Genomic DNA, 144,179 nt, shown 5'->3' on the forward strand with positions numbered 1-144,179 from the left:
ATTCATGCAAGAGGCTAGACTTTTAGAACAGCAGGAAAAGGCAAAGGGAATTGACATTTCCCTAGATAAAATTCTAGGTGAAGGGCTCTTTTCCAACCCTCAGGAACAAGCTAATTTGGATGAAAATATACTCTCCATGTGTACTACAGCAGCCTTAAGAGCTTGGGACAGAGTACAAGACCCAGGACAGAGAATGGAATCATTTGTCACAGTTAAACAAGGTCAGGGAGAACCCTTTAGTGACTTTTTACAAAGATTAACTAAGGCTGTACAAATAGGGATATGTGACCCAGAAGCAAGACGTATAATAATTGAGTTTTTGGCTTACGAAAATGCAAATGTGGAATGCAAAAAGATCTTGGGGCCTTTAAAGTTCAGATCAGCGTCCTTGGAAGAATGGGTCTTGCATACACTAAATGTTGACACATTTGACTATGGCACTGAAGCATGGGTAGAAGAAGCAATTTCCAATGGTAAAAGGAGACACCAGAATACCAAATGTTTTAATTGTGGCAAAATGGGTCATATGAAAAGGAATTGTAAACAACGGATTTTCAGAAATAATAATAATGCATCTTCTAGAAATAACAGAAATAGAAGGACTCGGCCTTCAGGTTTATGTAGAAGATGTGGAAAAGGCAGGCATTGGACGAATGAATGCAGGTCTACAAGAGATAGACAAGGCAACCTGATACAGACGCCCATGGCAAACATGGTTCAGTCATTTCCAGTTTCTGGAGAGAACGTGCCTCATCAGGACAGTTAGGAAGCCCCATGCCTACTGTTACAAGCAATAATGATCAGAAAGATGAGTTACGTGTGTTTTGGCAAACTTCTATAAATGATCAAAGACCTAAGCTGAGAGTGTGTAAATTGGCATTTTTATTACTGGCCTTCTGGACACAGGTGCTGATGTAAGTATCATTACCCCAGAATCTTGGCATCCATATTGGCCTCTTCAGAATGTAAATGTTAAGCTCCTGGGAATTGGAACCCTATCTCGAGTAAGGCAGAGCACGAGATGGGTTGAATGTATAGGGCCTGAGGGACAAATAGGAAAATTAAGGCCATATGTAGCCAATATTGCAATGAATTTATGGGGTCGTGACCTATTACAACAATGGAATACCCAAATTAACATTCCTGCTACTTCTAGAGCCTATATTTCTGAAAATAATATTAAAAGTTATTACAAACGGAGAAAACCGGCCATTAGAGCAGTGCAAGAACAAGCAATTGTTGTCCCTTCAGAGATACCAACAGCCTTGCCTCTAAAATGGTTGACTGAGAAACCAATATGGACAAAGCAATGGCCTTTAGCTGAGGAAAAGTTACAGGCTTTAGAACAGCTGGTACAAGAACAATTAGATGCTGGACATATAGAAGAATCTACCAGCCCTTGGAATTCTCCTGTATTTGTGGTTAAGAAAAAATCAGGTAAATGGAGAATGGTGACAGATCTCAGGGCCATCAACAAGGTTATTCAACCTATGGGCCCTCTGCAATCTGGAATTCCTTTGCCCTCTTTATTACCAAAAGGATGGCCTCTCATAGTTATTGATTTAAAGGATTGTTTTTCACTATACCTTTGCAAAAAGAAGATAGAGAAAAATTTGCCTTCACAGTGCCTACTTATAACAATTCTTAACCTTCGAGGAGGTACCATTGGGCCGTCCTCCCCCAGGGTATGTTAAATAGCCCCTCCCTGTGCCAATATTTTGTGAACCAACCATTGCAAATAATATGCAAGAAATTTCCCAAATCTATAGTATACCATTACATGGACGACATATTGTTATCCGATTCAAACATAGATTCCTTGAACAGACTGTTTGAAGAAATACAGATACTGTTACCTAAATGGGGATTGCAAATTGCTCCTGAAAAGATTCAGAAGGGAGATTCTGTTAATTATTTAGGTTATAGAATAGGTTTGCAAAAAATTAAGATACGAAAGGCACAAATTCAGAAAGATAGCCTACGGACTCTTAATGACTTTCAAAGACTGTTAGGAGACATTTCCAGTCTACGACCAGCTATTGGGATAACACCTGATCTAATAATTCATTTGAACAAAACCTTAGATGGTGATAAAGATTTAAACAGTCCCAGAGAATTAACAGCTGAAGCAGAAAAGGAACTGACAATGATTGAGGAGAAATTACAACAGGCACATGTGGACAGAGTGAATCCAGAGCTCGATTGTATTCTCGTCATATTACCGTCAAAAATTTCTCCTACAGGAATTTTAATGCAGAGAGATGATATTATCTTGGAATGGATCTTTTTACCACATAAACCAAGTAAGAAACTGAAAACTTATGTGGAAAAAGTCTCTGAGTTAATTATAAAAGGCAAGCTGAGACTTCGTCAACTAGCAGGCATAGACCCAGCAGAAATTATAGTACCTTTCACTGCTGATGAACTAAAGAAATTATGGGAAGATAATGAACTATGGCAAAGAGCTCGTGCTAATTTTTTGGGAGACATTAATAACAACTATCCAAAAGGCAAGCAGCTTAACTTCATAAAGAGAACTTCTTGGATCCTTCCTCAAATCGTCCGTGATGCTCCAATAACTGGAGCCCTTACATTCTATACTGATGCCAATAAATCAGGGAAGGCAGGTTACAAATCAGAAGACTTGGGTAAGGTGGAACAAAGTCCTTATGATTCTGTCCAGAAGGCAGAATTATATGCCATTCTTATGGTACTAAGAGATTTTAAAGAACCTATTAATATAGTTACTGATTCACAATACGCAGAAAGAGTTATTTTACATATTGAAACTGCTGAATTTATACCTGATGATACAGAACTAACTTCATTGTTTATCCAGGTTCAAGATTTGATCAGGAACAGGCTTTGCCCTATGTACATAACACACATCCGATCCCATATGGGTCTGCCAGGTCCTCTAGCACAAGGTAATGCAGAAATTGATCAATTATTGATTGGTAGTGTGCTACAAGCCTCTGAATTTCATAAAAAAACATCATGTTAATAGCAAAGGTTTGAAGAAAAAGAGTTTTCTATTACATGGCAACAAGCTAAGGAAATTGTGAAGAAATGCCCTAACTGCTCTTTCGATAACCAAACGCCACTGCCAGCAGGGGCTAATCCGAAGGGCACCCATAGGAATGAAATCTGGCAGATGGATGTGTTCCACTTTGCAGAATTTGGCAAATTGAAGTATGTTCATCACACCATTGACACTTATTCAGGCTTTCAGTGGGCAACTGCTTTAAGTTCAGAAAAAGCTGATTCAGTAATCACTCATTTATTAGAAGTCATGGCTATCATGGGTATACCTACACAAATAAAGACAGATAATGGTCCTGCTTATGTCTCTAGGAAAATGAAACGGTTTTTTGATTATTACAATATCAATCATGTTACAGGTATACCATACAATCCTACGGGTCAAGCAGTCATAGAAAGATCAAATCGAACTATAAAGGATATGTTGAGCAAACAGAAAGGGGTGGAAAACACCCCCAGAAATAGGTTACATAATGCTTTGTTAACCTTGAATTTTCTCAGCGCTAATGAGAAGGGAACGACGGCTGCAGAAAGACATTGGATAATGGAAAAGTCTGCTGAACTAAATCAACCAGTTTATTTCAAGGATGTGCTGACCTCACAATGGAAGCCAGGAGATGTGCTGCGTTGGGGAAGTGGTTTTGCTCTTATCTCTACAGGTGAGGAAAAATTATGGATACCGTCAAAATTAATAAAGGTTCGGTTTGAAGAAAAGTCACTTAGAAAAGATAAATAACAATTAATTCACAAGGATGGCAAGCATACTGAGGGTAAGGTTTACAGATTGGTTGGGGGCAGGGTTCTTTTCTTATCTCCACAGGAAAATACTCATCTTCAAAGAATTTAAGGGACCCTGAATATTTAATTACTGATGGATGGAAAATAGTTACGACCCACTAAGTATCAACAATAAAATTCTATACATACTGTAAGTATTGATTTTTTATATATATTTATATGTTTTATTGAACACTTCTTTATAAATGTGTAGAGCTGGTTTTGGAGTTGGACTATGGCTCAGTCCCTTTTCAATTCCAAGCCTGTTGATAAGAGATATTTCAGAGTTTCTGTCTCAGGTCAGGAGCCATGAAATGGGACAGAATAAGAATAATTTTATACTTGATAAACTTTCTTTGCCTTTCCTCATATCTGTGTCTTTCTTTATATGTCAGTATATGTCCTTGTTGTTAATGTTTTAATTTCCCATAACAAGCAACATATTTTCCTACAGTAATCTTTGAAGTTTCCAGGATGAAGATGGGGCCCCACAACATCAACTCAATCTGGTTTTTATGACATCATGAATTTTTTAAGCACTAATATTAGACCTGTTTTTTGGTACCAACTGCAAGAGACAATTTCGAATGATACACATTTTTGACAACACTCTGGCCGGACCTTCTCAAAACGCTCAGAGACTAGTTATAATTTTCTTAAGTCAAAGGTTATTTGGGAATTTTACCATTATTTGCTTTCACAGGGGCCCCTAAGAAGAACGTCGCCCCCATGTCAGCTAGAAGCAATCTAAGAGGACAATGTCCCCTCTCCCAACAGAGTTTGCCCACAGGGTTAGGGACATCTTTTAGTGGTTGGTTTAGGGTTGAGGGGATGGGGAGATATTGTATGGAATTAGGGGTATATAGAAAAAAAGGGGGGGGGGTAACTGGTTTGATGGGATGATTGGTATTTGTGACTTATTGTTTTTAGAAAATTATATTGGTACTGTTTCTTGTATATTGATATATTGAATATTGAATGTGAGTGTTCCTACCTCTATTTTTGTATAAGAGTATGCTTATATTATATGGATACATCTATCATATCACAATGTACATTTCTACCTCTGGTACTATTTATGTAATAACATTGTTTATATTTGATATGTAATGACATTGTTTACAGGTGAAGATCATTGTCTTCATATATTGCAGAGTTGTTTATTCTCCTAGTTTTCAAATTAGATAGGTATTGAGAATTATATGTTTGTCATATTTATTTTAGGTTAATCAGGTCGTTTAGATACATAGAGATTCTTTTTAGTATAGATAGTATAATCTTCAGCCTCTTTGAAGAGCTGTAGAAAATGGCCTTTAATCTAACCTAGAATTCTGTGCCAACGAGACACGATTACTCCTGGCAACACCATTCTACTCCCGAGAGAATGTTGAGCACCAAAGACACTCCACTGGGAGCTTGTCTTCTTGGAAGAACTGGCCTTTGGGTTAAGAAAAGCCCATACCTCAACTACTGACTAAGATATGAAACAGGATTGTCTTATCTTGCCAAGACAGGGTAGGATAATTCTAAGAAAGTTCCTTGCATTTGATAATGGTATGTCAGTTATGTTAGGCCTTAGCCAAAGTTGGTTGACTCAACATTGCAAATGAGACTTTGGGTGGTTGCCCAGGTAGTCAGTTGTCTCTGTCATTTGTTGCACATTTTGGATATCTCTCATTTGTTAAGTAATATTTATTCCCTTCTCAGATCTTTGATGGAGTGGAAGATTATTTAATTGTAGTTACTCTCTACATTATTTAGACTCCTTGAGATAGAATGTCTATCAAAACTTTTGTTCTCAATATTGTTTGTTATATTTATCATTTGTTATTATTGTTTATAGTTATATTTGGTTTAGTTCTGTCTTATTTAGACAAAAGGGGGAGATGTAGGGTTAAGTCAGCCCCTTTAGGGGGCGGGGTTTGCCTTGGGCAAATGCATACCCATAAATGGGCGCACGGGAGGCGGCTCCTTCCCTTTTTTCCCTTTTCCTGCCTCCTGTGAAATGGCTGAGCGGAAACCTCGGTTCTGTAAGTTTGTTTAAACATTAAAATTGTACATATATTCTTTAATATCTGCCTTTGCATTTATTTCCTGCCGATACATTGTGTTTGTCCAGTTCATTTAAAAATGTAATGTATAGTTAGGAAATACAAGTTAATAGTCATCTTTAACAGTCAAGCTTGTAGTCATGTTAGTTAGATTTTCTAGATGTACAGAGATGTATTTCATATGGACAGGTATTCTTCAAATCTTCCAAAGACTACAGAATATGGCATTTAAAATGTTTTTAAGAATTTAGGACTCATAACAGTGAGACACATATGCTCCTGACAGCACCAGTCTACTTCAAGAGGATGATGGGCATCGAAGAGGCTCCTTATGGAGTTGGTTAGCCATTTGGGCAAGAAACTGCTCTTTCCTGGACTGCTTGATGAACTGGACATGCAGAACCCACAGAAAAATGACTGCTAAAGTTGCCTTAAAATGTGAGACAGTCCTTCAGGGTTCCTGCTTTATAAAAGAGTCTGCCAGACATTCTGCAGGACACAGAAGAAAGTGACTGACAAACTGCCAATACAGGTGGAAATGTCTTTAGAACTTCCTGCTTCATGGGAAAGTTTGCTGGATACTATGGGCCAGTAGACTGAAGAAAGATGCCCCAACAGTACAGAAGAACTTTGGGTGACTGTCCAATCAGTGAGATGTCTCTGTCATTTCTAGAGTTTTGGAAGTTGCTTAAAATGTACTTCCTGTTTACTTGGGTAATTTTATATCCTTCTGGAATTTTTGATAGAGTTGAAGATTTGATAGTTATAGTTGTAGCTTTCCTTGGTTATGATAAAAGATAAAGTAGATATAAATATTGTAACTGTAATTCTTGCTTGATACCTGTTTTGTTTTATGTAATTTTATTATGTTAAAGTTAAAACCTTCCTTTTTATTTTAATAGAAAAGGGGAGGTGATGTGGGATTCCCCTCTGTATGCCACAAATACAATTGGTGAATAAAGAAAATTCAGAGCTAGGCAGGGAAAAATAAACTGAATGTTTGGAGAAGGAAGGCAGAGTTTGGAGAAGCCATGGAGCCAGCGTCAGAGACAGACATGCTGAAACTTTGCTGGTAGGCCATGACCTCATGGTGATACAGAGATTAATGGAGATGGGTTAAGTTAATTAGTAAGAGTTAGCCAATAAGAAGCTAGAGCTAATGGGCCAAGCAATGACTTAATTAATACAGTTTCTGTGTGATTATTTTATTGCTGAGCTGCTGGGAACCAACAAGCTGCCTCCTTGCAACACATAGCTGAACAAATGTCCTTGTTGTATGATTAAGCCTTCTTTGGGTATATATACAAGGGTAGTATTGTTGAGTCTTGAGGTAGGTTCATTTTCAATTTTCCGAGATACTATCATACTGATTTCCAAAGTGGTTGTATATCCCCACTAGCTTACTCTACATCCTTTCCAGCATAAGCTATCATTGGTGTTTCTGATCTTAGCAATTCTGACAGGTGTAAGATGGTATCTCAGATTTGTTTTGATTTGCATTTCCATAATGGCTAAGGATGTTGAGCTTTTCCTTAAATCTTTTGGCCATTTGAGAATTCTCTGTTTAGTTCTTTACCCCATTTTTAAAATTGAATTATTTGGAATTTTGATTTCTAATTTCTTGAATTCTTTATATATTTTGAAGATCAGTCCTCTGTTTCATGTGGGGTTGGTGAAGATCTTTTCCCATTTAGTAGGCTGCCTTTTTGTCTTTTGACTGTGTCCTTTGCTTTACAGATGCTTCTCAGTTTCAGGACATCCCATTTATCTATGTTTCTCTCAGTGTCTGTGCTACTGGTGTTGTATTTAGGAAGTGGTCTCCTGTGCCCATGCATTGAAGACTACTTCTCATTTTCTCTTCTAACAATGTGGTTGGACTTACATTGAGGTCTTTAATCCATTTGGACTTGAGTTTTGCACAGGGGGAGGACACTTTATATTCATCCTAGGAACAACTTATTAAGATGAAGTCTCAATCTTAAACATCTTTGCCCCAAATACAACAGCGCCCACATATGTAAAAGAAACATTACTAATGCTTAAATCATGCATCAAATATCACAAACTAATAGTAGACTTCAACACTCTACTCTCACCAATGGACAGGTCAATCTGACAGAAACTTAAATGAGAAATAAGAAAATTAACAGACATCACAACTCAAATGGACTTAACACACATTTACAGAACATTTCATTTAAACACAAAAGAATATACCTTTCTCTCAGCACCACATGGAACCTACTCTAAATTTGATCACATACTCGTTAGCAAAACAAACCTCAACAAATAGCAAATTTGGAATAACCCCCTGTATATTATCAGATCACCATGGTTTAAATTAGGATTTAACAACAACACTAATTGCAGATAGCCTACAAACACATGCAAATTGAGAAGTGCTCAATTGAACCATCCCTGGGTCAAGGAAGAAATAAAGAAATTAATTTTTTAACTTTATAAAAGTCTTTAATATAGGTCTATAAGGATCAAGTGACTGGTTCCACCTGACCCAGACTACAAATAGTACTACAAACCCAACTGTCTATAAATCAATATATATAAATGGACACTTTCAGCCTTTATGTTGGATATAGAAAATTGCTGTCAATATCTGTTTTGTTGTAAATGATACACACAAATTGTTCTGAATAATGGATCAGTACATAATTAAAGATTACAGCTATTCATTAACTTATATTGTAAAAGATGTTTACATGGGAAATCCTAGGCAAATAAAGTTGATTGTTATATTCTTTTATAGACAGATTAAACAAACAGTCTAAGTACATAATAGGCTAGAAGTCTTAAATCTTAAGTTACTCTGGCTATGAGTTTTAGCAAACTTCTCATCTCTTAAAACAAGATATTATATTTTTATTTTATTTTTTTTAAAAGAAACAAACTATGTTTTTCATTTTACATCCCGATTCTAGTTCTAACTCCCTCTCCTCCTCCCATTCTTTCTACCTTCCCCAATCCCACCCTCCATCCACTCCTCCAAGAGGGTAAGGCACTTTGCTTTGGGGAAGGTCCAAAGCCCTCCTTATTGTATCTAGGCTGAGCAAGGTATCTATCCAAAGAGAATGGGTGCCCAAAAAGCCAGTACAATCAGTAAGAATAAATCCTGGTGCCACTGCCAGTAGCCCTACAGTCTGCTCCAGCTATACAACTGTCACCCACATTCAGGGGGACTAGTTTGGTCTTATGCTTGTTCCTTTCTTGTCTGTCTAGAGTAGGTAAGCTCCCATTATCTCAGGTAAACTGTTTCAGTGAGTGAACCCATCATGGTCTTGTCCTCTTTGCTCATATTCTCACTCCTCACAATCTTCAACCAGACTTTGGGAGCTCAGTTTAATGTTCCACTGTGGCTCTCTGCCTTTGTCTCCATCAGTTGCTGGATTAAGATTCTATGGTGACATTTAAGAAACTCATTAATCTGACTACAAAGCAAGGCCAGTTCAAGCAACTTCTACACCACTGCTTAGGGTCTTAGCTAGGGTCATCCTTGTGGATTCCTGGGAATTTCTCTAGAGACAGGTTTCTTGCTAGCCCCATAATAGTATATATTCACTCTTAAGTAGATACTAGCTGTAAAGGAAAGGATAATGAGCCTACAGTCCATGGACCTAGAGAAGCTGGGTAACAAGGTGAACTCCAGGGGATGGAGATTATATATATATATATATATATATATATATATATATATATATATATATATATATAAATAATTGGGAGCATGAGGGTGAGGGGAGAAGAAGGAGGGGAAGGAAGAGGGCAGAAGTGGGGAGAAAAACTTGAGGAAACAGGATGGTCAGGATGGGGAGAGACAGAAAGAGAGCATGGAAGTAGATCATTTGATTGAGGGAGCCATTATGGGGCTATCAAGAAACCTCACACTGGGGAAATCCCAGGAGTCCATGAGAATGACCTCAACTAAGGCCCTAGGCAATGGTGTATGAGTTAGCCTTGCCCAGTAGCCATATTATTGGCTATCTTAAATTTCAACATGGAACCTTCATCTAGCAACTGGTGGAGACAGTGGCAGAGACCTGCAGTGGAACACTGGGCTGAGCTCCCAAAGTCCAGTTGAAGAGTGAGAGGAGTGAGATTATGAACAAATGAGTCAAGACCATGATGATGACATGAACTGAAACACCTTACCTGGTAAAGGGAGTTTACCAACTCTGGCTGGGCAGGGAAGGAACCAGCATAGAACCACTTGTAGTGGCACCACAATTTGTACACCCTACTGTTTGTACTGACTTTTTGGAACCCATCTCCCTGAATGAATACCTTGCTAATCCTGGATATAGTAAGGAGTGCCTTGGTCCTTCCTCAGAGCAATGTGCCTTGTCCTCTCTGGAGAGTGGATAGGGATGAGTAGAGGGGAAGGTGGAAGGAATGGGAGAAGGAGAGGGAGTTGGAGCTGGGATTGAGATGTAAAATGAAAAAGGATAGATTGTTTGCTTTTTTAAAAAGCTAAAAAAGAAAACAGAGATGTCTGCTTACTCTAGAAGTATATAAGTGTATCTGAAAAATAAATAATGTGTTCTTTTTTGAATCGATTGAAAAAGTTGTCAAACTGATAAGCAAGGAGAGGAGGTACAGGCAAATGATTCAGCATCACAAGTACTGCTTAGAGTCAGAGATGACTTACCAAGAGTTTTAACTACTTATCCTGTTAATACCTGTGAAAAGCAAGCAGATGCTCAATATCCAAATGGATCAAAGAGTGTAAGTGGAAACCTATAGGTATGAAAAATTTTTAAAGAAAATTAACCCAGCAGTAGTATTTTATGGCATGCATTCACCTTTTGTTAGGGAGATAATAAAGACTTGGGCTTAAACAATAAGGTTAATCCACAAGAGTTGCTTCAATTAATCTTAGCAGTGCTAGAAGATGGGCCACAGTTACAGTGAAAGTGCTATTGGAGAGAGGAGGCTAAAGCTCTAGAACAGCAAGGTAAAGTCAAAGGATTTGAGGCTTCCCAAGACTAAATTCTTGGTTAGGGCCAGTATGCTGATCTGCAGAGTTCAGCTATATACAATGAACATATCTTGTCCCTATGCTATACAGCAGCCTTGAATGCTTGGGACAGGATTCAAGAGTAGGAAGAAGAATTGAATCATATACGAATGCCATCCAACGTCCAATAGAAACCTTTAGTGACTTTTTACAAAGATTACCTAAAGCTGTATAAACAGGGGTAACAGATCCAGAAGCTAGATGAGTACTTATTGAATCTCTGACTTTTGAAAATGCCAACTTAAAATGCAAAAAGCTACTTGGGACTTTAAAGGTGCACCAATGGATGAATGGATCCATTCCATTTCTGCACACAGTCAATGTTGAGTCATTTGACTATAATTCGGAGGCTTGGGAGGGAGAAACAATTTCCAAAGGTATGACAAGACAACAAAATACCAAATGTTTTAATTGTTGTAGAATGGGACATTTGAGAAGGGATTGTAGACAGGACATTCTTAGAAATAAGGTTTCCTCTAGAAATGAAAAAAAAATAGAAGGTCTCAATCTTCTGGATTATTTAGAAAATGCAGCAAAGACCAATATTAGACCAATGAATGTAGAACAACAAGAGACAAATAAAACAACCCATTATTATTGGGAAATTTTTTGTGGGGCCTCTTGCAGGTCCCCAGGTCAGACGTGGTGCAGTCATTGTGGAGAACACGACTCCCCAGGAAAGTTAAAAAAAAACAGTGCTTCTTGTAAAAAACCAAACTGCTCTGGATGGTAGAATAATCATAGAGGCTGAATCAAAAATTCCAATAGAAAACAGGAAACATATATTTTGTCGGACTTCTATAAATAATCAAAGATCAAAGGTAAGAATACGAGTAAATAACATTTTACTTAAAGAACTACTGGACACAGTATGGATGTGCCTATTATTACTCCAGAATCTTGACATCAAATTGGCCTCTTCAGGAGGCAGATGTTCAATCTCTAGGAATGGGAACCCTATCTCAACTAAAGCAAAGCACGAGATGGGTTGAATGCATAGGGTCAGAAGGACAGAGAGAAAGGCTGATGAAATATGTGGACAACATAGCAGTGAATGTGACGTTGTGATCTGTTGCAGTAATGGAATACCCAGATTACAATTTCTGGGGTCTTAAAAATAGAACATAAACCAACTCATGTTTCTGGGAACAATATTAAAGGGTACTATAAAAAACAGTTACCGGCCAATTAGGTTGTACGAAAGCACAAAACAACTAGCAAACCTTCAGAGGTACCAAAGTCCCTACCTTTAATATGGTTAACTAAGGAACCAATATGGGTTAAACAATGGCCCTTAACAGAAGAAAAACTGTGGGTTTTAGAACAACTGGTACAAGAGCAACCAGATTCTTGGCATATCTAAGAATCAACCAGCCCTTGGAATTCTCCTGTATTTGTTGTTAAAAAGAAATCTGAAAAATGGAGAATGGTGACAGATCTAAGAGCTGTTAATGAGACCTCTATAATCTGGAATTCCTTTGCTTTCCTCATTGGCTAAAGGATGATCTCTTATAGTTCTTGATTTAAAAGATTGTTCCTTCAGTATATCTTTACAAAAAAAAGAGAGAGAGAAATTTGCCTTCATGGTATTTACTTATAATAATTCTCAGTCTAATAAAAGATATCAATGGAGGATCTCCCCACAGGAAATATTAAAATAGCCTCACCCTTTGCCAATATTTTTTAAGTCAACCATTGGAAATAATATGTAAGAAATTTCCTAAATCTATGGTCTACCATTACATGGATGACATTTTGCTATCTGATTCAAATGTAGATACTTTAGGTTTGACAAAATAAAAAAGTTTTGACACATTACAAATTGCTCTGAAAAAATACAAAGAGGAGATTCTATCCATTATCTAGGTTATAAAAAGTTTTACAGAAAATTTGAGCATAAAAAGTGCAAATTAGGAGACATCTATTGCAGACTCTTAATGTCTTTCAAAAATTATTGGGAGACATTTCCAAACTATGACTCACTTCTAGGATAACACCTGATGTAATAATTCATTTAAACAAAACCTTAGATGGTGACAAAGACTTAAATAGTCCCAAGGAATTAACAGCTTAAACTGAAAAATAAATGACTTTGATTGAAGGGAAATTATAATAGGTCCTTATAAGATTATTAGTGCCTCCAACCAGCAGGAATACTATGCCCCCATTCCCAAAAAATGGACTATGGATATTTTCCTTTGTTTAAAAAGAAAAAGAGGGAAATGGTGCAGGAGAATTGTCTGTATTCTGTCAATCATGTATTTTAATACAATGCTGATTGGCCAGGCAGGAACTATAGGCAGGTCAACTAGACAGGAAGTAGAGGTGAGGCGATGAGAACAGGAGAATGCTGGAAAGGAGGAAGCCCATTTCTCCCAGTCCTGCCCAGACTCTGAAGAAGCAACATGTGATCTGCCCTGCTGTGAAAGTTACTGAGCCACATGGCTAATGTAGTTAAGAATAATGAGTTAATATAAGCTACAGGAGCTAATAAGTAGTCTGAGCCAATGGGCCAATCAGTTTTATAACTTATGGAGATCTCTGTGTGATTTCTTTGGGGCTTGTCATCTGTGAGGTACTGGGAGGGATGGAAACCTCAACAAGCCAGACCTTTCATGTTACAAGCTACAATAATGAAAACAGCTTGGTATTGGCACAAAAACAAAGATGCTGACCAATGGAATCTAATCAAAGACTCAGATATTAATCCACAAACCTATGAACACCTGATTTTTTACAAAGGAGCTAAAAGTATACAATGGAAGAAAGAAAGCATCTTTAACAAATGGTGCTGGCATAAATGAATGTCAACCTGTAGAAGAATGAAAATAGATCCATATCTATCACCATGCACAAAACTCAAGTCCAAATAAATTAAAGACTTCAATATTAATCTGACCACACTGAACCTGATAGAAGAGAAAGTGGGCACAGGAGATCATTTCCTACGTAGAACCCCTGTAGTACTGACAATAAGAGCAATAATGAATATATGGAGACCTCCTGAAACTGAGAAGCTTTTGTAAAGCAAAGGACACTGTCATTAAAAGACCAAAAGGCATCCTACTGATTGGGAGAAGATCTTCACCAACCCCACAACAGACAAAGGTCTGATCTCCAAAATATATAAAGAGCTCAAGAAACTAGACTTTAAAATGCTAATTAACCCAATTAAAAAATGGGGCACTGAACTGAACAGAGAATTCTCAACAGAAGAAGTTCAAATGGCCAAAAGACACTTAAGGTCATGCTCAACCTCCTTAGCAATCAGGGAAATGCAAATCAAAACAACTTTGAGATACCATCTTACACCTGTCAGAATGCCTAAAATCAAAAACACCAATGATAGCCTTTGATGGAGAGGATGTGGAGTAAGGGGAACACTCATCCATTGCTGGTGGGAATACAAACTTATGCAACCACTTTGGAAATCAGTATGGCAGCTTCTCAGGAAATTCGGGATCAACCTACCCCAGAATCCAGCAATACCACTCTTGGGAATATACCCAAGAGATGCCCTATCATACTAAAAAAGCATTTGTTCAACTATGTGCATAGCAGCATCATTTGTAATAACCAGAATCTGGAAACAACATAGACGCTTCTCAATGGAAGAATGGATAAAGTAAGTGTGGAATATATATGCATTAGAGTACTACTCAGCAGTAAAAAAAAAAACAATGACATCTTGAATTTTGCATGCAAATGGATGGAAATAGAAAACACTATCATGAGTGAGGTAACCAAGACCCAAAAAGATGAATATGGTATGTGCTCCCTCATAAGTGGATTCCAGCCATAATTAAAGAACATTGAGCCTATAATTTGTGATCCTAGAGAAGCTAAATAAGTAGGTGAACCCAAAGAGTAACATATAGTTATCTTCCTGGATATTGGAAGTAGACAAGATTGCCAGGAAAAACTTGGGAGATTGGGGTGGGGTGGAGGTAACGGGAGATGGGAACAGAGAAGGGAGAAGGAGTGAATGGGGAGAACTTGGGAGAATGGGATGGTTGGGATGGGGGAAGGGTGGATATGGGAGCAGGGAAGTATATATCTTAATTAAGGGAGCCATTTTAGGGTTGGCAAGAGACTTGACTCTAGAGGAGTTCCCAGGTATCCAAGGAGATGTCCCCAGCTTGTTCCTTGGGCAGCTGAGGAGAGGGAACCTGAAATGGCCCCATCCTATAGCCACACTGATGAATATCTTACATACCACCGTAGAACCTTCATCTAGCGATGGATGGAGATAGAGACAGAGACCCACATTAGAGCACTGGACTGAGCTCCCAAGGTCCAAATGAGGAGCAGAAGGAGGGAGAACATGAATAGGAAAGTCAGGACCGTGAGGGATGTGTCATCCACTGAGATGGTGGGACTGATCTAATGGGGAATCACCAAGGCCAGTTGGACTGGAACTGATGGAGCATGTGATCAAACTGGACTCTCTGAATGTGGCTGACGGTGAAGGCAGACTGAGAAGCCAAGGACAATGGTGCTGGGTTTTGATTCTACTGCATGTACTGACTTTGTGGGAGCCTAGTCTGTTTGGATGCTCACCTTCCTAGACCCGGATGGAGGGGGGAGGACCTTGAACTTCCCACAGGGCAGGGAACCCTGACTGCTCTTTCTACTGGAGAGGGAGTGGGGGGAGAAGGAGAGAAATGGGAGGAGGTGGAAATTTTTAATAAAAAAAAACCAATGGGCAACTGCTTTGAGTCCAGAAATAGGCTGATTCAGTAATTACACATTTACTAGAAGTTATTGCCATCATGGGCACAAATAAAGAGAGACAATGATCCAACATATTTCTCTAAGGAAATGAAATAGTTTTTTGTTTATTATAATATAAAATATACTACAGCTATACTGCACAATCCTACAGATCAAGCAGTTATAGAAAGATCAAATAAAAGTATAGAGGGCACGTTAAACAAACAGAAAGGGATGGTAAATACCCCCAGAAATAGAAAGCACAATGCTTTATTAATCTTAAATTTTGTTAATGCTAATGAGATAGGAACAGTGGTTACAGAGAGACACTGGATAATAGAAAAATCTTCTAAATTAAATCAGCCAGTGTATTTCAAGGATGTGTTGGCCTCAGAATGGAAACCAGGAAATGTCCTACTTTGTTTTTGTTTTCACAGGAGAAGAAAAGCTATGGATACCATCAAAATTAATAAGCATTAAGTTTGAATAAGAGAAACCTCATGATAAAGAGAAATGACAGCTCATTTACAGAGCTAACAATCCTATAGGTAGTAAGGACCCCTTATGAGTATTGGGGCAGGGTTCTGTTCTTGTCTCTGCAGGTAAATACCCATCTTCAGAATGTCGAGAGACCTTGGACATCTAGATGCTTAAAGAAAAAAGATAGCTATCCAGAAAGAATCATGAAGCAAAGATAAATATGACTTAGGATATCCATATCCTCTGTAGGATAATATATATATATATATATATGTAGTCACAATTTATTAAAATTCAAAGCTGTCTTTGGAGTTGGATGGTGGCTAACCTTCTCTAAATCCAAACAAGTTATTAAAAAAAATTCAGAGTTTCTGTCTTATATCAGGAGCCACCTTGTGTGGGATAGAAGGAAGAAAAAAATCTAGGACTACTAGTGTCAAACCTCTGCTTTCATAAAATTTTACTTCTCCCTATACCTATTTTTGTCTCTATGGTACCTTTCATTGAATATATGTCTATATGAATAATGTTTAAGTTTTCCACAATGAACAATAAATTTTCCTGTAGTAATCTTTGAAGTTTCCAGGAAGAAGATGAGGCCCCACAACAATGATTCCACCTGGTTGATATAATGTCATTATGTTGATAACACCACTTTAAGAATGGTTTTGGGTTACAAACTGCTCAAGATGAATCCAACTTGGTTAGCTGGCATGTGCACTTTCTTATAGTGTTCTGGCAAGAACTTCAAATAAGAACTTCAAAAAAAAAAAAACTCTACCGACTACTCAGAGATTATTTGCAATCATATCAGACAACAATCCTGAAACTTAACCACCATTTTAGTTTTTACAGGATCGCATAGAAATAACATTGCCCCCATGATAGCTGGAAATAATTCTAGAAAATGTTGTCTCCTCTCCAAACAAAGTTTGTCCTCAGGGTTAGAGACATCTATTAGGGTTTGGTTATGAGTGGCATAGGGTTGAAGGTAGAAATGAAGTAAGCCCATGGATTTGTTTTGAAAGAAGGGGTTTATGAGATGGGATAATAGGTAGGTGAGATTATTACTTGTGAGATATTATTTATAGACAATTTATATAGGTATAGATTCTTGAATATGGATACAAAATTAAACTATATTTGTTAAATTGAATATGATCATATTTCTGTTTACAATATTTGTGTACCCATATAAAGTTATTTTGTTATATTGTATGCATGCATGTTTTTACCTCTGCTTAAGCTATTTTGTATATTGATGCAATTTTAAGATATATTTATCATATTGCACTATACAATTCTACCTCTAATCAAGATACTTATATATTGCTGATATTTTGAGGTCTTTGTTCTCATTTGTTGCATGTTTGTTTAAAGATTGTTTAATTTTTTAATATGAAGCATTAGTCTTTAAGCTATATAGGTATTAAGAATTATTGCCAGGTGGAAGTGTTGCACACCTTTAATATCAGCACACAGGAAGCAAAAGCAGGTGGATATCTGTGAGTTTGATGCCAGCCTGGTCTACAAAAGCTAGATCCAGGACAGGCTCCAAATCTACAGAGAAACCCTGTCACAAAAACACAACAACAAAAAATTTACAGGTCAATAGTCATCCATGTTTTTATTATTTACAGTTATACTATACCAGGTTGCTTTTGGATACATAGAGATTGGATTTATTATAAATAGGTAATCTTCAAATACTTCAGAGAACTGTAGAACATGGCATTTAAATAACTTAGGATTCTGTTGATGTGAGTCATGATTGCTCCTGGTAGCATCAATCTATTCCTGAGAGGATGCTGGGAACTGAATACAATCCATTTGGATCTTGTTTCCTCTTGGCAAAGCTGGGTTTTGGTTAAAGAACTGCCCCTGCTTCAATCACTGACAAGATGCTTGGTGTCCAGACTGGACAAGCAGGATACAAGCAAAAAGTCTGCCAAATCTTGTCAAGACAGGGTAAAAAGATTTTTCAAATTTTCCTGCCTCTGAAAATGATCTGTCATTTACTCTAGGCCTTAGCCAAAGTTGGTTGCCTCCATGTTGCAAATAAGACTTTGGGTGATTGTCTAGGTAGCCAGTTGTCTCTGCTGTTTCTTGCATCTTTTTGAAGTTGCTTGATTGAACTTTCTGTTTATGTAAGTGATAATATCTCTTCTTATCTCTTTGATGAGGTTGAAGACTAGTTAGTTGGTGTGGGAAGTCCTTTTGTACATGTGTTGCTTTTAATGAATAAAGAAGCGGTCTTGGACCTGGCGGGACAGAATAAAGGTAAGCAGGGGAAACTAAACTGAATGCTAGGAGAGAGAAGGCAGAGAAAGAAGGCTCCCATGGAACTGCCAGAGGAGAAAGATGTGAGCTGCCAGCTGGAACCTTGACAGTAGGCCACAAGCCTAGTAGTAAAATATAAAATAATGGAAATGGGTTAATTCTAGATGTAACCTAGCTAGCTAGCAACAGGCTTAAGCCATTTGCCAAATAATATTACAATTAATATAGTTTCTATATAATTATTTGGGGGCTGAGGAGCCTCCTACAACAGTTAGTCATAGTTAATTTCCTCTCATGACTTAGCCAAGCCATTTTTAATATAAAATTTAGACTCCTTAGAATGGGATAATGATTGAAACATTTAGCATATGTTACTTGTTTGATATTGTTCATGACTGTTGTAATTCTAATTTTTATGTATATTTTTGTCTCTTATTTTCCATGGACAATACTTTATATTTTTCTTATTGTATATAGTTTGTATTAGGCTTAGAACTCTCTTTTTTATTGATTTTATTGAGCTATACATTTTTCTCTGCTCCCCTCCCTGTCTCTCCCTTCCACTTCAACCCTCTCCCCTGGTCCTCATGTTTCCAATTTACTCAGGAGATCTTGTCTTTTTCTACTCTCCATGCTTATTTAGACAAAAGGGTGAGGTGCAGTGGGAACTCCTTGAGCCAATCGCCTTTGAGATACCAACTTACTTTGGGCATGGTCTCATGTACTATAAATGCAGATGAAAGGCATGCCCAGGCCACTTGGCTGCTGCATTCAGTTTCAGCTCCCAGAGCACACAGAGGGCTGGAGATCACTATTCTTTCTGTGAGTTTATCCCTGGATAAATAAGTCTTTGTTATATTTCATTCTGGGCTATTGTGGAACTCTTTTTTATGCCAACATTACGCAGCAAAACTATCTGCTGCAATTGATACACAAAAAGAAAAGGAAAAGGAAAGTCATAATTACTGAATAAATTATAAAATAAAATCCATCTTTCTGTTATCTATTATGAATCTCATTTTAGCTTTAACAATAGGCACCATCTTAAAGTGAAAGGATGGAAAAATAATCAAAGCAAATGGGACTAGAAAGTTGGTAGGCATCATTATCCTAATAGCTGGTGAAATAGGCTTCCATTCAGCAAGGCAGTGTCTCTTTTTACTGGAGATCTGTTGCCGTTAATATTCAAAGATATTATTGAAAGTAATTGTCTTGACTGGGTCCTTTTAGTTTGTTATTTTGCTCATTTTGTTCTTTGTGCTTCCATAATTATGGCTTTAGTTTTTTTTTACAGTCTCTTTGTTATGCATATTTCTCTTTGTATTCCAAACTACTTCTTCTCATATTCTATTTATGATTGATCATCTGGATATGAATTCTTTTGTCTATTTGCACTAATTGTGGCAAATAGTTTTGTTGAGTACAATAGTGCCGAAACACCAAAGAGTATGTATTCTATTCAGCAGCCCATGGAAACATTCCTAAAGCAGACCACATCCTGGGACACAAAACAAATCTTACTCAATTCAGAAAAAGTTAATGAATTTCATGTATCATATTTGACCAAAAACCGATCTAACTTGGCATGTCTTCTGTGGATCCCACAGAGCACTCCCTCCAAATCCCTTCCCTTCCCACCTCCTCACTGTGTGCCAGCCTCTAATGAGGGTGGGTGTGTACCCCCCTGCTCAACCACAAACAATACCTACCAAAAGATCAGGTAGACTGCCTACAAACCTTCCCTCCTCTCTCTTATCCCAGATCCCAATTCTCAGGATCTCCCCCAGCACTGCAACAGAACACCAGCTACAGCTTTCCCTCCTTACTGTGCACTCCTTCTCTGGATCCCTCAGATAATATGCCAATGACCTCTTTTCCATTTCCCCAGCAAGCATTCCCCAGTGAACACACCAACCACGCAGGTCAAAAAAGCAGGCAACACTCAGCCAACATACTCTGGAAATCCAGAGAAGAAGCAGAAAATAAAGAACAAAACACCCACCCACAAACACAAAACCAGAAATCAGCAATAAGACCTATAATTATCCCAAGCTCAGATACCTAGGTCCCAGCAAAAAAACCACAGTGAATAGCATCTAGGGCAATGTGTCATCATCGGAGTCCAGCTATCCTAATGTAGCAGGTCCTGAATCTTCCAACATCGCTAAAGCACAAACAAAAGACCTTACGAACAACTGTATGAAGATGATAGACATCCTTAACAAGAAGATAAATAAAACCTTGAATAGATGCAGAAAAACACAAGTAATTGTAAGAAATGAATAAATTTTTTATAGAAATCCAAGAAAAACAGCAAACAATTGAAAGAAACCATAAAAACTATTCAAGATCTGAAAGAAGAAATAGAAGAAACAAAGAAAACACAAACAGGAAATTCAGGAAATGGAAAATCTGGGTAAGTAAACAGGAACTACAGATACAAGCATCATCAACAGGGCTCAAGAGATGGAAGAGAGAATCCCAGGTGTTGATGATATAATAGAAGAAATATATTCATTGGTCAAAGAAAATGTTAGATCTAAAATACTCCTAACATAAAATATCCAGAAAATCTGGGACACTAAAAAAGACCAAACCTAAAAAATAATAAGAATAGAAGAAGGAGAAGAATCCCAGCCCAAAACCCAGAAAATACATTGAACAAAATTTTTGAAGAAAATATCCTTAACTAAAGAAGGCCATGCCTATAAAGTATAAGAAGCTTACAGAATACCAAACATATTGGATCAGAAAATAAAGTATCCATGTCATATAATAATCAAAATACTAAATATACCGAACAAAGGAAGAATATTAAAAGCTGCAAAGAAAAAAAAGGTCAAGTAACATTGGAAGGTAGACCTTTCAGAAGTACATGTGACTTCTCAGTAGACACTCTAAAAGCCAGAAGGGCCTGGACTACTGTTTTGCAGACACTGATAGACCACAGATGCCAGCTGAGACTATTAGACCCAACAAAATTTCCAACCATCATAGATGAAGAAAACAATTTATTTTATGACACATCCAGATCTAGAGAAAGTACTAGAAGGAAAACTCCTATTCAAGGAAGTTAACCACATTTATGTAAACATGGAGTTACTCTCAAACCAGCAAAATCCAAAGAAAGAAAATACATAGGTGTGTACACACACACATGCACAAAACCACCAACAACAACATAATAATAGGAACAAAATAATCAGTGGTCATTAATATCTTTCAATCTCAGTGGACTCAATTCACCACTAATGGATCAGATGGGAAAACAAGATCCATCCTTCTACTTCATCTAAGAAACACACCTCAGCATCAAAGATAGACATTGCCTCAGAGTAAAGGGTTGGAGAAAGGTTTTCCAATCAACTGGATCTAACAGGCAAGTTGGTGTATATATCCTAATATCTAACAAAATAGACTTAAAACCAAAATTAGTAAAAAAGGATGGAGAATGATATTTCATATTCATTAAAAGAAAAATCCAGAGTCTGAGTCCCACGAACTCGAGTCAGCTGTCTCTGTGGATTTCCCTGTCATGATCTTGACCGCCCCACACACACTGCTTGCTCATATAATCCCACCTCCCTTTTTCAAATGGACTCCTAGAGCTCAGCCCAGTGCTTGGCTATGATCTTCATCTGCTTCTATCAGGTAATGGATGGAGGTTCTGTGATGATAATTAGGGTAGTAACCAATCCCTCATGGGCTCTGTACTGACAGCTAAGATCTGCATAAGACCAAACTATGTCCTCTGTATGTGGTTGATAGTTGTGTGGCTTGGTCTGTTTGTGGAATCTATCCCTGGTGCATGAGCTGACATTTGTAGCCCATTCCCTATGGTGGGATGCCTTGCTTAGCACTGATGCAAGAGAGACAGACTTGGTCCTGCCTCAACTTGATACGCCAGGCTTCTTTGACTCCCCATTGGATGCCTTACCCTTTCTGGGAAATGGAAAATGGGTGGAGTGGGGAGGGAACTGGGAGAGCAGGAGAGGGGGAGGTAGAAGGAGCTGTGGTTGGTATGTAAAATGAATTAAAAAATTAAAAAAAAAATAAATTAAACAGCAAAAAAGGTACTGCCAAGTTTGAGGACCTGAGTTCAACTCTTGGAAACTGTATGGTAAAAGGCAATAAGTTGTCCTTTGACCTCCACACAGGTGCTGTAACACATCTCCCTCTACCCCTTGCAAATAAATAAATGTAACTTTTTTAAAGTTAATAAAAGAAAGAAAAATCCACCAGGATGATGTCTCAGTTCTGAACATGCATGCTCCAAATACAAGGGTGCACACATTTGTAAAGGAAACATTGATAATGTTTAAATTGCACATCAAACCTCATATATTCATAATGGGAGACTTCAACAACCCCTCTCACCAAATGACATGTGGATAGAACTAAGAGACATGACTCAAATTGACCCAACAAATATCTACAGAATGTTTCACCTAAACACAAAAGAAGATATCTTCTTCTTAGCTCCTCATGAAACCTTCTCTAAAACTGACCACATACTTGGTCACAAAGCAAGTCTCAATAATACAAGAAAATTGGAATAACCCCCTGTATCCCATCAGACCACCATGAATTAGAGTTGGAATTCAGCAACAAAGAAACAACAGAAAGCCTACAAATTCATGGAAACTGAACAACACTCAACCGAATTACCACTGGGTCAAGAAAGAGAGAAAGAAATTAAAGACTCCTAGAATTCAATGAAAATGACTACACAACATATCCAAACTTATGTAACACAATGAAAGTTGGGGCTAATAAGAAAGTGCTTGCATAAAGGTATTAAAGAATGCTAATATTAGTGATGTGACAGCAGACCCAAAAGATCTGGAACAAAAAGAGGCAGACACACCCAAGAGGAGTAGGAGGCAAGAAATATACTCAGAACTAACATCAATAAAATAGGTAACATAGAGAACAATATAAAGAATCAATGAAACAAGGAGTTTGTTTTTTGAGAATGTCAACAAGATAGATAAACCCTTATCCAACCTAAAAGGCTAAGAGAGAACATCCAAATTTACAAAATCAGAAATGGAAAGAGGAATATAACAACAGACATGAAGGAAATCGAAAGAATCATTGGGTCATACTTTAAAAACCTGTACTCCACAAAACTTGAAATCTAAAAGAAACAATTTTCTTGATAAATAAATACCACTTACCAGAGTTAAATCAAGATCAGATAAATGCTTTAAACAGACCTGTTGCCCCTAAGAAAATAGAAGCAATCATTAAAAGTCTCCCAAACAAAAAAGGCACAGGGTCAGATATTTTCAGCACAAAATTTTACCAGACCATCAAAGAAGAGCTAATACCAATACTCCTCAAATTATTCCACACTATAGGAACAGAAAGAGCACTGATAAATTCCCTTTATGAGGCTACAGTTACCATGATACCCAAACTACCAAAGATGCAACAAAGAAAGAGAAATACAGACCAATCATATCTGCAGACAGAAGTGATATCCCAAGGCAGGTACCCCAAAAAACTATTAGTGGAATGAATTTCCACATCACATACTTGCTCAGGTATGTTCACTTCTGCTTTATTCATAATAATTATAAACTGGAAACCACCTGGATGTCTCTCAATTGAAGAAAAGATAAAGAAATTTCTCATTTGAACAATGACATATCACTAAGAATTTTTTTAAAACTGACGTTATGAAATTCAGCAGCAAATGAATGGAACTAGAAAAAAAATTGATCTGAGTGAGGTAACTCAGACTCAGAAAGACAAACATGGTATATGTGAACTTATAAGTGGATATTAGCTGTTAAGTAAATTAGCTGTTAAGACCAAGAGTGACTTTGAACAGGAGAAAGAGGGATGGGGAAAGGAGAGAGTATGGAGATAGCTAGAATTAGGGGGGCACTTGGGGAACAGTGTGGAAGTCTAGTGTAGTGGAAATGTTCTATATAGTGAAATTATAATTGGTCTTAATAATAAAAACCCGGAATCAGATACTGAGGTAACTACTGAAAGGTAAGAGAGACAAAGGACCAAGCCACAGCCAACTCACACTGTGTTAATTCCTCTGTCAAAAAAGAGACCAAGCTCCTGTCTTCTTCCATATTACATTCTTCTCTCTGCCCAGCCATTTCTCTTCCTGTCTGTCTTATAGAACTCCAGACATCTATGGTTAGCATTCCATTTATAAATCATATTTATAAATCATATTTTTAATCCTTTTTAGAAAACACCTTGTATGGTTTGTCATTTACCTTTGTTGCCAGGGCGACACCCTTATTCACATCCTAAAGATATGCTGGGGATACAAGAAGCTTTTGTTCTTTGGTAGAAACTCTTTTTTTTTCTTGTCTTCTGGGGATAAAAATAGGTGTTGAGAACCCTCTTTCTCTTCTGCATTTTGACAGGGGCTGTCTGTATTACCCTGCCTGGCTTGCTAGGGGCTGCAAGAGCATTTGTATCAGATACCAGGGTTGATTGGTGAATAAATGGCTCAGTCCTGGAGTATTGTAAAGACTAGAAAAATCACCAAGACCTCTTTGTAGTTTTCATATGCTGTCATCAGCAGAGCTTGCTTCCCGGTTCGTTTTCTTTTTTTATATATAACTTATTAGATTTTTTAAAAATACCAATCCAAGTTCCCACTCCCTCCCCTTCTTCCATTCCCTCCACATACCCTCCCACCCCACCCCACTCCACTCCTCAGAGAGGGTAAGGCACATTGCTTTTTGGAAGGTTCAAGGCACTCCCTACTATGTCTAGGTTGATCAATGTATCCATCCAAAGAGAATAGGTCCCCAAAAAGCCAGTACATTCAGTAGGGATAAATCCTGGTGCCACTGCCAGTGGCCCCTCAGTCTGACCCAGTCATGCAGCTGTCACCCACATTCAGAGGGACTAGTTTCATCCTATGCTTGTTCCTTTCCAGTCCAGCTAGAGTTAGTGAGCTCCCATTAGCTCAGGTAGACTGTTTCCGTGGGTGAACCCCTCACAGTCTTGACCAAGAGGTCATATTCTCAGTCCTCCCACTCTTCAACTGGAGCAATAGAGGACAGGGGGCCCGATCTTGACTTGTCCTGTACTCAGACTGATGAGTATCTTAAATATCACCATAGAATCTTCATCCAGCAACTGATGGAAACAGAGGCAGAGACCCACATCGTAGGACCAGACTGAGCTCCCAGTTCTTTTTCTTGATAGCACTTCATAAGATGCAGAGTCCCACAGAGGGGGTCACAAAGCATCACCACAGTCCTGGAATCTCTGAGGATGATCCTGGGGAGGACTCCTAGTAAGAATATGGAGGCTGAACTGATCATCTTTTGTAGCCAGGCAATGCTTTCAGTGGTGAGATGTTATATGTTATATTCAGTTGAGTTGTTAGTCAAGAAGTTCCTGTGGAGATCTCTGCACAACTCGGGCAGATGGAAGGACAGAAGGTTGCCCTCTGAAAAGTGGCAGCCAGGCCCCATCACCATCATCATCTCATTGAACATCAAGAGGTCTAACTGGTGTGGGCTTGGAAGACTTCACCCCTATATTCCAGGCTCTTTGGTGCAAAAATGTACTCTGCAGGCTATGGAAAGAGAACCTGGACACCAACCCAACCACAAAACCTCCCACCTACAATCAATATGTTCTGCCCATACAATGTGCAGAACACATGCGCATAGCCAACTGATGTTTGGTTTAACTTGAAGTCCACCTATGAGAGGAAGACCATGCCCTATGCTGCTTGGATGCCCAGGACTGAGAGACTAAATAGCTCAAAGCCCTATGGTAGAACCAAACATGACTGGTAAAAGAGAACAAACAAATGAACAAATCAATGGGCTGATTCCTAATGATATTCTCCTATACTCATAGATTGGTGCCTTGTCCAGTCATCATCAGAGAGGCTTCCTCTGACAGCAGATAGGAGGGGACGCAGAGACCCACAGCCAGAAATTATGTGGAGAGAGTCTAAACTGGAGGTCTCCGTCAGGTCCCTTTCCTTGGAGATTGGGGAACCCCGAAGAAGAGGGGATCATGCACTAGTGATACATACTGGTCCCACTGCCAGTGGCCCCACAAACTGCCCAAGTCACATACTATCACCTACATTCAGAGGGCTAAGTTCAGTCCTATGCAGGTTCCCCAGTTGTCAACTTGGAGTCAGTGAACTCCCACTAGCTTGAATCAGCTGTTTCTGTCGGTTTCCCCATTATGGTCTTGACCCTTTTGCTCATATATTGCTCTTCCCTCTCTTGGACTGGACTCCAGGAGCTCGGCCCAGTGCTTAGGGATGGATCTCTACACCTACTTCTAACAGTTACTGGACGAATGTTCTATGTTGACAAGGTAGTCATCAATGTGATTACAGGAGAAGGGCAGGTAAGGCACCTTCTCCACTATTGCTTAGATTCTTAGCTGGGGACATCCTTGTAGATTCCTGCAAATTTTCCTAGTGCCAGGTTTCTAGCTAACCCCCCAAATGATTCCCTTTATTAAGGTAACTCTTTCCTTGCTCTCCTTCTGTCCTTTCCCCAACCTGACCTTCCCCATCCCTCGTGTTCTCCTTTCCCTTTCTTTCCTCTCTACTCTTCCTCTACTCTCCATTGGCCCCCACACTTCCAACTTATTCAGGTCTTGTCTATTTCACCTTCTCTCTCTTAGGATCCTCCTTGTTTTCTGGGTTTTCTAGGGGTTATGAACTGAAGATTGGTTACCCTTTGCTTTATGTCTAATATCCACTTATGAGCAAGTAGATACCATGCTTGTCTTTCTGGGTCTGGGGGACCTCAAGTGGCATGTTTTTTTTTTTTTCCTGTACAGCGACTTTGGAAATCAGTATGGCAGTTTCTTAGAAAATTGAGAATCAATCTACCTCAAGACTCAGCAATACCACTCTTGGGCATATACCCAAAGGATGCACACTCATACCACAGGGGCTTCTGCTCAGCTATGTTCATAACAGCGTTATTTGTAATATCCAGAACCTGGAAACAATGATTTGATCCCTTTGAAAAACGATGTCTCTTGGCTCAAAAATCCTACTGATTCTGCCTCCCTAGCACTAGGATTAAAAGCATGTATCATCTTATAAGGCACTTTTCATTTGGGTTCTGTGGATCAAACTCAATATCCCTATTACCCCTGGTAATCCTTCTATAAAGGATTCAAGTCACCCTTCAAGTATCATAAAAGGTATCAGAAAAAATACACTTGATGAATTAAATAACAAACCCTTAATAATATGTAGCAAAAATAATACATGAACCAAAAGACAAGAAAATGAAATTGATGATGAAAAGTATGTTTATCATGACTTTTGCTGCACTCATTTTCTTTAACACTGTTAGAATGTTAAAACCATGTTAGATTGTCGTATAGCAATTTTCTCAATGTAAACCTCTATTTTTGAGGTTAAAAAAACACTTTAGGACAGGAATGTTTTAAAGGGAAGTGAAACATTCCATACTGCAGGGAAGCTCATTAAGTTTGGGACATGAACTCAAAATAACTTCAGGAAGACCTTGAAAATGACCACTCACTAGGCCCTCCTCCAGCTGAAAGACACTCTGAGAAAAGTCAGCTTTCCAGATGATTCTCAGACAAGATAAGCTACCCCCACAAAAAGCAAAGATCAGCCCAGATGCCTAGAGTAGGCTCAGACTACCTGAGCTGTCTGGAAAGGGTATTCTTGGACCTGTTGGGATGGCCTGCAAGTAGGGTTGTGTACTGCAGGCTTTGTTTTCATGAGCAGTTGTCCATAATGAGGTGGGGTTGGGTGATAGAGTTTTGAGTCATTCCTGTTCCTCTAAATAACCTGCCATATACATTCTTGTTAATAACCCCAATAAAATTTATTGGTGCACTAAGTTGGACTTTAGTGGTATTCATACTTTGGTCTGCAATCAATCAGTTTCCTATCTGGTGTGAGAAGAAATCTGAACTTGAATGAGGTCACCAAGAAAATTAGCAGGTAGAAACAGAGAAGCAAACAAAGAAACTGAGGCCTGGGGCACATAAAATAATTAGATTAGGAAGAGAGGGAATCAGCAAGGAAATAGACTCAGTCATGATTCACTGAGGCATAAGGGAAATATGTATCAAATATCAAAGAAAAAGAGTCAGAACTCAGTTACCTTTGTACCTAATAAAAATATATGGAAATACAAGAATTTTATGGGGTTTAGAAGCTAGATAACAGGCACAGTCCTAAATTTGATCCCACATCAACAGCTTTAATTAATAATCCAAGTCAAAGAAGTGAGTTTGGCATGTATATTAGAATCTACTGAAAAATCTAAAAATTGTCAGGCATGCTGGTAGACTCTGTAATCATAGTATTTGGGTGCCAGAGGGAGAAGTATCTCAAGTCCGAGACCAGCTGCATAACACGGTGAGACCCTGTCTCAAAAATAAACAGAAAGCTTGACATTAACAATGTGATATATAATCTAAACAAGGATCTTATTCTTGTAAAAATATACATATATGGGTAGCAAAAGAGCAAAAAGGTTTAAGGTTAGTGGTGAACCCTCAAATGGGACTGAAATTTTAGCATTTTTACTTGTTGCATTCTCTACAACTTATGTGCTCACTGCTTCTTTAAACATTAACCAAAAGAAAATAAGGCTATGAAATTAAATTTTGGTTTTAAAGACTGACAATTGACCCCAAAATGGAGACACATGTTACTGGTGGCCTTGACAAGACCTACCGAGTGGGGATAACAAAACTCAACTAGAATAGTCTGGTAGGTCCTCAAAATGCTAAAGAGTTACTGTGGTGGTCCAGGGTTTATACAACTAAATATACTCAAAAAGATTTTATGTAGACATTATGCCATTTTATGTATAAGAAATTTCACATGGATTTTGACAGCCTTGGGGTATTCAAGAACAAATCTTCCAGATACTAAGATTCCATTTAATGGAATATTGCCAGGCAGCAAAAAGCAAACTACTAATATATGTTAGATTATGAATAAACCTTGCATGTATCTGGCCAAGTAAAAAAAACAATCAAAAAATATATATCCTATGATTCCACATTCATGAAATGGTAACAAACAGAACTTTCTAGTGAAGCAGAATGTTGCATAGTTGAAGATAAAGAAGGGGTGACAGTTAATGGTTACAAAATTTATATTGGGGGGTGTGGTGCTCTGAAATTATTGATACTTTCATTTGTCTAACTTAATAGGGTAAATTTTATGGTATGCAAGTTATACTTCAACAAAACTGTCACTACAAAAAGCAGCCAAATCAAACTGATGTATTGTTTTACTCCTATTTAATACTTGTTTATGGTTTGTTCTTGTTGTCTTTACAGTATATGATTCCTACTTCTAGAGATTTGTTGATTTTTAACTAGCTAATCTTTTTTAATTCTCCATCCATTCACTATACTACCAAACTTTCCCAAATCAAAGATTAACCAGAAAAAAATGGATGTTTCTATAGAAAAATTGTTGTTTGAGAAATCTTACATGTGTCTAAGGTCCAGATCTGCCTTTCAGATAATCTATGCAAGACATGCATGCACACATAAAAAAAAGGTGCTGTTAAAGTAACATATAGTTTAGAATTAGTTTTACTTGTATGTATCTACATGAGTGTATGCCGTATGTATGTAGGTGCTGGCAGTCAGAAGGCAGTATTGGGTACTGTGAAGCTCTAATTACAGGTGTTTATGAACCACATGACATGGGAGCTGGGAACTGAATTTGTTCCCATGGAAAATAGCAAGTGCTCTTAGCTGCTGAATCATCTCTCCAGCTTCATTTGACATAATTTGCAGGCCAAAAATAAAATGTATCATGAAATAGCCTAAATTTCAAACTTCTTTGAAATATGTAAGATTGTAGACAGGTTAAAAAAAATATGCCCTTAATATTGAAGAATATTTGAATAAATTTTAAGATTTTCTTCATGGAATAAAAATATCAACAGCGGTGAATAGGTTGTATCATTTTTATATTATAAGTAAGAAGATCAAGACAGTATACATAAAAACTCAATGGTAAAGTTAAATTTACAGCTGACTTCCTATCCTGGATTGCAGATTTTAGTACACAATATTTATTGTCAGAGTAAGACCTGAGGAATTTAAAGATATAACAGAAAACTTGTACAAAATATTCAAATTTGGGGAATGCCATTTCACAGAAAAATACCAAAAATATTCTTCTAAAACACATAAGTCGAAATACTTCATGTAAATTGACAGGTCATATGACCCAACATTTATAGTGTCCCTCAAGTTTTATATAAAGACACTTTCAGAGTGCCTTTTTATAAGTGACAGCAATCCCTTATAGCTTGCAGTTGCCTTTTCTGTTTTCATGAAAAACCGTCCAAATCAATTTAGAAACTCCAGAAAGGAATTCATTACTTTTAAATTACATGCCATTCTTAGAAGCATGGCAAAAAATTCCTATTCAGGACAACAATTTTCCTCTTAAATGTATCCACTGTATATACTACTTATTATTCATTTAAATAAACGTTTAGTTATCTGAATAAACGTAATGATGCCACAGCAGTTGAATACATAATTTGGTATTATCTCCACTTCCAGGCATCCACTGGGGGTCTTGACTCTATCCACATCAGGTAAGAGGGGACTACTGTAGTAACAGTTCTTTAACTCGTTACTGGTTTTGGTGCATCTTCTTACGCATTTCTTCAAGAGCTGCTTCTTTCTCTCTCAGATTCTGCTTAAGTCTTCTAATTTTTTCATCTCTAATGGTTTCTTCTAATTCTGGTGGTGTTATCAGAAAAATATCTTCAGTATAGCTTCTGTTAAAGTAACTACTTTGTTCACACGATGCACTTGAAGTTAATGTGCCTTTTCCCTGCTTCTCATAGGAGCAGTTCTCTACCTCAGTTCTCTTGTCTTCCCTGGCTGTGTCTGTGACAATGTTATGCTGCGGTATGTCTGCTGTTGGTAAAACACCAAGGAGTTGGGAACTGGCATCATCAGTTCCATTCACGATCGCGTCACTAGCCCTCTTTATTTTTCTCCTTTTTGTGTAATTCATCTTCTTAACAGTTTTTGCTTTTCTTTTCTTAGGAAAGCTGTGCTGCAATGTTAATAACACAAAAATAATAATAAAAATAATAATGTTACTGCTATGCCACATGCTTTCAAATCAAAGTTAGCACACAAATAATAGCAACTGAATTTGATTCGACAAATTTTACTGGGGATAACTATAGCAAAAACTGAATCCTACTATGTGATAACCAAAATGAAAAGTCACATAGTTCTAAAAAACAAGCTAGTTTATTTACACTTTCTTACTTAAATTGAGTATTAGAAACCATGCTGGCCTATCACTGAAATGAAACAGTACCTAAGAAATACCTGAGATAAACAATTGATTTAAATTTTTATTTCATTTGCAAAGTAGACACAAGTTTCCTTAAGAAGGTTTATCTGAAAAGGTTGGAGTTCAGAATATTAAACTATAATGTTTGTAAGCATAATTATAGTACATTACTGACTACATATGTTGCTTAAAATATAGTAAATATTAATACTCCAATGAATATCAGCATGCTCATTTTTCTTTATACCTATTTTCTTTAGGTAATTCTTTAACATAGGCTAACTAGTTGAAATGCTTTTGACTAATTTTTTTTTAATTACAAAAGGAAAAAGCAAGGTAACTAAAAATACTCAGAACTCAAATTAACTAGGGATCTATTTGTAGCCGTGTATTAAGATACCTTTTGTCATTGTAAGAGATATGCAAATTTGGTAAAAATCATCAATCTAATGCACATTAAAAGCCAAATAAAAGATAAATATAACCACATCTTTGTCATACTTATAAAAATGCCATACACTTAAAATAACTATTACCTGTTTTACTTCTTCCTTCATCACAGTATCTGCATCTCTGTAAGAATTATTCTTCACCATATTATTAAAGGAATCAAAACCTTTTCTAGAGCCCAGATGGTCAGGAATTCGAGTAAGACAAACTCTCAAATCTTTAGTAAGACCAAAGAGCTTTATAAATTCAGTATCACTCTTCAGATATGACGCTTTTGTGTTGCTTCCTTGAGAATATTTCTTGTTATTTCTTTCTTGGGTATCCTTTTTTAACATAGATGCCATCTCAGACTGGGTCTGGAATCAAGAGAAAAAAATATTGCTAATTGCTCAGGTTACTCTGTCAGACAAGCAACTAAGCAATTATCTACTCTTTCACAAAAGAACAATTCATGCTTTAAAGAGTTCACATTTACCATGCATTCAAAAACTAAATTTAAATGAACACGAACTTAAAATATTTACACAATTACTCATTTTATTATACAGAAAAATAATGAAGGGTTTATCCTCAAGTAAATGAGAGACTAGATATGAAAATAACTTTAAAATACTCTAGGTAGGGCAAGGTACCCTGTAATCCCAGAACTCAGGAAGCAGAGGCAGGACGATGGTGAATTCAAGACCAACCTGAGTTACGTATCGAGACACTAAATAAACAAGTAAATCAAAACAAAAATGATTTACAGAACAGTATGTAAAGAATAAAGTCTTCTGTAAGTTTAATGTCATCAACCAATCTCATTTTTATTAGAATTTACATTCCTGTCTTTAAAATTCAGTGATTTCTGTAATGAAGGGTACAGAAACTAATAGTACTAGGAAAACAAGGAAAAAGTGTATTAAGAAAGGAAGTTGACAGATATTCAATTAGAGGAATCATAAAGGTCTACAAAGAAATACACGTTTTAAAACAAACAAGAAAACCCCTCCCTCCAAAAGTTTCAAGGCCAAACACTCAAAGACATTGATAAAAATTCCATTTGAAGGAAAGGTTCTGACCAATTTCTTAGTACTTAAAAAAATTGATTTTTCTTCCCACAACCATAACCAACAACAAAGCAAGAAAAAAATTTAAAGTCCCACTCTAAAGTTTCTAGTCTTTAAACCCTGTCTCTCTTCTATGGAGCTTATCTTTTCATAAATTAAAACATATGCTATTTAGTGGATATGCATTATACATATGTATGCACATTCACACAACCTTACTAATCTTTGAAGACATCACTCACTTTCCAACTCTTTTGAACTTTGTTCTGTCATTTTGTTTTACAGACTTACTAAGCTAAGTAATGGAAGAGAAAGATCTGTTTAGACTCTACCAATTGTATTGCTCAAATATTTATCCAGATGAACGCTTTAAGCAAGCAGGTGTGATGAGGTATGTGTGTAGTAGACAGGTACCAGACAAATTTGATAGTTAAGAAATTTTTTCCTCAGAGATATATAAAAAGAGCATCCCGACATGGGAAAATTACCTGTGTTTCTTGGTCTCTGAAAACACACTGTTGTGAAGTAACAGTTGCTGCATCGACAGAGGAACATATTTTCTCTACGCTCTGGATGAGATTTTCTTTCCTGGGGGCATTCTGTCCTGTCCTAAATCCATCTGGAAAAACTGGGTTTGTAAACACAGTCTGGTTTTGTTTAAGGCAGTTACAGGATTGGTTCAAAGTATGTGAGTTTGTCATAGAAAATGATGGGCTCTCCACTTTTTCATTCTTCTCTGCTCTTAGACTGGCCATGGAAGCAAGCTGGGAATCTGAAAGTGATTTTGTCTCCAATTCCAAAGATTTACTTTCAATCAAAGAACTATTTACCTCTTTGGGTATTTCTGTGCCTGGACTTGAACTTACTACCTCTGAACAATCTTTTCTTAGTGGAATATCAGAAGAAACAGAATTCTGTTGGTCATTTTGTGATGGCAGACCCTCTTTAGTCATCAGATAGACTTTCTCATTAAGCATTACCAATGCATTCTCTTTAAAAGGCACACGTATGTATTGTGTCCTTCGAGACCTGATGGTAGTCAACAGATGTGTACTTTTAATATTATCTCCCATCACTTCTCTACCTATAACAGTTTTTATAATTTTTGATGTCACATTTGATGACTTAATAGGAACAAGGGATGAAATAGCAGTAGCAGGCTGTAGATTCTCTTGAAAATTCCATGCCACTTGAGTAGCTTGAGAGTGCTGACCACCTTTTAACTCTGTCTGTGAAGCAACGTTCACTGGACTGTTCGAGGTATTTAATGTCACTTGTTTGGGGTAAATATCCTGCAAGTTCTCGGTAACTATATTTTGCACTGAATTTACAGGCGATACATAAAAAACTCTTGGTATTTGGGAGGACTCAACTGTTTCGGAGGTACTTGTAGTTGCAGTTCCACAGATGTTTTGATGAACTGAAGGAGACAAGGTGGTTGCAGGTGTAGTTTGCACTTCAGCATAGGCTGGAATCTGTAAATGATACCCGGAAGGTAAAATTGAAGAATTCATCTTCACAGGAATCTGTAAATGATGCCCAGAAGGCAAAATTGAAGAATTCACATTCACTGGAAGACTTGGGGTATTGACTACAAAGTAAGATGAGTAATTCTGTGTTGAGGGAGGATTAGCAAATGTTTGCATGGTGAGTCCATCAATTTTCACACCATGACTCTCAACATTAGAAACTGGTGGCGTAAGACTTCCAGTCCCCACAGAAGTAACGCTACCTTTTCCTGATGTATCTACTGTTCTTGTAAGAAAATACTTTGTAGCATTGGCTGGCTGAAAAATGGGTAATTGAACTGGTGCACTTGTAGAGGAGCTGGAAATCTGAGTTTGAAAAGTAACTTGAACTGGTGTTCCTGTATTCCCTTTCAAAGCATCAAATACCACTGGAGATTGAACTACCGGGGTAAGATTTCCAGAAGATTTAGAAATTGGAAGTAACTGCAGAAGACTTTTTCCATCCGTGCCAATCGTCTGAACTACTTGGTACATGCAGTCTGAAACACTTAAAAGAATATTTTGAGTAAATAAATACAACATACTACATGTTATATACATTTTATTTAAAACAAGTATTTGCAATGACTTTAGATACTAAAATTTAATAACAGTATGTAACTTTAAGTTTGCAATGTAAAAAGATCATGGAATAGATTTTGAAGATAAAGATATAATCAACTTTGATTCAGATCTCACAAGTAGATTATGAAATACTAACATTTATTCCAAAACAAAAAGGTTTCTAAAACTGCACTTAAACACAATGCTATTAGAAAAGACTCCACACTATCATCATTCGCTTCTTCGTTAATTTCTTCCTACTGTCTTCCTTTACTTTTACTGAGCAGGACTTTTACTCCAACTCTTAATTGTGCTACTTCTATCACTCTCCCTTGACAAATTCTGACAACTTTTTCTCCTGCTTGAGATCTCTCATGTGATAATAATTCAGTTTGTCATGTTCTTCTACTGTCAGCTTAATGGACATACTCATGAAGCAACCATTTCCTTCTTAGATTATTGTTTCCATGTATGTGCGATTTCATGTTCCCCAGTTCTTGAATATAGCAATTATTTAATAAAACATTCTATACATAATATCATGGAAATTTTGATGGGGAAGTTTTTTTTTATAAAGGTGGAGTATAACTGAAAGGGAATACTTTTTTTTAAATATTTATTTATTTATTTATTTATTATGTATACAATATTCTGTCTGTGTCTATGCTCAAAGGCCAGAAGAGGACACCAGACCCCATTACAGATGGTTGTGAGCCACCATGTGGTTGCTGGGAATTGAACTCAGGACCTTTGGAAGAGCAGGCAATGCTCTTAACCTCTGAGCCATCTCTCCAGCCCCCGGGAATACTTTTTATTAATTTGTCCATGGTGATCTCCATTCTTATGAGGTATTTTTAATACAAATTGTCAGTTTTACAGAAAGCCAAGATACATTAATCTCTTTATAATCCAGATTTGCTGGTTACTTGGTATAGACTTATCAAATTATACCCAAACCACCTTTCAGGTCCTAGAAAGTGCAGTGTTCTCATGGAATGCAAGACAATTCCTTCTACCAAGGTGCTTCTCTCATACAACTCTACATGGAGCTTAAGTCTCAGAAGAAATGAGAACTTCTGAGAGATCCATTCTCTAGCCAACTTAACTATCCTTGTCCTTTCTTCATAATAAACTTATCCCAGTTAATTTTCTTCATGCCACATATTCTTATCATATACCTAAGCTTTTGTCTACAGACTGTCTTTCATGCTACAGTCTAAAAACGTTAACTGTGGATGGAGTACACATTCATAGATTGAATAGGTTTGACTAAATGCAAAGGAAGAAAACCTTAAAAGACAAACACTAATTCTCAACAGTGTAAGGGTCTGTTTTACCACCTATGGATGTGATTTGAAAATCAAGTATTAATGAAAGAAAAAACACCCAGAATTCTATGTATCCTCACTACAATCCAAACAACATGTTCCCCCAGAAAGTTTGGAAACAGACTTCTGTGTATGAAAACTTACACTAACTCTTAATAGATTTAGAGAAGTATAAACACAAAGAAAAGTCTCAATTCTTGCTTTCAGGGTTTGAAGATCCATCTGCACTATCTCTGCAACTGTAAGTTCAACATAAATTTATTCAGCATTAAATGAAAATATACTCAGTGAGAGATGAGCATGGTTACTCATGCATCAAAATCTTAACACTTAGGAGATGGAGATGACTGAAGGTGAACCTGAGCGAGAGAACAATACGAGGTCTCAAAACCAATCAAGAAGCACCAAGTACATGGTTCAAACACCAGGCTTTGATTAGGGGAAAGGGATCAATAAATTATAGCCTGTAGGCTAAACCTAAGCCATTCTGGTTTTAAGTTAAACCATGTAGCTTTCGAACTTTAAAAGGATGAAAAACACTTTAAAAGAGAATTCTGTACCACGTTCTATCATGAGATTAAACTGCAGTATGCAAAAATATGTTAGTTTTGTTTATTACACAGTGGCTGCCGAGCTGCAACAAGAGCTGAATAGCTCCAAGAGAGACTGAATGATTCTCCAAGTCTAAATATTTGCTATCAGAGCCCATAAGCAATTTACTGAATCCCCCACTATAACTAAGTACATAAACACAGACAGGTAATCATCATGAAATAAGATAAGTGATGCATTTGAAGAGATTAAGAAAAATGCTTGCACCTGAACCTTTTCCTAAAATATCCTCATTCCAAGACTTTCAACCATCTTTGAGAACTCATCATAGCTAAAGAACAGAAGTCTTTTTTACTCTGTACTCTTTATCACATAGTTTCCTAAGTACTAATGAATTATTATCAATAAAATCTTTGTATCTGTAGCTTCTTTAGGATACAAGATATCTAGTCAAACTCTCCCTTGGCTTTTACTCAAAATCTTGTGGGCTCCTGAAACTCAAATGGCCAGAATATCTTCCTTTCCATACTCTAAGATGGCATCTCAAAAAATGGAAGGGAGAGTTCATTATTATTATTTCTGAAGCAAAGGAAGCCAAAGAAAGGACTTGAACACAATGATACTAAAAGTTTCTGGGAGTCAAGTTGGAGGAAGACTAAACACATACACTGGAAACAATGCCAGGAGTCATTAGTAGACTTAGAGTAGTTTAGTGGAGAAAAATTGTTAAGTTTGAAGAGTAAACACACACAACTCCTACAAACTTTAATTCTTGAGGAAAATCCTGAGAAACAAGCTAGAGGAGAAACCGAGCAAGAAGGGATTTTTCTTTTCTTTTTCTAAAAGTGAGATGAACCAGAGAATATGTAAATCAGTGCCTTAATTTTTCTTTGCTTTTCTATAGTGATTTTAAAGAATAAAACTTTTTTAAAAAAAGGATGAAGTCACAGAGGATCATAAAAAGATTATGAACTGGATACAAGTACAAATGACAGGAAATGGTATGTAGTCTAATAAACCACAATTAAGAAGCAATACTCTAGAAGGTCTTAAAGGTCTCTTTTGTGATTATTTCTACTAAAACATTATTCTCAAGATTATCAAGTATGTCTTCACACTTAAGTCTGTCTTTCTTTCACCCCATTCTCTACATGCTCTGTTGCAAATGACAGTTTCCTTTCCCACTGGTTTTCGAGACAGGGTTTCTCTGTGTAGCCCTGGCTGTCCTGAAACTCACTAGGTAGAGTGCTGGGATTAAAGGTGTGGTGCCACTACTGCCTGGTGCAAATGACACTCTTACTATATCTCCCTCATTTTATGGCTTTTATTGTGCATAATGGGTTCTCTTGACTTTCTTAATGTTTCCTTACTAACTTTCCTGTATTTTAAGTATTCATCCTCAAGTATTCCCCCAAATATAGTTCTTGCCCAACTCATTTTAATCCCATTTTTCTCCTTCAAGATATTTTTCCCTTAAAGATTGAGCTCATTTTCATGGTTTCAACAACTCCCTCAATGACCCTCTTTGCAGCAATAATGACCACTAGTTACATCTTTTCACTCCTATTCCCACTATTAATCTTCACTTCACAATTGTTGTCTTTTACCAAACATTTTAATTTAAATACCATCATTTAAAATCCAACAGGCAAAATTAATCTCTATGAAAACTAGTACTACATTCTATTTTCCAACCATGTAACAGCATTGACTGTTAGCTCACATAGATTGATTACCTGATTAGCTTTGACCTATTATCCTCATAGCACAATGAATACATGCTTATAAAAGGTAAACAGCTAAGAAATATATTCTAAGTGAGTGACATAGCAAAACTATAAAGTTTTCACTTTTCTATTAAGTCTTCCCCATTTTGTTTTCTTTACCACCAGAACATCCAGTAATTCGCTCCCACCACCTTGTGTATTGCATTCTTCATCTCATCCCTGTATTTTGCAATGGTGTTTAGCTTTTCTGATTGTAACTGCTGCTGACTAGCATGTAATACTGGTCTCATAATGTTGCTTCATATCAGTTTTAAATGAATACCTACCATAGCCAATCCAGTTTGCCACACACAAACACACACACAAAAAAACCAAACTACAATCAATAGCTATACCACTGTTACCTATAACTTCTCTACATGAAATCTCTGCTCTTATCAGAGAAACTCCTTTATGCCAAGTGCATTATTGAACTAAATATTCTTTGGTCTATCAACAACAACATAAATGAAGTTTTAATTCTACCTCTTCCATAAAATATCTGACAGTCATACCAACTAAATTTTTGTCAACTTTAGAATATCAAGCATTATTGATTTTATTCCAGTTAATACTGGAGTATAATGCCCTTACTATTACCTACTTTTTAAAAAAGAAATCAAATATTGTTTTTTATAGTAATTTGAAGTTTCTTAAGATGAGAAACTCAATAACTCTGCAATTATTTTTTCAAATACCAGGAATCGTGAAACCTCAAAAGTATCACACACACAAAAAAAAACCCAATGTAATTCTTCCCAATGGCCAATCCAAGAAAACTATTTCAATACTTTGTTTAGCCCCCTTTGATATAAATATATTTCAGCTATTAGAGAAATCTGCCTAACAAAGTAGAAGCTTTAACAGAAATAACCTATATTTTACAATTATTTGTATTAAGAGCAAGGATATTTAAAATGAATATTTATTCATATAACTGAATAAATTACTTTTAATACCTCACATTATATCACAGGATAAAAGGTTTCCCTATTATTGATTTACAAAGAAATATATTTTATACAGCAAACTTTATATATCTGTCTATCTATATATACAACTGCCACTTCCCTGCCAAAGAGACAGAAAAAAAATGCAGCTTCTTCCAAATCCACATATCATTAGAGACTGTAATGTGTTACCACAGACTGTAAATTCTTTAAGGATAGCTTTTCCTACTTATAGCTTCTCTGTATCTAATAGAACAAATTAACATGTTAGCCGAAGTGATACCTATAAGCTATAAAAACGATTTGACTTATTGACAAATTAAATGAGTTCTTAAAACTAAACTGAAATGCAGACTTCTAAAGAGAAGAGAGAATGAAATTCATACATACTCTTTCAAAGAATATACACATTTTCTAGCTTCAGTAGGAATCTTCAATTAATAGTTTAATCAAAATCACACTAAGACTCCACCTTCTTAAAAAGATTCCACTTTCTTAGAGATCACATTCTGTGGCCTAATGACACCACTAAACCTAGAATCCAGATTCTTCATCCCATGCTCCAGTTTGAACACTTAGAATTACTAGAGCACTAGCTACATTAAACCACCTGGTATTTGAAGTGAGAAACTACACACACAAACACACAAACAAACAAACAAACAAAAAACCCCTAAATTCTAAGACTTAAAAGAGAAATACATTACAAAGATTACAGGCTTCTAATTCTGGCTCTTTCCCTTACTGGCTAACAGATTTTAGAAAACCTACTTACTACAGTAGCACACATCTGTAGTTCCAGCTAACTTAAGAGGGCTGAAGTAGGCGTGGGAAGATGACATTGAGACTTGGTGTTCAAGATGGTCAATACAGTGATACCCCATCTCAAAATTAAGAGTCCTGCTAAATGCGCTAACAAAATGATATAATTTCTGAGTTTCGTTTGCTATTTTAATATGGACATTCATCATTCATGTATTAGAAATGGAATGATGAACACCATGGAGACTAATGAGCATTTTATAGTTTTGAAAATAATGATTTTTCAGCTGTTAGGAGACCATTTTCCTTCTTATTTATTTGTAAAAATATATAAGAACCTAATACTACCATACAATAATAAATACTATGCAATATTTATGTAATAATATGGTCATATAACTCTAATCTTAAAAGTCAAGGAAGACAGACATATATTGTCATTAATATTTTATAGCTAAAAAAATACAAGTGCTTAAAATATTTTTAATATCTCACACAGAATTACATGTTTTCTGTAAGCAGTCTCATCCATATATTGTATGATTTGAGAGTAATAAAAAAATCTCATCATGCAATAATTCAATTGCATAAACAAGTAGATCTGTGACAGAGTACAGTTAGCTTACATGGTGTTTATTTCTCTTCGCGGTCTATTCAAAAGTTGTAAAGATAAACCTTCACAACAAAAGACCTCAACCAGCATTTTCTTTCCAGGAGCATCAAACCACATTCTGAGAGAAGTAATTTTAAAAGGGCATGTGTATGTTTGTCTTATCTAATTCCAAATATTAGAAAAATGGCAGAGTATCTTGCAAAAAAAACCTGATGATCAGGTTTGCCGATTTTCCATCCCACTTTTTAAAGATCTAACCCATATTCTCTACCACCTAATCCAGGCCCTCACTATTTCTCAAAAGCTACCTGAAATATAACCCTTACTCCAAACCAGTACTGTTATTAGTTAGCCAAACTACACACCTAATTGCATCAATCCTAGTCTGAAAATTTTCTGACCAATCAATGTCTAAAAGATGAAGTCACTACCAGACCGAAACAACCCTTAGGAGCTATCATCTCACCTGTTATACAGTGAGTAATTACGGTCTCAGTGCAAGCCTGAATAAATTAAATGGATACTATGCCACGAATACCCAGACTTTGCTCTATACTTGTAAGACCGAATTTCCTATTTTTGTGACTGATTAAATCAGATAAATTAAATAATAAACATCCTTTATGACAATACTGAATTTTCATTAAGAGAATAGTAACTCAAAGAAAGTTCATCTACAGAAGAGAAAATCCTAACAATTTTACAAAGAAGAGAAAGTGACCCCCTCTCTAAGTATGTATGTCTTCCAATAGCACAAAGGAAGTGATATTAATCAAATTATTTACATAATTACATTTCAACATCAGGCATGCTGTTACGAAAACGAAATAAAACCAAACATGTAACTAGTAAGGAAAGTGTCATACACCTCAGAAAATCACCTGGTGGTAAATGTCCCTAATATGTTATGATAATATCAGACAATTTAAAGAAATAAAAGCATGTATCACAAATAATATCACAAATAAGTATCACAAAGCACCAACACATAAACCAATGAATTAATGAATGCGAAATGACTTATGTAAATAATCAAAACATAACTGAGTTTAAAATATTTTTCAGAGTTCAAAATTTGCCAAAATGATTAGAAACTGTTTTAAAAGGGAACCCCAGTGCACAATAAAAAACTTACGATTCACTTAATTTTACTTCTGGAACTGAAAACGAATGCAACGTTAAAACACCTGCTCAACATTCTATGGTACATCAGATATAAATATGCAGGCACAAAAATGTAGGAAAAATTAGTTACTAAAAAGTAGTTCTACCTTTGCCTCTGTTTCGATACAACCTGTTTCTGAATTTCCACAAAACACAAACGTCCTTTGTACCAAAGCGCTATCTCTAGTGATGCGCGATATAAGGGTTCTTATATCAACAGCTCACTATTTACTCTTAATGACTTCTGTTTTTATACCAGCCCAAGAGCAACTTCCTACAGATTCAGCTACTGGGAAGGCGGAGGCAGGATGATCCCTTGTTTTTCCAACCCAGAGGTTTAGAAATTCAGTCTTTAAAAAAGTCATGACTTTTCACTGCAATTAGGGTTTGTATCTACTTGAAACTAAAAGAAACCTTCCTCGGGCTGAAAACGGAACAACAGATGGGCACAGGTGATCGCTTCTTAGGTATAACCCCAGAAGCACAGGCATTAAAGGGCAACATTGAATAAATGGGACCTACTAAAACTGAGAAGCTTCTGTAAAGCAAAGGACACTGTCACTAAGACACAAAGGCAACCCACTGACTGGGAGATCTTCACCAACCCCGCAACAGACAAAGGTCTGATCTCCAAAATATATAGAGAACTCAAGAAACTAGACTTTAAAATGCTAATTAACCCAATTAAAAAATGGGGCACTGAACTGAACAGAGAATTCTCAACAGAAGAACTTCAAATGGCCAAAAGATACTTAAGGTCGTGCTCAACTTCCTTAGCAATCAGGGAAATGCAAATCAAAACAACTTTGAGATACCATCTTACACCTGTCAGAATGGCTAAAGTCAAAAACACCAAGGATAGCCTTTGCTGGAGAGGCTGTGGAGGAAGGGGTACCCTCATCCATTGCTGGTGGGAATGCAATCTTGTGCAACCACTGTGGAAGTCAGTGTTTCGGTTTCTCAGGAAATTCGGGATCAACCTACCCCTGGACCCAGCAATACCACTCTTGGGAATTTACCCAAGAGATGCTCTATCACATGTCAAAAGCATTTGTTCAACTATGTTCATAGCAGTATTATTTGTAATAGCCAGAACCTGGAAACAACCTAGATGCCCTTCAATGGAAGAATGGATGAAGAAAGTATGGACTATATACACATTAGAGTACTACGCTGCGGTAAAAAACAATGACTTCTCGAATTTTGCATGCAAATGGATGGAAATAGAAAACACTATCCTGAGTGAGGTATCCCAGACCCAAAAAGAAGAACATGGGATGTACTCACTCATAATTGGTGTCTAGCCATAAATAGGGGTCACAGAATCTACAATTGGCGAACCTAAAGAAGCTAAGTAAGAAGGTGAACTCAAGGAAAAACATATCGTTATCCTCTTGGATAAGGGAAGTAGACAAAATTGCCGGGGAGAAAAGTGGGATCTTGGGGGTGGGGTGGGAAGGGGGTAAGGGGAGATGGGGAGAGAAAAGGTAGAAGGGAAGGAGGGGGGACTTGGGGAAATAGGAGGATCGGGATAAAGGAAGGTTGGATAGGGGAGCACGGAAGCACAATTCTTAGTTAAGGGACCCACTTTAGGGTGGGCAGGAGAACTGACCCTAGAGGGGCTCCCAGGTGCCCAAGCTGAGGTCCCCAGTTAGTTCCTTGGGCAGCTGAGGATAGGGAACCTGAAATGACCCCATCCTAGCGTAATACTGACGAATATCTTGCATATCATCTTAGAACTTTCATCTGGCAATGGATGGAGATAGAGACAGAGACCCACACTGGAGCACTGGACTGAGCTCCCAAGGTCCCAATGAGGAGCAGAAGGAGGGAGAACATGAGCAAAGAAGTCGGGACCACGAGGGGTGCACCCACCCACTGAGACAGTGGAGCTGATCTACTGGGAGCTCACCAAGGCCAGCTGGACTGTTACCAAAAAAAGCATGGGATGGAACTGGACTCTCTGATCATGGCGAACAGTGAGGGCTGATGAGACGCCAGGGACAATGGCACGCAGTTTTGATCCAGCGCAATCTGCTGGCTTGGTGGGAGCCTGGCCAGTTTGGATGTTCACCTTCCTAGATATGGACGGAGGGGGGAGGACCTGGGACTTACCACAGGGCAGGGAACCCTGACTGCTCTTTGGACTGGAGAGGGAGGGGGAGAGGAGTGGGAGGAAGGGGAGAGGGGTGGGAGGAGGGGGAGAGGAGTGGGAGGAGGGGGAGAGGAGTGGGAGGGAAAGGGGAGGCTGGGAGGAGGTGGAAATTTGTTTTTTTTTCTTTATTCTTCTTTTATCAATTAAAAAAAAGAAAAAAAAGTTATATTCTTATCATAGTAGCAAATATTAAGATAATCCTTTATGTCTTTCTTAGACTAATTCTTGTTTCTTCCTTTTTTACTAAAATATTCTTAGGTGCTATTATTTTGATCAGAAAATGGTACATTAGTCTCATTAACTACTAACAAACAAGCTGCAAGGAACGCCAGACAACCTGTTTTTCTTCACCAGCAAGTCCCTTTCATTTTTAAGAGTTTGGCTCTTAAATTTCAAGCTGTTCATCTACCTTCTACAGATTTACTAATCTTTGCTTCTCACCGTGCTTCCCATGAACCACGGAATTCATAAATTAAAACATTTCCCCTAAATGAACAGTTTGCTGTTCTTGCAATTATTTCACCTGGATTAACACAAACTTAAAAAGTTACTGGTGGGTCTGCTTTTTAACCAGAGAAGACTGTGGCAGCCCGTAATACTAACACTAAGGTAGCCCAGGCTGGATTGAGGACAGCCTCCGTTACTTAGTGAGTTTCCTACCTAGCCAGAGGCGCAGTGACAGTGTTATCAGCCAACTGTCCCTAGTGGAGACAACCAACGAGATGCTCCCTCTCCCTTCACACCCGCGAAAAGCGGACTTAACGTTCAAAGTTTTCACTTTTCTCTGTCTTAGTTGAACATTTCAAACACTACAGTCCCTTCTTCTTGAACGTATTTTTTTCCCCTAAATACATTAACAATCTGACTATTTCACTCGAAGGTCCAGCGCCCCGGGGCTGCACTTGCTAATCCACGATGTGCGTTTTATGGCCTGGATTTGAGATTCTTGCAGAAGCGTTCTGAAAACCGGGAGCGACGCCATGTTGCTTTTCTTCCGTGGGCATCTACTCCGTCCGCCTATGAAATTCAAGCCGCTGGCGTCCTGCGCGCCGGAGTCCGAGGGCGGCTAAGTGCGTCACGATCGGCGGGCGTTTTACGTTTTCGCGAAAGCACTGTGCGCCCGTGGCTCTCGAGCGCCAGGGTGAGGGCAGTGCGCTTGCTCGCTCGCTCGCTCGCCCGCCCGCCCGCTCGTCCGCTCGGACGGCCGGGCCCCGCAGCTACCCCCCGCTGCCCGGGTGAGCACCGGCCCACGCGGCAGTTTAAGATACGCGGGGCGGCGGGAAGGGCTGGGAACTGGTACTTACCAATGCGAACCCGAGCCTGAATTTTCCTCGGCGGCTTTCAGAAAGGCGCTCTGGAGAATATTAGACATTTTAGACGGGGTGAGTGGGAGGGGACGGGGCAGTGAGCAGTGTGGGGGACGCGGTCAGCAACCGGAGGCGAGCCACAGAGAGCGTGGGGACCCCGCAGCCACGGAGGGGCGTGCCGCGGGCGGAAAGGTACGTGAGACGGCGGCGCCCGAGAGGGAGCTTTCCTGTCTCCCGAGGGAAGTGGCCGTGGAAGCCGGAAGACGCGACCCCACCCTCCCAGATTCAGGCAGGTTCAGGCGAGTCTCGGAGCCACGTGATGAGCCCGGGCCAGTCGCGGAGGACGCGGGGGGGGCGTGACATCACTGGCACCGCCCCCTAATCCTGCCGCTGCCCGGTAGACAGCCGAGGCCCCGCGCTGGGGACCACGCCCACCTCTGCCAGCGGCCAGGACGAGCAAATCGCTAAGCCCCGCCTGACTCCGACGTCACACACGGTTACTAAGGCGAATGGATCGCGGCGGCCCCGCCCCTGTGACGGGGTCCAATCGTCAGCGAAGGTTGATGTCTCTTCTTCCGGATCAAATGAGGAATCAAAAGAGAAAGTTTTCTCCCCGCCTACGCGAAATAAAACATTTCCGGGGTCAGTCGTAAACTGCCTGCACTTGTGCGGGCGTGAGCCTTTGCACGCCGAAGGCGGCAGGTCGTCGTCCTTGGCGCGTGCTTCAGTAGACGTGGGCGGGCCTTTGGTAGTTAACCACAAATTGTTGAGAACCTTTATCCTCCTGTGGCTAGAAGTTATTCTCTCACTTTTTTTTTTTGGAGTTTCTTTTGTTTTTCTTTCTGTTTTGCCTCTAAATTAATTGATTAGCCATGCCTCATTTAAAGCTGTATCTTATTGTCATGGATTCTTCAAGTCTCTGTATGTTTAATTCCAGGCGATACACTTTGAACAGCTTGTTTAAATTGACAGAGAACAGTTCTTAGACATATTTTGAATCTTACAATTTGGCGACTATTGTGCAGTTACTCGGAATTCCACTCAGTAATGGGTAGAAGAAATTCTTGTTCAATTAGGTGTGGAATGTTGTGAAAGTGGTTTCGAAGATACAGTTGTATTTGGTATACACTATCTTGTACACTCAACTGTTCAAACGGAGGATGCTGACAAGGTAGACAACTTCAAGGTTTACATGGTTATTTTAAAATGAAATTACTTCCCAGGCTTAGTGACACAGGAGGATGTGGAGTTTAAGGTCATCTTTGGCTACTCAGCAAGTAGAAGGCCAGGATGTACTACAGGAAAACATGCCTCACAAAGAAAGAAAAAGAAAAAAGAGAAACAGAGAGGGGGGAAGGAAAGAAGAAGGAAGAGAGGGTTTACTCAGTTCCCTAATTGCTAAATGTAGTAGATATTTAAGAACTTCATGCCTTGATATGGTAACAGAAAGTGGTATTTTCTGAATTCTGAATAACACATTTATTTTTCAATAAAATACCTCCAATACTAAAGACTAAAGGGAAGGTGGGCAGTCCTTAATGCTCTTTTGCTTTTGACCATCTTTTATTTATGAAATCAAACTTTGAAAAACTTGCCCTTTGCCACGCATCGTGGTGCATGCTTTTTTTTCTCCAACACTCAGAAAAAAGGCAGGTAGGTCTCAGAATCTGAGGACAGCATGGTCTCCATAGTGAGTCCAGATTAGCCAGGTCTACACAATGAGACCCTGTTATTTTTTAAAAGGGGGTGGGAGCTGTGTTTGCTTGTTTGCTTGCTATCTTACCAACTGCAGTTCATCAGTTACATTCTCTAGTCTGGCTTTTCAGAATCATCACTACTGCACCTACAAGATTAACTGTCATAGGTTTGGGCTATCCGGACTTCGGAAGGCAGGAAATTTCTGTGAACGGACAGGGAGAAATTTGTCAGAGAAAGGGAGAGAAGAGGGAGGGAGGGATACCAAAAAATGCCAAAAAAAAGGTGTTATCTCAGTCTAAATCTAAAATAGTCTTGAAAGTTTTTCCCATGGAGAAAGTAGGCATGAGGCTTTATGCCCCATGATAATCAGTTACTGCACCTATACAGTGACCAAAAGAAAAATGGGGTTTCATACCCATGTGTAAGAAGGAATTCTTTAGGCAAGGGGCTGATTGTGGAGGCATGTCTACTGGCGAGAGTACAAGCAGCTGGAATAAAAAAGACCGTGATCACATCTGAGGAAAATTCTAGGAGCTGGATCGCAGCATCCATGCTCATTAAATAACTCATGCAACTGTTTATTGCAATTAATGCTGTATGTTTCACACTTAATATCTTTAGTCAGCAACGCTATTATTTATTCTTTCACTCGATGCCTTGGCAATGTACTTGAATGTGTTTCTTCCTACCTTTTGATCTCCTCAGTGTGCTTGGAAGGTCCATTCCTGCATTTATTAAATAAGTGAGTTCTCATTCCCTCCTCCTCTTATTTTCTCAAACTGTTTCTCTACAGCTGATTATATTCGTGCCTGTCATTTTAATTACTACCTCTAACCTATTATTACACTACAAAACGTGTACATAAATAACATGTTCCAGACATTGCTAAGTGCTTTATAGACACTCATTTTCTTCTAAAAGCTAGTAAAAATATTATACAGAAATGAATAAACTAACCATAGACCAGGCAAATAACTCTCTGGAAGCAACAAAGATGATGATTAGTGGGGCTAAGTTCTAAATTCAGTTGCTTGCCAGAAGATTCTATGTATCTTGCTCCTAACTCACATGTATCTCTATCTTCAGTTTTTACTTCTCTTCAGATTTGTGTATACCTGTATTTTCATACGCATTCTTGAGAGCTATTATTATAAAATCACCTTAAAAAGAAATATGTTCAAAATCAAACAGTTTTACTACATTTTTCATTTTAGTTTTATAAAATAGCAGAAGTCATTGAAAGACAGTGAAATCAAAAAAAATAATAGATCATATTTTAAAATAGGACACATCCTTCTGCTTCATTCAGGAAACACACCTCCAAGAAACACACCCTAACGTCAAAGATAGATATCATCTCAAGGTAGAAAAGATGGAGAAAGAGATTCCAAGGGAACTGACACAAGAAGCAAGCTGGTGCAGCCATTTTAATACCTGACAAAATAGACTTTATACCAAAGCTGATTAGAAGAGATGGGGAAGGATACTACATAGTCATCCAAGGCAAAATCCAACAAGATAATATTGCAATTGTAAACAATTATGCAGCAAAACAAGGGCACACAAGTTCATAACAGAAATACCACTATAGCTAAAATCATATATTTGCCCTCACACAGTGATAGTGTGAAGCTAACTGCCGGAAGGCCAGCTCCCAACTTGGACAGAGACTCCCTACTAGATCAGAGGTCATACCATCTGTCAGAAACCCAGGCCACAAGGGCTAGAAAACCAAAGAGTAAATAGAAACCACGGAACAATGCACCCATTCAACAAAGACAAATTCTAAATGAGGAATCAGAGCTAAACATCACAAACCCAGATCCATATATTCCAATACAGGGATGCAATCAACAAGAGACAAGGCAATATGGCACCACCAGAGCTTACTTATCCTATGACAGTGAGACCTGACTATTCCAACGCAGCTGAAGCACAAGAAAAAACATTAAAATCAACTTTATGAAGATGATACAGGTTCTTAAAGAAGAACTGAAACACTCCCTTAAAGACATCAAGGAAAAGACAACCAAAAATTTGGAGAAAATCAATAAATCTCTTAAAGAATACCAAGAAAACCAAGATGGGAAAAAAACAAGCAAAACAATTGTTCAAGACCTGAAAACAGAAATAGAAGAAATTAAATACAAACTGAGGAAATTCAGGAAATGGACAATCTGGGTAAATCTGGGTAAGTGGACAGAAACTACAGATACAAGCATCACCAACAGAATACAAGAAATGGAAGAAAGAATCTTAGACATTGAAGATATGATATGATTGAAGAAATAGATTTATAGAAGGAATAGATTCATTGGTCAAAGAAAATGTTAAATCTAATACTCCTAACATGAACACCCAGTAAATCTGGGACAGCATGAAAAGACCAAACCTAAGAACATTAACAACAGGAATAGAAGAAGGAGAAGAATCCCAGCTCAAAAAACTCAGAAAATATACTGAAAAAAATCATAGAAGAAAATTTCCCTAACCGAAAGAAGGACATCCCCATAAAAGTATAGGAAGCTTAGACAACACCAAATAGATTGGATAAGAAAAGAAATTCCCCGAGTCAGATAATAATCAAAACACTAAACATACAGAACAAAGAAAGAATATTAAAAGCTGCAAGTTCTGATAGGCAGACCTATCAGAATTACACTCAATTCCTCAATGGAGATTCTAAAAGTCAGAAGAGTGTGGACAGATGTCTTTCAGTCTTCAAGAGGTCACGGATGCCAACCCAGACTACTATACCCACCAAAATGATCAATAATCATAGATGAAGAAAACAAGATATTTCATGACAAAGTCAAATTTAAATAATATATATCCACAAATCCAGCTCTACAGAAGGTACAAGAAGGAAAACTCCAACCCAAGGAAGTAAACTACACCCATAAAACCACAAGCAATAGATAATCTCCCATTAGCAAAACCCAAACAAGAAAACACACACACACACACACACACACACACACACACACACACATCACCATCACCAAAAATTAATGGGAATTAACAATCACCAGTTATTATTTGATGTGGGAGAGTCTTCTGTTTTGAGGTGATTTCATTGGTTAATAGAGAGACTGCCTTGGCCTTTGATAGGACAGAAAATTAGGTAGGCGAAGTAAACAGAACAGAATGCTGGGAAGAAGGGAAGTTAGGCAATCGCTATGCCTCTCCTCTCTGGTCAGACACAATGAAGCTCCGGCCCAAGATGTATGTACACTAGAATCTTCCTGGTAATACACCACCTCGTGGTGTTACACAGATTACTAAATATGGGTTAAGCAAGATATGAGAGTTAGCCAAGATGAGGCTAGATATAATGGGCCAGGCAGTGTTTATATGAATACAGTTTGTGTGTTGTTATTTTGGGGCATAAGCTAGCCAGGTGGCCGGGAGATGGGTGGCAGGAAGCGGCCCACTGCTCCTTCTACAATTATTATTTATCAGTACCAAATGGACTTGATTCAGCAATAAAAAGACACAGGCTAACAGAATGGATATAAAAACAGGATCCATCCTCATGCTTTAGAAAAAAGACACCTCAACATCAAAGACAAACATTACCTCAGAGTAAAGAGCTGGGAAAAGATTTTCCAATCAAATAAATCGAACAAAGAAGCTGGAATAGGTATCCTAAAATGCTACAAAAATAGATTTCCAAGCAAAATTAATTAAAAGTGATAAGAAAGAAATTTCATACTCATTAAAGGAAAACTTTACTAGGATGAAATTTCAATTCTGAACATCTATTGCTACCCCCAAGATTATTTTATTCAAGTCTATTTAACTTTGTAAATACAAGTAAATGCAAGATGACATAAGATCTATTTATCCTGTATTTTGCATTGCATTTTCCACTGGATCATACTAGATAATTGCTTGGTGTCTAGGGAACTTACTCTCAGCAGCTGGTACTATGTGTATCCTTGAGGCTTTCCCCTATTCTATGTATGCATGCCTTACTCTCCTTTCCAGAAAACTGAGAAACATGGTCAATGTTCCAAATGTTATTTTCTCACATGTACCTATCTATATTGAGTTATAAAAGTTCCCAGGATTAGAAGTTAAAGTTAGAAATTCCATATAAGAGATGTAAGAAATATTAGCCCCCTGTAGAATCTTAAGAGAAAAAAAACCCGAGAAATGATAATTTTCAGGGAGAATTATAACTGTTGCATGTGTGACTGACAAAACTAAAAACTGCCCAAGAAATCACCAATATAATGAGAGAGAGAAAAGAGCCTGCAAGCTGCATGAATTTTGCAAATTAATATACTGTCCCATAGACTACTGATCCTTGCCAAGTGAGGGTCTGTTTTCACAGGTGCTTTGCCCTCAGGAAACCTGCTGAACAGGTAGTCAAATGTTGATCCCAGACTAGGGGTTGCATGACTCCCAACAATATGGGAAAACATATGACCTAGGATAGGTAAAACAATCTTGTACAATAAAAGAACTTCTGGAGGTACCACCATTCTTGATTTAAGTTCTACTACAGAGCTATGGTAATGAAAAATCTTAAGGTATATGTATAAAAACAGACAGGTGGATCAACAGAATCGAATAGAAGACCTAGACATAAATCCACACATTTAGTGACACCTGATTTTTGACAAAGAAGCCAAAATTATTCATTGGGAAAAAAAGAGAAAGCACCTTCAATAAATGGTGATAGTCTAACTGGATGGAGGTTGGCATGTGGAAGAATGCAAATAGATCCATATCTGTTACTGTGTACAAAACTCAAGTCCAATTGGATCAAAGATCTCAACATAAAACAAGATAAACTGACAGATGAGAAAGTGGAGAATAGCCTTGACTGCACTGGCACAGAAGGCAACTTCCTGAACAGAACACCAATTGCTAAGGCACCAAGATCAACAATTTATAAATGTGAACTCAAGAAACCGAAAAACTTCTGTAAGGAAAAGAACACCATCAAAAGGACAAAACAGCAGGCTACAGAATGGGAAAACATCTTCACCAACTCCAAATTGGACAGAGAGCTAATTTGTAAAATATATAAAGAACTTAAGAAACAGGGCATCAATAAACCAAATAATCCAATTTAAAAAATGGGGTACAGATCTAAACAAAGAATTCTCAACAGAAGAGTCTTAAATGGAAGAGAAACACTTAAAGAAATGTTTATATCCTTAACCATCAGGAAAATACAAATCAAAATAACTTTGAGATTCCATCTTACATCTGTCAGAATGGATAAGATCAAAATCACAAGTGACAGCACATACTGATGAGGATGTGGAGCAAGGGGAATATTCCTTCCCTTCTGGTTGTTGTGGTTTGAAAGAAAATGGTCCCCAAAGAGTGCTATACTAATGGGAGGCACCCTTGCTGGAGTATGTATGGTCTTGTTGGAGTAAGCATGTCACTGGGAGACAGGCTTTGACATCTCCTATATGCCCTGCCCAGAAAGACAGTTCACGTCTTGTTACATTTAGATTAAGATATATCTAGCACCATGCCTGCCTGCATGGTGCCATGTCCCACCATGACGATAAAGGATTAAACCTATGAAAATGTAAGCCACCCCAATAAATGACATGGTCATGGTGTCTTCACAGCAATGAAACCATAACTGGTGGGAGTCCAAATTTGTACAACCCCTTTGGAAATCAATATGAGAGTTTCTCAGAAAATTGGGAATCAAGCTAACTCAAGACCCAATTATACCATTCCTGGGCATATACCTAAAGGATGCTCCACCATACCATGAGGACACTTACTCAACTACGTTCATAGCAGATTTACGAGTAATAGCAAGAAAGTGGAACAACTTAGATGTCCATCCACCAAAGAATGGACAAAGAATACATGGTACGCCGGGTGCTGGTGACGCATGCCTTTATTCCCAGCACTCAGGCGGCAGAGGCAGGTGGATCTCTATGAGTTTGTGGCCAACCTGGTCTACAAGAGCTAGTTCCAGGACAGGCTCCAAAGCTACAGAGAAACCCTGTCTCAGAAAAAAACAAAACAAAACAAACAAAAACAGAAAGAAAAATAAGAAAATATGGTACATTTATACAATGGAGTATAACTCAGCTGTTAAAAACAAGGATATTGAATTAGGTGGGCCATTTGTTCATTCCCGGATGCCCAGAATCGAAATAATCATGCAGAAACTATATTAATTAAATCACTGCTTGGCCAGTCACTTAAGTGTACTGCTTGCTAGCTTTTACATCCAGAATTAACCCATTTCCATTATTTTATATTTACCATAAGGGTTGTGGCCTACTGGCAAGGTTGTAGGTGGCAGCTCACATCTTTCCCCTCTGGCAGCTACATGGTGTCTCCCTGACTCTGCCTTTTTTTCTCTCTCTATATATATATATCTCTTCCAGCCTGGCTATATTCTGTTAAGCCATTGGCAGAAAGCAGCTTCTTTATTCATTAACCAATAAAAGCAACACATATACAGGACTTCCCATGCCAGGACATCATGAAAATTTTTGGCAAATGGATGGAACTATAAAACATCATTCTGAGTTGAGGCAACCCAGACCTAGAAAGACAAACATAGCACGGACTCACTTATAAGTGGATATTAATGTTAAACTAAATAATAACCATGCGACTATCCACAGACCCAGAGAAGTGATGTAATAAGAGATAAAAATTAATAAAATTAGGGACAAAAATTGTGACATCACAATAGACACCAAGAAAGTATAGAGAATCATAAGGACATATTTAAAAAATCTGCACAACACTAGATTTAAGTAAGATAAGCAATATAAATAGATGTATAATTCATACTGAAATAGATAATTAAAAGTCTTCCAACCAAGAAAAGCTCAGGGACAGGTAGATTTAGAACAGAATTCTACCAGAGTTTTAAAGAACAATTAACACAAACACTTCCCAAAGTATTCTGCAAATCAGAAAGAGAAGAAACATTGTATAATTCTTATAAGACCACATAAACATACATACATTCGAATACATAAACCATATAAAGATTACACAAAAAAGAATTATAGACCACCTTACATTGTGAACATACATGCAAAATAATGCAATGCTTGCAAACCAAATACAAGAACACATCAAAAAGATCATCATCCCAGAACGCAGCAATGATTCAACAAAAATAAACCAATAATTGTAAACTGCCATATAAACAGACAAAAAGACAAAAACCATGTGATCATCTCATTAGATTCAGAAAAAGTCTTTGACAAAAAAATCCAACCAACCAACCAAACACCCATTCAGAATAAAAATCCTTGCAAGACTAGGGATATAAGAACAAAATGACGTCTTCCATTCTCTTTATACCTATTCAATATATAGTACTTCGTCTTAGCTAGAGAAATAAGACATCTGAAGGATATCAAGTGGGATATAAATAAGAAAGGAGGAAGTCAAAGTATCTGTATTTGAAGTGTTGATTATGTATGTATTTGAAGTATGATTATGTACAATAATAACCCTAAAAACTCCACCCAGAAATTTCTACAGCTGATAACCACTTTAAGCAAAGTAGCAGGACACAAAATTAATACTTAAAAATCAATGGCCCTCCTACATACAAATAACAAATAGGCTAAGAACGAAATCAAAAAATGTATATTTCACAATAGCTCAAAAAATTGTGGAGTAACTCTAGCCAAGTAGACAACAGACCTGTAAATAAAAAACCTTAAGGCATTTGGGAAGATGGAACACTCCTCCACAGTCATGGCTTAGTAGGATTAATATAGTTAAAATGGCCAAGGAGATGTCCCCCACTTGTTCCTTGGGCCGCAGAGGAGAGGGTGCCTGAACTGGCCTTATCCTATAGCTACACTGATGAATATCTTACATATCACCATAGAACCTTCATCTGGCGATGGATGGAGATAGAAACAGAGACCCATATTGGAGCACTGGACTGAGCTCCCAAGGTCCAAATGAGGAGCAAGAAGGAGGGAGAACATGAGCAAGGAAGTCAGGACCGCGAGGGGTGTGTCACCCACTGAGATGGTGGGACAGATCTAATGGGAGATCACCAAGACCAGTTGGACTGGAACTGATGGAGCATGTGATCAAACTGGACTCTCTGAATGTGGCTGACGGTGAAGGCTGACTGAGAAGCCAAGGACAATGGCGCTGGGTTTTGATTCTACTGAATGGATGGGCTTTGTGGGAGCCTAGTCTATTTGGATGCTCACCTTCCTGGACCTGGGGGGAGCGGGGAGGACCTTAAACTTCCTATAGGGTAGGGAACCTTGACTGCTCCTTGGACTGGAGAGGGAGGGGAAGGGGGAGTGGGGAGAGGGAAAGAAAGTGGAGGAGGGGAGGAGGTGGAAATTTTCAATAAAAAATAATAATTTCCCCAACAAAGTATAGATTCATAAAAAATAAATAAATTCAACACAAAATTCCAAAATAATTCTTCATAAAAATTGAAAGGACAATTGTAGATTCATATGAAACCATAAATAAACCAGGATAGCTAAAACAATTCTGAATATCAAAAGAACTGCTGAAGGTATCACCATACCTGGTCTCAAATTGTACTATAGAACATGGTGTTTGCAGAAAAACAGAGACGTTGATCAACAGAATTAGTGAAGACCCAGACACAAGTTCACAAGTATTTAAGTACCTTTTTTTAAAAAAATAAAAAAGCCAGAAACATATAATGGAAAAAAGACAGCATCTTCAAGAAATAATACTGGCATACTTAATGGCTCCATGCAGAACAGTGCAAATAGATCCATACTTATCACCCTGCACAGAAAATGATCAAGGACCTTAACACACGGCCAGGTAAACCAAAACTGATAAAAGAGAAAGTGGGGAATAGTCTTTTTTGACACTAATTGCAACAGAAAAGGACTTTGTGAACACAACATGGATAGCACAGGCACTAATTAACAAATAAGACCACATGAAACTGAAAAGTTTCTGTATGACAAAGGACACCATCATTTTGATTAAGTGAGAGGCTACAGAATGTAAAAGATTTTTTAACTAACTACACATTTGATAGAGGGTTATTATAAAAATATATAAAGAACTTACAAAACAAGACATCAAGAAAAAAAAACAACAACCAAATAACCCAATTAAAAATGGGACGCAAATGTAAAGAATTCACAAAAAAAGAAACTCAAATGGCTGAGAAGCACTTAAATGTTTAATATTGTAAGTAATCAGGGATGCAAATGAAAACTCCTTTGAAATTTCATCTTATACCAGTCAGAATGATCAAGATTTTTTTTTTAAAAAAAAAGGACCTGTCCTCTCATGCTGGCAAAGATGTGAAGCAAGGAGAAGACACATCCATTGCTGGTGGGAATACAATTTTTACAAGATCACACATACCCAAAGGACACTTCATCACACTGTAGAAACACATGCTCAATCGTGTTTAGTGATGTTCTATATTTTACTAGATAGAAATTGAAAACCATCTAGATGTCTGTCAATGGATGAACTGATGATGAAAATGTACATTTACACAATGAAATATTATTGAGCTGCTTAAACAACAAAATGATGAAATTCTCAGGTAAATGGATGGTGCTAGAAAAAAATCATTCCTGTGTTAGGCAACCCAGATCCAAAAAAGCAAATATGATATGTATTTACTTATATGTGGATGTTAGCTCTTAAGCCTTTGGGAAACAAACTACAATCTTTAGAATGATCAAGGTTAGGTTTAGAACAAAGGACTAGTAAGATGGATGGATTTCCCTAAGAATAGAAAATGGAATAAATATAAGTTTATGAATGGACAAAGGAGGGGGGTTGGATCATAAGGATCAAATATGGAGAGGGAGTGGAGAAATTGAAGAAAGTTGAAGTATGGGGAGGAACAATTAAACCTAAGAGCCATTTAAAGGTACAGATTAACATTACTCCATAATAGTAAGTGATCTTAATACCCCAGTTTCTCCAAAAGACAGGTCATCCAGAAAAAAAGAACAGAAACATCATTATTATTTGATGTCATATATGAAATAAACAACAGATATTTACAGAATAAGCCATTCAAACACCAAATAGAACACATATTGCACTCATCAGCAAATGGAAGCTTTTCTAAAAGACCACATTCTAGGACACAAAAGAAATCTTTAAGAATTAAAATAAGATGGAAATAACTCCTGTATTCCATCTGACCAAAATGTAATGAAACTTAAAATTGACAGAACAAAAACTCTATTAAATACACTAATTCATGATGGCTAAAGAAACTCATTACTGAATGATGAATTGATAAAAGAATAAATTAATAAAGAAATAAAAATTTCCTTGAAGTAAATGGAAATCAAAAGACAATACAACAATACTTCTGGAACATGGAGAAAATAGTCCAGTGACAGACGTTTCTAGCTCTAAACTAAAAATCTAGATTTAGCCTACACTAAAAAATCAGAAAGAGGACAAATCAATGACACAAGTAAAAAATTTAAAGAATAAGAACAAACCAAATTCTAGTCCAATAGAAGTCAAGATATAATAAAAATCTCAGCAAAAAGCAAGGAAATAGAATAAAGAAAACAATATAAAGAAGTGACAAATTTGATACCTGGTACTTTGAGAAAGTAAATATGATTTACAGACCCTTATCCTTACTAATCAAAATAAAGGGAGGACCTACATTTACAGAATCAAAAAAAAAAAAGGGAAAACATTAGAACACCAAAAAAAAAAAACTCAGACTATTATAATAAAGTACTTTAAAAATCTGTATTCAATTAAATTGGAAAACTTTAAAAAATGAATAGTTTCTAGAATAATGCAAATTACAAAAATTAAAGCAAGAAGATATAAACAATATAAACAGACCCATAACAAATGAGAAGATTGAAATAGTAATAAAAAGCCTTCCAGCTCAAAAAATGTCCAATCCAGAGCCAGATGGATTTACAACAGAACTCTACTAGACTTTCTAAGAAGAGCTACATCCAATTCTTCTAAAACTACTTTTTAAAAAGTAGAAAAAGAATGAACACTCCTAAATTCTTTCTGTAATGCCACTATGACTCTAATAGTAAAACCAGGTAAAGATTCAACAATACAAACAAAACCATAGGCCAATATCTCAGATGAATGTCCAATAAAAATATTCAGTAAAATACTTGAAAACAGAATACGTGCATATATTACAATGACCAAGTTGACTTTACCTCTGAAATACAAAAATGGTTCAATTTAAGAAAGTCAATAAAAGTAATAAGCTATATAAATTGACCTAAACAGAAAAATTGCATGATCATCTCAATATATGTAGAAAAATCTTTGACAAAATCCAAATGTCTTCATGATAACTATCCTAAAGAAAGTAATAATAGAGGAACATATCTCAACATAATAAAAGCAATATTTGAGAAACCAGTAGCCAAGGCCATCCTAAATGGAGGAAAACATGAAGCAATTCCACTGACGCCAGGAATGACAGAGAGTTGTTCATTATCGCTATTTCTTTTCCACGGAAATACTAGAGGCAAGAGAAGGAAACAGAATGGATACAAATAAGGAAAGAAGTTAAATCAACCTTTTTTTGAAGATGACATGATATTACACATTAAAGATCTTCAAAAGTCTATTAGAAAATTTTAGAAATGATAATCAAGTTCAGCAATGTGGGGAGATACAGAATCAACTTGAATCAAGCAGTAGCTTCTCTATAAACAAACACAGAGATGATAATCATGGATACGCTCCAATTTACAATAGCCTGAAAGAATACAAAATATTTAGAATAAACCTAACCACAGAAGTGAAGGACTTCGAAAATGAAAACTAAACCTCTGAAGTAAGAAAGACACTAGAAAATGGAAAGACCTCTCTTGTTCATGAGCTGATAGAATACTGTGAAAATAACCATTTTACTAAACCTTTTCCATATTCAATGCAATCATGATCAAAATCCCCATCTTCATTCTTTACAGAAATAGAAAACAAAAATTATCTGAAAATTCATATAGACACAGAAAAGACTCAACATAGCTAAACAGTTTGGTACAAAAAGAACTATGTGACTGTGAGATATATTACAGAGCTACAGTAATAAAAACAATATGGTATTGACATAAAACAAACAGATAGACTGTTTTAATTTACAAAAATGACACGTGAAAAAAGATGCCATGTGACAAAGCTCATATGGAAAGTTTTTTTTTTTAATTGGGGAAAGAGGAATATGGGAAAGGGGGAGGTGAGGGAGGAGACCAGCCTCTGGGGGTAGAAGTGGCAGAAGAGAAGAAGAGAGAAGAGGAGAGGAGAGGAGAGGAGAGGAGAGGAGAGGAGAGGAGAGGAGAGGAGAGGAGAGGAGAGAAGAGAAGAGAAGAGAAGAGAAGAGAAGAGAAGAGAAGAGAAGAGAAGAGAAGAGAAGAGAAGAGAAGAGAAGAGAAGAGAAGAGAAGAGAGAAAGAGACATACAGAGAGAAAGAGAAAGAGAAGGGAGGTGACTAAGGGCCACCCTTTATAAGGGAACATAAAAAGGGAAAGGGGAGAGGGAAAATCAGCTTCTGGGGACCAGAAAAGCACAAGAGAAGAAAAGGAGAGAGAGAGAGAGAGAGAGAGAGAGAGAGAGAGAGAGAGAGAGAGAGAGAGAGAGAGAGAGAGAGAGAGGAGGTGGGCAGGACTCTTTTAGCAGGGAACAGCGAATGTGCACAGGGGGAGCTCTTAGTGGCTGCAGCTGAGGATGTATCCTGTCAGAACTGCAAGGGCAGGCCAGTGCAGATGCCTGAAAACTAACACATACCAACTACAAAATTAAAGACCCAAACATGTAACTTCAGCCATTAAATATTTGACAAAGATGACAAAAACATAAGCTTGAGTTAAGAAGGTATCTTCAATATATGGAGCTGGGAAACTGGATGCCCAAATACAGACAAATGAAATTAGGCACTTACTGTCACTTTCCCCAAAAACTAACTCAAATGGATCCAAGAGCCACACATGAAACCCGACACACTGAAACTGCTAGAAGAAAAAGAAAGGCAGTGTTCCACAAGATACAGGTATAGGAAAGGACTTTCTGAAGACGATTTCATTTGTCAAAGAATTAAGGTCAGTAACTGGCAAGTAAAACTAAAAGTTTTTTGTACCACAAAAAAAAAAAAACCTAACCGGGTAAAGAATAAGCCGATAAAATGGGAGAATGTCTTTGTCAGCTATACATCTAACAGAGGATTAATACCCAGAATATATAAATAACTCAAAGGCAGAGATTAAAATAAATGACTCTCTCAAAAAATGTACTTGGTACCTTGAAAAGAGAGTTTACAAAAGTAAAAATTGCTTAAGAAAAATATCACCCCTCAAAAAAATGTTCAGCATCTTTAGCAATTAGGGAAACACAAGTTAAAAGAGCTTTAAGGTTTCATTTTAACTCAGTCATAATGTCCGAGGGAGTTGGATAAGAACGTCCCTCTTAGGCTTATATATCTGAATACTTAGTAATCACAGAATGGCACTATCTGAGGATAAGAAAGATTATTAGACAGTCTTATTGGTGAAAGTGTGCCCTTTTAGAAGAAGGAAGTGCATCACTGGGGGTGGGCTTTGAGGTTTCAAAAGTTCATGCCAGACTCAGGTTCTCCTTTCTTCCGCTTCCCCAAGTCCCCCCTCCCCCTTTCTCTCTCATACCTTTCTCTGCCTACAGATCTGAATAAACCTATCAGCTATTGCCAAGCACCGTGCATGTTGCCATGTTCCATACCATAATAATAGATGAAACCGCTGAAAATACAAGCAAGACCACAATTGGATGCTTTCTAAGAGCTGCCATGGTCAGTGTCTCTTCACAGGAACTGTACTAAGACACAAGTTAATACCAGGAGTAGGGTGCTTTTGTGACAGGCCTGACCACGCTGTTGTTCAGAGGTAATAGGAAGACTTTGGAAATTTGGTGTAGAAAATCAATTAGACATCCCCACCCCACCAATTGGATCCTGAAAGCTACAAGTCCCACTCTGCCTCCAAACCCTCCTATTCCCCCACCGCTGTGACCTCAGAGGAACTCTGAAGCACAGGTTGTGATTGCACAGAGTGGACCAAGAGGTGAGTAATCACCCACCCAACTGGAAACCCTACTCTCTGAGGCAGGGAAATAGTGGAAGCACAAGCAAGTGCATGCAAACTCACAATGAATAATCAAAATTGTCAGAAAAAAAAAACCCAACCTGTCAGCAGACCAAAACGCAGAAACTAACGATGCACGCTCCTAGCCAATCACAACATGCCAGCAGCAACTGCAAGTTTCAAAAGGACCAACCAAAAATGAAAAATGTTCCTGCTGCAGCTTTATTTTCCTAACTCCATAAAAGCCCTAATTTTTTTTTACAATAAAGAGCCTTTACATTGGAATGTTTAGGAGTCTATGTCATTGCCTCTGCATCTTCTCACTCCCTGCGCCCCTGGGAAATGGGGATCTCACAACAGGCAGCAGCAAGCCAGCAACTACAGCTGACACCCAACATGGATGGACCTTTTCCTTTTGCTCGCTTTTTGGATCCTCATTACCCTCTTTTGGGCATTTTTCTTTATTTCTTACTGCCCTTACTGCTGTCCGCATCCTGGCTCTCCGCTGGCATCTTGAGTTTGCCCCCTTTAGCTGTTTTTGGTGAGTTGACCCCTATTTTCATTTTCTGAGATCTTGGTGAGTTAGGGCTTTCTTTCCCATCCCTATGTTTTCTTTTCTTTCTCCTGTTTGTTTTCCTGATTAGGAACTCTCCATTGTAACTTGGTTTGTCTCCACATGAGGGCTGACCACCCGGGAGGTAGAACCAATAAAGAACAGGTCCTTTTCACCCAGAGACACAATGTGAGCACAGGGCCGGGGCCTAACAAACTGCAGAAATCCCTCAATATAAGCAGCACACTCGGTTAGCTTACAGGGCTTTCCCTTTCCCTTCAGTCTTTGTCCTCACAGGATGGGGAGCCTTGTGGCCTGAGAGCAACTGATGATTTTTGCCTGGGGCCACTCTCAGGATTATTTGAAGGCTCTCTTGTTTTAAGGGGCGTTCATATTACTCTTCAGAGTATAGACTGTGGGACTTCCCTTCTTAGTATCTCTTCTCAACTAATCCAGTTATGTGACCACTTATTAAAGACCATTAGGGTGGTGGCTGGTCTCTCAATTCACAGAAAGGCTTTGGTTGGTTGATTGTGGTTGAATACCCTTTCCCTTCTGGGATAGGAATGCTCTCCTCATACGAGCTTGAGCCTGGAGCTGAGCATGGGGACTAAGGTGCAGTTGTTGCTGCTCACTCTGTGTCATTGGCTGCTTTCTCCTTGCTGCCCCTCCTTACAGGCTCCTCCTGGGGCCCATCATGAATGGTACTCCTTCCCTGGAGGATAGGACCTTCCCTTCTGTTGATGGAGATCTCTGTCCTACCAGGTCCCATATCCGTTTAGTTTCAAATAAACACACAGAGGCCTACATTAATTATAAACTGACTGGCCTATTAGCTCAGGCTTCTTACTAGTTCTTATAAGATATAAGCCCATAATTCTTGTCTATGTTAGCTATGTGGCTTCGTACCTTTATCACCAAGGCAGTCACAACTTCTTTGCTCTGTGTCTGGCTTGCTCTCTGTCTGGGTGATGACTGCAGACTGCATATTTCTTCTTCTCAGAATTCTCCTGTTCTCATTGCCCCACCTCTACTTCCTGCCTGGTTGCCCTGCCTATACTTCCTGTCTGGCTACTGACCAATCAGCATTTTATTAAACAAGTACACGAAACAAATCTTTACAGGGTAAAACCATTGTCCCACAGCACTTCCTCCCCACTTTTTTTTTTTTTTTACAAAACAAGAACTCTGAATTGAATTTCCCTTCTTTAGCTTTTTTCCTGACCATGATTCATACAACATGTAACCAATACTCCAAACAAAGAAAAATATCCATAGTCCATTTTGGGGGAATGTGGGCATAGTTTTCTAGGCTACTTCCTACTGATTGGGGGCACTTATAATCTTATGGGGACCTAAAGAAAATTTAGAATTATGATCATGTCCTGACTGAAGTATCCTGTGAGGCTTGATCATCTCAGGCAGCAGTCTTGAATTTGTTCTGGGTGTAGAACTCAGACATCTGGGCCATCTGCTCCTATCGGAGATTTCTCAGGGGGTTGTCCTTATCAAACCTGATTTTTCTAAGCCCAGAATGAATCCACAGCCTCTCATTTCCTGTGAAAACAGAAACAAAACCCCTTCTCCAAAGTAACATAGCTTCTGACTTAAATTTTAAAGTGAAGGCATTTTCAAAATATACACGTTGGATTAATCCAGCAGCATTTATAATAGAATATCTTTCAGCAGCATTCACTCCTTCCTCAGCCATCAAACAATTAAAAGACAACACAATAATATACAGTATCCAGACTCTCTGTGTATTTTTCATCTTTATGTGGCTTTATTTTAAACTCTATTTCTTTTATTTTTCTTTTTAATTCTTGGCTTTTTGAGACAGGGTTTCTCTGTATATCTTTGGCTGTCCTGGAACTCACAGAGATTTGCCTACCTCTGCCTCCCAAGTGTTGGGATTAAAGGGGTGTGTCACCACACCTGACTACTCTTTCTTTCTTATTTTAAGAACTTTATCCTTTATTTTCAATCCCAAGCCTACATATATTTTTAAATACATTGTAAACTCTTTAGAGGTTTTCTTCATCCTTGAATCTATCTTTACTGTATATCTCTCTTTTTCTGACCACATGAGTCTTTAATTTTCTAAGTGATATGGCAAGGATTAAAACTGAGGTTTTGACGGCTGGATCCAGCCCATTTTTTAGCTTTCTGAGACTCTAGCCTCAAAGCAGAGGTACCGGCCAAAGCCATGTTTATTGCCACAACACTATGGAGTTTCAAGGTCCCTGCCACCACCAAGAAGCATGGCTGTTCATAAGCACTATTAAGTATTTTGTGATGGGGGCTCTTAAAAGGGCTGCAACATTTTTACAGCTAAATCTGAGTCAGAAAACCTATCTTAAATGATATACACTTGCCTCTAGCAAACAGAGCCCACATGAGAAAATGCTACCAAGAATCCATGCTTAACTCTGTTCATTTTGTCTAGAATTATTTCCCAAACGCTCTCAGGTTGAAAATGGATTTAGCTGTCCATGTTGGCGCCATTTGTTGCCTAAGATGATCAAGCCTCACAGGATACTTCAGTCAGGACATGATCATAATTCTAAATTTTCTTTAGGTCCCCATAAGATTATAAGTGCCCCCAATCAGCAGGAAGTAGCCTAGAAAACTATGCCCACATTCCCCCAAAATGGACTATAGATATTTTTCTTTGTTTGGAGTATTGGTTACATGTTGTATGAATCATGGTCAGGAAAAAAGCTAAAGAAGGGAGATTCAACTCAGAGTTCTTGTTTTATTAAAAAAAAGGTGGGGAGGAAGTGCTGTGGGACAATGGTTTTACCCTGTAAAGATTTGTTTCTTGTACTTGTTTAATAAAATGCTGAGTGGTCAGTAGCCAGACAGGAAGTACAGGCAGGGCAACCAGGCAGGAAGTAGAGGTGGGACAATGAGAACAGGAGAATTCTGAGCAAGTTGTGGTGCAGGAGAACTGTCTGTAGTCTGTTAATCATGTTTTAAATAAACGCTGAAGTATAGGCAGATCAACCAGACAGGAAAGTAGAGGCGGGGTGATGAGAACAGGAGAATTCTAGGAAGGAGGAAGCCTTTCTTAGCTTCTCTAGTCAGCCAGCAGGCAAGCTTCCTGCAGGTAGGCCGCTCTAACACCCACATCCAATAAATCAGACCCTGTAAGCTACAAGTCCCACTCTGCCCCCAAGCCCTCCTAACTCTCCCCCCACCCCATGACTTCAGAGTAACTCTGGAGCACAGACTGTGACTGCAAAGAGCAGACCAATAGAGCAAAAAAGAGAGCAAGCCAAGAAAGCAGACCAAGGAACAAGAGAGTGGGACAAGAGAGACCTCAATGGCTCCCTGAGACACAGGCAGCAAAAGTACAGAGCAGACCAAAAACAGATCTCAAAGACAAAGACAGCAACTGCAAGGATTGGAACAAGAGGCAAAGACACTGCCAGCATGAACAGGAGGAAGAGAAGCATAGGCACCAATGCAAGAATTCACTCAACAACCTAAAAAGCAACTTGATAACACCAGAACCCAGAGGTCATACATCAGGAAGACTTGATTATCCTAATACAGAAGAAGCAGAATAAAACAATTTTAAATGTAACTTTATGAGGATGATGGACACCTTTAAGGAGGAAATGAAAAATTCTTTTAAAGAAATGGAGGAAAAGACAAACAAAAAATTGGAAGAAATGAATAAATTTCTTAAAGAAAGTCAAGAAAAAACAATCAAAGAGGTGAAACAAATAGTTCAAACAGTTCAAAACTTAAAAAGTGAAATAGAAGCAATAAAGAAAACACAGACTGAGGGAATTCTGCATATGGAAAATCTGGATAAATGAACAGAAACTACAGATATAAGCATAATCAACAGAATAAAAGTGATGGAAGAGAGAATCTCAGGTGCTGACGATACTGTACAGAAAATAGAGTCATCCGTCAAAGAAAATGTTAAATTCAACACATTCTAAACACAAAACATACAGGAAATCTGGGATATCATTAAAAGACCAAGCCTTAGAATAATAGGGATAGAAGACATAAAAGAACTCCAGTTTAAAGGCACAGAAAATATATTCAACAAAATCATAGTAGAAAACTTTCCCAACCTAAAGAAGGATATCACTATGAAGGTACAAGAGCTTATACAACACCAAATAGATTAGACCCAAAAAAATTCCCCTTGCCATATAATAAACAAAATACAAAACACACAGAATGAAGAAAGAATATTAAGAGCTGCAAAGGAAAAACGTCAAGTAACATATAAGAGCAGACCTATCAGAATTACAACAGACTTCTCAGTGGAAATCATGAAAGCCAGAAGACACTAGGAGACCACAGATGCAAGACCAGACTACTATACCCAGCAAAGTTTTCAATCATCATTGATGGAGAAAATAAGACATTTTATGATAAAAACCAGATTTAAACAATGCCCATCCACAAATCCAGCACTACAAAAAGTACTAGAAGAAAAACTCTGACCCAAGGAAGCTAACTACACCCACAAAAATACCAGCAACGGATTACCTAACACCAGTGAGCCCCAAAGAAGGGGCACAGAAACACTACCACCAAAAATAACAAAAATTAATTATCACTGGTCATTAATATCTCTTAATTTCAATGGACCCAACTCACCTATAAAAAGACACAGAATAGGAGAATGGATATCAAAGCAGGATTCATCCTTCTACTGTATACAATAAACACACCTCAACCTCAAAGACAGACATTATCTCAGAGTAAAGGGTTGGGAAAAAGGTTAAGAACAAGTGGGTGTGGCTATCCTAATATCTAACAAAATTGCTTTCAAACTAAAATTAATCAGAAGAGATGGAGAAGGACACTTCATACTCATCACAGGAAAAATCCATCAAGATGAAGCCTCAATCCTGAACATCTAAGCCCCAAATACAAGAGCACCTACATATGTAAAAGAAACATTACTAAAGTTTAAACCATCATCAAACCCTACAGACTAATAGTAGGAGACTTTAACACCCCAAATCTCCACAATGGTCAGGCCAATCCTACAGAAACTTAAAAGAGAAATGAGACAATTAACAGATAACATAACTCAAATGGACTTAACAGATATCTATAGAACACTCCCCCCCAAACACAAAAGAATATACCTTTTACACAGCAGCTCATGGAACCTTCTTTAAAATTGACCACATACTTGAAAACAAAGCAAAACTCAACAGATACAAAAACAATTGGCATAAGCCCCTATATCTTATCATATCACCATGGTTTAAAGTTAGAATTCAATGACAACACTAACTCATGCAAAAACAAACTACAAACTCATGGAAATTAAACAATGCTCAACTCAATCACCCCTAGGTCAAGGAAGAAATACAGAAAGAAATTAAAGACTTCCTATAATTCAACAAAAATGAAGGCACAACATACCCAAACTTATGGGACACAACGAAAGCAGTGCTAAGAGGAAAGTTCACAGCACTAAATGCCTACATAAAGAAAGTAGAGAGTCTCACTCTAGCAACTTAACAGCACACTTGAAAGCTTTAGAACAAAAAGAATCAGACTTATCCAGGAGTAGCAGATGACAATAAATAATCTAATTGAGAACTGAAATGAATAAAATAGAAACAAAGAAAACAAATCAGAGAATCAATGAAACAAAGACTTAGTGTTTTGAGAAAATCAACAAGATAGACAAACTCTTACCTAAACTAATCAAAAAGCATAGGGAGAACATCCAAGTTAACAAAATCAGAAATGAAAAGGGTGTCATAACAGCAAACAAGGAGGAAATCCAGAGAATCATTATGTCATGCTACAATGTCCTGTACGCCACAAAATTAGAAAACGTAAAAGAAATAGACATTTTTCTGGATAGGTACCATATACCAAATTAAATCAAGACCAGGTGGACAATATAAATAGACCTATAACTCCTAAAGAAATAGAAGATGTCATCAAAAGCCTCCCAACCAAAAAAGGTGCAGGGCTGGACGGTTTCAGTGCAGAATTCTATCAGAACTTCAAATCAGAACTGATACCTATACTTTTCAAGTTGTTTCACATAATAGAAACAGAAGGAATATTGTCAAACTTTTTTTATGAGGCTACAGTTTCCCTGATATCAAAACCAAACAAAGACTCAACTAAGAAGGAGAATTACAGACTAATCTCCCTCATGAACATTGATGCAAAAATACTCAATAAAATACTAGCAAGCCAAATCTAAGAACACATTAAAAAAATCATCCACAATTATCAGGTTGGCTTCATCCCAGAGACACAAGGATGGTTCAAATATGAAAACCTATCAGTGTAATCTGTAATGGGAAGCCTCCTTCAGCCAATGGCCTTTAAGAAGCTGGACTAGGTTGGGGCATGACTTAGGGTATCAAAAAGCCTCAGTTCTGCCCAGTTCGCTCTCTTCTCCTTGCGAGCCACACCTGGATGTCAGATCTCATTCCTATTTCCTCACTGTGATCCATGAGTTCCCTTCTAATAAAGAAAAGCCTTAGAATACTCTATTTGGAGTTATCATATCTTTCATTAAATATATCTATATTAATAATGTTTAAGTCTTCCACAATGAACAGTAGATTTTCCTGCAGTAATCTTTGAAGTTTCCAGGAAGAAAATGAGGCCCCATTAACAATGATTCCACCTGGTTGATATGACATTATGATGCTGAAAGCATTACTATAAGAGTGGTTTTTGGTACCAGCTGCTTGAGATGGTTCCAATTTGGTTAGCTAAAATGGTACATCTTCTTAAAACGTTCTGGCCAGAACTCCAAATAAAAACTTCAAAAAAAAAAAAAACCCAACCCTATCGACTACTCAGAGACCATTTGCAATTCTACAAGACAGTAATCTTGAAACTTAACAATCATTTTACTTTAACTGGGCACCTTAGAAAGAACATCACCCCCATGGCAGCTGGAAGCAATTTTTAAAATGATGTCTTTGCTTCCAATAAAGTTTGTCATCAGGGTTAGGGACATCACTTAGGGGTTGCTCATTACTTGTATAAATTTGGGGGTTGAGGTGGAAATTATGTAAGCCCAGAGATCTCCTTCAAAAAAAAAGAAAAGAATAGAGAAAGTTGAATGGGACAATAGGTAGTTAGTGTGAGCTTACTCACACTGATAATAATAATAGTGAATAAGAGAATAAATTCTTGTGAGCTATTATTTATAGGCAATTTACATTGGTATAGATTCTCGTATATTGATACAAGTTCAAATTATATTTTTTATAATGAATATGCCCCTATTTCTCTTTACATTATTTGTATACCTATGGAAAGTTTTTGTCAGATTGTATGCATGCATGTTTCTACCTCTGTTAAGACATTTTTTGTATATTGATACAATTTTAGGATATATTTATCATATTGCATTATACATTCTACCTCTGATCAAGATACTTGTATGTTGTTTGTATTTTGAGGTTATTGTCCTCAATTGCTGCACAGTTGTTTAAAGATTGTTTAATATTCTAATATAAAGTCTTAGTCTTTAAGTTATATAGGTATTAAGCATTATAGGTTAATAATCATTCATGTTTGTTATATTTATAATTAGACTATTCATGTTCTTTAGATACATAGAGATTATATGGATAGGTAATCTTCAATCACTTCAAAGAACTGTAGAACATGGAATTTAAATAACTTAGGGTTCTGTTGATGTGAGACACAATTGCACCTGGCAGCACCGGTCTATTCCCAAGAGATTGTTGGGTACTGAAGACATTCTACTTGGAGCTTGTTTTCTTCTTGGCACAACCGGCCTTTGGGCAAGAAACTGCCCATGCCATGACCACTGACAAAGTGCACGGTATCCAGACTTGACAAGCAGGACAACCCCCCCCCCCCGCCAAAAAAGACTGCTAAACCTTGCCAAGACAGGGTAATATGGTTTTGAAAAATTTTTCTTGCCTTTGAAAATGGTCTGTCAGTTACTCTGGGCCTTAGTCAAAGGTTGCAAATCCCAGGTAGGCAGTTGTCTCTGTCATCTACTGCACATTTTGGAAGCTGCTTGATTGCTCTTCCCGCCTACTCAAGTAATATTATCTCCCTTCTCAGGCCTTCAGTGGGGCTAAAGATTAGATAGTCATAGTTACCTTCCTCTTATGATCTAGCCAAGCCATTTCTAAAGAAGACTTAGACTCCTTAGAATAGTATGGTTATCAAAACATTTAACATACATTCCTTGCTTAATATTTTTATGCTGATTGTAATTCTTATTTTTATATTTGATAACTGTTCTTGATGTATATAGTTTTGTTTTGGGTTTGGAAGTCTCTTATTTACACAAAAGAGGGATGTGATGGGGAACCTCCTTCAGCCAATGGCCTTTAAGGGGCTGAACCAGGTTGGAGCATGACTTAGGGTCCTACCTAGTTAGTTCACTCTCTTCTCCTTGAGAACCACACCTGGATGTCAGACCTCATTCCTATTTCCCTGCTGTGATCTGTGAGTTCCCCTTTAATAATTAAGAAAATCCTTAGAATACCCTATTTGGTGTTATCTTGAGATTATTTGACTCATGTTCCCCCATTTGACACGATCTTCATTAATCCAACATATAAATAAACTAAAAGGGAAGAACCATATGATCATTTCATTAGATGCTGAAAAAGCATTTGACAAAATCCAACACCCCTTCATGATAAAGGTCTTGGAGAGATCAGGGATACAAGGAACACACCTAAACATAATAAAAAGCAATATACAGCAAGCTGACAGCCAACATCAAATTAAATTGTGAGAAACTCAAAGGAATTCCACTAAAATCATGAACAAGACAGAGGGCTGTCCACTCTCTCCATATCTATTTAATGTAGTTCTTATTCTAGCTAGAGCAATAAGACAACGAAAGAGGATCAGAGGGATACAAATTGGAAAGGGAGAAGTCAAACTTTTGCTATTTACAGATAATATGACAGTATACATAAGTGACCCCAAAAACTCTACCAGGGAACTTTTATAGCTGATAAATACCGTCAGTAATATGGCAGGATACAAGATAATCTCAAAAGGAGGAGGAGGAGGAGGAGGAGGAGGAGGAGGAGGAGGAGGAGGAGGAGGAGAAGAAGAAGAAGAAGAAGAAGAAGAAGAAGAAGAAGAAGAAGAAGAAGAAGAAGAAGAAGAAGAAGAAGAAGAAGAAGAAGAAGAAAAAGAAGAAGAGTATCTCTCCTATATAAAATAATAAAGAAGCAGAAAAAGAAATAAGAATATTTTGGGGTAATACTAACCAAACAAGTGAAAGACCTGTTTGCCAAAAACTTTAAGCCTTTGAAGAAAGAAATTGAAAAAGATACCAGAAAATGTAAAGATCTCCCATGTTCTTAGGTAGGTAGGATCAGCATAACAAAAATGGCAATCCTACCAATAGTAGTTTCTAGATTCACTACAATCCCCATCAAAATCCCAACACAATTATTCACACACATTGAAAAAACAATAATCAGCTCCATACAAAAACAAAAAAATCCATGATAGCCAAAACAATCCTGTACAATAAAGGAACTTCCAGAGGCATCATATCCCTTGACAGCAAGTTCTCTTATAGAACTACAGTAGTGAAAACAGTCTGGTATTGTAATAACAGACAGGTTGACCAATGGAACTGAACTAAAGAGAAGGATATTAATCCACACACATATGAACACTGTAGGCCTATATTTCGGTATTTTTTTACAAAGAATCTAAAATTATACAATGGTAAAAAGAAAGCATCTTCAACAAATGGTGCTGGCATAACTGGTTGTCAATATGTACAAGAATTAATTGATCCATATCTATCCCCATGGACAAAACTCAAGTCCAAATGGATTAAAGACCTCAATATAAATCTCTCCACACTCAACCTGATAGAAGAGAAAGTGGGAAGTAGACTTCAATGTAAGGGCACAGAAGAACCATTCCTAAATATAACACCAGTAGCACAGACCTGAGAGCAACAATAAATAAATGGGACCTCCTGAAACTGAGAAGCTCCTGTAAAGCAAAGAAAACAGTCAGTGAGACAAAAAGGCAGCCTACTAACTGGGAAAAGATCTTCATCAACCCCATATCAGAGGACTGAACTCAAAAATATATAAAGAACTCAAGAAATTAGATATCAAAATACCAAATAATCCAATTTAAAATGGGGGTATAAATCTAAACAGAAAATTCTCAACAGAAGAATCTCAAATGGCTCAAAGGCACTTAAGGAAATTTTCATCATCCTTAGCCATCAGGGAAATGCAAATCAAAACAACCCTGAGATACCAATCTTACACCTCTCAGAATAGCTAAGATCAAAAAGACCAATAATAACTTATGCTAGAGAGGATGTGGATTAAGGGAAACATTCTTCCATCACGGGTGGGAATGCAAACTTGTACAACCACTTAGGAAATCAGTATGGTGGTTTCTCAGAATATTGGGAATCAACCTACATCTGAACAGAGCTAGGTGGGGAAAGCTAAACTGAAAACTGGAAGAAAGAAGGTGGAGCCAGGGAGATGCCATGTAGCTCCGCTGGACACAGATGCTGGAACTTTACCCAGTAAGACGCAGTCTCATGGTGATATACAGATTAATGGAGATGGGTTAATTTTAGATAGAGTTAGCCAGAATTACACTTAGGCTATTGGCTAAATAATATTGCAAATAATATGTTTTTTTGTGATTGTTTTGGGGCTAAGCACCCAGAAACAAACAAGCAGCCTCCTTACAACAACCTGGGTTGACAATATTCCCTCCAAAAGCCAGGTATCATCTAACAATACGGGGTATTGTTAACCACCTATGAAATAAAGATAAAAACATATAATACACAAATGTCTGTGTATAAATACATACATATAGTTTGAATAAAATTTTCTCATCTGGTAGTGTAGGAAGTCCTTATGCATATATGTTGCTTTTATTGGTTAATAATATGGTGTTGGGACACCAGGAATGAGAAATCTTATTTGAGTTGTTGATAAGGGTTGTCCAAGAGGCTCCCAAAATATTATAGTTTATTGCTATTGTCCTTGGATAGCCCAAAGGGCTTGAACGTAAGTGTTTATTGCGGGAGATACCATGCACTACAGACACACAGCCCAGAGGCCCCTAAACTAGAACTGACCTGAAACTTCTTCCTTGGGGATTAGCTTTCATGGCATCAGAAGAACAATGCAAGTTATTAAAGGAGGGAAGCAACCAATGGACTCACCCAGCTATAACCACAGCAATGTCCATAAACTTAAGGGTTCAGTAGTGGGACACATACTACTTTGGTGGCAACTAACTGCTCTCTAACTGGATTTAAAGAGCACTCAGGAAGAGCTAAATCATGCCTGGTGCTGGAAACCAAGACAACTTTCAGGCTAGTAAAGTCATGGATCTTGGAAAAGAACCTACAACCACCACTTTAGTAAAACTAGTATAATCTCTAACCATAATCTAAAAACATTTGTTGTTATACCCACAGATAATTGCAGTCTGCATCCCTCATTAAGGAAACTCCTCTTTGCAACAGATGGAAAGAACTACCCAGAACTACAACCAATCAATATGCAGAGTTGTAGGGCCTAGTAGCCTCGGTGGATATATTTACAAAATACTCTTATAAGACTCAGTGAACGCTGCAGAAGATGGGATAGAGAGGGATCAGGAAATTTGCTGTGAGACTGTGTCTTCCAGGAATGTTGGAAAGTACACCCATAAAGTATCACCAATGACACTGCCTAACATAAGTGGAAAAGGAACAGCAATAGGCATGCTAAAGTTGAAGGTAAAAATCCTTGGAAACCTCGCCCTACACAAAACCTCTAGGCAACTAATGAATGCTGAGAATGGGAAAAGCAGTCTTCCTGAGGGAAGAGCACACCCGTGTTTTATTCCACATCAAATGGTCAACACTGAAACACACGCACGCACACACACACGTAACATTATACTGACTTGCAGTGTACATTTATCTATTTAAGAACATATATGTACATAAAAATATAAGTATGTAACAACAATTAAAGAAAAAAGAGGCTATGAATTTGAAAGAGAAAGGGATGCATAAAAGGGAGGTTTCAAAAGGAGAGAGAAGGGAGAAATATGTAACAATACTATAATCTCAAAAAATAAAATAAATAACTTAAAAAGGAAATACTAAATTTGGTTACTGGAAAACATTGATACATCTAGATACACCAAATAAGTTAATGATGAATTGCGATGTCTTGTAAAATAGAAAACAAAAGAAACTCTAAATCTGAAAAAAAAAGTGAAAACTGACAGAAACATAAGAAATAGAGATAGGAGGCCGGGCGGTGGTGGCGCACGCCTTTAATCCCAGCACTCGGGAGGCAGAGGCAGGTGGATCTCTGGGAGTTCGAGGCCAGCCTGGTCTACAAGAGCTAGTTCCGGGACGGGCACCAAAGCTACAGAAAAACCTTGTCTCGAAAAACCAAAAAAGAAAGAAAGAAAGAAAGAAAGAAAGAAAGAAAGAAAGGAAGGAAGGAAGGAAGGAAGGAAGGAAGGAAGGAAGGAAGGAAGGAAGGAAGGAAGAAAGAAAGAGAGAGAGATAGGATAATGATACAAATAAATAAGTAAACTAGAGGTAATTCTTTGAATGTACACATTTTTAAATCTTCAATGCAAACTAACAAAAAAGATAAAGATAACAAAAAGATATGGCAGATAACATGCAGAAATTAAAATGATACCTAGAAAATAATTCAAGAAAGTATCCATTATAAACTTGAAAGTCTAGAAGAAATTGACAAATTCTTTAATATATATGACTTATCAAAAAACCCAATAGACTATACAAAACTTAAACAGATTAATCATGAACAATGAGGTTTAATGAAAGATAGTATTTCAACAAAGAAACACCCAATCTAGATTTTATTATACCTTTTAAAGGACATCAATACTTGTCAAACCATTCTCTAAACCAGAAATAAAAACAGTATCTCTAAATTCATTAAAAAGAGCCAGTAGTACCTGGATAACAAAATCAGATAAAAACATAACAAAAACAAGAAGCCCAAGTTCATACACTTGATTAATGCAAGTCTAAGATCCTCAATAAATTAGTACTTCCATGCCACTTTAGACATATAATATACTATGATCAAGTTGTTTGCATTCAAGGAATGCAAAGATAGTCTGACCAATTAAAATGCAATAATATGTATGATGAAGGATAAATCACATAATCATGCCAATAGTTACAGAAAATATCTTTGACAAAATTACATTTTCATTCATATTAAGAACTTCAAATAAACTAAGAAAGGAAAGATCATACCTAACATAACCAATGGTATATATGACAAATTATATTGAATGAGGAAAATATTCAAAGCACTTTCTTTGAAATCACCATCCTTAACATTAAAAGTTGTACTATAAAGCTATAAAAATAAGAACAGCATGGTATTGGCATAAAAAAGACATATTTGTCAATGAAACTACATTGAAGTCCCAGACATAAATTCACACACATACAGACACCTAATATTTTACGAAGAAGCCAGAAATACATACTGGAAAAAAAGCAACAGTGTTGTTGGTCAAAGTGGGTGGCTTCACATAGAAGAACACAACAGATCTATACTTACCACTCTGTACAAAAACCCAATTCTAAATGTAACAAGGATCTCAACATAAGGTCAGAACTCCTGAATATGGTAACAGAAAATATGGGAAATATTCTTGAACACATTGGCACAGGAAAAGACTTTCTGAGCAGGACGCTAAAAGCATATGTACTAGAACAAATCCCTCCCCTCAGGGCTCAGAGAGCTATGCAGAAGAGGAGGCGGAAAGACTGTAAAAGCCAAAAGTGGTGGATGACAGGAAGATATAGTGTCTTTTGGGACACAACAATACTGACACACATATGAATTCACAGAGTCGGTGGCTGCAACTGCAAAGCCTGTACAGGTCCAAGCCAAATGGGCTTCCAACACCAATAGAGAAAGAGGACAGGAGCTCCCATCTCTAACCAAGAGGCTCCATCCAACTGATAATAGCTTTCAAGGGAAGCATGCAAAGGAGTTTCACTGGGTATATAAACCACACTTAAGGATAAACTCTATATCCAGAAATAGATGCCAAGACAAAATGAATTCAATGACATTTTTGTAGATTCTTTGTCTCTTATTGGTTTGGACATTTTAAAAAACCTTATTGGTCCTTTGCTTGTATATATGGTTTATGATTATGTGGGGGGGGTTGTGGTTGTGTGTTCATGTTTCCCATGATTTTTCTTTGTTTTTTCAGTTTTGCTTGTTTTGTTTTTCTTGCTTTTGCTTGTTTGTTTTTAAAGAGAAAAAGAAAGAAGGCAAGGGCTGGAGTTATATGGGAGGGAAGGTTGGAAGAATTTGAGAGGAGATTAATGATGTGAAACTGATCAGAATATGTAATATGAAAAAATACTTGCAATTAAAAACCAAATATATCTACTTATGTCACACTCATTCAACATGATGCTTAAAATTCTATCAATAATAAAAAGTTCCCAAAAGAAGACACACAATTGACCAATATATACATGAAAAAATACTCAATAGCTTTAGTTATCTGGTAAATGCAAATAAAACTAGAGAGAAATATCATTTTATCAAGTGAAGCCTTTACACCTATATTTAAATGACTTTGGACACAAGTGCCTACTCAAGTCAGTATGAAAAGCTAAGTAAACCAAATAGATATGTAAGTGCAGAAAAATAAAGCTAGACCCTTGCTGTGTTACTCAGCCTTCCATTACTGTGACAAACTACTCAAAAAATACAACTTAAAAAAGGAAGATTTGTTTTGATTCACAATATCAGGGTTTCAGTACGAAGTCACTTGGATAATTACTCTAGCTGCTTCTAGTTCTAAATCAAGGCACAGCGTCAGGACAGAAGAGTGTCATAGAGGACAGATGATCACATTAATAGGGTTCCTGGGCCCACACTGCTTCTTAGGAAGACTTTCTGATACACAGGAGAGAAAAGACCATAGGATTAAATGACATAAAATACAGGGGTTTCCCGTCACCCAAGCCATAATGCATATAGTAGGAGTCCTCATAAGATGGGTCCCCATCAACAATAGCACCATAAATTTATACTGGCGGATGTAAGAAAACTCTTCTCTAGTGCTAATCTGCCTAGAATGTATGCTTTCAAGGCTGCAGGTAGAGCAGGCAAGCTTGAATTTGGATGACTTATAACTCAGAATTGACTCCCGATGGAAACGGAGTCCCACGTGGGCTACCACAGATAATTGCATCTGGGCTCATGGTTTTAGTGATTTTATGCCAGGGTCACTTAGTCCTGTTGGTCTGGGCCTGGGGTGGCACGGTGGATCATAGAATGCATGAGTGGACCTAGTCATGGCAGCTGGGAAACAGGATGAATGAAACAGGAAGGGGACACGGGCTCCCATTTCGCTTCAGTGGAATGCCTTCATTGACCTAAGTTACTTACATTAGGCACCAACTCCAAAGGTTCCACCACAACCTAACAGGACTACTGCGATGCTAGATGAACCTTTAGCAACATTCTAGGCCAAACTCTGCCTCTAACCATTCCTTTCTTTCCTGAGCCTAATCGGTCTCTTAGCATGCACAATGACTGTCTGATATCCCCTATACATGGCAATGACAAACTCTCTAAGTCTGTTCTCTGAAAATGTAGAAAAGGAACCATGAGTGAGAAAATGAGACACCTGCCCATGAAATTCTTTATAAACCATTTTAGCCATATGAAAAGCAACATAACTCTAGGGATAGGGAAAATATAAAGGCACTTCCCATCCTTTTTCTGCATTTCTGTGATCAGTAGCAGCAGTAGTCAGAACAGAAATCCTTGTTATTTGAAGGACAGGCTCCTTTTCTTCTTCTCATGCCAACAAACCGTGTGCTATTTGCTCCCAGATCTTGTTAACAGTTTTCTGCCACAGGTCTAAAAAGTAAAGGTTAGGTAGCTGCCAATGTACTAATGTATTAAAAGATTAAACGGGCAGGGTGGTGGTGGTGCATGCTTTTAATTTCAGCACTTGAGAGGTAGAGGCAAGTGGATCTCTGAGTTTGAAGCCAGCCTGATCTATACAGAGTGAGTTCCATTATAGCCAGACCCACGCAGAGAAACCCTGTCTGAAAAACTCAAAACCAAACCAAACAAAAACAAAACCCTATAAATGTCCCCAAAACAACAACAAAAAGATTAAATTGATCAAAATCTACCATAATTCACTGTAGCATGATAACCTAGAGAGAGATATTAGGGTTCAACCTGAAGACCAAAAAAGCAAAGTGGCCAGCCACTGGCTCTTACTGTTACCTCAGTCAAAAAAAAAGTTGATTCTGCCTCCAGGAATCCCCAGAATGAGACTGAATTCAAAATCTGTATCTTCCCATTTTATCTTCCTCGCTAGTGCTGGGATTAAAGTGCACCAATACCGCCTGGTTTCTATGGCAAACTAGCAGGGCTACTGGGATTAAAGCTGATCAACACAACTGTTTTACTCTCTGTTCTTCAGGCAAGATTTATTTATTAAAATACAAAGGTAATATCACTACAATTTGCCATTAAAGTAGACACTACGCCACAGTCTTCAATTAGATAATAATCCTAAAATAAATACACAAGTAAGAGTCTATTGGTGCTGTTGTTATCTAGCTAGAGAAGTAGATATCTAATATTTAATAAGTTTTATTTTGCTTCCTAATCCTGCATCTTCCCAGAAACCATCTCTCCAACTGAATTTTGTATAGGAATCTTGTATATTGTAACCTCATGAAACTAATTTATCAGTTCTACAGTTTTTATTGGCATTCTTAAGGTTTTCTCTGTGTGAGATCATGTCTTCTGTTATATTTCTCTTCAGGTCTTATTTAGATGCAGTTTATTTTCATCTCCTGAATACTTTTCTAGTCTCCACCACAGGCTTGACTACTTATGTTTGATTTGTTGGGCAGATAAAAGAGACCACTTTGTCTTGCTTCGGATTTTAGATGGAAATCCTGCAGTGTCTCACTACTCACTATAAGATTAGCCAATTTGTTAATTTTGCAGTTTTTTAATCAGGTAAGAGAGTTTTCTTTCAGTTAATTTTGATATTTTCTTTCATGAAAGTTTTGAATTTTTCCAAATGCCTTTTTAAATGCACGTTGAGGTAGATCATAATGTAAACTTGTTTCTTTTCCTAATGTTGGGTTAGACTCATTTATTTTCAGATACTAAATCACCCATATATTACTGCATGTTATCCAGTTCATTTAGTTGATCATTTTTACATGTTCTTTTAATTTTCGAGACAGGGTTTCTCTGTAGCTTTGGAGCCTGTCATGGAAGTCACTCATAGTGGCCTTGAACTCACAGAGATCTACCTGTCTCTGCCTTTCCAGAGCTGGGGTTAAAGGCACATGCCACCACTGCTCAGCTTGACATGCTGTATATAGATTTTTGTACTATAAATATAATAGATTTGGCATGGATGGCTCTTGTGAAATCTGGTCTGACCTGAGTATCATAGTAAAATTTTGGTGTCAAACCTAACAACAAAGAAGTAAGTAGAGTTTCCCATATTCTATTTTTAGAAAGATCTTCTGAAGAACTTAATTTCTTTTAGAATGTTTGCTAGAGTTCATAAAAAGCTTTCTGTTTTACATTTCTATGAAAAATACCATCTTTACCCCTAGAAGCATGGTTTCAAGTCTGTGCTGTGTGATATTATAGCCACATATTTAATTGATTGCCAGTTCTATAGGATCATTTTCAATTCCTTAACTTCCGTTTTTTCTTTTTGAATACAATTACTTATACACAGCAAATAGTTGGATCATTTTTGCTAGCATGACCTTTTTCTTTAAATTGCTCACTACCCATTTGCATTTAATGTTAGCAGCCATGTAGTTGGTTTTAAACCTGCCATTCCCCTCTTGTTTTCTATGTGTACCAAATTTTTTTGATACTCTTATCTCTCTACCACTGTTTTCTTTTACATAGGGTGAATTTTCTAAGCTAGTTTTCATATAAACACATGTTTGAATGTACATTTCACTTCATCTTATTTTCAGCTCTTTTTACAGCATCTCTTTGGCATATTTCAAATGCCAGCATCAGCATTCTTGCATTTTAGGGCCATTATTGAATAAAAGTTAACTTGAACACAAATATTACAATACCCAAATCACTCTGACAACCAAGAAACATAGGCTGGCCTCGAACTTGCAGCCCTCTTATCTTGGCATCCTGAATGCTAAGATTATATGTATGGTGCCATATCCACCCAAAGAAGGCTATACTCTTCTACTACATTTGCCCTTCTAACATCTGAAATTTCATTTCACGTCTCTTGGTGCAACTAATGATTTCTTACATTGTCTTTAAGCCCTCTCTCTCTTTTTCTTTGTTCTCTTTATTATTTTGTTTTTCTTTCTGTTTAATGATCTGTATTCAGTTCCTTATATTCTTTCCTCTTCTAGTTACCCATCCCCTGCCTTTAAATTCCAGATATTGTGATTTTTAGTTCTATGAAAATATTTGAAAATTTTCTTTATTTCTATTCTATATCTGATGAAAACCCACCTATTCTTGAATGTGGGGAAGAGTAATCAGTGCACCAATCTTCCAACGCACCTTACCTAAGGCAGAGATTATTCTGTGGGATCTGAGAAGCAGAAGAAAAATTCATGATTTAACTTTTCTCACTCAGGATTTAATTGCACTAGCAGGTAACTAGAGGCAAGTGTATGCTTCATTTGTTGAGTTACTTTAGTATTTATTTTGTATGATCTTTTTCATGTCAAGGAATCTCTCTCTCTCTCTCTGTTTGTGTATGTGTGTGTGCAAATTTTTGACTAAATTGTGTCTTATAACATACCCTTGGAACTCTAGGAATGGCTATATCTCAGTACAATTTTGAATGTTTTCCTCTTCTGTTTATGGTAAAATCTGAGGAGACAGAAAATTGAAGGAACTGTTTGGTGAAAAGGAATCATAACTTCGGTGTTATCTATATCGTAAGAGTTGAGAAAGTATGTTCAGGGAAGAATATGATGGTTCTAGCCAAAGATTACATATGTCTAGAGATTATCCATGAAATCAACCATCTCAGCTGGAGCCAAGTATGTACATGGAATTAGACCAGCAGAAATGCTTTGAAGTCTAAAGGAATCATACCATACAAGGAGACTTCCAGACTTCTGGGATTATACAAGAGTTTACAACAGAACTAGTCTGGTGCATATATTCATATTAGGGAAAAAATAAACATAAAGACGTTTAAAGAACATCAGGTCTTCTACTCTTATCACAATCTCATAGCATGTGGCCTCAGGACTTAAGATTGTTAACTACCGAGTCAAGGAAACTAGAACCATCTCCTCTATGTCAGCAGACCAGACTAGTTCCCACAAAGAACCAGGGGGATGAGTCACAATAAAGATCCATGGAGGTGGCATAGAGTAGGGAATCATGTAGGTTTGGGGTTCTGACTAGTTTTATGCTAATTAGACACAGGCTAAAGTCACTGGCGAGGAGGGAGCCTTGCTAGAAGAATGCTTCAATAAGACCAGTCTATATGAAAATCTTTAGGGCATTTTCCTTTTTATTGATTTTATTGAGATATGCATTTGTTTTCTGCTCCCCTCCTTGCCTCTCTCCTCCCCTTCAATCTTCTCCCATGGTCCCCATGCTCCCGATTTACTTAGGAGATCTTGTCTTTACTACTTCCCATGTAGATTAGATTCATGTATGTCTCTCTTAGGGTCCTCATTGTTGTCTAGGTTCTCTGGAATTGTGATTTGTAGGCTGGTTTTCTTTGTAGAGCATTTTCTTAATTACTAATTGATGTGGGGGAAAACCCAGACCATTGTGGGTAGAACCACTCCTGGGCAGGTGAGTCTGGGTTCCATAAGAAAACAGGATGAGCAAGCCACAGGTGCTATTCCAGTAAGGAACATCCTTCCATGGCCTCTGTCTCAGCTCCTGGTACAGAGGTTCCTGCCCTGTTTGAATTCTTATTCTGACTTCCTTTGATGATGAACTGTGATGTGGAAGCATAAGCCAAATGAATCCTTTCTTCCACAAGTTCTTTTGGTCACAGGGTTTCATCATAGCAATAATAACCCAAACTAAGGCTTGTTGCTAACACCCAGTCCCATTGGTATGACACTGCCATCTCACTAAGCTGACAGGATATCAATCCGAAGAGTATAGTTTCTTAATTTTAAATTCTAATGGAATTTGACTTGCTAGGTTTGGCTTTGTTGGGGATACATCATGCTTTCATCTTTCCAATTTCTTCTCTCTCTCTCTCTCTCTCTCTCTCTCTCTCTCTCTCTCTCTCTCTCTCTCTCTCTCTCTCTCTTGAGTCAAGGTTTCTCTGTAGCCTGTCCCGGCACTAGCTCTTGTAGACCAGGCTGTCCTCGAACTCCCACAGATCCGCCTGCCTCTGCCTCCCGAGTGCTGGGATTAAAGGCATGGGCCACCACCGCCCGGCAATTTCTCCAGTTTGGAATGGGAGCATCTACCCGATGGATGCCCCATCATTGCACTGTGGACGTACATAGCTTCCCCGTTTTGCACAATTACAGCTAGAGACTGCTCCAACGATATATGGCACTTTAAGTTATTAAGACTTGTTTTATCGGGAAAAAATATTTATTTTGGAAAAAGTTTTATGTGGTGGTAAAACATGTGTGATGCTTAGTTTTTGTCAATTTGAGATAAACTTGAGTCACCAGGGCAGAGGGAACCTCAACTGAGGAACTGCACCCATCATACCGGCCTGTGGGTATGTTTGTGGAAGCATGTTATTAATGGTTGATGGATATAGGTGGGCCCAGGCCACTGTGCGTAGTGCCATCCCTGGGCAATGGGGACTGACTTATATATAAAAAAGTTAGCTAAATAATTAATTGAGTGTGAGCTATGAACAAGTTTCCCCAAACAGCGGATCATTATCTGGCAGCATAAGATAAATCTTTTCCTACCACAAATTAATTTTGGTCCGTGTTTTATCATAGCAGCAAAATGCAAACTAGAACATACAGCTGCTGGATACAATATTATATAGATGTGTGTGGTTTCCATGATTATGTTATTGTTAAATTCTGAAGTATCTCATCAGTTTTGACTTGATATGCTATTGATGAGAATGAAAAATTTAAATCCCGTACTATCATTGTATATAGACAAAATTATCTCTTTATGTCCGATAGTGTTTGTTTTTAAAATTGGATATATCAATATTCAGTGAATATATGTTTATAACTGTTATATCTTATTGGGAGATTGTTTCTTATATTAGTATATAGTAACTTTGTCTCATCGTTCAGCTTATTTTAAGTATACTTTCTGACACATGAGTCATGTTAGTTTTCTCATTGCTGAGACAAATGGCTTTGTAAGAAGCAACTTAAAAGTGGAAGAATTTATTTGAGGCTACTGTCTGTTATGGCAGGGAAGACATGGCAGCAGGGACAAGTCTTGTTTACAGCATCAGAGCATGCGACTACTTCTTTATATTTGAGTAGACAAGGAAGCAGAGACCAAAGAATGTCAGCACCTATCTGACTCTCTTCTTACCCTTGGATTTAGTCTGAGCTACCAGCCCGTGGGACGGTGCCATGCACAGCCAAGGTGCACCTTTCCTCCTCAGTTTATCTATTCTATTAACATTTTCACAGACAAGCCCATAAATGTTTCTCCTTAGTAATTCTAAATCCACGGAAGTTGACAAAGATTAACCATTATAGAAGTATTTTTGTCAAATACTTTTTTTTGACAAAAAAAGATTGTCCAAATGTTTGCTTAGAACTTATTTCCCAAGGTTCTACTTTTAGTCTCGGTTTCTTTGACAGCAACATGTGGTTTCCTGTGGACAGCAAACGGTTGGGTTTCATAGTTTAATCTAGCTAGCCAGTTTGTGTCTTTTAACTGGAGAGCAAAGACAATTTACATTTAGCAGCGTTATTGAGAACTGTGTGCTAATTCATGTTTTTTTTTTTTAATTTTATCTTTTTGTGCTTTTTGCTGGTTGATTCAAGCACTCTCTGTTCTTTTCTTTTTCCCCAATTCACCTAAGAGCTTAGCTGGTTTGCAAAGCTGAAAATATTTGATTCTTTCCTAATTCTTATTAGTTCTACCAATTTCATGAAATTAATTTTTCCTGGACTCTATTGTTTATGCCTATCTCTCTGCCCCCATTGATTTGTATAATTTATTTGTATAATTATTCAGCAGTTGTTGGCTTAGTGGTTATGTCTTTAATCAGTACTTATATCTTGGAAAGTCTTTATACCTCCTTTGGTTTTCAAAGCTTATTTTGCTAGATATAGCAATCTTGGCTGGCAGTCATTTACCTTCATTCATCATTTCATCATTTATGCCCCGGCAATGCTCAAACATGCATGGGCAGCCCATTTATGGCAATTCTCCAGTTGTTCCTATCCTGGGTAGTCCTAGATGCTTGTGTTATTGTTATCCCCAAGATTGCACAGTCTTCCTTTATGCTATCCTTCGTTTTTTGAGCTTTCCTCTTTTCCTTATCCCGTGCACTCCTCCAAGCAGGGCTATCTTTGGGTATTTGCAGTCATTCATTCTCGTAACATGACCGAAGTATCTGAAACACCATCACTGCATCCTGTAGTTTACTTCCATCCGTAGATAGAGGTTTCTTAATGTCATCGTTGCGCACCCTATCTCTTTGTGTGACACCTAGAATCCTGCTGAGACATACCATCTCAAACACATTCAGCCACTGTTCTGAGGAGGGTTTCATTGCCCAGGTTTCAAAGTTGTAAAGGAGGCAGCTCAAGACAAGTATCTCATAGACTTGTAATTTTGTTGTTGTCGTTATGTCTCTTGCTGACCAAATCTTTTCTAGTGACTGGAACTCAACCCTTGATATCCCTATCTGCCTCTTGATATCTGAAATAGTCTCCTCCTTTGAACTGAGATTTGACTGTTTGCTTGAGGTTCTGATTCTTTATTACAATGTTAATATCCTTGTGCACCCTTCCCATGCATTATATCTCATAGACTACAATGAGAAACACTTTGGCAGCCACTTGAACACCAGAGATGATGAGGAAATATTAAATATTCACAGGAGCAAGACAGAGGAAGCTATCAAGGGAGTGAAATGCAGGCAGGAAGGGCCCAGAAGTGGATGGCATCACGGTGAAGGAACTGGAGGTGACGACAACAGGCTCTGGAGCCAAGGCGCTTTTCAGACTCTTCAGAGAGATATGAGAACACAAAGTGATTCCCACGGAATGGAAGCACTCAGTCACAATTCCCATACACAAGAAGGACAAGCTGGGCTATTCAAATTACAGGGGATTAGTTTGTTGTGCCATAGCAGCAAGATCTTCTCCTCCATTATCCCGCAAAGGATCAAGGGCAAAACAGAGGAAATCCTAGCAGAGGTCCAGTATGGATTCAGAGCTAACAGGAACACAATTGATCAGATCTTCACTTGGAGGCAACTGGTAGAAGTATACTAAGAATCTGGAAAAGACTTATATGTCTCCTACATCGGCTTCAGGAAGACGTTCAATAGAACCTGGAGGAAAGAACTTTAGGAAACAACGTGGTTCTATGGGTACCCAGAGAAAAGTCATAAGAATATTAGAAAATGCTCATAAAGATGCATTTGCATCAGTCAAAGTCTGTGGCAAATTAAGTAATCAGTTTAAGACAATTGTAGGAGCATTGCAGGGATGCGTCCTCTCACCACTACTCTTTAATATATTCCTGGAATTAATAATAATAACAGCCCTGGAGGATGAGGACATAGGCATGCAGATAGGTGGTGTGCGAATCAATAACTTGCATTTCACCGATGATACAGCACTACTTGCTGAATGTCCAAATGAGCTGCAGGCCGTAATAAATAGAATGGTGGAAGTAAGTGAAGTTATTTACCTTAACATATTGAAATACCCCCATTCCTTATTTCCTCACTTCTGGGGTTTCTGCTGCAAACTCTGATGCTGACCTTAGTTTGTAACTAGACATCTTTGTCTTGCAGTTTTCAATATTCTTTCTTAGCTCTGTACTTGTGATACTTGCACTATAGCCTGATATGATCAGGTTACTGTCTAGTCATGTTCATTTGGTGTTATAGTTCCCTTAGGTATTAAGGTGTTCTCATATCTTCCTAGACTCATTGAACATAGTTCTCTGTTATCAGTTTTATTTTACTTCTTTGTCTATTCCAAGGATTTTTCGATATGGTCTTTTTATGTGTTCCAGAGTTGTCAAAAATTCTATGGTCATGATTTTTCTTTATTGTTATTCAAATGAAATAATTCACGGTCCATTTCTTTAATTGATGCTTTTATCTTGATTTAGTATATTGATGTTGAGCAATTTCTTCATCTTTTCATTTATTCCCAAGATGTCTGTTTAAGTAGTCTTTTCCTCCTTCTCCTTCTCTCCCTCCTCCTCCTCCTCATCTCTATCTCTGAGAAATTTCTCATGAAAATCCTGTATTGACATATTTTGCTTTATTCAATGTTTGTTTGAATCCTGTTTGAGAACACCAATCATCTTCAACTTAAACGTTTGAATTCTTTGTCCAATAATTAAAAAATATCAATACCTTCTCATTCAGTTTCGGAAGAGTTATAAAATTTTGAGGGAGTCAAAATGCCTTGCTTGTCATTGTTTTGGTGTTTTCATATTATTTATGTATGTGTTGAGATAGATACTTCCCCCTTCACTTTATACGAAGATTTCTCAGTGGCAAACTTTTCTCTTAAAGTCCCAGTCCCCACTACCACTTAGCGAAGCAAAAGCATACCATGGCAACATTGAAAATACTTTAACCACATATAATAAACAAGATACACAAAATGTAATCAACAGGTTTTAATCCAATAATGATATAAAATAAGAAAGGTGGGGGACTTACAAGATACTAAACTTTTTATTGGGAGAATATGAAATGTTAATAAGTAATAAGAAGTGGGGTGAAAAAGGGAAAAGAGAAGCAAGCTCGGTGGGATGAAGGTGTGAGAAATGATGGTGTGGACGAATATAACAGCATAATAATTGCAAAGAAAGAACAATTGAAAAGACTAGTGATATTTCTTTCTTCCAGAAAAAAAAAAAGACAAAGAGATGCCTTTCCCCCCAGGCTTGTGTGGGCCAAATGGGTGTTAAGTCATTTACTCTCTTCTCTGAAATCCAAACACGTTAAACAGGTTAGTTCAGAAACAGCTTTATGCAAGCTACTCTCTGTCCTGCCTTCACCGTGGAAGCACACACACTACTATTATGACTGCTGGTAGGCTGAATTCATGCTAATGTTCTTCATATATAGTCCCATCAACACAAAAAGTTTGAAAGCTGCCCTCATGCTGCTCCAAACAATTGAATCCAAGTCCCACCAGTTAACTGTCCTCTAATACCAGTGTATGCATGGGTGAAGGAATGTCCAAGTAATAACTGTTTCCACCAAATGTCTCTAGGCCTCTTGGAGTGTAGAAAGCAAGCAAACAAGAAGACAATCTGGGAGGAGATATGGGTCATGAATAATCCTATGTGCCCTGGACATTTTAGTCTTAGTCATCTACATGTATTAGTCAACTATATGTGAGTTAGTCTCACATGGGTGAAACTTTGGCTGAACTGCAAATTCCAAATGTTTGTGCCACCTACTTCCCTATATAGTGAAGCCACTACCTCCCACCATGTGGGTCTGTGTCCCTGGGTCTGAGTCCAAGCCACAGACAGTTTCCTCAGCCTCCACTGATACTCAGTATTGTCACTCGGGCAGTAGACAGGAGAGATCTTCAGAAACACAAAAATGGAGAAGATTGTGCTACCCCCCAGCTGAAATGCTTAATAATAATACTTCTCTTAATGTAATTACGAGTAGTGGAAAATAAACTTTGAAGTATGAAGGGCAAGGGTGTATTTTCTCTGGTGTTTGCCTGCTTGCTGCACAGATGGCAAATTTTCTACATTAAATTACATTTTCAGAGTTTCAGATTGTGTGCCTCTGAGTTCACATTATTTATCATTTTGCTTTGCTCTGAATATTATTTTTCATTATCTCTATTATAAAAATAGGCACAAATAATTCTGGTTTGTAAATATCTACTATTTAACTTTTATACTCCCTCCTGCACCTTTCAAAGTCAGCCAGCTTTTCTTTTCATTGCGTACCTGATGCTCAGTTTCACACACAGGCAGATTCATAAAAGTTCTGGGTGTTTCTAATCTATAAATTTCTGAAAGGCATTATAATTCTTGAAGACCTATTCATTTCCCATTCTGTTCACCACCACTGGAGGATTTGTCACCTCTCACCACATTGGAGGAGTGATCAACTTTCTCCACATAGCCTTTGGAGAACAAACTACATCTAAAACATTTCAGAAGGTTTAACATTTTATATGTGGAGTTAAAAACATATTTGGATTATATAAACATACATTCCCAACTAGAAAGATAGTGAGGCAAATGTTCATGTTAGCAATATTGGCATAACCCTTTTGATAACTTGATGGTTAATTTTAGATGCCAGCTTTATTGGGTAAAGGGATTTCAGGATAAATGGTAAAACATTTCTGGGAGTGTCTGTAAGGCTATTTCAGAAAGAGATGAACATTTAAATTTAGACTGACTAAAGAATACCATTCTCACTTAGGAGAAGAACATCACTCAGTCCATTTAGGGTTCAAACAGGATAAAAAGGTACAAGAAAGGCAATTTATCTTCCCCAATTATAATTCTCTTGTTTTCAAACAAGGAGGTCCTGGTCGTCATTCTTTTGGACTCAGTGAATCATACTACTAAAATTTCTTACTCTTTAGTTGGTAAACAACATATAGTAGGAAGTCTTAAATACCCACAATTGCTTGAGTAATTTTTAGCGACAGAGATAAAGACAGAGTGTTATAGATGTAAAAAATGAAAGAACTACTCATTTTCTCACTAGATTTTTGTCTGATTATGTAATCTATTCTTCCTAAACATGCTTCTACTATTATATTGCTATCTATCACAAAGTCCTCACCAGAATTAAGGCAATGATGGCACATTGCCCTCTAGTCTTCAAGACTATGAACTAAATAAACACTTTTTTGGGGGGGAAAAGTTAGTATACCTCACGTATTTTGTGACAGTGGTGCAAAACAGATTTAACACATCTATTACTTTGGTCTTCAACGTATTTGCAGAAGCCTTTTTCTGTAAGTGGAAAGACATTCCTGAAAAATGTTTTTTTCTTCATTTTTGTCCATAATGCTCACTAGAAGAAATTTGCTTTCACCTAACAAGGACAGCAACATAGTTTCACTGCTTTTTAACACTATGTTACAATTTGGTTTGGTGAGATTTTTAAAGGGTTCTTTTAAAATACATACATTAATCATCTATCTGTCCTTCTGTCTATTTGTCTTTCTATCTATCTATCTATCTATCTATCTATCTATCTATCTATCTATCTATCTATCATCTATGTATGTATGTATGTATGTATGTATGTATGTATCTATCTATCTATCTATCTATCTATCTATCTATCTATCTATCTATATGTGGGGAGGGGAGAGGGACATGCACAAGCTTCAGCAGTGCATATGTGGAGGTCAGAGGGCAACTTTTGTGAATCAATTCTCTTCTTTTACCATCTGGGTCCCAGAGGTTTAACTAAAGTTCTAAGCCTTGGTGACAGTCACCTTTATCTGCTGAGCATCTCACAAGGCAAAGTTAGAGAGATGTTAAGACCCTTTCCCTTCTACAAAATATCACAATGGTCCACTATATTGATATTATCTTGACTAGACCTAGACTACACTCTAGATGTATTGGTGAGTGATATTATAATGTCATATATTGGGAAATATATCCAAGTAAACTCTTAAATCATTCTAACTCCATGAAATCCCTCGATTTCTCAGGCTCTGGTGAATAAACCATTTAATATGATCCTGCATACAACCAAGAAAGGGCTACTACAATTCAGTAATTTGCCTATTTAGATTTTTGAAGACAACATATTTCTCATTTGGTGCCTTACCCTGGCCTGCCATTTACTAAGGGACCAAAATAGCTGTAAGCTTTGAGCAGTGCTTAGAGAGGATCCTTGATTGAGTATCCTCAGGTTGCTATGGCAACAGAAACTCAAAGCTGGGAAGTCTATGAACAAGTCTTACTTGCTTTCTAGTTAGGCCCACTTCCTGGTAAACAGACGTCATTGCTGTTTTGTTCTTTTCACTATAACCACAATTAGCAAAGAGAAGGACTCACTCGGTAGGGCTCTGAGATCTTTTATAAGAGCACAGATCCCAATCATGAGTGTTCTGCACTCATTGCCTCATCACCTCCCCCAACTCTCCAAACACTGTAACAATGCATTTAAACATATTAACTAGAGGGATGGGTCCCAAACATCTTTACCATAGCAATCTGTAGCAGATACAAGTTGATGTTCAAACTTCTACCAGTAGAGGTAACCCCTCCCACCAAAAACAAAACAAAACAAACACACACACAAAATAAAATCATTTTGAAGTTTCACAGGCAATAAAAAAATGAGTAAGCAGGGCATAGAAGATTTTACGGCAATGAAACAATTATTTTGAATGATTTTGTAAAAGTAAATCCACATGTTACTTACACTTTATAAATGTAAATATATTTATAGATTGGTCAAAAACCATAGGGTATATAACACCAAGAGTACGCATCTTGACTCTATCATCATTAGTTTGTCAATTGCAACAAGTAGACAACTGTAATCTAAGATGCTAAAAATAAAGGTGGACGATACTAGAGGTGAGGGGGTACAGGAATAATTTCCACTTTCCTGTGTCTCTTAAACTACTTAAAGATAAACTATTCATTTTTAAAAAGTGTTAGAACACCTCTAAAGAAATACATAAAGTAAAATGAACAGCAGTAAGTATCTATATTGAAAAAAAGAGGTTTCAATCAATGACCTTCCTTAGTTTGCTTATATTAATGGGAGTTCTCCAGAGCAACCAAATCAATGAAAGATTTTTATTGACTATACATTTTTATTTATCCACAATGCTGTAAAACAATGCTCTTTGTCTAATTCCAAAATACTTTCACCAATGGGCAATTACCTTTTCCCCTTCTTCCAACTCTCAGCAATCACCGATCAAAACATTCTACTTCAGCAGAATAAGCTATACCAGATAATGAACACACACTGAAACTGATGTCGTCGGATTTTTGTCTGCCTAATCTTCTTAGCATTGTGCTTCTGAATTCAGGTAGCCGTAGCATGTACCAATACATTATTCTTCCTTTATATTACAATTTCTTAATGCACTTCACCTGTTGATGGACATTTGGCTGGTTTTCACTTCGGAAATGCTGCTGCTGTGAACAGACATCCAAAATTTGGTTTGGGAACCTGTTTTCAGCCAGGCATGGTGGTGGATGCCTGAGACCTCAGCACAGGAACTTGGAGGAAGGAGGATTAGAAGTTTGAGGTCATGTTTGGGTATATATAAAGTTCAAGACCAGCCTGGGCTACACAAAACCCTGTTTACACGCTCTCTCTCTCTCTCTCTCTCTCTCTCTCTCTCTCTCTCTCTCACACACACACACACACACACACACACGTATAGAAGTAACATTATATAGGCTGAAAAGCTTATATTTGTGTCATGTACATGTGTATATGTATGTTGAAAAGGCAATGAATTTGAAAGAGAGTAGGGAGGGTACATGAGTGGGTTTGGAGGGAAGAAAGAGAAGGGAAAATGTTATTAGAGTTTCAAAAATAAAAATAAAAACAAGCAAGCAAGAGCCGTGTTTGCCTGTCTCTAGAACTGCTGGATCAGAAGATATATTCCTCATTTAGGTTTTGTGAAACTGCTAACCTGTTTCCAGTAATAGATATATCATTTACGATCTCAGCCAAAATGTTTAGCCGTCCAAATTCTTCCCCATGCTTGCCAATAGTTGCTGTTATGCAATATTTTAAAATTACAATCTTAGTGAGTAAACTGCTCTCTATGTGAGGTATTGACTGCATTTTCCTATGACTAAGGTTAAGTGTTTTGTTTTCATCTGCTTATTGTTTATGTAATTTCTGAGGAGAAATGTCCACCAAAATCCTTTGTCCACTGATGAGCTGCCGTTTAGAGTTTATGTAGTTATTCATCTTCCATTTGACTGTAAATATATTTCCATCGACACAGTAATTGTATGTGTATGAGGCACATTGTGACATTTCAATACATTCTGCAGTGTGCAACGATCAGAGCAACTGGCATATTTTCACGTCAGGCACTCATCGTTTCTTTATAGGAGGGCATTCAAAATCGTTTCTGTTAACTAATTTTTATGTATTATGTATTTATTTATTCATTTTGTCTTGGCAAGAGATTAGGATACACGCTTTTCCACAGAAGGGTCTCTTGACCAATGAAGATCCGAGAGCCTCCGATGCTCACTCTAGCTGCACAGACAGCTGGTCCTTCAGTGCAAGCGGTACTCACCTGCCTCGCCTTGTCTGCCCTGCTTCTTGCGCGGGTCCCGCCAGCCATGACAGCAAAGCAATACAAAGTGCTCTGGGGAGGGAGCTCCGGACCTATAGACCTAGGGCCGCTACCGTAGCGAGTGCTCAGTGGGCGGTCCTTTGGCTTGTACCTGAGCCTGCCACTGTAGCCTCGGCTGTGACGTCACAGCCGGAAACTGTGGTTCCCGCGAGACAGAGGCTGGAGTCGGTTGCCCGGGAAACATGCAGAAGTAGACAACTGGTTCAGGATGGAGGCGGAGACATCCTAGAGGTCTCTGCAGCCAAACCTTTTCGCCCCGGAGCTGGAGCAGAATCTGAACTGATGCAGGTTCTAAATCAGCCATGTGGGGGCAGCTTTGAGACGTGATCGCAGAACAACCATTTAACTTGGTAAAACAGGTTTTTGTTGTTGTTTTTTCACTTAATAAGTTGGAAAAGGTGAGCAAATACAAGGCGGCTTTCTTTTTAGCCTCATCTGATTATATTGTACATCTAAATTACTAACAATTTATCGACTTGTAGCTTATGATCATTAAGTTTTATTTCTCCATACATGTACCTTAAAACATTTTCATAAACAAAAGAATAAAAACGTGATTGAAGATCTAAATTTTGTTTTAAGACAGGGTCTCATGTAGCCCAGATTGGCCAGGACTGACAGTGACTTTGAACTCCTGCTTCCTCTTTTAGAGTGCTGGCATTAAAGGCTTGTGTGCACTATTCTGGTTTAGCCACTGCTGGAGAACGCAGGGCTGCTTCCACATCTGGTGAGCATAATACCAAGTGAAGAACTTTTATAACGTGTCGAGTTTCTTCAGATATGAAGGATGGTTCCTATTATGTGCTTAACCAGAAACAATATATTTAACTCACAGGCATTGTTTAAAATCATTTGCGCACTATTGAATTTATACTTTTCGAACTATATAGCAGCTTTTAAGTAATTTATAATTTCATATATTTAGAACTTTGTTTTGTGTTTTGTCTTTTATTATTTCATTTTTATTATAGACATTGTCACAGTGAGGTTTTATTCTGTGTCCTAGTTATAAAATGTAAACTTTTTAGTGGAATTTTTTTTTAACCATTTGAATTTTCAGGTTTCATTACAGATGGTCATACCTATTAAGCTTGGTGTCTTAGTCACTGTTCCTGGTGACTAAGCATTCAAATAATGAGCCTGTGGGACCATTCTTTTGTTTGTTTATTTGTTTTGTTTTGTTTTTCAAGACAGGGTTTCTTTGTGTAACAGCCCTAGCTGTCCAGGGGCTTGCTTTTGTAAAACAGGCTGGCCTCGAAGATACAGAGATCAACCTGCCTTTGCCTTCAAAGTGCTGGGATTAAAGGTTATGTGCCACCACCACCCAATTTGTGAGAGCATTCTTATTTAAACCATCATTCTTAGCTTGACTCCCATCTCCCTCTTTCTTCTCTTATATCTCCCTGAAACACATGCCCTTCTAAACACATCTACCTTCAGTATTACCCTTTTACTTTTATAACGTGTGTTCTGTTATTCTCCCTAACACTAACCTTAAAGCCCCTTTCCCCATCTGTCCTGGACCCCTGCCTAGGTTCCTGACATTTACTGTAGTGATTTGAAAGAAAATGGCCCCCATAGGCTCACAAGGAATGGCACTATTAGGAGGTGTGGACTTGCTGGTGTAGGTGTGACCTTGTTGTAGGAAGTGTGTCAAAAGGGGTGCACTTTGAGGTCTCAGAAACTCAAGCCAGGCCTAGTGTCTTAATCTCTTCTTGCCTGCTGCCTGTAGATCAAGATGCAGAACTCTTAGCCACCTCCCCAGCACCGTGTGTGCCTGAGTTCTGCCTGCCATGGTGATAATGGACTAATCTTCTGAACTGTAAGCCAGTCCCAATTAAATGTTTTCCTTTATAAGAGTTGTCATGGTCATATAGTCTCGTGACAATAGAAACTGTAAGACATATACCTTCCCTCACTTGCCTGCAGACATGCAATACAGAAAATTAAGGCTATGATTTACATCTGATATAGAACACACAATGTTTATCTTTCTGGTTTGAGCTACCTCACTATAATATGTTTCAGTATCATCCATTTTCTGGCCAATTTGATAATTTCACCTTCTTCTGACTGAATAAAATTCCTCTATGCACACACATTACATTTTTATTTTCTATTAATCAGTTGATGGGTACCTAAACTCACTCCATTTCCTTGATATTGTGAAAAGAGCAGCAGTGAGCATGGATGGCAGGAAACAAGGGTCCTTTGACTACATGCACAGAAGTGATAGAGCTGGGTCACCTGGTGCTACTTTCTAGCTCCACACTGATTTCTATTGACATCTCACCAATGTATTCTCCTTCAGGAAGTGAATAACTATTCCTCTTTCCTCACACCCTCTCCAGAATGTGTTCTCATTTATTTTCTTAGTGCTAACCATCCACTCGGGGACTGAATCTTGAAGTAGTTTTCACTGTGTTCCTGAAAGTTAAGGATCTTGGGCATTGAAGAAAGTATTTATTGGCTATTTGTATTTCTTCTTTGAAAACTTTCCAATTAGCTTCCTAGCTCAGTTTTTGACTGAGTTTATTTTTCTGGTGTTTGCCTTTTGAGTTCTTTGTACATTTTATATAGTAATACTTCTAGCAAAGATTTTCCTCATTCTCCTAATTTGTTTAACTGTTTCTTTCACCATACAGCTTTTTAATGTTATGATATTAGTTGATATCCTCTTAGTTAATACTTGGTCTAATTCCTGACTCAATCAGAGTTCTATCCAGAAAGTACTTACCTATGTCTATATCTCGAAGTGTTTCCCCTTCTATGCTTTTCTTCTAGCAGTTTCATATTTTTAAGTCTTACATTAATGTCTTAGATTAATTAGAAATTATTTTGTTCAGGATTCAAGATAAGGATTTCGTTCTTCATACATAGATATTTAATTTTCCAAGCATCATTTATTAAATATGTTGCCCTTCCTCCACTGGGTATTTTTGGCATCTTTCAAAAATATCTGAGTCTTCCATTCCATTCATATAGATGACTATTTTTATGCCATTACTATGCTGTTTTTCATTTTCCTGATTAGCATAAATACAAAACTCAGCAAAGCACTTGCTAGTTGAATTGAACGACATATCAAAAGGTTCTTTTATCACTGTGAGATAGACTTTACCTGAGGAATACAGAGTTGGTCCAACACATTCAAACATACATATCACATAAATGGACTTGGGAACAAAAATCACACCATAATTTTGATAGTTGCAGAAAAGGTTTTTGACAAAACTTAATATCCCTTATAATAAAAATTATAATAATCACCCAGAGTAGAAGGAAAATTCTCACAGGCTAGAGAGAGGCTTAGTAGTTAAGAAATCATATTACTCTTCCAGAGGATCTAATCTCAGACCCAAATGCCCTTGATAGGTGGCTCACAACTGTCTATGTTTCTTGCTCTACGGGATTCAACACCATCTTCTTGTATCCATAGATACCTGCACACGCACACACACACACACACACACACACACACACACACACACACACACCACACACACACACACACACTTTTTAAAAATATTTTTGCCTTAGTTATGATTTCTGTTCCTGTGATAAAATACTATGACCATATCATCCTGGGAAAGAAATGACTTCTTTCGTCTTTCAACTTATAGTCCATCATTTATGGAAGTCAGGGCAAGAACTCTTGAGGACCTGAAGGCAGTATCTGACACAGACTACCTGGAAGAGTATTCCTCACTGGTTCTCTCTCTGTGGCTTGCTCAGCATGTTTTACTATATACCCCACAGTGAACTGGACTTGCTTCACCAATCACCAACCAAGAAAATGCACCACTGGCTTGCCCACAGGCCAATCTAGTGAGGGCATTTTCACAGTTGAGGTTGTCAAAGCTTCAGCTGCTCTTCCTTACCCCTTCATGTCTTTAAAACTGACTAGTACCACTTGAGTGATTTTCACACGTTCAAGTTTGGCTACCAGCATAATATACAGCCTCAACCCACTCTGAACCAGAGCTTCTGACTCTGAAGGAAAACTTCCCAGAAGACTTCTCAGCCTCTTCTTAATCACCAGTAAATTTTCAGCTGACCATCATCAATTGTTCCAGCAAAGCAAGGTTTCATGTTAGTAGTTCGTAATTCAAAACATTAAATGGCTCATGTAGAGTATTTAAGGAACTCTCAAACTCCACTCTGAAACCCCATAAGCCAGGCCTCCATTGTCTGTACTGCTCTTTGGTTTATCCTTAGTTCCCACAGAATAGCCCATTGAGCTCTGAGCACTCAGTGACTTTTCTAGTCCAAATTTCCAAGTCCTTCCATAATCCTTGCAAAAATATGATCCAGTCTGTCACAGCAATAGCCCATGACTGTTATCAGTTTCTGTCTTAGAGCTTCTGTTGATATAATAAAAACAATGACCACAGTAACCTTGGTGAGGAAACAGTTGATTTTATCTTATAGCTGGTAGTCCATCATCCATGGAAATCAGGGCAGAAACTCAAGTCAGGGACCTGGAGGTGGGAACTGAAAAAGAACCATAGAGGAGTGCTACTTACTGGCTTATTCCTCATGGTTTGTTCAGCATGTTCTATTACATGCTCCAGGACCACCAGTTTCAAACTTGTCAAGTTCTGCTGCTTGCTGGGACTGGAATACATACTGCTCCTTCAATCACATCTGCATCAGCTGTCTATTATTTCCTGCACTGTTTAAGCTTTTCTTTACTTACTTTTCACAAGTTGGAAGCTTTACTGGGTGGAGTCTTGCTCTGAGATCACCACTTTCTTTATTCCATTTAGCCTTAGGTTTTAAACTTTTTTTATCTCCTTGAGCACTGAGCTTAGCTCCAACATTAAATTTTCTATGCTCTTTTTCTCCCCCAACTATATATTGTGTATTTCTCTTTGTCCATCTTGCTCCTTTTCACTGTAGCATAAGAAGGTCCACTAATTACCACATGATACACTAAATACCAGACTATCTTGAAATCTCCTCTGACAATGTCATTAATACAAAAAGCTTCCATTTAGCCTTGGGCACATTTCTAGAACAAGAATGAAAGGCAGTCATATTCTTTTCCAAAACATCATAAGAAAGGTCTGTAGATCATTTATTAATCTTTTCCTTTGATACCCCTTGAGCTAGACTATCATAATCTGCATTGCTCTATCACCATTATCTTCCATACTTCTACTAGTATGGCCATTAAGTACCACTTAAAGCATTCAATTGTTTTTCTAATCCAAAATTTACATTCTGCCAACAAGCAGTATGATAGTTTGAATGAAATCAACCACTGTAAGCTCATAGTGGCACTATTAGGAGTTATGGTTCTGTTGTAGTATATATGGCCTTGTTGGAGGACTTATGTTACCATAGGAGTGGACTTTGAGGTTTCCTATGCTCAAGATACCACGCAGTGTAACGGTCCAATGCCTGTTGCCTTTTGATAAAGATGCGGCCAGTACCATGTCTACCTGCCATGATGATAATGAACTAAACCTCTGAATCTGTAAGTAAGCCATGTCAATTAAATGTTTTCCTTATAAAAGCATAGCTGTTGTCATGCTGTCTCTTCACAGCAATAGAAATCCTGATTAAAACAAACAGGACGATCAGTCCTGTCACAGCAATACCCCATTCCTGTTACCAATTTATGTCATAGTGTTCTATTGCTATAAAGAGACACCATGACCATGACTACTCTTATAAAAGAAAGCATTTAATTGGGGCTTGCTCACAGTTTTAGAGGTTTCGTTCATTGTCATCATGGCGAGGAACACTACTGCATGCAAGTGACATGGTTCTGAAGAATTATCTGAGAGTTCTACATCCAGATCTGTAGGCAGCAAGAAGAGAGACTTGGCATGGGCCCTGAAAACCTCAAAGCCCTCCTGCACAGTGACACGCTTCTCCCAACAAGGCCACACCTCCTAATCTTTTCAAATAGTGTCATCCCCTGGCGACCAAGCATTCAAATATATGGGGATCATTTTCATCTAAATCACCACACCATCTCTGTTGACCGAGGTTTCTGTCCCTCCCAGTCCTGAAGCTGTTTATTCCCAAATAAATACACTGATGTCTACATTAATTATAAACTGATTGGCCTATTAGCTCAGGCTTCTTATTAATTGATTCTTATATTTATTACCCATTCTTGCCCATTATTTTTTATCTCTGTTAGTAAAACACACATGTGGCTTGGTGTCTTTTTTTGTGAGGCAGTCACATCTTGCTATCTTGCTTCCTCTGTGGCTAGGTCAAGACTGCAGACTGAAACTTTCCTCTTGCCCCACCTCTACTTCTTGCCTGGTCACCCAACCTATACTTCCTGCCTGGCTATTGGCCAATCAGCGTTTTATTAAAATACAGTTGACAGGGTACAGACCATTGTCCCACAGCACATCTCATAAAATTTTTTCTTTAAAAATGATAAAATACCATGAAGTAAAGCTAACCACAGAAATGAATGACTTCTATAATGAAAGCTTTTAAAACAGAGAATTTGAAGAAGATACTCTAATAAGGAAAGAGGTTGTAGTGATATTAAAGGTCATGTGGACAGCTTTACTTAGCTACTGCTGGCGAACCTTAATAATGACCACAAAATAAAGAGAAGCTTGCTAGATATAACTTGAATGTGGGAATCATCCCAAACAGGTACCTGGTTTTGTAGTAAGACAATAAAGAAATAGGAAAGACCTATATTATTGTTCTCTAAAGAAACAGAACTGATAAAAATTCCCCACCCCAAGTAACCATTAGATAATATTACTAAACATTCCTGAATTCTGGATTTGCCCCTTCTCCTCATCTAATCTCTTTTGTGATAACTAACTTTGGGGACACCCAGATTTGTTTAAAGGTGGGCCATGCTATCTTCCTGCTGAGTGCCTGTCTTCTATAGAAATTTCTACGTGGTCTGTTAGCATGTAATTTTGTGGGTTTGGCTCTATGTAAATTTGACTGTTAGAACAAAGAATGAATGCTATCGCTCTAAAGCCTCAAGGTGTGGGGGAATGGAACAAGGTCACTCCATTGCCCATGCAGAAGTCACACTGCTGATGTGTTTTGGGAATGAATCCTATTTCAAAGGGAAGAATCATGGCTTCACAAGGTTTTTACAAATATGACAATGACTTTTTCAAAAGACAAGTATTCCCACAACTCTGCAAAATGGGTTACTCCATGTGGACGTGTACATATACACTTCCTATGGATCTGCCTATTGGTCTGTCAGGTGTATATTCACTGTATAGTCTTCTGGGCTCCAACAGCCAACCTGATCCCTCATGTTCCCATACCCCCATCCCTTCTCCTCCCCTAATTTACCCAGGAGATCTCTTCTATTTCCCCCTCCCAGGGAAATCCAAGTACCTCTCTTTGGGCCCTCCTTGTTACCTAGCTTTTCTGGGGCTGTGTTGACTGAACTGGCCTCCTGTAATCAGATTGGTGACATCCTAATTGTCATCAGAGAGCATTCATCTAGTAACTGATGGAAGCAGATGCAGAGATCCACAGCCAAGTACTAAGCCAAGCTCCAGGAATCCTGTTGAAGAGAGAAAGGAAGGATTGTATGAACCAGGAGGTCAAGGTCATGATAGGGGAGCCCTCAGAGACAGTTGAACTGAGATCCTGGGAACTCACCAATTCTGAACCGGCAGCTAGGGAGCCTGCATGGTACCAACCTAGACCCGCTACATGTGTGTGACAGTTGCATAGCTTGATCTGTTTATGGGACTCCTAGCCGTGGGATCAGGCCCTGTCCCTGGGGTTTTGAGAACCTATTCCCTGATTTGCCTTGCCCAGTCCTGATGTAGGGGGAAGAGCTTGGACCTGCCTCAGCTTGATGTGTCATGCTTTGTAGACTCCAATGGGAGACCGGCCCCATTCTAAATGGAGATGGAGGAGAAGTAGATGGAGGTAGAACTGAGGTGGGGGTAGGGAATAGGAGGAGAGGAGGGAGGGGAAACTCTAGTTGGTATGTAAAATAAATGAAAAAAATAATAAAAATAAAAAGAAAGAGTGGTGATTTCAGGCAAGTTCCCACCTACCTAAGCTTCCAGCTTGTACAAGGGAATTAAAGAAAATCTTTAACAGTGGAGGAAACTATCTACCACAGTAAGCTGATACAAATGCAGTTTAATATGGGGGCCAAGTTCCAGACCCATCAAGCAGCAAAGCTGGCAGCTTTGGCCCTGTGGTTCTGGTTTTAGAGTGAAGACAGCAAGGAACTTGTGGAATCTCCTTTTACAGCAAAGGAAAATGTTAAGGTTTTTTTTTTTTTTGACCTGACAAGCCTCTCTGCCAACACAACAATCTAAATCAAACCAAATCAAATCAAATTAGAAAAGACCGAGGTTTAATGGATATTAGTGCTCCCAGGAGGCCCTCCAGGAAAACACAGAGAGGGGAAAGGAGAATTGGAGAGACCACGTGTTTGTTCTGGGTGGGCAGATTAAATAGCCTGTGGGAGTGGTCTTAACCCTCCCTGGGGAGGATTCACTGTTTGGTGGGCTTTCTTGGAGGCGGAGTTTGAACTGAGGCAACTCTCAGGGGAGGGGGCTTTGAAATGGAGCTTTCCACCCAACATTACAAAATGGCTGCCAGGAGCTGGGTGAAGCCTGTGTGTATTTTTAGCAGGAAATTTAATAAATGAGATAATGAGCTACCACTACCTTAAGTAATTAAATGCCATTAGATAGATCTGGGAGGGATAAATGAGCAGAAATCAGCTTTCTTTTTGTTTTTGTTTTTTTTAGATATCAGGCAATCCCAAGTCTCTCCATAGTCTTTGGTGAACACCAGTCTAGGAAGCAGTATTTGTTGTTAGCTGCTGAGTCCACGAGGCCCAAAGATTTTCCTGTGGGGGGAAGATTTAGTCTACCTGTCTTGGCAGGATGAGACCATTGATCCCCTGTTGTAGTGTCCAGTAAGCTAATGAGGTGGAAGGCCCCTTTTTTGCTGTTTGGGTGGCTTTGCCATACCCAAAGGCAAGTCTCCAGGCAGAAGGTCTTTTGTAACCATATATCTTCTTGTAGAAGCTATAGGATGCTGAAGGAGCTGGCATGTTTCTGTGTTAGAAGCTCTTTTGTTAAATGCCGTACTCTCAGATCTGTAAAGGCACTGAAGAATTGGGTACCATCACCTGATAGTTATATTTAAATTAGACATTTAAGTTAAATTCAGACATTGATTTTGCCCAATTAGTTACAACTAATTTACCAATGCTAGTAAATGTAAAATGATGAAAAGGAATATTTTAATAAGGCAAAGAATACTAGCACAATACTCTTATTAAAAAGATGATGGTAGATGACAGTGATGTCAAAATGGAAACTACCCAAGTGTTTGTATTTTTCCAGAGCTGTTGTAATCTGGAGTTACAAGTTTTACAGATCTTAAAACATGCTCACATACACACAGAGAAATAAGACAAGCACACTATGGAAACAAAACACATACACATGTAGACATAAAAGCATAATATGGCCACATTATTTTAACATCAGATAAACAAAACATTATTTTAGGAACCTGTGTCAGCTGACCAACTTAAAAATCCTCGTGTAGGCAGGCAGCAGAAGCCAGAGAAGCACACAGGTGGTCCCATTAAGGACCAGATCAGCAGACACTGCAAAAGGAAATAGAAACATAAGGATGGAACACCTATACAGTTTTAAAGTGGAAGGACAGCGGCAGGGGGTGGGAGGGAGACGACAGATGGTTGTAGAGAATCCCAGCATGAGACAAACAGTAAACAGCTAATGAATAGCATTTTGTTATCTGATTCTTTAGAAAGAATGAAGAAATAAAGAAAATTTTGCTGTGTTGGGGATTACAAATTGTTCCTGAAAAAAATATCAAGGAAAGATTCTATTAGTTATTTAGGTTATAAAATAGGTTTAGAAAAAAACTATAACCCAAAATGTACAAATTAAGAGAGATCAATTGAAGACTCTTAATGTCTTCCAAAGTTTGCTAAGAGGCATTTTCCTTCTATGATGCACTACTGGGATAAAACCTGATGAACTGTTAACTTGAACAAAACCTTAGATGATGACAAGGAAAAAAATAGTTCCAGGGAATTATCAACTGATGCTAAGTGAGAATTGGCTTTGATTAAAGAGAAATTATGGAAGGTACATGTGGATCATGTGACTCCTAATCTTAACTACATTCAGGTCATATTATCCTTCAAACATTCCCCTACAGGAATTTTAATGCAGAGGGAAGATATTATCTTAGAATGGATATTTAGCCACATAAGTCAGGTAAAAAGTTAAAAGCTTCTGTGAAAAAGATCTCTGAGTTAATTCTGAAAGGAAAATTGAGACAATGTCAATTAGCAGGAATAGATTCAACAGAAATTATAGTACCTTTTAATAATGATGAAATTGTCAAATTATGGCAAGAAAATGAACCCTGTAATTTTTTGTAGTAATTATTTTGGAGAGATTAAAAACAGCAATTCCTCAGTGATACATTCAAACACAGATGCATAGATAACTTGAATGCCCAAGGTATTTCTGAATGGGATAATTATAATCTTTGGATCACCACAACATACTTGGACACAGTGGTAATAAATTTAGATAAAAATATATTCTTCTTTTGCATAATCGCAGCCAAGGATGCACAGGAGAATTGTTCATGCAACAGCTGTTGCCTTGTGAAAAACACCACAGGCATCCCATGCTATAAAGACACGGCACTGTGGCACAGGAAAGGCATCGACATATGCTATGCATAATCTTATCTAATGAGTGCCTCAAGGAAGACACAGCTCTAAAAGTCTCTCTTAATGAAAACATATAGTTTTAAATAGGTCATTCAAATGTTGGAGTTTAATGTGAGATCTCTCCCAGAGACACATAGTCTCCAGGTGGTGGCTCTGTTTGAGAATGTTGTGGAAATTTTAACAGAGTCATTGCTGGGGGGGTAGGGGTAACTTTGTTCATGCTCACATCTAGATTATTTACTTTTGGGTCTCTACTTCTAGTTCTACTCAGATGTGAGAGACTGAAAAGTCCCAACTACATGCTCCTGATACAATGAGCTACCTGTTTTAATGTCTTCCATATCATGGTGGAATACATCTCCTGAAACTGAGTGAGAGGTGTTTTCTCATTATTCTATCACATTTACGAGAGAGTATCTAATATTTCTCACTCAGTTGAAAATTACAGATTTATGTAGAGGAATGTCTTGGTGAAGAAAAATTTTTCTTGATTTCTAATACCTTCAAACATTCAAAAATGTGAAAGAATTGATATCGCCAATGTAATATGCATATGAAGGGAAGATATATATGAAAATCATATGTAATATGTGTAAAAAGATGGATGAATGGATGGGACAAGGACAATTTATCAAATATGGATGACTAAAATTATAATAGTTTTATAATCTTTATACTTTGACAGTATAATTAAAAATGACAATGTATTAATAAAAAAACAGCAATCCCAAAAGCAAGAGAATTCAACTTATAAAGAGAACTAACTGGATTCTTCCTCACATTGAATAGGACACATACCAATATCTGGAGCTCCTACATTCTATACTTATACATTCTATACTTATGCAAATAAATCAGGAAAGACAGGCTACAAATCAGAAATATTTACAAAGGTGGGACAAAGCACTTATGACTCTGTCCAAAAGTCAGAACTATATCCTATTCTCAAAGGATTAAGATTTTTTTATGGACATCATGGGTATACATGTACAAATACAGACAATGCTCCAACATATGTCTCTAAGAAAATGAAACAGTTTGTTACTTATTATAATATAAAGCATATTACAGGCACACCACACAATCCTACAGGGCAGGCAGTTATAAAAAGATTAAATCAAACTCTAAAGAATATGTTAAATGAACAGAAAAGGATTATAAAAACCTCTAGAAATAGATTGCATAATGCTTTCTTAACTTTGAATTTTCTAAATGCTAATGAGAAAGGAACAGCAGCTGTGGAGACAATGGGTAATAGAAAAACTATGGAATTAAATCAGCTGATATAGTTTAAAGATGAACTGACCTCAGGATGGAAACCAGGACATGTGTTACACTGGGGAAGGGGTTTTGCTCTTGTTTCCACAGGAGAAGAAAAGCTATGGATACCACCAAAATTGAGAAGATTCTATTTGGATAAGAGCATGCCTTAAATAGAAAAGGTGATAGTTCATCCAACAGCCTGTCCTTTTAATCTAAACTAACCTATGAAACAAGTGGTTTTCATTTAGTCAGATATAACTTGCCAAAAGACAGTCTCCCAAAAATGAGGGTTGAGGATGGGTTTTGTTTCTGTCTTTTCAGTAGAAAAAAAATGTATTGAATCTGAAGACCTCTGGACAAATGAGACATCTGAAGTAAAAGGACAAATCATCCAGAAAAATATGCTTCAAAAAAAGGGGTAAATTGGCTTAATGGTATATCACATTTCCAATGGGATAAAATTTTATAAATCTTCCCAAATGTTTGTTTCTGCTGTTCTCTACAGACATATAACCCAAATAGTCTTTTTGTAATCCCAGTCCAATTAAAGCTAGTTTTGGAGTTGGAGTGTGTCTCTCTCCTTCTCTAAACCCAAGCATGCTTGTTAAAGTAAAATCCAAAATCTCTGCCTCATGTCAGAATAGCCACTGATATGGGACAGAAGACAATCAAATATTTAAGGACTACTTTATTAGCATGCATCACATAATTTTTTGGTTTTACATTGACTCTTCAACAGTTTTTCTTAAGGTATAATATATATATATATACATATATGTATATATATATATATATATAAAACATACATATGTATATATTTTAAGCTTTTTGTCATGACTTTAATGGTAACATAGAGTTCTATATAATTCTAGAAAAAGATTTCATCTACCTTCCTGTGCATGATTTTGGGTTTGAGTCTCTATCAGTTTTCTGTAGAGAACCATGAGCATACCTAACAGAGACCTTCAAAATCTCCAAAAGGAGGATGGGGCCCTACAATGACAATTCCTAGAGGATTGTGATAATGCAACTAAGCTGAAAAACACCACCTAAAGATCGACTTTGTATTTCAAACTGCTCGGATCAGTTTGAGGTGGCTACATGAGATGATCCAGACTAGCAGACTGCTCTAGCAGTCCTCAAGCCCTCCACTTTTCTAGTCTATGCAGAGGCTAGACAGCTGCCTCTCCCTGAACTTAAAAATTAACCCATTTTTTAAGGATTATCTAAAGATACTGTTGCCTCAAGACAGCAGGAAGTAAATTTAAGCACATGATGCCCACATTCCCAAGAGGTGGGGTGGGTGGTTTATTGGTCATTCAGTGGGTAATGGATGTTTGTCATTGTTTATGGATTTGATTACAAATTCTTACAGGTTACATTCAGGAGGAAGTTTGAACAAAGGATAGATACAAAGTTCTTGTTTTAAAAAGAAAAAAATATGGGGATATAGATATGATAGGATAAAAAGATGGATTACTGAATCTACTCTGAATAAACAAAAGGGAATATATAGACATAATAAGATAAAAAGGGGGATTATTGAATCTACTTAAAAAAACAACTGCTAGTTTTTCTGTTTTTTTTTAGGTGTATTCTTTTTGTTATTTTTAAAAAGAAAACAAACTATCCTTTTTCATTGCATATACCAATCCAAGTTCCCACTACCTCCTCTCCTCCCATTACCTCCAAATAACCCCCCACCACACCGTCATCCACTCTTCAGAGAGGGTAAGGCACGTTGCTTTGGGGAATGTCCAAGGCCCTCCCTACTATATCTAGGCTCAGCAAAGTATCCCTCCAAAGAGAATAGGTTACCAGAAAGTCAGTGCAAGCAGCAGCAATAAATCCTGGTGCCACTGCCAGTGGTCCCTCAGTCTGCCTCCGCCACGTAACTGTCCACCACTTTCCCATGTTTGTTCCTTCCCAGTCTGGCTGGAGTTGGTGAGCTCCCATTAGCTCATTATATTAGACTGTTTCAGTGGGTGAACCCATCATGGTCTTGACCTCTTTTCTCATATTCTCATTCCTCCCACACTTTAACTGGACGTTGGCTGCTCAGTTCAGTGTTCTGATGTGGGTCTCTGCCTCTGTTTCTGTAAGTTTCTGGATAAATGTTCTATGGTGATATTTAAGATATTCATCTGTCTGATTACAGGACAAGGCAAGTTCAGGCACCCTCTCTCCTATTGCTTAGGGTCTTAGCTGGGGTCATCCTTGTATATTCCTGAGAATTTATAGCTAATATTTAACTGTAGACAGAAATTTCAGTCTTTTCTTAAAGATTTAACTGAGACTACTTCCCATGTGTTGCATGGTGTAAGATGGTAGTCTGCAACACATGGGCACAGGAGACCAATTCCTATGCATAACCCCAGTAGAACAGACCATAAGAGCAACAATGAATAAATGGGACCTCCTGAAACTGAGAAGCTTCTGTAATGCAAAGGACACTATCATTAAGACAAAAAGGCAACCTACTGAATGGGAGATCTTCACCAACCCTGCATCAGACAAAGGTCTGATCTTCAAAATATACAAAAAACTTAAGAAACTAGACATTAAAACTCTAATTAACCCAATTAAAAAATGGGGTACTGAACTGAACAGAGAATTCTCAACAGAAGAAGTTCAAATGGCCAAAAGACACCTAAGGTCGTGCCAACCTCCTTAGTGATCAGGGAAATGCAAATCAAAACAACTTTGAGATACCATCTGATACCTGTCAGAATGGCTAAAATCAAAAACACCAATGATAGCCTATGCTGAAGAGGTTGTGGAGTAAGGGGAACACTCATCCGTTGTTGGTGGGAATGTAAACTTGTATAACCACTTTGGAAATCAGTGTGGTGGTTTCTCGGGAAACTGGGAATCAACCTACCTCAGGACCCAGCAATATACCCAAGAGATGCCCACTCATACAACAAAAGCATTTGTTCAACTATGTTCATAGCAGCACTATTTGTAATAGCCAGAACCTGGAAACTACCTAGGTTCCCCTCAATAGAAGAATGGATAAAGAAGGTGTGGCACATATATACTTTAGAGTTCTACTCAGCGGTAAAAAAGCAATGATATCTTGAACTTTGCATGCAAATGGATGGAAATAGAAAACACTTTACTGAGTGAGATAACCCAGACCCAAAAAGAGGAATATGGTATATACTCACTCATAAGTATATTCTAGCCATAAACAAAGGACATTGAGCCTATAATTCGTGATCCTAGAGAAGCTAAATAAGAAGGTGAACCCAAAGAAAAATATTTATGTATCCTCCTGGATATTGGAAGTTGACAAGATTGTCGGGCAAAAGTTGGGAGCAGGAGAATGGGTGTGGATTGGGGGGAAGGGGAGATGGGGAGAGAGAAGGGAGAAGGGAAGGATTGGGGATAGCTTGGGGGAATGGGATAATTGAGATGGAGGAAGGGTGGATATGGTAGCAGAGAAGAAGTTATGCTAACCAAGGGAGACATTTTAGGGTTGGCTAGAGTCTTGGCTCTAGAGGGGTTCCCAGGTGTCCAAGGGGATTTCCCCAACTAGTTCAGTGGGCACCAGAGGAGAAGGTGCCTCCACTGGCCTTATCCTATAGCTACACTGATGAATATCTTACATATCACCATAGAACTTTCATCCGGCGATTAATGGAGATAGAGACAGAGACCTACATTGGAGCACTGGACTGAGTTCCTAAGGTCCAAATGAGGAGCAAAAGGACAGAGAACATGAGCAAGGAAGTCAGGACTACAAGGGGTGCGTCCACCCACTGAGACAATGGGACTGATCTAATGGGAGCTCACCAAGGCCAGCTGGACTGGGACTGATGGAGCATGTGATCAAACTGGACTCTCTGAATGTGGCTGACAGGGCTGACTGAGAAGCCAAGGACAATGGCGCTGAGTTTTTATCCTACTGCATGGACTGGCCTTGTGGGAGACTAGTCTGTTTGGATGTTCACCTTTCTAGACCTGGAGGGAGGGGGGAGGATCTTGGACTTCCCACAGGGCAGGAAACCCTGACTGCTCTTAGGACTGGAGGGGAGGGGGAGGGGGGTTGGGGAGAGGGGGAGAGAAATGAGAGGAGGGGAGGAGGTGGAAATTTTTAATAAATAAAAAAAAATTTAACTGAGGCCAACAGAGTTTGGACTTTGTGTATAGCCGTTTCTTTCCTCCTTCTACTGTTTGTATAAAGATATATTTTCAAATTAACTGTGTTTGAAGTAAAAACTCTGATACCAAGATAGTTTTGAAGTGTGATAAACAGGAAGGCTTATAAAAGACTCTGTACAGGTTCTGAAGACATAGAATATACGAAATGGCCGAGTTGCTTAAATTACCCATGAGTTCAGTCCTGGATCCAACAGAGACATGTCAACATGGTTCATTACTCATGAGCTCAATCCTGGATTGAACAGAGACATGTCAACGTGGTTCATTATCCACGAGCTCCGTCCTGGATCGAGCAGAGACATGTCAATACGGTGCACCAGGAGAAGGCGTTCTGTGCCCCCAGCTCTACATGTGGAATCTGAGAAGGCACTTGGGTCCAGTCCTGCTCATCAGTGGTCGAAAATAGGACTTGCTGGCTGCATAGGAACTCATAGAAACCCACAACCGGGTTTCTGGTCTCATCACCACAGCAGAGCCTGAAATGGTTCTAAGTTTTGGTGTGAGTATTCCTCAGTAATGGTCTAAGATTAGTTCCAACACTGGTCTAGGAACTCAGAAGTAAATATGACTTCCTGAGTCTTCCGGGCAGGTCTGTTCTCCTTGATGCTGAAAACTGCTCTTGTCAGACAGAGTCCTGCATCTCAGCTTCTTTCCCTCAAAAGTAGGAAATGGCAGAGCTGCCAGCCTAAAAGTCTACCCAATGACACAGTAAGAGTCTTCCAGGGATCCAAAGGAAGACAAATTCACTTTTACACACAGCAACAGGCCCATTGTTTGCCATTACAAAAATGAATTCCCATCCTAGAACAGCTACCAGAGACCCTGGTAATAAGCTGTGTTAGTTATACTTTTCATTACTGAGCTAATTATCAAAACATTTTAAAGGAGGAATTTGTTATTTTTGCTTATAACTTCAGAAGTTTTAGTCCATTACAATAGGACGAACATGGAAGAGTAGGTAAACCGTACATCATAGAGAGCAGGGAGAGAGAAGGTTTGCACGAGCACTCTTATTTAATCTAGCCTCACACTCAATGGATTATGCTACTCATATTTATTTACCTGTCTGAAAATGGTTTCATTCATGTGTTCTTTACTCATCTTAAGTGCTTCTGAGTCTAACTAAACTGAAAGCCAAGGTTAACCATTGCAAGTCTACTCTTTGTCCCCTTAACACTCAAACATATTTCATTAAACCAAATCATCTGTTTCTGGCTCCCAAAAGGCTCATGTCCATCTACTAATGCAAGTATAGACTGAGAGAAACCATGGAGAAGTGCACTGTAATGCTAGCTACCACATTAAAAATTCCTCAAGTTTAACAGGATCAGCCTTTCCTTCCTGTTGCAGTGCAGGTTGATTGTGGGTGCTTATCTTCGGATGAGGACTTGTCTCCATGAGATAGGTAATTTCTTGATCAGCCTCCTAATATCCAGGAGGGAGAAGCACATTTAATGTAGAAGGATAGTGCCCTACTCTAGACAGCCAGGAGTATGTTCTTTTCTTTGTTCTTTCTGTCTTATTTTAATATAGACACTATGTATTCTTTTGATTTCTTCCCCCCTCCCCCAATCCTCCCACGTACTCCTCCTTGCTGCTTTTCAAATTTGTGGCTTCTATGGGATAAAACTGAACTCTCTGATCATGACGAACAATGAGGGCTGATGAGACGCCAAGGACAATGGCACGCAGTTTTGATCCTACGCAATCTGCTGGCTTGGTGGGAGCCTAGCCAGTTTGGATGTTCACCTTCCTAGATATGGATGGAGGGGGGAGGATCTAGGACTTACCACAGGGCAGGGAACCCTGACTGCTCTTTGGACTGGAGAGGGATGGGGAGAGGAGTGGGGGGAAGGGGAGAGGGGTGGGAGGAGGGGGAGGGAAAGGGGAGGCTGGTAGGAGGTGGAAATTTGTTTTTTTTTTCTTTATTCTTTTATCAATAAAAAAATGTTAAAAAAAATTTGTGGCTTCTTTCAGCATTAATTTTAATTGCATGCACATATGTATATGTGCATACGTATACATTTCTAAATATAACCTGCTCATCCCATACAATGCTACCTGTGCATATGTCTTCAGGACTAGCATTCAACAACCAATTGGTGAGCTCTTCCTGGAAAAGACCGCCTTCCCTGCTTTCCATTTTATTCATTTAACTATAGTTCTTTGTGTAAAGTTGAGGGGCTTCTGGGCTTTTCGCTGTCCACGTAGGCATGTGCCTTAGTGTCAACTTCATTAATCTCATGTTTGGAATGTTGTGTTTTATGGAATATTTGATCACACTGTGTACCCTGAGTTTGCAATTGCATTAATTAAATAAAATCAACCCTGAGTGAGGAGGCTAAGTTAGCAATTAGTTGACAGAAAGTAATCATAGAGAATCAGAGGGTATCTGTGAGATGATAGAGAGATGCACAGGAAGAAGTAGGGAGGGACTTTTGTGGCATGGGTTTTTTTGTTTTGGTGAAACAGAAGGGTGCTCTCTTTATGAGATGCCAGAAAAGAGAGAAGGTCAGCTAGTTGCTCCTCAACTTCTCTGAGATAGCAGGTTTTTCTCCCAGCCTTTGACTCTTGAGTCTTGTTGAAAAATAGAATAATAGAGATTTAATTAAAAGCTATATTTGGCAGCAGTGATATGGCCAGTGCCTGTATGAACAAAATTCTCCCCAGGCCATGGCCTAAGTAGTTGGCTGCTGCCAGAGGAGCAGAGCAGTAACTGTGGAGCCACAGTTGCTGGCTGAAACAGAAGTAGGTTAAAGTTCAGCCTCTGTGCCAACAAAAGAACGACAGTCGTGTTGTGAGTTTCTGGGTATAGCTTCTGACCTTACTAGGAGATAGAATTTCAGAGCAACCCCTTTGATATTCTAGCTGTTACATTCTTTCTGCCTCTTCTTCTTCAATGTCTCCTGAGCCTTAGATTTGATAGTTACTTCTGTTGGCATTGTGCTCCACAGCTCTGCACACAGACAAGTTGTGGTTTTCTGTAGTGGTCTCCCATCTGCTGTACAGAGAAGTTTCTTTGATGAGGGGTAAAGGCTCTACTTATCTGTGCACATAAGGACAATATTTACAGATTGTTGCTAGGGATTATTCTGGTTTAGCAGATTATTGGCTGTAGTTTCTCTTTCAGTAACCTTGACTTCATTAGCACTGAGTTAGGTTTCCAGTTTCAGGCATAGTCTCACTCTCGTTGAATGGGCCTTCAGTCCAATGAGAGAGCTATTTGTCACTGCCAAGGTAAGTGTGCTACTGCTGTACCCTTTTGGCTACCATATCATGCTGGTTGTTGATGTGGTTCTTTGGCATCATAGCTTTGTGGAACTGTTGGTTGCCTCCCTCCTTTGAAGGGACCATGAAAGTTATTTCACTGGGAGGGGGCCTTCAGGTCAGTTCCAGCTCAGGCTTCTCTGCATTATGTATGATGTTTTCAGTAATGGAAACTTACCTTCCATCTCTTGGAAGCAACCAAGGGCAGCAGCAATAGGTTATGTGTTTTGGGAGTCTTTGATAGCCCTGGCCAACAACTCAAGTAAGGCCTTCTGGTTTGGAGTTTTTGTTAGGTGGTTTTGGGGTCTTGGAAGGAGCACTATCAGCTGTGATGAGAAAAGTTCATTAAAATTACACACACACACACACACACACACGCAAAGAATCTGAGATAAGAAACACTCCGGAATATGTCATGACTTTCTCAAGCAATTAGAGAGTTACATATCATTAATTCAGAGCTCAGGTTATGGGCCTCTTATCACTATCAATGAGGAACAAGTTGCGATTATACTGATTGTTAATGGGAAGGGGGATGCTGCTCATCTTGAGACTTTCATTTTGTCAATGCCAAAGTTGCAGCACTGGCCTGACTGCTCAAAGGAGGTTTCAGTGGATCAGCCCTTGTGGTTCTGTGGCGATAGATGCTAAAAACAATTGTGATGACAGAAACGGAAACTAGAACCCAGAAATAGAGTCCTTCACCTTTGAGGATGCGCTATTACATTCATTTTCAGATGAATTTCTGAAATAAAATTTAGAAAAACTTTAGGAAATATTCAACATTCTTAGCCATCAGGGAAATAAAAATCAAAACTATTTTGACATTTTATCTTATACATGTCAGAATGGCTAAGATCAATAACACAAGTGACAGCTTATGCTTGACAAGGGTGTGGTATTTGGAGAGGTACTTGTTCATTTCCGGGCCACCCAGACTCCTGAAATAATCACACAGAAACTATATTAATTAAAACGCTGCTTGGCCAATAGCTTAAGTGTATTGCTAGCTAGCTCTTATATCTTTGGTTAACCCATTATTATATTTTATATTTTACCATGAAGCTTGTGGCCTATCAGCAAGGTTCCAGCTGGTAGCTTGTGTCTTTCTTCCCTGGCAGCTCCATGGCATCCCTATGACTCTACATTCTTTCTCCCAGAAATCAGTTTAGTTTCCCTGCCTAGCTCTACTCTGCCCTATCACAGGCCAAAGCATCTTCTTTTTGCATTAACCAATAAAAGCAACACATATACAGAAGGACCTCCCACACCAGTGTGGAGTAGGGGAATACTCTTCTGTTGCTGGTGGAAGTACAAACTTGTACAGCCACTAGGTTAATTAGTGTGGCAGTTACTAAAATGATGGGAATAAATCTACCTCAAGATCAAGTGATACTTCTCTTGGACATATACTCAAAGAGCAACTCCTCCTACCAAAGGACACTTGTTCACCCATGCTAATTGCTGCTCTATTCACAGTAGTTAGAAATTAGAAACAACCTGGACGTCCCTCAACAGAAGAATATATAAAGAAACTGCACATCTGTCTACACAAGAGAGTATTAATTAGCCACTCCAACAAATGACATCATGAAGTTTGCAAGTAAATGGATAAAGACAGAAAAAAATCATCCTGAGTAAGGTAACCCAGACCCAGATAGATAAATATGGTATGTACTCATTTGCATGTTATTAGTTTTAAGTAAATGATAATCAAATGTTCTAGCTAGCCTTATACCAACATAAGATACACAAACTAGAGTTATCTGAAAGGAGGAAAACTCAATAGAGGAAATACCTCCATAAGATCCAGCTGGGTGGTATTTTCTTAATTAAAGACTGATGGGGGAGGACCCAGCCCCTTGTCGGTGGTTCTATCTATGGGATGGTGGTCCTGGATTCTATAAGAAAGCAAGCTGAGCCAGGCATAGGAAGCAAGCCAGTAAGTAGCACCTCTCCAAGGCCTCTACATCAGCTCTTGCCTTCAGATTTGTTCCTTATTTTGAGTTTCTGTCCTGACCTCCTTTGATGAACAGCAATATGGAAGTATAAGGAAAGTAAACCATTTTCTCCCCAACTTGCTTTGTTCATAATGTTTTGTCACAGCAATAGTAACCCTGACTAAAACAAGTTGCTGCCAGGAGTGTGGTTGAGCTGTGGGAAGGATTGTGGACAGACTTTGGAAGTTTGGACTGGAAAAGCCATGGACTGTTAAGAGTTCAGCGTGATATTGTGTGGTAGCTTGGAGAACAAGACCGTTGAGAGCAGTGCAGAAGATGGAGGCCTGGATTGTCAAGTTTCAGATGAAAGTTTTAAAATTCTACTGGGGCCATTTGATATTTTGAATTGAGATTCTGTAGTTCTATAGTTCTGAAGAGTGAGCCATAATGAACAGGAGACTGGCAACATTGAAGAGAAAACTTGGCATTACTTGGAAAATGTATGCTGGTTAGCTGGAGCTAATAAATTAGTGGTGATTAAGAAGAGACCAGCATCACTTGGCTGAAAACTTCTGGAAAGTGGTTTTTTTTATTTAATTAAAAAACTATCTTTTTTTTCATTTTACATACAAATCCCAGTTCTCACTCCCTTCCCTCCTCCCATTCTCTTCACCTTCCCTCCCACCCCACCTCCATCCAATTCTCAGAAAAGGGTAAGGCACATTGCTTTGGGGAAGGTCCAAGGCCCTCCCTACTTTGTCTAGGCCGAACAAGGTATCCATCCAAAGAGAATGGGTTCCCAAAAAGTCAATACAAGCAATAGGGATGAATTTTGGTGCCACTGCCAGTGGTCCCACAGTCTACCCCAGCCATACAACAGTCACCCACATTTAGAGGATCTGATTTGTGCGAGGCTGGTTTCTTTCCTGTTCAGCTGGAATTGGTGAGCTCAGGTAAGCTGTTTCAGTGGGTATCACCATTATGGTCTTGACCTCTTTGCTCATATTCTCACTCCTCCCACTCTTCAGCTGGACTTTGGGAGCTCAGTCCAGTGTTCTGATGCAGGTCTCTGCCTCTGTTTCCATCAGTTGCTGGATGAAGGTTGTATGGTGACATTTAAGGCCTCTTGCCAACCCTAAAATTGCTCCCTCGATTAAGATATCTCTTTCCCTACTCCCATATCCATCCTTCTTCCATCTCAACCGTCCCATTCCCCCAAGCTCTCCCCAACCATCCCCTTCTTCCCCCTCTCTCCCACTCTTCCCTTCCCTCTACCCTCCCTCCCCCATGTTCCCAACTTTTCCCTGGTGATCTTGTCTGTTTCCAATTTCCAGGAGGATAAATAAAAGTTTTTCTTTGGGTTCACCTTAATACTTAGCTTCTCTAGGATCATGAACTATAGGTGCAATGTCCCTTATTTGTGGCTAGAATCCACTAATGAGTGGGTACATACCATATTCATATTTTTGAGTATGGGTTATCTCACTCAGGATAGTATTTTCTACTTCCAGCCATTTGCATGCCAAATTCAAGATGTCAATGTTTTTTACCGCTGAGTAGTACTTTAATGTGTAGATATGCCACACTTTCTTTATCCATTCTTCCATCGAGGTGCATCTAGGTTATTTCCAGGATCTGGCTATTAAAAATAATGCTGTTATGAACATAGTTGAACAAATGCTTTTGTAGTATGATAGGGCATCTCTTGAGTATATTCCCAAGAGTGATATTGCTGGGTCCTGAGGTAGGTTGATTCCCAGTTTCCCGAGAAACCACCACACTGATTTCCAAAGTGGTTATACAAGTTTACATTCCCACCAACAACGGATGAGTGTTCCCCTTACTCCACAACCTCTTCAGCATAGGCTCTCATTGGTGTTTTTGATTTTAGCCATTCTGACAGGTGTCAGATGGTATCTCAAAGTTGTTTTGATTTGCATTTCCCTGATTGCTAAGGAGGTTGAGCATGACCTTAAGTGTCTTTTGGCCATTTGAACTTCTTTTGTTGACAATTCTCTGTTCAGTTCAGTACCCCATTTTTTAAAACTCCCTTAAAATTTGAGAAAACGACAATGAAAATTGGAGAAAATCAATAATCTTTTAAAGAGTATCAAGAAAACCAAGGGAAAAAACAGTTGATGAAACAATTAGAACTGTCTAGACATTAAAATGGATAAAGAAAATACACACGGAAGGAATTTTAGAAATGGAAAGTCTGGGTAAGTGAATAGAATTACAAATATAAGCTTTCCCAATGGAATACAAGAGATGGAAGACAGAATTTCAGGTGTTGAAATTATGAGAGGAAATAGATTTATTGATCAAAGAAAATATTAAATATAAAAATTTCCTAAAACATCCTATAAATCTGAGCCATTATGAGAATACCATACCTGAAAATAACAGGAATAGAATAATCCCTGCTCAAAGGCCTGGAATATATATTTGACAAAATCATAAAACAACAACAAGTAACATATAAAGATGGACTTATCAAAAGTACACCTGACTTCTCAGTGGAAACCATGGAAGCCAGAAAGTTCTGAACAGATGTGCTGCAGACACTAAGAGACTACAGATGCGAGCCAAGACTACTTTACCCAGGAAAGCTTTCAATCACTATTGATGGAGAAAACAAGATATTCCATGATAAAAAAACAGATTTAAACAATATACATCCATAAACCCAGCCCGACAGAAAATACTAGAAGGAAAACCCCAACTCAAGGAAGCTAGCTGCACCCACAAAACACAGGCAACTGATAACACCCACCATTGTAACCCAAAGAAGAGAAACATAAAAACACTACTAACTTGAATTAACTGGAATTAACAACTACTGGTCATTAATATCTCTTAATGTCAAAGTACTCAATTCACATATAAAAAGATAGACTAAGAGAGTGAACACAAAAACAGGATCCATCCTTCTGCTCTATACAAGAAACACACCTCAACCTCAAAGACAGACACTATCTCAGGGTAAAGGGTTAAGAAAGGGTTTTCCAACCGAATGGACCTAAAAAACAAGCGAGTGTAGCTATCCTAATATCTAACAAAATAGATTTCAAATTAAAATCAATCGGGAGAGATGGAGAAAGAGACTTTATACTCATAACAGGAACAATCCATCAAGATGTAGTCTCAATGCTGAATGACCATCTATGTTCCTAATATAGCAGCACCCAAACATGGAAAAGAAACATTATTAAAAATTAAATCACACATTAAACCACACACTAATAGTAGGAGACTTCAAAACTCCATTCTCGCCAACGGACAAGTCAATCAGACAGAAACTTACCAGAGAAAAAAGAGAACTAACAGAAGTCATGAATCAAATGGACTTAACAGATATTTATACAACATTTCACCCAAACACAGAAGAATATATCTTATTCTCAGTACCTCATGATCACATACTCAGTTACAAAGCAAATCCCCACAGATACAGATAATTGGAGTAATCCCCTGTGTCGTATTGGATCACCAGGGATTAAAGTTAGAATTTAACAATACTACTCTCAGAAAGCCTAAAAACTCATGGAAATTAGACAGTGAACTACTAAACTACCCCTGGGTCAAGGAAAAAATAAAGACTTCCTAGAATTCAACAAAAATGAGGGTACAATGTATCCAAAACTATGGGACATTATGAAATCAGTGCTAAGAAGAAAGTGCATAGTACTAAGTGCCCACATAAAGAAAATGGAGAATTTCAGGTGACTTAACAGTACACCTGAAAGCTCTAGAATAAAAAGCAGACTCACCCAGGAGGAGTAGACGACAAGAAATAATCAAATTGAGGGCTGAAATCAACAAAATAGAAACTAAGAAAATGATACAAAGAATCAATGAAACAGAGAGCTGGTTCTTTGAGAAAATCAAGATTGACAAACCCTTATCCAAACTAATCAAAAGACAGAGAGAGAACATCCAAATCAATAATATTAAGAGCTGCAAAGGAAAAAGGTCAAGTAACATGTAAACTCAAACCTATCAGAATACACCTGAATTCTCAATGGAAACCATGAAATCCATAAGGTCCTGGATAGATGTGCTGCAGACACTAAGGGACCATGGATGCAAGCCCAGACTACTATACACAGCAAAGCTTTCAATCTACACTGATGCAGAAGACAAGATATTCCATGACAAAAACAGATTTAAACATTACATATCCATAAACCCACATAACAGAGAGTACTAGAAGGAAAACCTCAACCCAAGGAAGCTAACAATAATGCAGACATCTGATAACTCCCAACCAGCATAACCCAAAGAAGGGAAACACACAAACACTACTACTGAAAAAAAAAACAGAATTAAAAAACACTGGTCATTAATATCACTTAATATCAGTGAACTCTATAAAAAGTCACAGACTAAGAGAATGGATATGAAAACAGGATCCAGCCTTCTGCTGTTTACAAGAAACACACCTCAACATCAAAGACAGACACTACCTCAGAGCAAAAGGTTGAGAAAAGTTTTCCAATAAAATGGACATAAGAAACAAGGGGGCATGACTATCCTAATAGCTAACAAAATTGATTTCAAACTAAAATCCATCAGAAGAGATGGAGAGGACATTTTATACTAATAACAAGAACAATTCATCAAGATGAAGTCTCAATTCTGAATATCTATGCCCCAATACAGGAGCACCCTCATAGGTAAAAGAAAAATTACTAAAACTTAATTTGCACATCAAATCCACACACTAATAATAGGAGATTTCAATACTTCACTCTCACCAATGGACAGGTCAAAGAGACAGAAACTTAACAGAGAAATAAGAGAACAGATGTCATGAATCAAATGGACTTAACAGACATATACAGAACATTGCACCCCCCCCCCCAAAAAAAAAAAAGAATATACCTTCTTATCAGCACCTCCTTGAACCTTCTCTAAAATTTATCACATACTCGGTAACATAGCAAACTTCCACAGATATAAGAAAAAATAAGACCTCCTGTGTCTTATTGGATCACCAGGGATTAAAGTTAGAATTTAACAACAACAGTGCTCTCAGAAAGCCTACAAATTCATGGAAATTGAACAGTCAACTACTGAGCCACCCCTTGGTCAAGGAAGAAATAAAGAAATTAAAGTCTACCTTGAATTCAACAAAAATGAAGGTACAATGTGTCCAAACCTCTGGGACACTATGAAATCAGTGCTAAGAGGAAAGTTCATAGCACCAAGTGCCTGCATAAAGAAAATAGAGAAAGCTCACATTAGCAACTTAACAGCACACCTGAAAGCTCTACAGCAGCAACAAAAAGAGAAGCAGACTCACCCAGGAGGAGTAAAAGAAAGAAAATAATCAAATTGAGGCCTGAAATCAACAAAATAGAAACACAGAAAACAAAACAAAGAATTAATAAAACGAAGAGTTGATTGGGTTTTTTTTTTTTTTTGAGAAAATCAACAAGAGTGACAAACCCTTATCCAAACTAAGCAAAAGGCAAAGAGAGAAGATCCAAATCAATAAAATTAGAAATGAAAAGGGGGGCATAACAACAGACACTGAGGAAATTCAGAGAATCATTAGATCTTACTACAAAAGTCTGTACTCCACAAAACTGGAAAATGTAAAAGAAATGGACAATTTATTTATTTATTTATTTGAAATTTCCACCTCCTCCTATTTCCCTCCCACTCTCCCCACTCCTCCTGCATCTCCCTCTTCAGTCCTAAGAGAAGTCAGGGTACCCTGCTCTGTGGGAAGTCCCCCTCCTCCATCCAGGTCTAGGAAGGTGAGCATCCAAACAGACTAGACTTCCAAAAAGCCAGTACATGCAGTAGAATAAAATCCCAGTGCCAAGAAATAGACAATTTTTAGATAATATACCATATACCGCAATTAAATCAAGATCAGGTGAGCAATTTAAATAGACTTATAGGCCATGTGGAAATAGAAGCTGTCAACAATAACCTCCCAACCAAAAAAAAGACCAGGGCTGGGTGGTTGTAGTGCATAATTCTACCAGAATTTTCAAGAAGTGCCACTACCTAAAATCCTCAATGTGTGCCACCTAATAGAAACAGAAGGCCATTGCCAAACTGTTTTTATGAGGCTACAGTTACCCTAACACCAAAGCAGCACAAAGACTCAACCATAAAAGAGAATTACAGACCAATCTCGCTCATGAACATTGGTGCAAAAATTCTAAATAAAATACTGGCAATGCCTTAAAGTTCTTGTCAAATAGATCTTTCACTTCCTTAGTTAGAGTTACCCCAAGATACTTTATGCTATTTATGGCTATTGTAAAGGGTGATGTTTCTCTGAATTCCCTGTCTTCTTCTCTACCCTTTGTGTATAGGAGGGCTACTGATATTTTTTAGTTGATCTTGTATCCTGCCATATCACTGAAGTTATTTATCAGCTGTAGGAGTTCTTTGGTAGAGTTTTTGGTGTCACTAATGTACACTATCATATCATCTGCAAATAACAAAAGTTTGACTTCTTTCTTTCCAATTCAAATCCCCTTGATCTCCTTATGTTGTCTTATTGCTATTGCTAGAACTTCAAGAACTATGTTGAAGAGATATGGTGAGAGTGGACAGCCTTGTCTTGTTCCTGATTTTAGTGGAATTTCTTTGAGTTTCTCTCCATTTAATTTGATATTAGCTGTTGGCTTGCTATATATTGCTTTTATTATATTTAGGTATGATCCTTGTATGCCTAACCTCTCCAAAACCTTTATCATAAATGGGTGTTGAATTTTGTCAAATGCTTTTTCCACATCTAATGAAATGATCATATGGTTTTTTTTTCTTTCAGTTTATTTATGTGATGGATTACATTGATAGATTTTCGTATGTTGAACCAGCTTTGCATCTCTGGGATGAATACTTGATCATAATGGACAAATTTTTTTTTTTAAATATTTATTTACTTATTATGTATACAATATTCTTTCTGCCTGTATGCCTGAAGGCCAGAAGAGGGCACCAGCACCAGATCTCATTTCAGATGGTTGTGAGCCACCCACCATGTGGTTGCTGGGAATTGAACTCAGGACCTTTGGAAGAGCAGGCAACACTCTTAACCACTGAGCCATCTCTCCAGCCCAATGGACAAATTTTTTAATGTGTTCTTGGATTCTGTTTGCCAGGATTTTATTGAGAATTTTTGTATCGATGTTCATGAGTGAGATTGGTCTGTAATTCTCTTTCTTGGTTGGGTCTTTGTGTGGTTTTGGAATCAGGGTAACTGTAGTGAAGGCGAAGGCATAAGTCAAAAACAATCCCACACCAGTTTAGAATTATGATTAATAGAATGGTTATTTATTTAAAGGGGAAAAAACTTACAGATCACCATCCCAGACAACAGCCCTCTGCACAATCAGGAAGGGAGTCTAGTCACCAATGGAGCAGGAAGTAAGAGAGAGAGAGAAGGGAAGTGGCTGCTTTTTTAAAGGGAGAGAGACCACGCCCCAATGGGCTGGTATCTCAGCGGCTATTGGCTGGAAGAGCGGAAGGACCTCCCGCAATACCTCCCCCTTTTGTTTAAGTAAGAGAGTTCTAAACCTACTACAAAAATATATACAATAAGTACAAATATCCTATTCTAACTAGCTTAGGTCTTGTATAATAAATAGCTTGGCCAAGTCATGAGTGGAAAATAACTACATTTATATAGTCTTCAACCCCATCAAAGATCTGAGAAGGGAAATAATGTTACCTGAGTAATTAGAAAGTGCAATCAAACAACTTCCAAAACATGCAACAAGCCGGGCGATGGTGGTGCACACCTTTAATCCCAGCACTCGGGAGGCAGAGGCAGGCGGATCTCTGTGAGTTCGAGACCAGCCTGGTCTACAGAGCTAGTTCCAGGACAGGCTCCAAAGCCACAGAGAAACCCTGTCTCGAAAAACCAAAAAAAAAAAAAACATGCAACAAATCACAGAGACAACTAGCTACCTGGGCAATCACCCAAAGTCATGTTTGCAGTGTTGAAGCAACCAACTTTGGCTAAGGCCTAACATAACTGACATACCATTTTCTAAGGCAAGCAACTTTTCAAAACTATCTTACCCTGTCTTGGCAGGGTATGACAGTCCTGTTGTATCCATTGATGCATTCTCTGTATCTCTGTCAGTGGTTGAGGTATGGGCATTTCTTTGCCCAAAGGCCAGTTCTGCCAAAAAGAAAGGCTCCAGGTGGAGTGTCTTTGGTGCTCAACATTCTCTCGGGAATAGAGCGGTGTTGCCAGGAGCAATTGTGTCTCATTACCACAAAACTCTGAGTTAGATTAAAGGCCATTTTCTACAGCTCTTTGAAGAGGTTGAAGATTTTCTATCTATACTGAATATAATCTCTATGTATCTAAAGAACCTAATTAGTCTAATTATAAATGACAAACTTAGAATACTATTGATCTATATAATTCTCAATACCTATCTAACTTAAAGACTAAGACAATAAACGACTGTGAAACAAATGAGGACAATGACCTCCAAATATAAACAATGTACAAATATACATTGCAGTATGGTAAATATATATCAATACACAAACAATATATAAGTATCTTAATCAGAGGTAGAAATGTACACTGCAATATGGTAAATATATACAATATATATATCAATACAATATATGTCAATATATAAAAAATGTTTTAAACAGAGATAGAAACATGCATGCATACAATAGTCAATATAATTTAACTTTGTATCAATATACAATAATCGATACCAATATATTTGTCTAAAAACAGTAACTCACAATTACAAATCTATTATCCCATCATCCCTCTTTTTTTTTTCAAAATGATCCCTGAGCTTATAAAATTCCTCCCCCAACCCTCAACCGTATACTAATTATAATCAACCCCTAAATGATGTCCCTAAACCCAAGGGCAAACTTTACTGGGAGAGGGGATGTCGTCCTCTAGAATTACTTCCAGCTGTCATAGGGGTGACGTTCTTTCTGGGGGATCCTGTAAAAGTAAAATGATGGTTAAATTTCAAGATCAATGTCTTTTAAAATTGCAAATAGTTTCTGAGTATTTTGTGCAGGTCTGGCCAAAATGTTGTATAAGATGTGCACCATTTCAGCTAACCAATTTGGAACTGTCTTGTGCAGCTGGTACCCAAAACAAGTCTTGTAGTAGCGCTATCAGTATCATGACGTCATATCAACCAGGTAGAGTTGTTGTTATGGGGCCCCATCTTCTTCCTGGAAACTTCAAATGTCACTTCAGGAAAAACTCATTGTTCATTGCGAAAAACTTAAACATTAATCATATAGACATATATAGACATAAATATATATTCAATGAAAGGCATGATAGATATATTCAATGAAAAGTATGATAGATATGAAGAAAAGCAAAGATGTTTTCTAAACTCATATCTCTTTCTGTCCCATATCATGGCTGTTCATTGTGAAAAACTTAATCATTAATCATATAGACATATATAGACATATATATATATTCAATGAAAGGCATGATAGATATATTCAATGAAAAGTATGATAGATATGAAGAAAAGCAAAGATGTTTTCTAAACTCATATTTCTTTCTGTCCCATATCATGGCTGTTCATTGTGAAAAACTTAAACATTAATCATATAGACATATATATATATATATTCAATGAAAGGCATGATAGATATACATAATGAAAAGTATAGAATGTTGAAACCTCCTACTATTAGAGTGTGGGGTTTGATATCTGCCTTGAGTTCTAGTAATGTTTCCTTCACATAACTGGGTGCTTTTATATTAGGGGCATAAATATTCAGGATTGAGACTTCATCCTGATGGATTGTTCCTGTTATGAGTAAAACGTGTCCATCTCCATCTCTTCTGATTGATTTTAGTTTGAAGTCAATTTTGTTAGAAATTAGAATAGCCACAACTGCTTGTTTCTTAGGTATATATGATTGAAAAGCCTTTTCCCAACCCTTTACTCTGAGTAGATGTCTGTCTTTGTGGTTGAGGTGTGTTTCTTGTAAACAGCAGAATGTTGGATCCTGTTTTCATATCCAATCTCTTAGCCTGTGCCTCTTGATATGTGAATTGAATCCATTGATATTAAGTGATATTAATGACCAGTGGTTGTTAACTCCGGTTATTTTTTTTGAGGGGTGCAATGAACTTTATTGATGGTATTCAAGAGAGTAGGGCTCCCTAAACCCCTCCTGCTATTCTGGGGGTCTGGGATGGAAACCGTGAGGGAGATGCTCAGTGTCAAGGGTTGAGTTAGGACAGGGACTGCTCAGCAGCCGAGGGCCTCTCTCTTGCTGTGTCCTTGCTGGGATGGGTGGTCCAGGGTGGGCTTCTTACTCCTTGGAGGCCACGTAGGCCATGAGGTCCACCACTCTGTTGCTGTAGCCGAATTCATTGTCATTGTCATTGAGAGCAATGCCAGCTCCATCATCGAAGGTAGAAGTGTGGGAGTCACTGTTCATATCTTCAAACTTTTTGTTATTCTCATCCATTTCTTTAAGGGAGTTTTTCACATGCTGTTTAAAGGACTCTATCACTTTCATAATGTCAATTTTTTCTACTTCTTCTGGATTAGGGTGTTCAAGTCTTTATCTTGTATGTTCGCTGGGTTCTAGTGTTACCATGATGTTTTTCAGATTGTTGGAGGAATTCTTGCATTGGCGCCTGCCCATCTCTTCCTTCAAATGCTCTCCCATGGATCTTCTGGTATAGAATCAGGGCCCCTTGCTGTCCAGGGACCTCACAGACAAAAGGCCTAGCTTGGTGCCTGCAAGCTTAGTGATACGAAGGAACTCCCACCCGGTTGCACTCACTACCGGGTCCCAGCCCAAATAGAGGCTTAGCTGGGGGATCTTATGTCCCCGAAGAAAGAAGGGACAGGGCGCCTGTGCAGAAGCTGGGATGGTATAGGAAGAGAGAGGCAGTAGCCAGGGAGAAAGGCCCCTGCAGAATGACCAGAACGATAAGGGGGTTGAGGAATGTCTGTGCTCCGTTTCCGGGGCAGAACTGGGCTTCTGCCGCTGATCTGGAACACAGTCACCCCTCCGATGGATCTTCTGGTACCAATGCGGTCTTTCTTGAGTGGTCCTATGAATGCTTTCTTCTCTTCCATGGTCTGGAAATGACGGTGGCCAATCTTGGAAGTGTTATCAATGAATTTCAGGTCTATCTTCTCCAGAGCCCGCTGCTTGGTCTGCACCCGCAAGGACTTGCGGATGGTGAGCACTTGCTTCTTGGTTCCCACCACACAGCCTTTGAGCATGATGAAGTCATTGGTTACCTCACCATAATGGACAAAGCCACCCAATGGGTTGATGCTCTTGTCAGAAAGGTCATAGTCAGTAGATGCATTGTTCTTGATCAGCTTGCCATCTTCGATAAGATGGCAAGATACACTAATCTTGTAAATCTTGTTGATCTCTGTCCGATGATGGTAGCCTTTCTGCCCAGCCTGAGCCACAGAGAAGGCCACTCGGGCAGAGTGCCAAGCACCGATACAGGCAACCTTGCGCAACCCTCGTTGGGTCTTGCAGGGCAGTTTTTTTGTCGCCCCTTTGTAGCCTTTGCCTTTATCACTCCGATGACATCAATCATTTCATCCTGCCCAAACACCTGGTTCACAGGAACCTGCTGCTTCAGCCTCTCCCAGGCCCAGTTCAGCTTCTCAGCTGCAGTGCCCCCATTCACCTGGTTCTCCATCAAGTGTGCCTTCTTCTGGCAGTGGAAGCAGACACATCTGAGTGTGGGCAATTATGTGGATGACCTGGCAGTACTTCTCCGTGCTGTTGAAGCCCTTCTCCAGCTGTTTTTTGCCTATGTCATCCTGCCATTTCTTACAGTATTTGGTGAAGGCCTTCTTCATAGATTTGTGCCAGTTCTTGTAGAAACGCGTTTTACACTCATCACTGATGTGCTCAGCAAATACTGTCTTAAAGGTGCGGAGACCGCGTAGGGTTTTGACGTATCCCACGATACCCACAACTACCATCGGTGGTGTTTCCACAATGGTTACAGCCTCCACAACTTCTTTCTTGTTCACCTTGGATCCTGGTCTGTCAACCTCCCAGACAATGTGGGTCACGCCAGCCTTGTAGCCTAGAAAGGCCATGATAGGTGAACAGGCTTGGAAGGGTCATCCTTGTGGAAGCTCTTCACTTTCCCACAATGCCTGCTGCAGCGCTTCTGAGGCAAGAAGCCCAAGGACCCATGCCTGGGAGCAGAGAATTTCCTGTGAGACATCTCTCTGTCACACGCTGCTGCTGATAGAGTGATTTATGTGATTTTTAAGTGTGAAAAATGTGTGTCTCTGATTCATGCGCTATTTCTTAGGTTCTTTTCCTTCTGTTGATTTGTCTTATCCAATTTCAATGTGAGAGTTTTCATTTCATCTTATTAATTTTATTTCATTGTATTTTAACAAAATGAATGAATTAATTAGTTGATGGACAAATGAATGAATGAATGCCTAGCTATTAGGGTAAGGGTTAACAACTGTTACTTATCCTACCAAGAGAGAAAAAAATCCGTTTTCTCCAATAGATTGACACAGGGTATACCAACCACTCCAGCACAGGCCCCATGTTCACTAGTAATTGACCAATATATAATCAATTCTATTTGTGTGTGCATATGCTTTTACAAGGTAACAGTTTGATTTTTATTTTGGGGGAGGGGTGATGGTTTTCTATTTTTTTCTTGGTTTTGGAGGATTAGAATTTCTGTTTTTGAAAAAAATGTAAAGCTGGGTAGGTAGAGAGGGGGAATGATTTAGAAGGATTTGTGGGAGGGGAAAATATGATGATCAAAATGTATTTAAATTTAAAAATTATTTTGAATTATAAAGCATAATAAAAAAAGTGGTGTCCTCTACCAGAGCAGGCCTGAGGCAGCAAACTACATAGGAGCAAGAACAAGGGAGCAACTGCTGAGGGAGTAGGCCAGGCACAGAGACCTCTCCTGGTTCTGGCAAAAGGCTGGAAATCTCTGAGGGAGTAGCCCTGAGCAACAGACCTATTGGGATCAGAAACCTCCTCAGGAGTGGGTCCAGGCCAGGGATATCTACAGAAACAGGCCAGAGCCAGTGACCTCTGCCAGAACAAGCCTGAGGCAGCAAACTCCACAGGAGCAGGTACAAGGAGCACCAACCAAGGAATCAGGCCCAAATCAAAGACCTCTGCAGGACCAGAAGCATGTACAAGAAAGCCACTGTTGAGGGAACAGGCCCAGACCAGTGGCATCTGCTGGACCAGGCATGAATCAGTGACCTCTGAGGAAGCAGGTGTTAGCCAATGACATGCTCTGAAGTAGGCTCAATCTAGCAACCTCCACTGGAGCAGGCCTGAGGCTGCGACCTCTGCCATAGCAAACCCAAGTCAGCAACCTCAGCAGAAAGAGCCCCAAGAAAGCAATCCCTGTCAAAGCAGGCCTCAATGAACCCTGGTGTTGCAGAGCTACCTCCAGGAACACAGAGTTACTAGTGGGATAAATGGAATGGTGCTGTGGGAGCTCCTTCCACTCCTTTAGCCTTTAAGATACCAGCCCACTTGGACATGGTCTCATTTGCATTAAAAAGCAGCAGTAGCTGTGTGCTCCCTCTCTTGCTTCTGGCTCCACTTCTGGATACTGAACTGCAGTCCTGATTGCACCACGAGGATCCATTGGCAACTGGGAAATTGATCACCAGAGACATAGACAGCCCCAACTACAACAATGACAGGAAAATATGGGTAGACAAGGTAAGAATACATGCAACACCACAAAGAGCAACACGACATCAGTAAAACTAGTGGCCCTACAACAGCAAGACTTGAACAACCAAATACAAATAAAGCAGAAGAAAATGACCTAAAAATAACTTTAGGAGAATATTTGAGGCCCTTAATAAGGATATGAAAAAGTCCCTCAAATGGAGAAAAAGACAAACAAAAAAATGGAAAACATCAACAAACCTCTTAAAGAAAACCAAGAAAAAGCAATCAAATCTATGAAAAAATTATTAAAGACTTGAAAACTAAAATAAATACAACAAAGAAAAAACACAATCTGAGGGAATTATAGAAATGGAAAACATGAGAAAACAATCAGGAACCACTAATGCAAGCATAAACAGCAGAATACAAGAGATGGAAAAGAGAATTTCAAGCACTGAAGATACAATAGAGGAAATAGACTCATCAGTTAGAGAAAACATTGAATCTAACAAAAGCTTAGCCCAAAATATCCAGGAAATATGGAACACTATGAAAAGACCAAACCTAAGAATAATAGGTATAGAAGAAGGAGAAGAACTCTAGCTAAAAGGCACAGAAAATATATTCAACAAAGTCATAGAAGAAAAGTTTCCCAACATAAAGAAATATATGCCTATGAAGATACAAGAAGCTTACAGAACACCAAATACACTGGATCAAAAAAATCTCCTTGGCACATAATAATCAAAGCACAAAACATACAGAATAAAGAAAGAATATTATGAGCTACAAAGGAGAAAGCCAAGTAACATATAAAAACAGACCTATCAGAATTACATCTGACTTCTCAATGTAAACAATGAAATCCAGAAGGTTCTGGTCCAGTTTTATGCAGACATTAAAAGACCACATATGCCAGCCCAGACTACTATACCCAGTAAAAGTTTCAATCACTGTAGAAGGACACAGCTAGATTTAACCAATATATTTTTTTACTAAAATTTTTTTGGGGGGATGAAAAGGTTTATTTTGTTTTTCACTTCACCAAGGCACATCTCATTGAGATAAGTCAGGAAGGACAAGACAGGAATCTAAGGACAGGAACCCTTGCTATTCACAGAAGCATTACCTTTCATGGGGTAATTCACTCATAGTCAAGGAAGTCAATAAAAAAAATGGAAGAAGACTGTGTTTTATTATTCTTGTACAGACCAGGTCCACATGGGATAGTACCACCCACATTTGGAGAGACCCTTCAGCATCACTGAATAAAGAAGACAATCCTCTATAAGCATGTTCACAGATAATTTGTCTAGGCAAATCCTTAATCATGGCTTTTGTACCAGATGACTACAAGCTGTGTTAAGTTCATAATTAAAGCTAACTAGAACAGTTCTCATTACCAGCATGCCAATCTATGGTCTTTCTTGATATTTTCTATATGCTATATTTTTATTGACTTTTATTATTCTTTTCTAAATTTTTTATTAAATTTTTTTATTAAAAATTTCCGACTCCTCCCCTCCTCCCTTTTCCCTCCCCCTCCCCCGCTCCCCATGCCCCACTCCCCTCCCCCTCCCTCTCCAGTCCAAAGAGCAGTCAGGGTTCCCTGCCCTGTGGGCAGTCCAAGGTTCTTCCTCCTTCATCCAAGTCTAGGAAGGTGAGCATCCAAACCGGCTAGGCTCCCACAAAGCCAGTACATGCAGTAGGGTCAAAACTCAGTGCCATTGTCCTTGGCTTCTCAGCAGCCCTCATTGTCCACCATATTCAGAGAGTCTGGTTTTATCCCATGTATTTTCAGTCCCAGTCCAGCTGGCCTTGGTGAGCTCCCAATAGATCAGCCCCACCATCTCAGTGGGTGGGTGCCCCCCTGGTGGTCTTGACTTCCTTGCTCATGTTCTCCCTCCTTCTGTTCCTCATTTGGACCTTGGGAGCTCAATTCATTGCTCCAATGTGGGTCTCTGTCTCTATCTCCATTCATCGCCAGATGAAGGTTCTATGGTGATATGCAAGATATTCATTAGTATGGCAATAGGATCGGGCCATTTCATGCTCTCTCTCCTCAGCTGCCCAAGGACCTAGTTGGGTACTTAACCAATATCTTGCAATAAATACAGCCCTACACAAAGTACTAGGAGGAAAACTCCAACCCAGGGAAGTTGACTACATCAAGAAAAACACAGGCAATAGATGATCTCACAGCAGCAAATCCCAAAGAATGGAAAAACACACACAATAAAATTACCAACAATGAAAACTAAAATAATAGGAGCTAGCAATCATCGGTCAACAATATTCCTTAATATAAATGGAATCAACTCCAGGAACCTATAAAAGACACAGACTAACAGATTGAGTATGAAAACAGAATCCATTCTTCTGCTGCATAGAAGAAAACATACATCAACTTCAAAGAGATACATCACCTCAGAGTAAAGGTTTGGGAAAAAGTATTCCAATCAAATGAACCTAAGAAACAAGCTGGTGTAGTTATCCTAGTATCTAGCAAAATTGGCTTCAAACTAAAATCAATAAAAAGAGACAAAGAAGTACATTTCATATTAGTCACAAGAAAAATCCTTCAAGAGGAAATCTCAGTACTGAACAAGGGCACCCTCATATGTAAAAGAAACACTTCTAAAGCTTAAATCATACATTAAACCCCACAACTAATAGTTGGATACTACAACACTCCATTCTCATCATTGGACAGGTCAGTCAGATAAAAAATGAACAGAGCAATAAGGGAACTAACAGATGTTATAACTCAAATGGACTTAACAGACATCTATAGAACATTCATCCAAATATAAAATAATATACCTTCTTCTCATGGCACCTTCTCACATACTAGGTCACAAACCAAACCTCAAAAAATACAGAAAAATTAGAATAATCCCATGTACATTATCAGATCACAATGGCTTAAAATTAGAATTCAACAGCAACACTAATTCCAGAAAGTCCAAAACACATGGAAATTAAACAATGCTCACCTGAAGCATCAATGGGTCAGGGAAAAAAATAAAGAAATTAAAGACTTTCTAATATTCAATAAAAATGACCACAAACATTCCCCAATTTATGGGACACAATGAAAGCAGTGTTAAGAAGATAGTTTATAGCAATAAATGCCTACATAAAGAAGCTGGAAAAATTCCACACTAGTAAATTAACAGAACATTTGAAAACTCTAGAACAAAAGGAAGCAAACTCACCCAGATGGACTAGATGGCAGGAAATAATCAGATTGAGAGCTGAAATCAACAAAACAGAAACAAAGAAAAAAAATACTGAGTCATTGAGAGAAAGAGTTGGTTCTTTGAGAAAATCAACAAAATAGACAAACCTTTATCCAAATAACCAAAAGGCAGAGAGAGAATATCCAAATTAACAAAATCAGAAATGAAAAGGGGGTTATAACAACAGATATGGAAGAAATCCAGAGAATCATTAGGTCATATTTTGAAAACCTGTACTCCACATAACTGGAAAACTTAAAGGAAATGGACAACTTTCTGGGTAAATATCACTTACTAAAATTAAATCAAAAATCAGATAAGCAAATTAAATAGACTTATTATTGCTAAAGAAATAAAAACAGTCATCAAAATTCTCCCAAACAAACAAACAAAATGCCAGGACCAGGTGGTTTAAGTACAGAATTCTACAAAAGTTTCAAAGAAGAACTAATACCCATACCCCTCAAATTTTTCCACACAAGAGAAACAGAAAGAAGATTGCCAAACCCTTTTTATGATGCTACAACTACCCTGATTCCCAAACCACATAAAAACATTACTAAGAAAGAGAATTATAGAAGAATATCACTTATGAACATTAATGTAAAAATACTCTATAAAATACTGGCAAATAGAATCCAAAAACACATCAGGAAAATCATCCACCAAGATCAAGTCAGCTTTATCCTAGAGATGCAGGGATGGTTCAACATATGAAAATCTGTCAATTTAATTCACCAGATAAACAAACTGAAAAATAAAAACCACATGATCATCTTATTAGATGCTGACAAAGACTTCAACAAAATTCAACATCCCTTCATGATAAAGGTCTTGGAGAGAGCAGGGATACAAGGAATATACCTAAACCTAATAAAGGAAATATACAGCAAGCCAACAGCCAACATCAAACTAAATGGAGAGAAACTCAGAGTGACCCCCACTGAAATCAGAAACAAGACAAGGTTGTCTACTCTCTTCATATCTATTCAATATAGTTCTTGAGGTCCTAGATAGAGGAATAAGACAACAAAATGAGGTCAAGGAATACAAATTGGAAAAGAAAAAGTCAAAATCTCACTATTTGCTGATGATATGATCATTTTTATGAGCAACCCTAAACATTCTAACAGGGAACTTCTTTAACTCATAAACACTTTCAGTAATGTAGCAGGATACAAGACTAACTCAAAAAAAATGAGTTACTCTCCTGTACACAGATGATAAAAGGGCTGGGGAAGAAATCAGAGAATCAACACCCTTTACAATAGCCACAAGTAGCATAAAATATCTCAGAGTAACTCTAATCAAACAAGTGGAAGACTTGTAAGACAAGAACTTTAAATCTTTAAAGAAAGAAATTGAAGAAGACACCAGAAAGTGGAAAGATCTCCCATGCTCTTGGGTAGGCAGAATTAACATAGTAAAAATGGTAATCTTACAAAAAAATTTTACAGATTTAATGCAATGCCAATCAAAATTTCAGAAAAATTCTTAACAAACCTCAAAAGAACAATACTCAACTTCATGTAGAAAGGCAAAAATCCCATGACAGCCAAAACAATCCTGAACAATAAACAAAGTTCTGGAGGCATCACAATCCCTGACTTTAAACTCTGCTACAGAGCTACAGTACTGAAAACAGCATGGAATTGGCATAAAAACAGACAGGAGGACTAATGGAACAGAATTAAAGACCCAGATATCAATCCAAACACCTATAATCACCTGATTTTTGACAAAGAAGCAAAAAACATAAAATGAAAAAAGAAAGTATATTCAACAAATGGTTCTGGAATAACTGGATATCAACATGTAGAAGAATGAAAATAGATCAACATCTATCACCATGCACAGAACTCAAGTCCAAATGGATCAAAGACCTCAACATAAAGCCAACAACACTGAACCTCATAGAAGAGAAATTGGGAAGTACAGTTGAATTGCATTGGCACAGGAGACCACTTCTTAAATATAACCCCAGTAGCACAGACACTGAGAAAAACAATTAATAAATGGGACCTCCTGAAACTGAAAAGCTTTTGTAAAGCAAAGGACATGGTCAACAGGACAAAATGACAGCCTACAGAATGGAAAAAGATCTTCACCAACCTCACATCAGACAGAGGTCTGATCTCCAACACATACAAAGAACTCAAGAAATTGGTCATCAAAAGAACAAATAATCCAATAAAAATGGGATACAGACCTAAACAGAGAGCTCTCACCAGAGGAATGCACAATGGCTGAAAGACACTTAAGGAAATGCTCAATATTCTTAGCCATCAGAGAAATGCTAATCAAAACAACTCTGGGATACCATCTTACACCTACAATAATGGCCAAGATCAAAAAGTACTGATGACAGCTTATGCTAGAGAGGATGTGGGATAAAAGGAACATTTCTCCATTGCTGGTGGGATTGTAAACTAGTACAGATGGTTCATATATCAGTATGGCGATTTCTCAGAAAATTAGGAAACAACCTTCCTCAAGACCCAGCAATACCACTTTTGGGTATATACCCAAACTAATCAAACAACAAAGCGAGAACATGCAAATTAATAAGATCAGAAATGAAAAGGGGACATAACCACAGACACAGAGGAAATTCAGAGAATCATTAGATCTTACTACAAAAGCCTGTATGCCACAAAACTGGTCCTACCAAATTTAAATCAAAAGCAGATAAGATACTCAAACAGATCTATTGTCTCTAGGGAAACAGCAGTTATTTGAAGTATTTTGAAAAAGAATGCACTGGACCAAATGGGTTTAGCCCTGAATACAACCATACTTTCAAGAAAGAAATAAGGCCAACTTTGTTGATTGACATTTCTGTCCCTCCCAGTCCCACAATGGTTCAGTCCCAAAGAAACACACAGAGGTCTACATTAATCATAAATTGGTTGTCCTATTAGCTCAGGCTTCTTATTAACTCTTACATTGTACATTTACCCATAGTTCTTGTTTGTGTTAGACACAAGGCTTGGTATCTTATCAGCGAGGCAGTCTCATCTTGCTTCCTTTGTGCCTGGATAACAACTTTAAACTTTCCTTTCTCTTCCCAGAATTTTCCTGTTCTGCCCCACCTATACTTCCTGCCTGGTCACTCTCCCATACTTCCTGCCTGTCTACAGGCCAATCAGTGTTTTATTAAAATATAAGTGAAAATCACAGACCACTAGGAACATAAAGAGAAAATTATCAATAAAATATTTGTAAACTGAATATAACAACATATCAAAAAGATTATCCACCACGATCAAGTTGACATTGGCTAAGAGATATAGGTAAGAATTCTTCAACTTAAGTAAATGAATAAATGTAATACCACATAAAAACATGACATACAAGAACCACATGATCATTCTTTAAATGCAGAAAATATTTTTGACAAAATCCAACATCTCTTCATGTTAACAGTTCTGGAGAGACTGGGGGTAAAGTGTAATACCTCAGTTTTAAAAAGGTAATTTCTGTCAATCTGACAGCCATCATCAACCCAACAAAGACCATCTCAAAGAATTTTCATTAAAATCAAGAATAGGAAAAGGATTCCACTCTCTCCATACCTATTCAATACAGTACTCAAGTTTTAGATACAACAATAAGATACTCAAGGAAATCAAGGGAATCCATATGTAAATAAAAATTCAAAGTATCTTTACTTGTATATTATATGAATGTTAAATAAAGAATTTTAAAAACTTCATCAAGAAACTTCTACAACTGAGTGCCACATTAAGCAAAGTAGCAGGATACAAAATTAATCCTCAAATTTCAGTAACCTTCCTATATAAAAATGACAAATTAATTGATGAGGAAAATCAGAAAAATACCTTCCAGAGTAGCCTCAAAACAATAAAATAAAATATCTTGGTGTAACACTAACCAAGCAAGTGAAAGACTCATATAATAAAAACACTAAGGAATGGAAGAAAAAATTGAAGAAGATATTAGAAGACAGAAAGATCACACATGCTCATTGATTGGTAGGGTTACCGTAGAGAAAATGGACAGAAGTAATTTGTTCTAACAACAGTAATCTACACATTCAATGCAATCACTACCAAAATTGCAATGCAATTCTTAACAGAAATTAAAGAACAATTTTCAATTTCACACAATAACACAAAAACCAAAACAATCCTAAATAATAAAATAAATGCTGGAAATACCATCCCTAATCTTGTTTATGACAGAGCTATACTAATTAAAACAGCATGATATTATAATAAAAACAGACACATTGATCAATGAATCAAATTGAATGACAGATGTAAATCCACATGCCTATGGACATCTGATTTAATTTTTGCAAAGAAAACAGAAATAGACACTGAGTTAAGAGACAGCATCTTCAATGAGTAGTATTGGTCAGATGAAATGCCCACATGTAGAAGAACAGAAATATATTTATACATTCTAGGCAGCATGAAAATCAACTCCAGTGTATCAAGTACCTTAAAATTTGGCCAGATACCTTGAATCTGATAGAAGACAAAATTAGGAATAGTCTTGGACTCATAGCACAGTAAAAAACTTTCTGAACAGTACACCAAGAGAACAGAAACTAATACCAACAATCAAAAGATCAGATCTCTATCCTCAGCTGCCCCAGGAACTAACTGGGGACCTCGCTTTGGGCACCTGGAAGCCCCTCTAGGTCCAAGTCTCTTGCCAACCCTAAGATGGCTCTCTTAATTAAGATATGTGCTTCCCTGCTCCCCTATCCAACCTTCCTTTATCCCAATTATCCCGTTGCCCCAAGTTCTCCCCATCCTACCCTTCTCACTTTTCTCTCTCCATCTCCCCTTACCCCCCTTCCACCCCACCCTTAAGATCCCGATCTTTGCCTGGGAATCTTGTCTACTTCCCATACCCAGGAGGATAGCTATATGTTTTTCTTTGGGTTCTCCTTCCTAGACCAGGATGGAGGGGGGAGGACTTTGGACTTTCCACAGGGCAGGGAACCCTGACTGCTCTTCAGACTGGAGAGGGAGGGGGATAGGAGTGGGGGGAGGGGGAAGAGTGGGAGGCTGGGAGGAGGCGGAATTTTTTTTCTCAATAAAAAAATAAATAAATAAAAAGATCAGATCTCATGAAATTGAATGTTTCTGTATGACAAAGAACAAATCACCTGCACACAATGGCATACTACACATTGGGAAAATATCTTTACTTGTTTACTTATCCAGTAAAGGGTTATCATAAAAATACATAAAAAACAAAAATAGAAGGATGTCTTAATTATGACTTTTATTGTTGTGATGAGACAACATGACAACAGCAACTTTTATAAAGAAAAGCATTTAATTGCAGTGGCTTGCTTACAGTTTCAGAGGTTCAGTTCTTTATTATGCTGATTGGGAGCATGGTGACATGCAGGTAGATATGATATTGGAGAGGTAGCTGAGAGTCCTACATTTTTCAGGCAATAGCCAGTCAACTGAGACACTGGGCAGTTTCCTGAGCATAGGAAACCTGAAAATCTGCTCCCACAGTGACACACTTCCTCCAACAATATATATCTACTTCAACATACATATCTACTTCAACAAAGCCATGTCTCCTACTAATGCCACTCCTTATGACATTAGGGGGGCAATTATACTCAAATTACTACATTCCACTCCCTGGTCCTCATAGCTTTTATCAATATCATAATGCAAAATTCATTTATTCCAACTTCAAAAGTCCCCATGGGATATAACAATCTCAACAATATTTACATATCTAAAGTTCAAAGTCACTTCTGAGATTCAGACAATCTCTTAACTGTAAGAACTATAAAATCAAAATGAAAAACTAGATCACATATTTCCAACATATAAATATAATGTCACAGGATATACATTAGCATCCCAAAATGAAGAAGGAGCATAGTGAGGAAACACTGGACCAAAGCAACACCAAAAACCATTTGAGCAAACTGCAAGCTCTGCATCTTCATGTCTCATGTCGAATCACTCTTCAGATTTTCACCTCAGTTCAGCTTTGTTGACTGCAACACACTTAAATTTTCTTGGGCTGGTTCCACTCCTTGTTAGCAGTTCTCCTTGGTAGACATCCCATGACTCTGTATCTCTACCATCGTGGGGTCTTCAAGGCAATAGAGACTTCAATTTCACATTTCCATGCATTGGTATCTCTCCTAGACCTCTATTCAGGGACACCTCTGACACATGCCTGCCCTCAGTGACTTTATTCCATAACTCCTTTCTTCTGTCCTTAACTCTAAACCCAGAGCCACATCACACCCTCATTCACTTACATCTTCACCAGATTTCTGTATTTCACTGCTTAAGCTTGGTTGTCCTTAAACTTGCCCTGTAGAAGCGGCTGCCCTCAAACTCGGAGATCTGTCAGCCTCTGCCTCCCAAATACTGGAAATAATGGGATGCATCACCATACCCTGCTCTAAGATTCTCTTTAATTCCTTTTCACATGTTGGAAACTTATTTGCTTAGGATTTTTCCCTGAAGTCATCACTCCCTTTATTCCATTTTTCTGTTTTTTTTTCATTGAACATAGACAGAAGTTTCTGTCCTTCCCAGACATGCAGCCATTCAATTCCAAGTAAACATACAGAGGCTTATATTAATTATAATCTGTTCGGATTGTTGCTCATGCTTATCACTAACTAGCTCTTACAACTTAAATTAAACCATAATTCATATCTATGTTTAGTCATGTGGATTGGTACCTTTTCTCAGTAAGGCAACCTTGCTTCCTCTGCATCTGGCTTCTAACTGTGTCTCTCTCTGCTTTTTATCTTCCCTGAATTCTCCTTGTCTGGCCATTCCACTTATAGTTCATGCCTGGCTACTGACCAATCAGACCTTTATTTTTTTCTTTATTTATTTTGATAATTTCATTTTACATTCCAGCATCAGTTCTCCTCCTTTCTCTTCACCCTCCCCGCTCTCATATTCCCAACAGACAACACCCATTCACTTCTTCCAATAGGTAAGGGAAGTCAACAAAATATGGCTCATTAAATTGGGGGCAGGACCAAGTCCCTTCTCCATCCATTAAGACTGAGCATCTCATCATAGGGAATGGGCTCCAAATAGCTAGCTCATACACCAGGGATAGATTCTGGTTCTATTGCCAGGGCACTCTCAGATAGTCCAAGTTCCACCACTGTCTCCCACATATGAAGGGCCTAACTCAGTCCCATGCGGGCTCGATAGCTGTCAGTCTAGAGTTTATGAGTTTCTATGAGCATGTTTCAGTTGTCTATGTAGATTTTCCTGTTGCTCCTATATTCCCCACTCCCTCTCTTTAATTGGATTATGGAGCTTGGTCTGGTGCCTGGTTGTTGATCTCTGCATTTGGTTCATCAGTTACTGGATGAAACCTCTATGATGATAGCTTGGTGTAGCACAATTAATACAAACCCAGAGACAGATATTGGAGTATTGACCTGAAGGTCAGAAAAGCAAAACCACCACTGGCTTTTACCTGTTTCAATCAGAAAGGGCAATACTCCCTCCAGGAATCTTCAAAACGAGATTTGTGTTAGAGTTGTCTTTTCCTATTTTATATTCCTTTCTAGTGCTGGGATTAAAGACTTGTACCACTACCACCCAGTTTCTATGACAAACTAGTGTGACTACTGGGATTAAAGGTATGAGTCACCACTGTCTGGTCTGTAAGGCTGATCAGTGTAGCTGTTTTATTCTCTGAACTTCAGGCAAGTTTATTGATTAAAAAACAAATGAAATATCACTCTATTTGGGCTTTTCACCAATTTGATTATAGGGGAGGCCAGTTCAGGCATTCTCTCCACTATTGCTAGGAGTGTTAGCACAGGTTATCCTTATAGATTCTTGGGATTTTCCCTAGCACCAGGTTTTCCCTCTAATCCCATAGTGACTCTCTCAATCAAGATCTCTCTTTCAGAGCACGAGCAAGGAACTCAGGACCGTGAGGGGTGCACCCACACACTGAGACAATGGGGATGTTCTATAGGGAACTCACCAAGGCCAGCTGGCCTGGATCTGTAAAAGCCTGGGATAAAACCGGACTCACTGAACATAGCGGACAATGAGGACTACTGAGAACTCAAGAACAATGGCAATGGGTTTTTGATCCTACTGCACATACTGGCTTTGTGGGAGCCTAGGCAGTTTGGATGCTTACCTTACTAGACCTGGATGGAGGTGGGTGGTCCTTGGACTTCCCACAGGGCAGGGACCCTGACTGATCTTTGGGCTGACGAGGGAGGGGGACTTGATTGGGGGAAGGGGAGGGAAATGGGAGGCAGTGGCGGGGAAGAGACAGAAATCTTAAATTAATTAATTAATTAATTAAAAAATCAGAAAAAAGATCTCTCTTTCATTGCTCTCCCACTACATTGATATCCCCCCTACCATCCCATTCTCTCATATTCTACTCTTCTATATCCTCCCCTTTACTGTCCCCTCTTGATCCTAGTTTACCTAGGATCTCATCTAATTCCCCTTCCCAGGGCAATACAAGTGTTGCTCTTTGGGTCTTCTTTGTTAAGTAGTTCATTGGAGCTGAGGATTGCAGTCTGGTTTGCCTTTGCTTTACATCTAATTTCAATTTACAAGTGAGTACATACCATGTTTGTCTTTCTGAGTCTCAGTAACCTCACACATGGTAGTTTTTTTCTAGCTACATCAATTTGCCTGAAAATTTTATGTCATTGTATTTTTACAGCTGAGTAGTACTCCACTGTTTACATATACCACATTTTCCTTAGCTATTCTTCAATTGAGGAGCATCTAGGTTATTTCCAGGTTAAGGCTATTATGAATAATGCTGTTATGAACATTGAAGAGCAAGTGTTTTTGTGGTATGATTGAGGATACTTTGGGTATATGCCCAGAAGTGGTATCGCTAGGTCTTGAGGTGGATTGATTCTTAATTTTCTGAGAAACTGTAATACTGATTTCCAAAGTGGTTACACATGTTTGCACTCCCATCACCAGTGGAGGAGTGTTCCCCCGACTCTACATCCATTCCATCATAAGCTGTCCTCAGTATTTTTATCTTAGTCATTCTGACAGGTGTAAGATGGCATCTCAGAGTCATTTTGATTTGCATTTCTTTGACAATTAAAGATGTTGAGTAAATCCTTAAGTGTCTTTCAGCCATTTGAGATTCTTCTGTTGAGAATTCACTGTTTAGCTCTTTACCACATTTTTAATTGGATTATTTTGTATTTTGAAGTCTAGTTTCTTGAGTTTGTTAAATATTTTGGAGATTACCCCTCTGTCCGACGTGGGGTTTGTGAACTTTTCCCATTCTGTAGACTACCATTTTGTCTAATTTACCATGTCCTTTGTCTTAGAGAAAATTTGTTTCTCTCAGTGTCTCTTTTGTCAGTGCTTTCAAGGCTACTTCCTACTTTCTCTTCTATCAGGTTCAATGTAACTAGATTTATGTTGAGTTTTGTGTATGGTGATAGATAAGGATCTATTTGCAATCTTCTACATGTTGACATCCAGTTATGCCAGCACTATTTGTTAAAGATGCTTTACTTTTTCCATTGTAAACATTTTGGAGACTTTGTTAAAAATCAGGTGTTCATAGGTGTGTGGATTAATGTCAGGGTCTTGAATTGTATTCCATTGGTCAGCATTTCTGTTTTTATTCCAATACCAAGTTTTTTTTTCTTCTGTAGCTCTAGAGTAGAGTTTAAAGTCAGGGATAGTGAGGCCTTTAGAAATTTCTTTATTGTACAGGATTGTTTTAGCTATTCTGGGGGTTGTTTTGTTTCATTTGTTTTTTTTTTCCATATGAAGTTGAGTGCTGTTCTTTCAAGGTCTGTGAAAAACTGTGTTAAAATTTTGATGGGGATTGTAGTGAATCTGTAGCTTACTTTTGGTAAGATTGCTATTTGTACTATGTTGATCCTACCTGTCCAAGAGTAGGGGAGATCTTTCCTTTTTTTTTTTTCGAGATAGAGTTTCTCTGTGGCTTTGGAGCCTGTCCTGGAACTAGCTCTGTAGACCAGGCTGGTCTCGAACTCACAGAGATCCGCCTACCTTTGCCTCCCGAGTGCTGGGATTAAAGGCGTGCGCCACCATCGCCCGGCTTCCATTTTTTGATATCCTCTTCAATTTCTTTCTTTAGAGACTTTATGTTCTTGTCATACAGGTTTTTCACTTCTTTGGTTAGAGTTACCCCCAAGATATTTTATATTTGTTGCTATTGTGAAGGGTGATGTTTCTCTGATTTCTTTCTCAGTCAGTCATTTATATATAGGAGGACTACTGAGTTTTGAGTTATTTCTGTGTCTTGCCACATTGCTGAAGGTGTTTATCAGCTGTAGGAGATTCCAGATAAAGTTTTTGGTGTCACTTATGTTTACTATCATACCCTCAATGAATAACAATATTTTGATATCTTTCAAGTTATGTTCCCTTAATCACCTTTTGTTGTCTTATTGTTCTAGCCAGAATTTAAAGTCTATTTTGAATAGATATAGAGAGAGTAGATAGCCTTGTCTTGTTCTTGGTTTTAGTGGAATCATTTTGAGTTTATCTCTGTTTAATTTGCTGTTGGCTTTTGGCTTGCTATAAATTGCTTTTATTATGTTTTGATATGTTTCTTTCATCCTTGATCTCTCTATGATTTTTATTATGAAGGGCTGGTTGGGTTTTGTAAGAGGCTTTTCCAGTATCTAATGAGCACAAGATGGGTTAATGCAATAGTGTGAGAGGTCCTTTTGTCTATGTGTTGCTTTTATTGGTTAATAAATAAAGAAACTGCCTTGGCCTGTTGATAGGGCAGAACGTAGGTAAGCAGAGAAAACTAAATGGCATTCTGGGAGAAAGGAGACAGAATCAGAGAGATGCCTTGGAGCTGCCACCAGAGTAAGACATGCTGAAACTTTGCTGAAAAGCCACTGCCATGTGACGATACACAGATTAATGGAGATCGGTTAAATCAATATAAGAATTACCCAATAAGAAGCCAAAGCTAATGGGCCAAGCAGTGATTTAATTAATAGTTTCTGTGTGATCATTTTGGGTCTAAACTATCCAGGTGGCTGGAAACTGACCAAGCGGCTCCCTCTGCAATAGATTGGCACCCAATGTGGGGCTAAATCCATGTAAAACCTGAGAGGGCTTAAAAACAAATTCTAGACAAAAACAAACAAAGTTTAGCCACATTTTTATTTCAGCTGGTGGCTTGCCACAGCTCCTTATAAAGAGGTTTTCCTCATTCACTGATAGCAGGAGAAAAAGCTGTACCTTTTGAAAAAGGCAGCTTCCTGGGCCATGTTGCCAGCACAAACTCCAGATATGGAGCATTTGAATGGCATTTGTGGGCTCAGGTGTTTGTGTGCCCACTCGGGGTAGGTAGACAGTTAGCTGACACCATGCACATGGCTCAGCACTTCCCACCTGGACAGACATAAGGGAGATTGGTCTGTATTTCTTTCTTTGTTTCTTCTTTATTTGGGTATCAGGATAATTGTAGCCTTGTAAAAAGAGTTTGACAACGTTTCTTTGGTTTCTATTGTGTGCAAAAGTTTGAGGAGTATTGGAATTAGCTCTCTTTGAAATTCTGTTAGAATTCGCCATATGGTCCTTGGTTTGTTTTTTTTTTTGGGTGGGGAGACTTTTAATGACTGCTTCTATTTCCTTAGGAGTTATAAGTCTATTTAAATTGTTCATATGTTCTTGATTTAATTTTGATATATGGAATCTACCAAGGAAGTTATTCATTACCTTTAATTCAGTTTTCATGAGTTTGTAAGCTTTCTGTAATTTGCATTGTTAAATTCTAACTTTAAGCCATGGTGATCCAATAAGGTATAGGGGTTTATTTGATTTTTTTTTTTATATCTGTTGAGATTTGCTTTGTGATCAAGAATGTGGTCAATTTTAGAGAAGGTTCCATGAGGTGCTGAGATGAAGGTATATTCTCTTGTGCTTAGGTGAAAAGTTGTATATATGCCATAACATCTGATAGTTCCCTTGTATTTCTGTTTTGTGTCTGGCAGATCTATCCATTGGTGAGAGTGGGGGTGTTGAAATCTCCCACTATAAGTTATCATGTTTGATGTGCAATTAAGTGTTAATAGTTCTCCTTTAGTAATGTGCATTCCCTTATATCGGGGCATAAATGTTCAGGACTGAAAAATTCAACTTGTTGTGTTTTTCTTGTGATGAATAAGAAACACACTTCTTCATTTCTTTTGATTATTATTAGTTTGTTATCTATTTAGATAGATACTGTGATAGCTACACCAGCTTGCTTCTTAGGCCCATTTGATTGGGAAGTCTTTTCCCAACCCTTTATTCTGAGGAAATGTCTGTCTTTGAAGTTGAGATATGTTTCTTTTATGCAGCAGAATGTAAGTTCCTGTTTCATATTCATTTTATTAGCCTGTGTTGTTTTATAGGTGAGTTGATATTAATATCCATTGACCTTAAGGGATATTAATGACTATTGATTTTTAATTCCAGGTTGGTTTTTTTTTTGGTAGTGTATGTTTTTCCTTTCTTTAGGACTTGCTTCTGTGGAATTATCCACTGCCTGTGCTTTTGTGGGTACAGCTAACTTCCTTGGGTTTAAGTTTTCCTTCTAGTGCTTTCTGTAGCACTGGATATGTTGATAGGTTTAGATCTGGATTTGACGTGGAATATCTTGTTTATTCCATTTGTGGTGATTGACAGTTTTTCTGGGTATAGTATGCTGTGTTTGATGTGGGATTTTCCTCTGTATTCTGTGATTACCATTAGTAAATAAAGAAACTGTTTTGATCTATAGCAGGGAAGAACAGAACTAGGTGGGAAAAGCTAGGCTGTAAGCTGGGAGGAAAAGGACGGAGTCAGAGAGAAGCCATGGAGCCACTAAAGATAGACACTGGGAACTTTACCAGGTAAGCTACAGCAACATGGTGATATACAGATTAATAGATATGGGTTAAATTAATATAAGAGTTAGGCAATAAGAAGCTAGAGCTAATGGGCCAAGCAGTTATAATTAATACAGTTTCTGTGTGATTATTTTGGATCTGAGCTAGCCTGGTGGCCAGGAACCAACAAACAACCTTCCCCCCCACCAGATTGGCACCCAATATGGTGGACTAAATCCATGTAAAACCTGAGAAGACTTGAAAAGAAATTCTAGACACTAAAAAACAAAGTTTAGCTGCATTTTTTCACAAATGGGCTTTGCTTGAAGTGGCATGCTGTGGCTCCTTTAATACAGGCCTTATGGATTCAGTGGTAGCAGCC

At 38.2% G+C, this 144,179-nt stretch overlaps 1 protein-coding gene and 1 pseudogene across 5 annotated transcripts; both read right to left on the reverse strand.

Annotated features, from left to right (window-relative positions):
* Nucleotides 1-30,309: 30,309 nt before the first annotated feature.
* Nucleotides 30,310-92,820, reverse strand: Lrif1 (ligand dependent nuclear receptor interacting factor 1). 5 transcript variants are annotated; one of them, XM_075981664.1, is made up of 4 exons: nucleotides 92,630-92,820; nucleotides 33,672-35,199; nucleotides 32,221-32,490; nucleotides 30,310-31,435 (listed from the first exon to the last, which is right to left on the reverse strand). In XM_075981664.1, the coding sequence occupies exons 2-4, from the start codon at nucleotides 35,184-35,186 to the stop codon at nucleotides 31,004-31,006; spliced, it is 2,217 nt and encodes a 738-aa protein (XP_075837779.1). In that variant the 5' UTR covers nucleotides 35,187-35,199; nucleotides 92,630-92,820; the 3' UTR covers nucleotides 30,310-31,003. The 5 variants fall into 5 exon arrangements, with proteins under 5 accessions (XP_075837779.1, XP_075837778.1, XP_075837780.1 ...); XM_075981663.1 differs by lacking the exon at nucleotides 92,630-92,820 and adding an exon at nucleotides 45,850-46,119; XM_075981665.1 differs by lacking the exon at nucleotides 92,630-92,820 and adding an exon at nucleotides 45,206-45,588.
* Nucleotides 92,821-124,854: 32,034 nt separating this feature from the next.
* Nucleotides 124,855-126,254, reverse strand: LOC142854045 (large ribosomal subunit protein uL3 pseudogene; annotated as a pseudogene).
* Between the last annotated feature and the right edge of the window lie 17,925 nt (nucleotides 126,255-144,179).

This window comes from Microtus pennsylvanicus, chromosome 7 (assembly GCF_037038515.1).
Source record: "Microtus pennsylvanicus isolate mMicPen1 chromosome 7, mMicPen1.hap1, whole genome shotgun sequence".
NCBI classification, from domain to species: domain Eukaryota; kingdom Metazoa; phylum Chordata; class Mammalia; order Rodentia; family Cricetidae; genus Microtus; species Microtus pennsylvanicus.

Excerpts from the sequence above, each read along its gene's own strand:
- Lrif1 (XM_075981663.1), bottom strand. The coding sequence starts at position 45,917 with ATGTCTAATATTCTCCAGAGCGCCTTTCTGAAAGCCGCCGAGGAAAAT. Across the intron at positions 32,491-33,671 it reads TCAGAGACCAAGAAACACAG|ACCCAGTCTGAGATGGCATC; the intron begins GTAATTTTCCCA and ends TCTTGATTCCAG. Across the intron at positions 31,436-32,220 it reads TGAAGGAAGAAGTAAAACAG|CACAGCTTTCCTAAGAAAAG; the intron begins GTAATAGTTATT and ends TTAACATTGCAG.